The sequence below is a fragment of the Strongyloides ratti genome, scaffold srae_chrx_scaffold0000005 (assembly GCF_001040885.1).
Source record: "Strongyloides ratti genome assembly S_ratti_ED321, scaffold srae_chrx_scaffold0000005".
Taxonomy (NCBI): Eukaryota; Metazoa; Nematoda; class Chromadorea; order Rhabditida; family Strongyloididae; genus Strongyloides; species Strongyloides ratti.
In genome coordinates, this window is record NW_020171513.1 from 469,750 (window position 1) to 598,741 (window position 128,992).

The 128,992-nt window shown below is 19.7% G+C and overlaps 34 protein-coding genes across 34 annotated transcripts in view; 16 read left to right on the plus strand and 18 right to left on the minus strand.

The window, feature by feature from the left end:
* Positions 1-1,177, plus strand: part of SRAE_X000228250 (Hypothetical protein) — a gene marked incomplete at both ends in the record, with an annotated part of 1,266 nt that extends 89 nt beyond the window's left edge. Inside the window, 3 exons of the mRNA XM_024645477.1 lie at positions 1-668; positions 727-981; positions 1,137-1,177. The exon at positions 1-668 is cut by the window's left edge and continues 89 nt beyond it. Of these exons, the coding sequence (XP_024499755.1) occupies positions 1-668; positions 727-981; positions 1,137-1,177 (964 nt within the window). The remainder of the gene's footprint in view (positions 669-726; positions 982-1,136) is intronic.
* Positions 1,178-7,125: 5,948 nt separating this feature from the next.
* On the plus strand, positions 7,126-8,760 carry SRAE_X000228300 (Protein kinase domain and Serine/threonine-/dual specificity protein kinase, catalytic domain and Protein kinase-like domain-containing protein; the record flags this gene model as incomplete). The annotated part of the gene is made up of 2 exons (XM_024645478.1): positions 7,126-7,387; positions 7,487-8,760. 2 exons carry the CDS (start codon positions 7,126-7,128, stop codon positions 8,758-8,760), a joined length of 1,536 nt encoding a protein of 511 aa, XP_024499756.1.
* Positions 8,761-11,657: 2,897 nt separating this feature from the next.
* On the plus strand, positions 11,658-12,230 carry SRAE_X000228400 (Glycosyl transferase, family 10-containing protein; the record flags this gene model as incomplete). Its single annotated transcript, XM_024645479.1, has 1 exon — positions 11,658-12,230. The coding sequence occupies one exon, from the start codon at positions 11,658-11,660 to the stop codon at positions 12,228-12,230; it is 573 nt and encodes a 190-aa protein (XP_024499757.1).
* Positions 12,231-12,537: 307 nt separating this feature from the next.
* SRAE_X000228500 (Cyclic AMP response element-binding protein A) lies at positions 12,538-13,881 on the minus strand (the record flags this gene model as incomplete). Its single annotated transcript, XM_024645480.1, has 3 exons — positions 12,538-12,888; positions 13,263-13,492; positions 13,545-13,881. The coding sequence occupies 3 exons, from the start codon at positions 13,879-13,881 to the stop codon at positions 12,538-12,540; spliced, it is 918 nt and encodes a 305-aa protein (XP_024499758.1).
* Positions 13,882-15,434: 1,553 nt separating this feature from the next.
* On the minus strand, positions 15,435-16,462 carry SRAE_X000228600 (Parkin co-regulated protein family-containing protein; the record flags this gene model as incomplete). The annotated part of the gene is made up of 2 exons (XM_024645481.1): positions 15,435-15,848; positions 16,034-16,462. 2 exons carry the CDS (start codon positions 16,460-16,462, stop codon positions 15,435-15,437), a joined length of 843 nt encoding a protein of 280 aa, XP_024499759.1.
* Positions 16,463-17,624: 1,162 nt separating this feature from the next.
* Positions 17,625-18,216, plus strand: SRAE_X000228700 (Myc-type, basic helix-loop-helix (bHLH) domain-containing protein; the record flags this gene model as incomplete). The annotated part of the gene is made up of 3 exons (XM_024645482.1): positions 17,625-17,724; positions 17,797-17,932; positions 17,991-18,216. 3 exons carry the CDS (start codon positions 17,625-17,627, stop codon positions 18,214-18,216), a joined length of 462 nt encoding a protein of 153 aa, XP_024499760.1.
* Positions 18,217-18,699: 483 nt separating this feature from the next.
* On the minus strand, positions 18,700-19,247 carry SRAE_X000228800 (Caenorhabditis elegans ly-6-related family-containing protein; the record flags this gene model as incomplete). Its single annotated transcript, XM_024645483.1, has 2 exons — positions 18,700-19,141; positions 19,198-19,247. 2 exons carry the CDS (start codon positions 19,245-19,247, stop codon positions 18,700-18,702), a joined length of 492 nt encoding a protein of 163 aa, XP_024499761.1.
* A 2,986-nt stretch (positions 19,248-22,233) lies between these two features.
* Positions 22,234-23,386, minus strand: SRAE_X000228900 (Sequence-specific single-stranded DNA-binding protein; the record flags this gene model as incomplete). The annotated part of the gene is made up of 5 exons (XM_024645484.1): positions 22,234-22,252; positions 22,297-22,856; positions 22,906-22,977; positions 23,025-23,109; positions 23,184-23,386. 5 exons carry the CDS (start codon positions 23,384-23,386, stop codon positions 22,234-22,236), a joined length of 939 nt encoding a protein of 312 aa, XP_024499762.1.
* A 1,090-nt stretch (positions 23,387-24,476) lies between these two features.
* On the minus strand, positions 24,477-25,917 carry SRAE_X000229000 (Gonadotropin-releasing hormone receptor; the record flags this gene model as incomplete). Its single annotated transcript, XM_024645485.1, has 4 exons — positions 24,477-24,879; positions 24,918-25,232; positions 25,287-25,703; positions 25,748-25,917. The coding sequence occupies 4 exons, from the start codon at positions 25,915-25,917 to the stop codon at positions 24,477-24,479; spliced, it is 1,305 nt and encodes a 434-aa protein (XP_024499763.1).
* Positions 25,918-28,149: 2,232 nt separating this feature from the next.
* On the plus strand, positions 28,150-30,047 carry SRAE_X000229100 (Fibronectin, type III domain and Immunoglobulin-like fold domain-containing protein; the record flags this gene model as incomplete). Its single annotated transcript, XM_024645487.1, has 4 exons — positions 28,150-28,993; positions 29,050-29,320; positions 29,365-29,585; positions 29,641-30,047. The coding sequence occupies 4 exons, from the start codon at positions 28,150-28,152 to the stop codon at positions 30,045-30,047; spliced, it is 1,743 nt and encodes a 580-aa protein (XP_024499764.1).
* A 4,021-nt stretch (positions 30,048-34,068) lies between these two features.
* On the plus strand, positions 34,069-34,542 carry SRAE_X000229200 (Hypothetical protein; the record flags this gene model as incomplete). The annotated part of the gene is made up of 1 exon (XM_024645488.1): positions 34,069-34,542. One exon carries the CDS (start codon positions 34,069-34,071, stop codon positions 34,540-34,542), a length of 474 nt encoding a protein of 157 aa, XP_024499765.1.
* A 606-nt stretch (positions 34,543-35,148) lies between these two features.
* SRAE_X000229300 (General substrate transporter family and Major facilitator superfamily domain, general substrate transporter and Major facilitator superfamily domain-containing protein) lies at positions 35,149-36,682 on the minus strand (the record flags this gene model as incomplete). Its single annotated transcript, XM_024645489.1, has 3 exons — positions 35,149-35,304; positions 35,347-36,350; positions 36,412-36,682. 3 exons carry the CDS (start codon positions 36,680-36,682, stop codon positions 35,149-35,151), a joined length of 1,431 nt encoding a protein of 476 aa, XP_024499766.1.
* A 1,311-nt stretch (positions 36,683-37,993) lies between these two features.
* SRAE_X000229400 (Importin-beta, N-terminal domain and Armadillo-like helical domain and Armadillo-type fold domain-containing protein) lies at positions 37,994-40,872 on the plus strand (the record flags this gene model as incomplete). The annotated part of the gene is made up of 6 exons (XM_024645490.1): positions 37,994-38,029; positions 38,085-38,601; positions 38,683-38,987; positions 39,050-39,683; positions 39,720-40,714; positions 40,765-40,872. 6 exons carry the CDS (start codon positions 37,994-37,996, stop codon positions 40,870-40,872), a joined length of 2,595 nt encoding a protein of 864 aa, XP_024499767.1.
* A 1,703-nt stretch (positions 40,873-42,575) lies between these two features.
* Positions 42,576-44,272, minus strand: SRAE_X000229500 (Calycin-like domain and Calycin domain-containing protein; the record flags this gene model as incomplete). The annotated part of the gene is made up of 2 exons (XM_024645491.1): positions 42,576-43,799; positions 43,847-44,272. The coding sequence occupies 2 exons, from the start codon at positions 44,270-44,272 to the stop codon at positions 42,576-42,578; spliced, it is 1,650 nt and encodes a 549-aa protein (XP_024499768.1).
* Positions 44,273-45,979: 1,707 nt separating this feature from the next.
* SRAE_X000229600 (Calycin-like domain and Calycin domain-containing protein) lies at positions 45,980-46,942 on the minus strand (the record flags this gene model as incomplete). Its single annotated transcript, XM_024645492.1, has 4 exons — positions 45,980-46,124; positions 46,173-46,306; positions 46,357-46,824; positions 46,871-46,942. 4 exons carry the CDS (start codon positions 46,940-46,942, stop codon positions 45,980-45,982), a joined length of 819 nt encoding a protein of 272 aa, XP_024499769.1.
* Positions 46,943-47,858: 916 nt separating this feature from the next.
* SRAE_X000229700 (Calycin-like domain and Calycin domain-containing protein) lies at positions 47,859-49,728 on the minus strand (the record flags this gene model as incomplete). The annotated part of the gene is made up of 2 exons (XM_024645493.1): positions 47,859-49,599; positions 49,715-49,728. 2 exons carry the CDS (start codon positions 49,726-49,728, stop codon positions 47,859-47,861), a joined length of 1,755 nt encoding a protein of 584 aa, XP_024499770.1.
* Positions 49,729-52,551: 2,823 nt separating this feature from the next.
* Positions 52,552-56,027, plus strand: SRAE_X000229800 (Stretchin-Mlck; the record flags this gene model as incomplete). The annotated part of the gene is made up of 5 exons (XM_024645494.1): positions 52,552-52,851; positions 52,893-52,996; positions 53,052-53,706; positions 53,753-54,350; positions 54,574-56,027. The coding sequence occupies 5 exons, from the start codon at positions 52,552-52,554 to the stop codon at positions 56,025-56,027; spliced, it is 3,111 nt and encodes a 1,036-aa protein (XP_024499771.1).
* A 3,202-nt stretch (positions 56,028-59,229) lies between these two features.
* SRAE_X000229900 (Interleukin-17 family-containing protein) lies at positions 59,230-60,347 on the plus strand (the record flags this gene model as incomplete). The annotated part of the gene is made up of 6 exons (XM_024645495.1): positions 59,230-59,250; positions 59,411-59,481; positions 59,526-59,685; positions 59,769-59,912; positions 59,949-60,137; positions 60,276-60,347. The coding sequence occupies 6 exons, from the start codon at positions 59,230-59,232 to the stop codon at positions 60,345-60,347; spliced, it is 657 nt and encodes a 218-aa protein (XP_024499772.1).
* A 1,830-nt stretch (positions 60,348-62,177) lies between these two features.
* SRAE_X000230000 (EF-hand domain and EF-hand domain pair-containing protein) lies at positions 62,178-63,051 on the plus strand (the record flags this gene model as incomplete). Its single annotated transcript, XM_024645496.1, has 4 exons — positions 62,178-62,316; positions 62,372-62,494; positions 62,543-62,643; positions 62,821-63,051. 4 exons carry the CDS (start codon positions 62,178-62,180, stop codon positions 63,049-63,051), a joined length of 594 nt encoding a protein of 197 aa, XP_024499773.1.
* Positions 63,052-64,389: 1,338 nt separating this feature from the next.
* Positions 64,390-66,893, plus strand: SRAE_X000230100 (Armadillo-like helical domain and Armadillo-type fold domain-containing protein; the record flags this gene model as incomplete). The annotated part of the gene is made up of 2 exons (XM_024645498.1): positions 64,390-66,328; positions 66,373-66,893. 2 exons carry the CDS (start codon positions 64,390-64,392, stop codon positions 66,891-66,893), a joined length of 2,460 nt encoding a protein of 819 aa, XP_024499774.1.
* Positions 66,894-66,975: 82 nt separating this feature from the next.
* Positions 66,976-68,788, minus strand: SRAE_X000230200 (Choline dehydrogenase, mitochondrial; the record flags this gene model as incomplete). The annotated part of the gene is made up of 2 exons (XM_024645499.1): positions 66,976-68,598; positions 68,648-68,788. The coding sequence occupies 2 exons, from the start codon at positions 68,786-68,788 to the stop codon at positions 66,976-66,978; spliced, it is 1,764 nt and encodes a 587-aa protein (XP_024499775.1).
* Positions 68,789-69,591: 803 nt separating this feature from the next.
* Positions 69,592-70,374, minus strand: SRAE_X000230300 (Small GTPase superfamily and Ran GTPase family and Small GTPase superfamily, Rho type and Small GTPase superfamily, Rab type and Small GTP-binding protein domain and Small GTPase superfamily, Ras type and P-loop containing nucleoside triphosphate hydrolase domain-containing protein; the record flags this gene model as incomplete). Its single annotated transcript, XM_024645500.1, has 3 exons — positions 69,592-69,862; positions 69,910-70,113; positions 70,169-70,374. 3 exons carry the CDS (start codon positions 70,372-70,374, stop codon positions 69,592-69,594), a joined length of 681 nt encoding a protein of 226 aa, XP_024499776.1.
* Positions 70,375-76,153: 5,779 nt separating this feature from the next.
* On the plus strand, positions 76,154-81,402 carry SRAE_X000230400 (Protein-tyrosine phosphatase,receptor/non-receptor type domain and Protein-tyrosine/Dual specificity phosphatase domain and Protein-tyrosine phosphatase, catalytic domain and Fibronectin, type III domain and Immunoglobulin-like fold domain-containing protein; the record flags this gene model as incomplete). Its single annotated transcript, XM_024645501.1, has 4 exons — positions 76,154-76,739; positions 76,809-79,050; positions 79,171-81,162; positions 81,216-81,402. The coding sequence occupies 4 exons, from the start codon at positions 76,154-76,156 to the stop codon at positions 81,400-81,402; spliced, it is 5,007 nt and encodes a 1,668-aa protein (XP_024499777.1).
* A 557-nt stretch (positions 81,403-81,959) lies between these two features.
* SRAE_X000230500 (Hypothetical protein) lies at positions 81,960-82,537 on the minus strand (the record flags this gene model as incomplete). The annotated part of the gene is made up of 2 exons (XM_024645502.1): positions 81,960-82,412; positions 82,463-82,537. 2 exons carry the CDS (start codon positions 82,535-82,537, stop codon positions 81,960-81,962), a joined length of 528 nt encoding a protein of 175 aa, XP_024499778.1.
* Positions 82,538-88,066: 5,529 nt separating this feature from the next.
* Positions 88,067-89,501, plus strand: SRAE_X000230600 (G protein-coupled receptor, rhodopsin-like family and GPCR, rhodopsin-like, 7TM domain-containing protein; the record flags this gene model as incomplete). Its single annotated transcript, XM_024645503.1, has 4 exons — positions 88,067-88,198; positions 88,255-88,565; positions 88,607-88,815; positions 88,864-89,501. 4 exons carry the CDS (start codon positions 88,067-88,069, stop codon positions 89,499-89,501), a joined length of 1,290 nt encoding a protein of 429 aa, XP_024499779.1.
* Positions 89,502-89,631: 130 nt separating this feature from the next.
* SRAE_X000230700 (Protein-tyrosine phosphatase,receptor/non-receptor type domain and Dual specificity phosphatase, catalytic domain and Protein-tyrosine/Dual specificity phosphatase domain and Protein-tyrosine phosphatase, catalytic domain and Dual specificity phosphatase, subgroup, catalytic domain-containing protein) lies at positions 89,632-91,104 on the minus strand (the record flags this gene model as incomplete). Its single annotated transcript, XM_024645504.1, has 3 exons — positions 89,632-90,448; positions 90,490-90,903; positions 90,944-91,104. 3 exons carry the CDS (start codon positions 91,102-91,104, stop codon positions 89,632-89,634), a joined length of 1,392 nt encoding a protein of 463 aa, XP_024499780.1.
* Positions 91,105-91,676: 572 nt separating this feature from the next.
* On the minus strand, positions 91,677-92,978 carry SRAE_X000230800 (Iodotyrosine dehalogenase 1; the record flags this gene model as incomplete). Its single annotated transcript, XM_024645505.1, has 3 exons — positions 91,677-91,955; positions 92,000-92,428; positions 92,469-92,978. The coding sequence occupies 3 exons, from the start codon at positions 92,976-92,978 to the stop codon at positions 91,677-91,679; spliced, it is 1,218 nt and encodes a 405-aa protein (XP_024499781.1).
* A 449-nt stretch (positions 92,979-93,427) lies between these two features.
* Positions 93,428-94,260, minus strand: SRAE_X000230900 (MOB kinase activator-like 3; the record flags this gene model as incomplete). Its single annotated transcript, XM_024645506.1, has 4 exons — positions 93,428-93,556; positions 93,609-93,724; positions 93,779-94,157; positions 94,204-94,260. The coding sequence occupies 4 exons, from the start codon at positions 94,258-94,260 to the stop codon at positions 93,428-93,430; spliced, it is 681 nt and encodes a 226-aa protein (XP_024499782.1).
* A 924-nt stretch (positions 94,261-95,184) lies between these two features.
* On the minus strand, positions 95,185-96,359 carry SRAE_X000231000 (Calcium/calmodulin-dependent protein kinase I; the record flags this gene model as incomplete). Its single annotated transcript, XM_024645507.1, has 4 exons — positions 95,185-95,395; positions 95,447-95,525; positions 95,566-96,092; positions 96,142-96,359. The coding sequence occupies 4 exons, from the start codon at positions 96,357-96,359 to the stop codon at positions 95,185-95,187; spliced, it is 1,035 nt and encodes a 344-aa protein (XP_024499783.1).
* Positions 96,360-100,566: 4,207 nt separating this feature from the next.
* SRAE_X000231100 (Insulin-like growth factor binding protein,N-terminal domain-containing protein) lies at positions 100,567-103,879 on the plus strand (the record flags this gene model as incomplete). The annotated part of the gene is made up of 3 exons (XM_024645509.1): positions 100,567-100,598; positions 100,651-103,509; positions 103,552-103,879. The coding sequence occupies 3 exons, from the start codon at positions 100,567-100,569 to the stop codon at positions 103,877-103,879; spliced, it is 3,219 nt and encodes a 1,072-aa protein (XP_024499784.1).
* A 780-nt stretch (positions 103,880-104,659) lies between these two features.
* On the plus strand, positions 104,660-106,370 carry SRAE_X000231200 (Acyl-CoA synthetase family member 2,mitochondrial; the record flags this gene model as incomplete). The annotated part of the gene is made up of 2 exons (XM_024645510.1): positions 104,660-104,773; positions 104,826-106,370. 2 exons carry the CDS (start codon positions 104,660-104,662, stop codon positions 106,368-106,370), a joined length of 1,659 nt encoding a protein of 552 aa, XP_024499785.1.
* Positions 106,371-106,574: 204 nt separating this feature from the next.
* SRAE_X000231300 (RhoGEF2) lies at positions 106,575-112,562 on the minus strand (the record flags this gene model as incomplete). The annotated part of the gene is made up of 8 exons (XM_024645511.1): positions 106,575-108,605; positions 108,660-109,207; positions 109,283-110,000; positions 110,085-110,369; positions 110,799-110,912; positions 110,953-111,033; positions 111,127-111,613; positions 112,504-112,562. The coding sequence occupies 8 exons, from the start codon at positions 112,560-112,562 to the stop codon at positions 106,575-106,577; spliced, it is 4,323 nt and encodes a 1,440-aa protein (XP_024499786.1).
* Positions 112,563-114,199: 1,637 nt separating this feature from the next.
* SRAE_X000231400 (CRAL-TRIO domain and CRAL/TRIO, N-terminal domain-containing protein) lies at positions 114,200-115,437 on the minus strand (the record flags this gene model as incomplete). The annotated part of the gene is made up of 3 exons (XM_024645512.1): positions 114,200-114,360; positions 114,411-115,266; positions 115,333-115,437. 3 exons carry the CDS (start codon positions 115,435-115,437, stop codon positions 114,200-114,202), a joined length of 1,122 nt encoding a protein of 373 aa, XP_024499787.1.
* Positions 115,438-128,290: 12,853 nt separating this feature from the next.
* Positions 128,291-128,992, plus strand: SRAE_X000231500 (Hypothetical protein; the record flags this gene model as incomplete). The annotated part of the gene is made up of 1 exon (XM_024645513.1): positions 128,291-128,992. A coding segment is annotated over one exon (702 nt), but the record flags the coding sequence as incomplete, so codon positions are not given.

Below are 128,992 nucleotides of genomic sequence, written 5' to 3' on the forward strand. Positions count from 1 at the left end.
GGCTTCCTGTTTGGCAAATGATGTTGATATTATACATGTTTCACATAACCAACATAGTGGAAATAATTATTCACCTAATAATGGTTCTGCAATTTTTATGGAACGCCAAAATACACCAGGAAATTCTACATATCATAATGAATGGAATCTTTCTACATCAATAAATCAAATGACGGATATATATGGAAACGAACAATATTACAACAATAATAAATATATATATTCTCAAGAAAATAATAATAGATATAGTCAATTTATACCATGTTGTTATTCATCATACATGAATATTAATCAATTAGATAAAAATAATTCTAATTATCGTTTACCAAATTATTATATGTATAAAGGTAAAGCATATAATAATTCAAAAGAACAAAAAAATGATAATAATCATCCTGCTCAAGGTATTTATTATCCTCAACATTTAGCATACCAAAATGAACTTTCAAAAGACTATTCAGATAATACAAAGTTTAAATTATCTCGTTTTTCAAATAATAATTTAAGAAATATTGGTAATTCAAGAATTATTACAAGACCAGCTAGTATAGCAGCACTTAGTAATTCATCTTTTTCCTTTTCCTCATCGCAAGATTTTTCATCACATTATGGTGGGACAAATATTAACATTTCAAGGAATAAAATACCATCAAAAAGAAATTCTTATTGTAAGTTTCTTAATTATTTATATTATTATAAAAAATTTTAATACTTTTTTTTATTAAGATTCTTTCTTGGATAATAAATCAAAAGAAACTAAAGAAAGTAAACAATTAACAAAAGAGATACAAAAAGATAATTTAAAAATAAAATCTTCAACTGAAGATGAAATAGCTAAACCTAAAGTTATTATGAGAAATAAAAAATCAAATATAAATGGTTTTGTAAAAGAAAAAGCAAAAAAAGATAGAATTAGTTCATGGTGTGTATCAAAATTACTACCCTCAAAACTGGCTATTTCATTTTCTAACAGCATGCATTGTAAGTTTTTTAAAAAAAATAAAATTTTTTTTTAATGATATAGTTAATTGTATGAATCTCATAAATTTTAAATTATTTATTAAAAATTACTTTTTCAAAAAATTTATATTATAAAGTTAAAAATTTTTTTTTAATTAGATTATAAAAACAATTAGACTTTTCACATATTAATACTTTAATTGAAAAACGTTTTTAATTTATTTATATATATATATCCTTAAATTAAAATCTTTTAATCCTTTGAATTGCTTATTGAGTATAAATTACTTCATCTGCCGATAATCGTTTTCAAGACTTTAGATTACATTAAATTTACATATTAAAATAGGCTTAATAAATTTGAATCTTTTAAACTTGTTGTTCTATAAAATTTACATTACATGGACTTTACTTTTACTTCTCTCTCAACAACCAAAAGATAACACAAAATGGTCTATTTTTATATATATATTATTGTATTACTTGTTAAAGACTTAGTTATTGTATAAATCTTTCTTTATAAAGTTACAAAGTATACTAATTTAATATTTTAATTTTCAAATGTTTCCTACATCATCTTAAATTTTATAAATTTTTTTAAATTTTTTCCATATCTTTTTTTTATATAATTTATTTTTTTATCAAAAAAATAAATGTATGTAAGTGGGGAAAATAATTTATTTCTTTATTTACTAGTAAACAACTAAATTAAAATAGCCTCAAACTGTGAATATTTAAATATATAAAAAAAAGATTAAAATATTCTATATCTTTTAACATAATTATTAACCATTTTTTATTATTTTTATTATTATTTTTTATATATTTAAATTTGATTTTACATTAACAGAAATTTAATAAAAATTGTTGTTTAGATTTTCACTAAGTTGTAATAATTTAATTTTTTTTATGTAAAAATTAGATTATTGCGTAACTATATTTTAACAGAATTTTAATAGTGTACTTATCTTTGATTTTGAATATACTTTAAAATATTTTATCTATTTTTGTCATTATTCATTAAATAGACTTTTATGTTAAGTACATAATTTTATTATCACATAATATTGTCAAGTAACCTTAAAAATAATAAAAAAAATTTTTTTTCAATAATAGGATAAATATTATTTTACTATATAATAAATATATATATAGTAAAATTTATGTTTATATGTATATATAATGTTATCAGATAAATTATCTTCATTGAATATCTTTTAATATATTACTTACTAAAAAATCTTTTTTCATTATTTTTTTTTATATTTATAAATGATAAAATATATTTTCTTCTTATGTTAATTAATTTTTATAATAAATTAATTTTATATATTTAAAGTTTTAAAACATTCAATTTTTATATTATTCATTACATCCTTTTCATCATTTGAAATATATATTTTTAATTATTTTTGTAATTTTGATAGTATTGTAAATTTCTGATATCAAATAACGTTTTTTTTATTACTTTAAAGATCGTAAGCATTTTTTTAATTGATAAAAGAATAAATTATTTTACATTTTAATGATAGTATACTTTAACATTATAAAAGCTTTTTTAATTATCCTTTTCAATAATTTTATTTTTATATTTATTATAAATTGATTATAAATAAAATTAGTAATGTTATTTTTCAATGAGTAATTATACATATCAATAATTTTTTTTTTCACATTTATTAAAAGTTTTTTTTTTATATTCTTATATATCAATTCAAACCAAAAATCAAATACTTTATAGTTGACAATACAAATATATCTTTAAACAATATTTTGATAACTAAAGTCAAATCCTATGAGACTTGATGTTTGAGTCGAAAAACGTAGTGGTCACAATTTATTGCATATTATGAGAAAGTTTTGAAAATACTAAAATATGCAATATCCAGTTTAATTTTTGAAGACAAATATTTTTAAAAAATTTTATAGTAAATAATATAAATGAAAATTATTTTTTAAACTTAATGTTATATAAAAGGTTTTATTTATTTATTTTCAGTTAAAAAAGAAAAATTAAAGGTTTAAAAATATTTTTCCTTTTATTATTTCTTTTAGATCTTAAATTATTTTTTTTTATTACTATTTTTCTAACAACTTGAACTTTTATTTTATTTCTTAATACAAAACAATTTTATAATATTCTTTTTTTTTGTATATATATTTTTATTTTTTCTCACAAAATATTTATTTGTTAAAAAAAAAACTATATATGTAATAATGTAATCACGGATAAATATATTTTTAACTTTATAAATATAATTGCAATGCATTTTTTGTTTATATATTACTATTTATAATATTTTTTTATATATATGTCCATTAATTTATTTTTCTTTAATGTATTGTTTTTATTTATCTGAAAGATTTCTTGTTCTATCTAATAATAACATCAGCCTCATCCCTATATACATAATATAATATAATCAAAATCTTTTAATATAACATTAATAATAAAGCATTAAGTTTTTTTTTTTACATTTCTCTCTATATATATTCTTTTTTTTCACACTTTAGTAATAAAATTGGTGATACTTTTATTTTTGACTCTTAAAAAGTATTAAATCAATGATAAATATTTTTTATATATAATAGTTCCTATGACAATAGAAAAAAAAAAAAAATAATAAATTATATATAATAACCTCTACTAAATTATAATTCAACTAACTTAGTTAATAATTTATTTTATCTTGAACTACTCATTTAACATGTTTTCTGTCGCCAGAAGATGCCAAAAATTGACCGAGAGGAAGAATAGGCACAAACATATATTAAGTGGAACGAAGGACATGCATATAAACATATAGATATATATTTATATATATATATATATATTTTTATGTCATTTACGTACATACAAATGCTTCTTTTTCAAGTTTATGACTAAGTTTGAAAGTGGCGCTGTATTAATGTAGCTTTTTACTTCTTATCATTTTATTGCTTTTTTTATATTGCAACAACATATGTACAAATGATAAATATGTTTTTAACTTCTAATTCTTGCTTTTATTATTCTTTATCACACATCTAATTACATAATTATGAAATTTTTCTAAAAAAAAAACATTTTTGATATTTAAATCAAATGTTTTTATTAAAGTATATCACTATTAATTATATATTTGAAATCAAAACTTAACTCAAATATTTTTAGTTTTTTCATTGAAATATTATATTTATTTATATGTTAAACATATTTTGTAATTGAATACGACATCATTTTTCAAGGAAAAATATTTAATTCTCTTATCAATAAATTTTTTTTTATATACATCTAAATATGAAAAATGAATTTAAAAAAAAATGCTTATGTAGTAAACAATAAAAAACATATTTTTTTTAATTAAAACTAGAATTTTTAATATATTTTTTTTATAATTAAATATAAAATTATAATAATATTTTATATTTAAATTTGTAGTATAATAAAAAAAAAAAGTTTTTCTAAAAAATATTTTTTTTATTTGAAGATAAATTTAATTTTTATAACTTAGCTTTATTATGTATAACGTCATAATCTTGTGTTTTATTTTTTACAACATCTGAGATTCACATTAAGTTGTGAAAGTACAAATAAACATAACAATTTGTAAGAATTTAATTGTTGACATCGTTTATATTTATCAATAATATAAAAATAAGTTAAAAATAGTATTTCTTTATAAATTATTTTATAAGTATTCATATTGAATTTATTTTTGTCTATAAAAATATTTATTTATTATTGTCTTCGCAACTTATCATATTAAATATTTTTTAATATATTATTTAATAACTATTTTGATGAATATAAAATTTATTATATATTTTGAAAATATTTAATATTTAACTTTTTAAAAAGTTCTCTTATATGATAATTGTGTATCTTCTAAATTGGTATCAAATATCGTTTTATTATAAAAATTTTACTTAGCATTCATTTAATTGTTATGTTTATCTAGTTAAAGTTTTTTAGTGACCTCTTTTGAAACTCAACGGTGTATCGAAGTTTTCGTTTATGTTAATTGATACACCATACTTTCTTACTTACCATAAGATATTTCTATTTTACTCTTTAGACATTTCTATTCAATTGATATTTGGTAGAATTAGCCTTTAAAATACTTTACTTATCAACATATCTAACTAAAACATGTATTATTGTTATATATTTTATACAAAAAGTAAAAATATTACTATTAAAAAATTATTTTACTTTTAAACGATATTTCTTTTTATTGGATATTAAATATATATATATATATATATATCATACTATTATTTTTATATTATGATGATGGATAAGTATTTTATTTAAAGTGTTTTATAATTATTTAATTTTATATTAATAAAAAAAAAGTGGTTTTCACATAAATAAATATATTATTATAACAGTTATATATATATATAATTGAGTAACAATATAATTATTATTATTATTAATTCAATAATATTTTAAATAAAATCATATTTTTATTATAAGGTTATATAATACAATAATATAATAATTTATACTTTATTATAATATATATTACTTAAATATATCTAACATATCCATACTATTATGTGAAAAAGACTTTTTAAATGAATGTTTCATTATAATTAACATTCATTTAAGTTAACAAATACATTTATTACTAAAATTTTGTCTTTCATATATCTACCGTCTATTGTATTAAATTGTCAAAATGTTTTAGTATCTACCGATTTTATTGTCAACGATTTAAGAATTATACTCTATAAAATCATATATCTTAACTTATTTCTTTTATATTTATAGTTATAGATTTAGTTGTTGAAATTTTAATGCCATATATCATACTTATAAAAAAGAATTTTATATAACAATCAGGTGTTAGTAAAATTTTCACTTTTTTTTTTCCATATATTTATTCAAAAGATTTTTTTTTAATCTACATTTTTCATCATAAATATATATATATTTTTTTAATCCATTATTAGCTTTTCAGTTTTTGTTCAAATTCATCCTAATATTCTTTTTTTTTATCAATATTTTTATATGACATATACAAATAATAATTGTTCTCCATTAAAGGAAATTTTTTATTATTTATATAAAAAAAAAGGTTAATTTAATTATGTTAAAAAAAAATTATTTCTATTGCACTTCTAATAAACCTTGAAATTGTCATTATTATATAATATTCTTTTGGAAATATGTAAACTATAATAAATTTTTCCTTGATATTACTAAAATTAGGTATTTTAATATACCTAAATTTTAATAAAAAAAAAAAACTTTTTTATGATAATTTTTTTATTTACCTTCTGAATAATTTATGAATAAAAAAAATTCAACTTTGTTTTTTTTGAATATAATATAAAAATAAAACTAGCCATAAATAAGTCATCTAATATACTATGTTATTAAATTTATTTGAATTAATAAAAAAAAAAAAGTTGAATACTAAAAAAACTTTATAACAAATATTTACTTCCAATATTATTATATAAATATTTATTTCTCATAATATATACAAATATATTTATTATTACAAAATTATCCTTACAATTTTACATAATTTCTATAATTTTTTTTTATTATAATTATACTGAACATATTAAAAAGAGGACAATATATATATCGATATATTAAAAAAAGATAAGTAGTTAAAATTTCAATTATTTTTATTCACTCTTTAAAATTTTTGATACTATTTAAAACATTTTTATCTTATAACTATAAAATAAGTTTAATTAAATAGAATTTATATTAATTATTTATAATTACTATTTACATTTTTATTTTTATCAATTTTATTCATTTACAATTTTTACATCTTTAACTAATACTTTTTAACTTTTTCTTTATAATTTTAATTTTTAAATATTCAAAAATAAAATATTTTTTTTGAAATATTACACTAAAATAATGAATTCTAGATATATTTTAATATGTTAAAGTTGTATACTTTATTAATAATTTTGTTAATTTAATGCTAATAATATATGTACATTAATATCTTTTATACATATAATATTTTTTTTTACTGATATATCCAAAGAATTGGATATACATCATTTATTTAACATAATATTTAATTAATTTATCTTATTTAGATATTACTTTTTTAAGTAATCATATAATATATACATATATATATATCTATATATTTATATATTATATATTATTATCTTTATAATATTATATATATATACATAGAAATGAGATTTAAAAAATCTATTGATATATCTAAATCAGTTACATTCCATGATTTTTGTGCTATTTCTGAGGAAGAACAAGAGACATTTGATAATTTAAAAAAATCTAATGGAGAAAATAGTTCATTAACAGAGTCACCTATTAAAGAGATCTCAGAAGAGGGAGAAGAAATTTCAGCTTCACCATTAAATTCATTCTCATCATGGTTACAATTTTTTATGTTTAAAAAAAAAAGACATTCATACAATATTAAATCACTAATAAGACCATCTATATCATTATGTTAGTTATAAAAAAAAATTTTTTTTTTCTTTATTATTAAATATATATTATAATTAATAATTTATTCTTTTTTTTTAGCTGTAGTACATGAAACAACAGCATTAGGTTGTGATGAAAATGGTATTGAAGATGAAGAAAATAGTATAGAAATATCACCATGTTCAAGTGATCAAACTTCATCATTATCATCGGGTCAACCATCAAGTCATGAAGATACATCATTTTCAAAGACAACAGCTTATCAAGGTAAACAACGTTATATACCAAATATTAAGATGCGCCAAAAAACAAACAGAAAATGGAGTGAACAAGATATACAAAAACGTTTATCATTACCTCCTGATATAAAATTACCATTAAATGTTGTTGAAAAATTAAATAGAACACCAACATTAGATCAACCATTAACAAGAAAAAGTAGACGAGCATCATTAAGTGAAATAGGTTTTGGAAAATTAGAAACTTATCAAAAAATTATAGGACTTGGTGAGGGTACCTATGCAACTGTATATCTTGGTAAATCATTATTAACGGGAAAAAGTGTTGCACTTAAAGAAATACGTTTAGAACCTGAAGAAGGTGCTCCATGTACAGCTATTAGAGAAGTATCATTATTAAGAAATTTAAAACATGCAAATGTTGTTACATTACATGATATTGTTTATACTGATCGGGTTTTAACACTTGTATTTGAATTTGTAGAACGTGATCTTAGATTTTATATGGAAGAAGTTAATAACCAAATTAGTATTGATAATTGTCGTCTATTTCTTATACAATTATTAAGAGGTTTAACATATTGTCATAAAAGAAAAATTCTTCATCGTGATTTAAAACCTCAAAATCTTTTAATTAATAGAAATGGTGAATTAAAATTAGCTGATTTTGGTTTAGCACGTGCAAAATCTGTACCAACAAAAACATATTCAAATGAGGTTGTAACTTTATGGTATAGACCACCAGATGTTTTATTTGGATCAACTGACTATTCAACACATATTGATATGTGGGGTGTTGGTTGTATATTATATGAAATGATTGTTGGTAAAGCTATGTTTCCAGGAACATGTGCTAATGATCAATTATCATTAATATTTAAAAAATTAGGACTTCCAAATTGTGAAAATGGAGCATCTTTTATTGAATGTCCCAAATATAAAGAAATTGAAGATAATGTTAAATTATTATTACGAGCTGAGGAACGTTATAATGGTCAAAATAAAAAAGTATATACTTGTGAAAAAATGTTACAACATTCATCACATAGACTATGTAAAGATAGTATAGATTTATTAAGTAAATTATTAAGGGTATGTTATCATTCTTATCATAAAAATTTAATACTTTTAAATTAATACTTTTTAGTATAATGGTAAAGAAAGATTATCAGCAGAAGATAGTATGCATCATAAATTTGTATCAAATTTTCCTCATGAAATATTTTCTCTTCCTGATACAGTATCAGTCTTATCATTGCCCGGTGTGTCGTACATTCACGAAAATTCAATTTCAAGGCAAATATATTAACAACTAAAAAAATTTTTTTTATTTAACATTCAACAGTAATACAATAAAAAGTAACGACGGATTTTGTTTAAATACTTAGTAATATTTTTATAATATTAATCATTTTGTAGCAAATTGCATTTTTTTTCATTTATTATAAATAAATAATAATGTATCATTATATTTCTATTAATTCATATATTTTATTAATACTATAATTGTACTGATTACACAAAAATATTACCATTATAAGTTTCTAATATGAATGGATAAATATTATTATATAATCTTCAATATTTTTATTACATATATTAAACATTGTCGTTAAATAATAATACTTTACTCTTTATTAAAGCTACAGATAATAAAATATACTTTTAATAATATTTTCTTTAAAAGAGATTAAAATAAGTTTTTAAAATATATTATTACCTTAAATGATAAATTCATTAATTTTACTTTTTGTATAAATAGCAAATTATAATATAATTCAAAATTAATTACCATATAATAATTATCATATATATTAACATTTATATCATTAAAAAAAGTTTTTATTACCGTTATTTTTTCATAACTAATATTGTATTACAAATAAAAAAAAATAATATATTACTAAAATTAATTATATACAAAATTAAAAAATTTTTTATTCATTTAATTAAAATAAATTATTTTTTTTTTGCCACAACTTTAATTTATCATCCTCTAAAATATATTAAGTTAACATGAAAAAAAAATTATATATTCTCATTTTTTGTTGTTATTGATGATTTATTATAATAATTTTATCAACTATTTAAATATTATTCATTTAAGAATTTTTAAAATTATTTTTATAGTAATTAGATATTTATAATAGTTATTATGAATAATTTTTAACCAAATAAGTTTTTCATATGTTATATTTTATAAGAAATTAAATAAGACATTGTTTTCCCAGGTAAAATATATATTTTAAATAATACAAAATTATAAATAATGTTTTTCATTATATTAATAAAAAAGAAATATATATTTTAAATAAATTTTAAAAATAAAAATATATTATTATTTATATATATATTATCTCTTATTAAAAGATTTTTATTTCACCAATAAAATAAAGTTTTTTTTTTTATTAAAAAGTAAACTAAGGCTTGACTTTTTCTGGTGTAAAGAATTATAATGAATCATACCAATATTTATAACTAATCTTTTATTTTAAATTGTTTATATTAATGTTTATAAACTAGTGGACTAAAACAGTATTATTGTTAAAAAAGATTATAAGAAAATTTATTAATTGTTTATAAAAATTTTGTTATAAAAGTAAAAACTTTATATATATTATTTTAAATATTTCATCTTCAATAAAAATTGATCTTTAAATAAAAGTTAATGTTTTATTTTTATTTTTTATTAATAAATAATTTATTTTATATTACTAATACAATGTTAATCTAATAAGTACTATGTTTTTAAAAAATTTTTTTTATTATATTTATAAAATATTTCCTATTTTTTGATATATGTTATGTTTATTGCTTTAAAAGTTTTCTCCTCACCTTTTATTTCTTATTTAAGAATAATAAAATGTAAAATAAAATATATCTTTTATATCATTTTTTCTTAACTAAAATATTTTTATTCATTTATATAAAAATATGTTTAGTACACTCTTTTTTTTTTTAATTTTATAAATTTTATAAAAATAATTTTAACAATAAAAACATTATATAAAATAATGAATAGTTTATTCTTAAGATTATTATTTTGTATAGCTTTTTTAATGTTAACTGTTAGTGGTATACAAATAAAATAACATTTAAAAACAAATTAACTCCTATTAATAGTTCAATTTTTCATTTAATATTTTATACTTATCTTCAATTTTATTTTTTCTTTCTCCTGTTAAAATAAAATTTTTTAGATTTTTTTAATGAAATTTAATTAGTATAATCATTTATATAATAATTTTTTTTACTAAGTAATATCAATTATCATGATATTTCTAATAAAACGGGGGATATTTATTATATTAATAGTTTATGCATTCTTTTATATTAATAATCAAATTGAAGTTTACAGAAATAATAACATAGTTAGTTTATCTATCAATTTCTTATTTAAATATTAAAATTAATATTTTTAGACATTTAGAAATAAATTTACTAAAAGTAATATTTCTAAAATACGAGTTCCATACAATAGAAATATAAATGGTGATAAAAATTTAATTGATATTGACATTCATAAATTGAAAGAAAATTATAAAATATCTTTTATTTACAAAGGACAAAAAATTTTTATTGATAATATATTGTTAAATGAAAATTATGGTACATTCGAAGAACGTACAAACTTTAAGGTACCAAAAAACAGTGATAAGAAAATAATTTTATCAAATATAAATTATATTAATAATGATAATCTTGGAGGATGTCGTGATTGGAATTGTGAAATTGTAACAAATGTAAAGAATGTAAATGATATTGATGGTGTTATAGTATCAAATTTATTTGAATTAACAAAATATAATGATAATATTTTAATTGGTTTGCTTACTCAGGAATCACCTGCTCATGATACGACAGGTTCATTATCAGATGTACACAGCTACCCACACACATTTATTAGTTTTCGCCATGATTCATATACTTCTAGTCCATATGGTTATACTGTTCACCTTGCCCCAGAGTCGCAATTATTAAAAAATCCTATAACAGAAACAGAGTTACAAAATAAATCAAAAGCAATATCATGGATGGTTAGTCATTGCCAGACACCATCAAAAAGAGAAGAATATGTCAATTATTTAAAAAAATATATAGACATTGATATATATGGTGCATGTGGTAATAAACAATGTAGAAAAGAAAATAATTGTAATGATGTTGATGATAAATATTATTTTTATCTTGCTTTTGAAAATTCTATATGTAAAGATTATATAACAGAGAAATTGTGGTATCGTGGTTACAATCGTCCAATAATACCAATAGTATTGAAACGTTCTATCATTGAAAATTATGCACCACCTAATTCTTTTATAGCAATTGATGATTTTAAGAATACTCAACAATTAGCAAATTATTTAAAAGATCTTATGAATGATAAAGAAAAATATATTTCATATTTTGATTGGATGAAAGAGTATAAAGTTATATTTTTAGATGGACAAAATCATGATATTGCAGAAAGACCATGGGGTTTTTGTCAATTTTGTAGAATACTTCATAGTAATAATAAAAATTTTACAAGAATGCAAAATTTTAATGAATGGTGGAATGGAAGTTGTGAAGAAAAAGGTACTTTAGTAAAACAACATATCAATTAATTTGTTTTAATTAACTTTTTTTTTTATTTAATCTTATTATTGATTTTATTTTTAAAAATGATTTAAATAATAAAAAAGTATTAATTTTAAAAGCTCTTTTGATTTAAATAATATTTTAATAATTGTTATAAAATAAAATCTATTATATATTTAGTATTAACAAAAGTTTTTTCCTAAAAATAAATACTTTGATAATTTAAAAAATTAGATTAAATTAATTTAATAAGTTTTTTTTTCTCATATATCTTTTTATAAGGAGTGTATATTGCTTTTTTATATTTTTCTTCAACAACAATAGAAAAAAAAATTAGATGGTTTCATCAATACTTTTATCTTCAGGTATCTGTCCACATTTTATTAACTCTTGACATGATTTACATAATGGTTCTCTTTGTAAAGAATTTTTACGTACACAATCGAGAAAATGGGAAAAAATTTTATTTTTATATTCTAATGCTTCTTTTAAACCTTCTAGTTCAGCTTTTTTTTTCGATCTACTTGCTTTAGCTGATAATTTATTTTTAATTTTTCTTCTAACTTTTTTTAATTCTCTTTCTTGAGTTTGTGTTAAAGGAAATGTTAAAGGTATTTCAAATTTTTCCTGTTTATATACAGCAACTTCTTCAGCTGTCAACATAACAGGTCCTTTTTTACCTGTCTAAAAATATATTGTATCATTTTTAAATATTATTATTATTATTAAAATATATATATGTTCATTAATTGATAAATATAAAATTTAATAAATTATGAGGAAAAAAATTTACTCTTATTTATAATTTAATTAATAAATATTCCAATAACCTAAATTTTTTTTTAGATTATCTGATAAGATTCATATCCAATTACCTTTAATTTACTAAATTCTTAACAATAACTAATTTAATTTTATAATTATATTAAAAAGTCTTTTAATAAAATTATTTAGTAATGTATCATGATACTTAAATAATATAAAAAAAAAATTTTTTTATATTTAAAATAAACATATTTTATAATAAAAAAAAAATTTGTTATTAGGACAAAAGTTACCTGTGCTGATATTTTATTTTCTCTTATTGCAATGTCATCCCATTTTCTTTTATTTGTAAATGAAGATTGATTAATTTTATATAATGATGACATTGAAGAATTTCTGGAAGATGTCGTAGTTACTATTGGTAATGAACTTTTAAAATTATCTTTTATCGTAGATTTTGAAGACGTAACAAAATAATTACTAGATTTGCGGCAATTTTTTGATGGTGATAAATCATGAGAATCTAGAATACAATATTAAGAAATTATTATAGTATAATCGAATGTCTATCTTACCATCACTAAAAGAGTGATTATCAAAATATTGATCAATAGAGCTTGAATAATCGTACATTTTTGTTTTTTCAGTACTATTTTCAAGCTCACTCATTGAGACGGGTGAAATAGAGCTGCTATTAAAATTAGATGAAAATGTTTCTGATGAAAAATTATCATAATAAATTTCATCACTATCTTGATATAAAGGCGATGCAATGTTATTTGTATATGGATATTCATCTTCTTTAAATTCAAATGAAAAATCATCATCAAAATATGATTGATTTGAAGAATTATTTTTTATTGTATTATTTATTGATAATAAGCATTCAAGGCCCATATCATCAGGATACATATTGTATAGAAACTTAACAAATCAATATTAAAAAAAAATAATAATAATTAATTCTAAATTAAAAAAAAATACAAATTTTATCAAAATATATAATAGGAAAATTTTGATATAAATACAAAATATTTATGTATTATAAAATAGATGATATATAATATCCATATATTGAAATGAAGTGTTTAAATAATCATTGACATATGAAATTTTTATTTATTAAATTTAAAATGTTAAACTATTTCATAGTATACTCATTTTATTATAAGATAAAAAAAAAAATTGTAACATTTTGTTACAATTGATTTAAAATGACAAAATATAACCGTACTTCAATTTGCCTGTTAATATTTTACCTTATTGTTTCTATATTGAACACAATGATTATTCTAAATCAAATAAAAGACATATTATTAATAGTGATTATAAGGTAAACATGAATAGCTATTTTGTTTTTATATTTTGTTGTAATGTTAAAATTATGCTTAAAATTTTAATTTAAATATTTATTTTAATAATAAATAGACAGTTAAAGTGAAATAAATAATCATTGAATACTACACCTACAGATTTGAAATATTATAACAAAAATTATCAATGATTGTATGTAAATAGACAATAATAATTATGTTAAAATGAAAAGTTTATATTATAATATATATATCAACTGATTAAAGCTTTAAATAGAATATTTAAAAATAAATATATAATAAATTTAACATTTAGATAAAAATCATATTTTTAAACTATAAGTTATATATATTTTTTAATGTATTTTAAATATATTTATTATACAAAGTCAATAGATATTATTAAAAAAATATGTCTATGTTTAAAAATATATCATTAAGATGGAACAATTTTGAAAGATTTTTAATATATTATATATATTTTTTTAGGTAGTATAATACAATAAAATATTATGATCAATTAATAAAAAAAAATTTTTTTTATATAATTTAAATAAAAATTTATATAGGTCCTTAAATTAAAAAGAAATAACTCGATACATGTATGATAAAAGTAGTTGGTAAATATTGCCGCACTGACATATAAGATAAACAAGGCAAAAGTATGATTATATATGTCTTTCGATAAATAGAGGCATCTTTCAAAAAATGTTCACTATGATCGGAATTAATAGAGAGATACAAATTTATATTCTAAAAATACTTTTATATAAAAAGAGGGTTAAACAAGATGATAAAGATAAGTCTAAATTTATCTTGATATTAAATCAATTAAATTCTTTTGTTAAATTTATTATTAAAGTGTAAAAAAAAAACCAATAATTTTTTTTAAACAATAAATAATTTTTATATTCAATAATATTAATATAAATATTTTTTTATTTTTTTAAAAATTTATTTTATATAATATAATATCATCATAAATGTAATATTATTGAAGGATGAAAAATAGAAATTGTTGATATAAAAATTTTTAGTTATAACAAAGATGTACATAGTTAAAATTATTTTAAAAATTATTTATAAAAAAAGATAAAAAAATTTTGAATATTAAATGTTATATGGAATTAACATGTTATATGAATCAGGCTATTAATACTGAAAAACGGATTGGTAATGTGGTATAACATAACAAATGTTTACTAATGCGTTTCTACCACCACTTTCTTCTAATGCAACTAATGTTTTATGAATATAATGACTCAAATGGTAGTTCAAATCATTTTTTCTTTTTATTCTTTCATTTGATAAAAATATTTTAGAATAAGGTTGTCTTAATGGTCCTAATAATTGTTTATAGTACGGCACCAGACATATACCAATATGTTTCATTTTTGTCATTTTAATAATGATATTTAAAATTTTTATTTTTTTCTCATCATTACCATAATCTAAAGCTTTTCTAATTGCTAAAACAATGTCTGTTAAAACTTGATATAGACAATGTTCAGAGGTTGGTAATAATAATAATGAATCAAATGCCTCCAATGCAATAGTTTCATATGGCTAAACAATAAAAATTAAATATTTATTTATTTGTTTACATATTTTTAATATTAATATATTTGTATTAATGATAAATATTCATTTAAAACAAAAAAAAAATGTGTTTTTTTTTATATAATATTAAAAATAAAAAAAATTATATAAAAATAATTTACTTATAATGATAAAATTAAAAAAAAACTTACTGATTCTGTTGATGGTAAACCTGATGCTACAACTTGAAATAAGTTTTTAATAGTTGAAATATTTGTATCTTCTAAAGAAATATTCCATGAAATTGTTTTCTTTCCAACACCATCTACTATTTGTAATGGTAATTGACGATCTAGATAAGCTTTTTTAAAACGATTAATCATATTTTTTGTAATATCATCAATATTATTATTTTTATAAAATACATTTTTTGTAAATTTACAGGGTAATGTTAATACTTCTGTATTTTTTTGTGTTGATTGAATTGAAAATGGTGGGACCAATTTAATTAAAGGTTTCTCCTTTTCATAAATAATTTGTGAAAGTTTATTATTTTTAATAAAATTTGAACATTTTCCTTTTTTATCACTATCATCAAAATTGAATGATAAATTAATACTTTTACTTCTTCTTCTAGCCATAATATAAGAAAATAAATATATTGATAAATATTAAAAAGTTATAATAAATTTTATATTTTTAAAATGACATTTACATTATATATAACATTATTTTGCTCCAATGGTTAGATAAGTGCACACATATTATTGACAATTCATAAATAATTTTTACTTAAAGATTTTTATATTCCTGTTAAATGACCATTCAAATATATAAAAACAAAATTTTTATAAATATAATTTATCCATTAAATTATCATAAAAATAATTGAAAAGGTATAAAAATAAGTGAATACATTCAATAATAAAAATAAAAAAAAAAAAAACCTAAAATTTTAATATTCTTTTTTTTTAATTTATTTGAAATTATAAAATGCAAACATATATAATTTTATATGATCACTAAACATTGAATCTAAAATCTTTTTTATTATTTACAATATTAAAAGAAAATTTTAAAGCAGCTGTTACCTTATATGTTTAACTATTATAAATCGCAAATATTAGTAATTAATAAATCATCAAACTTCTCGTTAGATTGCTTTTTATAGTAAAATTAAACAATACAAATATATAATTTACTTATAAATATTATACTATTATCTTTTTATGTGTTAAATGATTGTCAAATTAATATTAATAATATTACCGACACATTAAAGTTTATTTTTGTATGATAATAAATAAAGATTATTTATATACAAGTAACAACATTGAACTTGAAGATCAAGTAATTATTTATAAGCTTACAATATTTTTAACTGTTATATCATTATATTATAAAATATAATTATCTAATTTTATTTTATTTATTTATTTATTTTATTATAATAAAATAATATTTTGAACAATTTTTGTTTTAATGAAAATAATAAAGAACAATATTTAAATCTAATAATTTTATTATATTCACTATTATATTAAAAAATAAAAAGACAAAATCATATTTTATGTTTTTTACATTAATGCATTTACTACCAATCATAGTATTTTTTTATTAAATATATTATATTTATCTAACAAAGTTAAATAAAACAATTTAATATTCATTGTCTATTTATGTTTGCTTTATAACTATTTAACAAAAATCATATGAACAATTTTTAAAAATTAAATTTATCATTTAGATTTACTATATTAAATAACTTTATTTATAATTTCAATAATATCTTTAAATCCTACAATGGATATGAGTACAATTTATCTAAATTCTTTGGCATATGAAACAGCACTTGCTAATACATTAAATAATTCAAACTTGACAAATGCTGCTGCTAATCCAGGTACTCTTGTATCTATTACTGATTCATCTTTAAACAATTGGGATTACTCTTCGACTCCTATTCTATCTTTAGATAATTATCAGTCACCATTTGACTGGACAACATCATCAATTTGTAAGGAATCATCAGAAAATTATAGATCACAACAAGTTAGTCCTTTTGGTACACATATTTCAATACCATTACCAAATCAAATGGATGATAATGGGTTAGTAAAGTTTATTAAATTTATATTTTTATTATATTTTTTTTTTATTTTTATTTAGATGTCAAGTATTTCGCCGAAATGAAAGAGAACGTCTTCGTGTAAGATGGATTAATGAAGGTTATCAACAAATGCGAAGTATGTTACCACCACAATATGTCAAAACACGTATGAGTAAATTAGAGACACTCAATTTGGCCATTGCTCATATAAAACATTTAAAAAAACTTTTAGATGACTCACACCATAACAATAAATGTGACTGTTACAAACATTGTATGAAATAAATTTGTATTATTAAAAAAAAACAGTCACAAAAATGATAATTTTTCTACTATTAAATATTATAACAATTTTAATTATAAAGGAAAATGTAAATTAAGGTTACTTGATTTAACAATTATCAACATTATTAGATTATATCTTTTTAATATTTATATACAACAAATTTTTATTTTTTAATTATATTATGGTATAAATATATTATACAAATTAATATTTTTTTTTCAAAATTGATTTATATATTTTAAAAAGTGCAATGATAAAATATATTTTATTTAATTCTACATTTGGTAAATGACAACTTTAATCCCAATAGTAAGTTATATATATTAAATATTTTATAAATTTTATTCAACTGATAATAGTTGGTAAATTTATAAAATATATTATCTTTGTTTGTATAACTTTTTTTTTTTAAAATATAATATTTCTTCTTATAAAGACATAATTTTTAAAAAAAACATTTTTTTTTGCGAATAAAATATTCATTAATTTAAGAAAAAATTAATAACTTGATTGTAAATATTTGAGCATAATAAAAATGGTAACATAATACATATGAAAAAAGCTGTTGAGTATATACTAGTATGACTATTACTGCGTTTTGAACCATTACATCTATCACCAAGACAACTACATACATGTACCGTAACTGAATCATCTACAGGATATAAAAATAAATCGGAAGCTTTTACATATCGACAATTATCAAAACGATCCATTATATTCATTGTTCTATTTCTAAATCCTAATTTAGTTAATTTAGTAGAACAACCACGAATTGTTAATTTTTGACCCGTTCGAATACCTAAACTTATTATATCTTGTGTTATTGTTAGGCAAATATTTCTACATGAAACAGTACCCATGTATCTACTAATACTAGGATCATCACATTCATCTGTAAAATTTCTTGGTTCATAAAAATGTCTAAAATTATAACATTAACAAATATTAAAAAAAAAATAAAAAAAAAAAATACTTACTCTGAAAGTATACCATTATTTTTGAATGATTCTTCATATTGTGCTGACATACAACTGTAACACCTATTTATTCTAATATAAGATAGAACAAATGTATTGATACCAAATAATAAGTAAAATATATAAAAAAATATTTTTATTGAGATTACCATATTTTGCAATGAAATAATATAATATAACAAATACTTCTTCAACCAAACTAATTTTGATTCAAAAATTATTAACCATGCCAAGTGTTGACTTTGAAAGAAAATTAAAAATTTTTATCTTTACTTTCTTATAAAATGCAATTTTATAAAAATACAATAAAATTTATAAAATTCTGAAATTGTATAAATAAAACATACAAATTTATGATATTTAAATAGTTAATTATCTTTTTTTTTTCTTTGATCATTAGTAATAAATTAAAATATTTTTATTTTAAAAAGAAAATTTATATAAAGTTATAAGAAGTTAATAATACAGTATTTTGGAATAAAAAGTTATATAATAGATATCTTTTAAATTTAAAAATAAAATATTAAGAGGTTTTTAAAATTACAATTAATTATTTAAATAAAATTGTGAATTGAAGCGATTCATGTTTACATAAATATATCATAATGATATTATCAATTTAATATATTTAAATATTAAAATGATATAAATGATAATAATAAAAAGAAAGATGAAAAGTTTTTATGAACTTTTTATATTTAATTTCTTTTTCATTTATATAAATTTTAGAATTATTATAAAAATAGTTATAAAAATATTATTTTTAAAATAAAAATACATAAATAGGTAGTTATAAGTATTTTCTAAAAACCGTAGATTCACGATACTTTAAAAATACAAAATAAAAGAGTAATATTTAATCATTTTTAGTGACACATTTAAAGTGACTGACAAAAGAAATTTGAATATTAAATAAGAATCAAAGTATCTAATGGCAATCTTAAAATGAAGATGTTATGGTATCTCTTATAAAGCTATTATATAAAATAATAAATAACCTTAGCTTATGTACTTCATAAAAATTTGAGTTCAACTTAATATTTTAATATAAAAAGACAAATTGCAATAAATTATATATTAGTTACACTGAAAGTTAAATAGAGTCCTGTAGTAACATAGTTAAAAGTTAAAAATTATTATTTATAAAGAATATACAATTAACAAGTTAAAAGAATAAATTAATATTTTGATGAATATTATAATATTCATAAAAATAACAAAAATTTTTATTAAAAAAAAAAGTAAATTTTTTTTTTATTAATATTCTTGTAAGATATTATTATAAGTATATAAATATGTCTATAAAATTGTTTTTAAAAATTTGTACTATTTATATTAATAAAAAAAGAAAGACAAAAGTGTTAACAATTTGATGATAATCACTATGATAGGAAATGAAGGGAAATGACATATTATTAGAGTGACATTTTCAGAAACCAATGCTCATTAAAAAATTCTATTCTTTAATATATATTCTTAAAATTTGAAGAATCCTATTATATATATAGAAATATATCTCAAAGGATTGAATAACAAAGTTAGTATTCAAAAATTTATAACCTCATTTTAGCTTGCTTTTACAAATTTTCTTAAAAAGTGAACATTATGTAATTACATAAATTGCTTTGTCCAATAAAATTTATTCTATGAAAGTTTTATCTTAACAATAAAAAATCACAGTTTCTATTTGTATAAATTGAAAAATTTTATTAAACCAATTTTAATTTTCTTTTATAATATACTAATAAATTAAAATAAGACAAGGCAAAAAAAAAGAGGAAAGAGAAATAAATTAAATCATATTTTTAAAATTATAAAGAAAAAATTTGTGTATCGATATAAAAATTATGTCAAGTTAATTTTGATAACAATAATTTTTCACTTTCATGTAACTTTTTCTACAATAATCTAATCCATTCGATATGAAAAGCTTTTATGGGACATAAGATGTGTCAAGATTTGACAATCTTCTTATTTACTGATTATTTAAATTAATCATTATGTATATAAATATAGTGTAGAAAGAATTAAATAGATTTGTACTATATTTTTATAAATAATCCTTTAAAATATTTTAAAGATAAATTATATAAATGTACAATAATTCATGTAATAATTATTTTAAAAAAAATTTGTTAAAATATTTTTGATAAATGTGTTTATTTTTAAAAATAAAACTATATTACCAAAATAATATATATTTTTTTTTGTTAAAAGTTTAAAAACTCAATATTTTTTTTTCCTAAATTTTACCATTACAATTTAAACCTGCAGGTGATGAAATAATTTTTTTTAAATATTTTGTCTTTAAAATATTATTACTAGAGAAAAAAAAAATTAAAGAAGAAATAAAAGAAAATACATAGGCATACTTATATATATTAATATATTTCAATATTATATAACATTCAAAACAAAACTTCTTAATACTGTTTATCATATATGATAATTATTATGAAGTAAAACTAAGATATATACAAAATAAAACATTTATAGCAGGTGATTAATTTTTAAGTTCCAAATATCATATAACTATAAAATAAAAACAAAACAGATTTTATTAGAATTTATTATAAAAGGTAAAGAATATTAAATGATTTAAAAAAAAAAGAAATAAAGATATTAAAAATTGTCGTTAATTATAAAAAAAAATTAAATAAATTTAAACTTTGACAAATAATATTTTTTTTTTGTAAAATTATAATAAAAATTATAGGGAATCTTTTTCTAATATTTTGTATTTATTGGAGATTATTTTAAAATGCATAAAAAAAATTAGGTTTAAAGTTTTTTTTGAGACAGTATCCATTTATACTATCCTTGTTATTGGATTTTTGTTTATTTATTATCCATTTGAATTTCCTTATTAATTACTTAATCCAGGTAGCAATAAAAAGGATATATTTTTAAAATAAGTAAATATCAAAGGATTATATGAAGGAAATTGGTTAAGTGATAAATTTTAATATTCAGGTAAAGGATTATCTTTGTATTTCAATTTGTTTTTCTATTTTAGATAAATATCTTCTCTTATCATCATATTTTAAAAAATATACTAGACTATGATTAAAAATATAAATTTTTTTTTTCATTTTTTACATTTGTGTATGATTCATCATATTTTGTTGCATAGCATTCATATTTTGATTACTTTCAAGAGCTTTCTGTTGTTGTGATTGTGGTGGAATATTTATATTATTTGGGTTTCCTGGAATTTGATAACCTGGTTGATTATATCCTTGATTTACATTCATATATCTTGGATCAACATTCATTTGTTGTTGTTCATTTCCCATTCTTATATGTTGTTGCATACCATTTGGTGGTAACATATTATTATCCATGTATTGATGTTGTCCAGGATTTGGTTGGTAATTCATTGTATTCATACGATTTTCTTGCATTCCATTATTCATATTTGTTGTTTGCGAACGTTCATTTATCAAGCTTCTTAATTGTTGGTTTGTTGATTGTAATTGTTGTGGTTGTGATGTTGAAAATTGTTGATGGGTTGAAGCTTGATTCATCATATTTGATACTCCCATTCTTTGGTTAACATTATTCATTGGTAAACCATTTCCATTTTCAGTTGACTTGTGATGGTAATATCCTTGATTATTACCACCAGTCATAGGTACTTGTGGTACTGGAGCAGGAAACTTTAAAAAAAAAAATTTATATATTATATTACAAAAATATTTAATATACCTGACTTGATGGTTGTTGAAAAGGTGGGCCCATTACAGAACCAGGAGGAAGTTGTGTATTTTGTACGAATCCCTTATAAAGATTATTAATATATTATAAAAAGAATACATTATACTTACAAAGTCATGAAAGGCCTTGGCGTCAGCAGAAATGTCATACATATGGCGTCTGTCAGGAGCTGCGCAATACAACTCATAAAATATACTAAATTTTATAATTGAAAGTTAGAATATTTTTATTTATAAATTAAAAGAAAAAAAATAATAATAATAACTTACGAAAACCATCCTAACAAAATATTTGGTGTATCAACTTCAGGAATTTTTCTAATATCAGTATTAATAACTTCTGATTGAAAAGCTTCAGCTGCTCTTGTGCAACCCAATGTTCGTAGATAATCCAATACATAACTGGCCAATTTTTCTTTAGTCTCTAAATCCAAATTATTATGAGGTAAATTAGTATTTTGACCATTTGGCATCATTTTTTTTATTTTTAAATATATATATTATCTACAATAATAAATTAAAAATATATTTTAATTAATATAATATAATTTTTTTTTTTTTAAATAATTTAAAGATATATAATAAATAAAATGTATTGTGTCAGTAACATCTTATTATCAGCACGCGTCAACTGATGCAGAAGTTATGATAATGAGTTCGATATATCTTAGATAGTAATATATGTGTATTACTAAATATCACACATAAATGTGATCACTATAATGTTAAAAACAGGGCATAGTCTTATGTAGAGTTTGGTGACTCGCATATGTACTTACTTTTTATTGGCAGTGTTAACTAAAATGGTATGAATATATATATAAATATAATATATATATATATATATATGAGCAGAAGAAAAAGAAAGGCGTCCGTTGTTATAAAATAAAAATAAAAGGCAACAACATACTGGTAGAAATGTTCGCGCTCACTACTTTCAATACGTATATTTTTATATATAGAGGACAAGACGGTAAATAGAGATTTTAAGATTATTTAAGAATATAAAATTGCTTATAAAAGAATATGTAAAAGATATACACAAAGAAACATAATAATGTTATACATATATGTATATTAATTTTATAACTAAATAATAGAGCATAAAATATATTTTTAATATTTCCTTAACAAGAAATATATAAAATCAATGATACATCTTTAATATATCTTCTCTTATTTATATTTTAATGGTTTAAATTTAATGAATAAAATGCGCTTTGAAATAGTTATATAATAAATAAGAATAAAATGGCTTTTAAATTTATTGAAGAGGCAATGTAATTTATAAAATGAAAAAAAACATATAAGATAATTATTTTTGTCAACAAAATTGTTTTTTTTTTCTTTAATTTTATTTAAAAAGTTTTTATATTTTTTAATTTTAATAATTAAGGATCAAAATTAATAAAAAAAAAAGGAAGTAAAAATTAAATATAAAAATGAATATATAAAATAAAAAAAAAAAAAAGAGAAGTAACTTTTAATACATAATCTGTAGGAAAAGTTTTATTCCCTAATACAAATACTGTTAACAAAATAATTTATTAAAATGTAATAAGATTATGTCATAGATGGCTTTGTTAATGAATTGCAAAGTACAATGTTGTGGTTAGTAATATAATTCTTTTTTACAGCTTGACAATTTTTCACACTTTTGTTATTCCATATTATTGGAGAGGAAGAAATATACTTGTCATTAGAGATATCACTAGAGTTTTTTTTATCTTTATTTATTCTAATTGCTTTGGAAGGGTTAGATGTTGACATTATATGTTTACATCGAGATATATTTTTGATGCCTAAATTTTGTACTGTATTATATTTAATGTAAACAGTAGATCCTTTAACTGAATTATGATTTACGCTTGATGGACAAATTTCATTTAAACTACCAAGTAATGTTGATGTTTTTCTGTTTGACTTAAATCTCCCAAATTTATATAAAAATGGATTAATGCATGTACTAAAAAAAAAGTATATTAAAATATGATAATTTTTTACCTTGCAAGCATTATGGCTTCTAACCAATTAAATTTATTATATATAACACTACAGTTACTATTTTCTTTACATAAAACTCTTAATAATGCCATAACTTGGTATGGTAGCCATGCTAATACAAATGAAGTTATTAAAATAACTGTTGCCTTAAGAAATTTAATATGAGTTTTATTATTATTAAAAGGTTGTGATTCATCTTGTAATGATTTACGTTTTGCCATTTGTTGTCTAAGAGAAAAACCAATTAAACTGTAGCATATTATAATAATAGCAAGAGGGATATAAAAAACAGTTATAACATGAAAAGCATTCCATCTAAAAAAAATATGTACACATATATGAATATACATATATATTAATATTACTTACGCCTTTTTAATATAGTCCAAACTTTTTGGTGTTGAACATTGATAAAGATTATAATCATCAAAAACAAGAACTATATCTCGAAAAATAAACATTGGTAATGCACAAATGATAGCTGATATCCATGCTACTACAATTAAATAATTTACACGTTTTTCACCATTTCTATATGATGATAAAGGTGAACGGATACAATATAACATATCAATAGCAATAGCAGCAACCATATTTGACCATAAATGAAATGGTAGTGCATAAGCAAATGAATGAATTTTGCATAAAGTATTACCCATATTCCAGGCAATATTGTAAATCCAATATGTTCTCCATAAACATATTAAAAGAACCATTAAATGTATAATAATAAGTTGTTTTGAAAATTTATTCAATCTTGATGCAGCAGTATTATTTTTTTGTTTTCTTTTGTAAATATTAAAAAAAAAATACGATTTTATAAAACTTACTTATTAGAATGTATAAAAACATAAATATTAAGCGGTGTTCCGATAAAAAATATAATGACTTGATAAATCATTTCAACAATCTCAGATGTAGAATGTTGCATAAATTCTGTTACATTATTTGTATTAGAAGTAGTAATAGATGATATCGTAGTATTAATATCCAAATTCATATCTAAAATTAAAAATTTTTTAATATATAATTATTATTCTTTTTAAATATACTACAAAATAAAAATATTTAAAAAAAAAATGTTTTTTTTTTTCATTAAAAATAGTTAAAAATTCTAGAAAAAAAAATTATTCAATTATATTTTTTTGAACTTTTTCAATTGTTTTATATATTTTTTAACATTAATGTCAATAATGTATATTCAAAAAAAGAATGTTTTATTACTACCTCAAAATTTACATGTTCAAAAAGAATGTGGTAAAATACTATAAACAAAAAGATATTACAAAGTAATAATTTTTTATTAAACTAAACATTAAAAAAATGAATAATTTCCTACAAATATTTTGTAATATTGTTGAAAAACAAACATCACTTTAATTTATTTTTTTTATTTTAGTATTTAAACAAAATTTTTGATTTAGAATTAAAATAAATTAACTATTTAAGATAGTAATATAATTTTTGAAATATTCATATAATGGATAAGTTAAATAATAAATCAAATATAATGAGTTATTTATTAATGGTAATATTTTATATAAATTTAATTTTATAGTAGTAATGAAAGCATTCATAAAAAAAATTTATGTTCCTTAAAAATATTTAAATTATATTGATATATTTATAAATTGAAAAAAAAAAAACATTTTAGGTGCTCCTTATAAATCTAATTTATCAAAATAAAAATATTTTTTTTTTATAAGTATAAAAAAAGTTATATACATGTCATGAAATAGTAATTGTTGACTAAGTATAAAAATTGACTAATAAATTTATAATATAATACATTTAATGTTAATCATTTGTAATATATTAAAAATAATTATAATAAATAACAACAAATAGTTAAGTTACTAGACATGCTATTAATTTAAAATAAATGTTCTTAAAATTAATCTTTTTTTTTATTAATATAGCACATATTTATATAAACTTTGATACATTTTTATAGTATATAAATATTCCATAGAAAAAAAAAATAAACAAAATTATTGTGTAAAATATTACAATTTTTTTTACTATGTATAGTAATGTAATACCGTATATAATTATATACAATTAGTAAAAAGAATCTGATTATAACCATGGTACTTTTATTAATATTTAAAAGACAATAATTTGATAATCTTTGTCTAATTTATTTATATAAAAAATAATTTACCATATTTGTTGTCTAGAAGTAGTTCTTTTGTAGACAAAAAGAACAATAATTTCATGAAATTAGATATAATTGTACATAAATAAACAATACAAAAACATTTTAATTTTTTTTTTGCATAAAAAAATTATTTTATAATTAATCAAGGTGAAATATTTATTACTAAATTACAGATAATTTATACAAAAGAAAATAAAAATTTATATAAAATTTTAAAATAAATATAATAAAATGTGTTTAAATGAAAAAATTTTTCTCAATACTTCCAATCTTAATAAAAGGTTTTTTTTGTGAATTTATTACTTATATTGTCTTTGTATAAGATTATTTTTACAAAAAAATAAATATAATTTTTCTTTATAAATTAAAATCTTTTTTATTTTTTTTATAAACAAAGATTAGAATATAAAATCTATAGATGATATTTGATCAAGTTTCTCTTTTTTAATTATTTTTTATAACATTCATTTATGTGTTAAATAAATAATTTAATATTAAAAATATATATCTTATTTGAAGAAATATTTTTAAAGTAAATTAAATATATTGTGATCTTAATAAATGCACTAGTTGGAAAAGTTTAAAATTAAATTTAATAAATATTAAATTTTATCAATTGACAAATCTCAAAATTTGGTATATTGTGACATTTTAATACTAAATAATATTTGATGATTTACTTTAAACACAAAAATTTTAATTGTATAATGACATGCTTTAATTATATAAGCTTTTTATAATTGAAAATTATATTTAAATGATTTGTGTTATCAGAAAATGATTGTAATAGTTGAGAAATCAAATATTTATGTTTATTAAATGAACGCCTATATATTTTAGAACTACGAAAATTTTATTTTTGTTTAAAATATAAAGTTAATATTCATTCTACAACAAGAAACAATATAAATATATAAAATATGAGGTAAGGGCAAAATCATTTTATTGATGACACAAGATTGATAGATGTTAATTTCAAATAATGAATTACTTTATTATTTATTATTAAACTTTTTAAAATTATAGTATATAAAGGTGGAAACAAATAAATTGTATATCATTTTCATAACTATGAGGTGGTTTATAAAAATCTTTTATAATTATCTATTTTTGGCTGTTATATTAACTTTTTTTGTCAAATTTAGTTATTCACATCCGTTTAATTTATCAAGTATCAAAAACCTTAAAGCAAGATATGATGCTAATGAAGATGTTATTTACATTGAGTGGGAGGCTAATGAATATAATGTTAATGGTTTTATCATTAGATATAGATATATTTCAAAAAATAATGTTAATGGAAATCAATGGAAATATATAAGAAGTACTGAAACATCAACAAAATTACATGATAGAGATTACAAAAATAATGATGAAATTGAGGTACAAATTAAAGCTGAAAATGGTCGTAATGATGAATTTGATTGGAGTAAACCATTATTTATAGAAATAACAAGTAAAAATCCTTATAATCCTTTAAATAATGATGATGAAAATGATATTAATTTGAAACCACCTGAAAATTTAAGATATACAATTATTAATCCTAGTAGTCTTAAAATTGAATGGGATCCTGTATATTTTAATAATTTAAAAATATATTATATTGTAATTTTACAACAACAATCATCAACATTAAGAGACAATTATCAAAGACAACAAATAAAAATTGAAGCAACAAATTTTGCCATAGAAAATTTAACTCCTGGTGAAAGTTATGAAATAACGATAAGAACAGCAATAAGCTCACAACAAACTTCAACAATGGCAGCTGTTCTTGTTATAAAAATGCCTAATGAAAATGAATTTTTTGAAATTGAAAATATAATAATTTCTAGTAAATTTTTTAAAACTGGTCAAGGTTTTGTTAATATAACATGGGAAATTCCTCAACAAATGCAAGATAAAGTATCTGGTATATTTTATTCTTTATTTTTTTTTATATTATATTAATATTTAATTTTTTTTTAGCATATAATATTAGATATTCATTAGTTAATCAAAATAATAGTATAAAACAAAAAACATTTAAAGGTGACAAACCTGAAATTATTTTAGATGATCTTTTAAGCAACTCTGAATATAAAATAAATATAAAAACAATATTAAAAAATAATATTATAATTGATAATGGTGAATTTTTCTTTACTACACCAAAAATAGCATTAGATACAATGAAAAAAATTGATGTTATATTTTCTAATAATATGAATACTGTACGTTTACAATGGATATTAGCAGAGTAAGTATAAAAAAAAAATATATTAATAATTATTTTATTATTAGTTTTATTAATAAAGATGAAATTGAAATGTATCAAATATATTATACTATGGATAAAGATTTAACTTTTAATAGATGGAATACTATTAATGTACCTAGAGATAATGAAAATATTAAAATTGATGGATTACGTGAAAATACTGTATATTATGTTAGAATAAGAATATATACAAAAGATAGAAAAATTTTAGACTCACCAACAATTTATCGTTTCACAACAAGTGGTATGTAATTATTTTTATTACGTATAAAATTAATAAAAATAAAAAATTATTTTAGACAATTATTCATTAAAATCTGAACTACAATCATCAAATACATTATCATATAGAAATGTTGGTCCAGGAACAATTATTTTAAATTGGTATTATGATGATAATATAAAAAATAATATAACTGGAACAACAATATTATATACAAAAAATAAAAATTTAAGTTATGATAAATGGAATAAAAAAATTTTACCAAATTCTCAATATACACAAACATTATTAGATAATTTAGAACAAGGTACTAAATATTATGTTGAAATAATTCCTCATTTTAAAGTTCCTATAAGTAATCGTAATTACATTCAAACATTAGAAATTCATACAGATGTTTTGGATTCAAAAACAAATTGGGAATTTCCTTATTTAAACAAAACACGTAGAACTAAACGTTTAATTATTGATAAGATAAATTAAAATGATCTTGTAACGGTAGTTAAATATAATTTTTTTTTAATTTACAAAAATTGTAAAACTATATAACAATTTTATAATTATATAAATTTTTTTTCGCAATAATTTTTAACGATCGTATAAAAAATTCAAACTTATGTAATAACTTTTCTAAAAATAGTTTAAACTTTATCGTTGTAGTAATTTTCAATAAAGTTTATAATATCTATGTAACAAAATAAGAGGTCAAACATAGCTTTTTGAAATAAATAAAAATGGTATATTAATATTTATAATAGAATTCTATTAGTTAATATTAAAAATTCAGTTTAAATTTAAATGTAATTATATAAAAAAATATTAACTAATAAATTATGGCAAAAAATTAAATAAATTTCTTAATCATCTAATTGTTTAAAAAAAAATTTAATAATTCGTAATAATTTATTTTTAGTAGTAAATAAAATTATTTTGAATGCTACACATTACATAAAAAAAATGTCTTTTAATTAATAATACTTTTGAAATGCAACACGTTTAAATATAAAATGAACTTTTATATATTCCTTTGAAATTTTATTCATTTGAAACTTATATTTAACAGTACGATAATTAGTTATACAATTTACTATCTTTTATTTTATTTGAAGTAAATTTTTATAATTAGCTAAATAGTAAAATGAAAAGAAGTTTTTTTTAATAAAAGTTACTTTAAATAGATAAAATTTAACATCTTTTATATAAACATTTTAGGATAATAATTATTAGTACTTTTAAATATAATTTTAAACAATTTGTTATACAGTACAGAATAATATATTACCAAAAGTAGAGAAAAATCTTAAATTATCATACTCTTTTTTAAACCTTCATTTTCTAAAAATGAAATTTCTTAAATAAAACACTACATTTTAAAAATTTTCCTTTGAAAATTATAAAAATTTTTTCTTTTCAAATTTTAATAAAAAAAGAACTTACAATTTAATGTAATGTGAATGAAACTTTTATTTTAATTTAATAATTTTAAATTAAATTCTTTTGTTTTTCTTAAATTATCTTAATTAATATTATTGTTTAAAAAAAAATATTTTAAAAAAGAAAACAAATTGAAATAACTAAGAACAGTTGTTGATTTGTCGAATTATCCAACTTTTTATTACCCTCATAGAAAATTAGGTACCGTATATCAAATTGTCTAGTTATACTTTAAATAATAAAATATATAAAACAATTCTCTTTTAATTTTTTATCAAATCAAAAAATTTATCTTATAATTATATAAAAATTTTTACACTAAAAATAAATAAATTTCATGTATTTAACGTGATATTTAATTTAATTTAACAGTTATCAATAACTTTTATTTTTATTAAGAAATAACAGTAAAAAAAAACTTTTTTTTTTTAAATTATTGTTTTTTTTTTCTATAAACAAGAAGTATTAAATTTAGAAACTTCTTTTAACATGTTTGTATAACTTTTGCAAATGCTTTTAAAAAGGGGGATAATAATGTTTTTACAAATAAATTGAAACACTTAAAATAATATATTGAAAATAATTTAAAATATTTTGTAATTTTTTTTCAAAAAATAAGTAATATTTAATTTGTTATTGTACTAAAAATATCCTTTACAATGCATAAAAACAAAATTAAAAATAAGTTTGGTGAATTTATGAAAAAAACCATTTCTATTCTCTTTTCTCCGTATAAACGAATAAAAAATATATTAAATTATTTTCCAATACTGAATATATAATAATTATATTTAAATTTTTTATAAAGAGCTTTACTAATCAACTTTTTTTAAATAAAAATAAAATTTAAGAAATAATATAATTAAATTTTGTAAATATATCCTATTATTTATAAAGAAAATTTACAGTTCATTAAAATATTTTATACAAAATTTTAATAAAAGATATATTTTTGCATAAATTTATTCAAAAAAACTTTTTTTTATAAGGTACATTTATAGTTGACTTTTTTTTTTTCTAAATAATTTTATAAAATTATAAATGAAATTACTTGGAAAAAATTTACTATTCATTTTATATTGAAAATTAATAATTTTAAAACTATTTAAAAATATAATTAGAAAAATTATATATATTCAATGCATAAATAAATTGTTTATATTTTTTTTACCTTATAAAAATAAAAATTATAATATTATCTAAATTATAAGTCAAAAAATATAAAAAAAAATTATTGTATTCATTTAATATTCTTTTATTTTAAAAATAAAAATAACGTTTTTTTTTTGTTATAAATTACAATCAACGTCAAATGTTATAAATATTCATTTCTTTTGATATTCAAGTATTAATTAGCAAATTTATTTAATTTTTTTTAAATAAATTAAAGTTTATACAAATTTATACATTTATTTTAAATAAAATTATAAAAATAACTTACAACATTATTTTTATTTAAAATTTCAGTCAATCATTAAAAAAGATTAAAAATTGTACTTTTTAATTCCAACAAATATTATTTAATACTATAAAGTATATAGCTTTATACTTAACTTTAAAAAAAAATATATTTAATACTTTTACATAACTTTTAATATATTATCATAAAAATAAGATTAATGAAAATTATTTTTTTATCCGAACAATATAATAATTAATTTTTTTTAAAAATAAAATATAAGATATTGTAAAAGGATTAAATCTCTTAATTAAATCATACAGTAAATAAATTTATCTAATTGGTTTTTTTTAATATTTAAAAAAAATTGAATAAAAAAAAAATAGATATATATATACTAATTTTTTAATTTAATAATAAGTTTTGATAAATTTATCTAACTTACGTTTAAAAAGATATTCCGTCTTATGTTTTTTTTATAAAATTATTATGAAAAGGACAAAAATATTTACATTAATTTTAATAGATTATATGAATTTAAATTTATTTCATACTATATCTTATAGTACATTTTAATATTTTATAATAAATAAACAATTAACAAGATATTTTTTCAAATGTGAAAAATGTATGATATTTTATAATTTTAAACTTTATAGTACTTTTATATATATTAATAATTATATACCAAGTAAAGGATAAAAAAAAAATTTATTCAATGGTTTTTTTTAAAAATATAATTCGTTATTCACATTTTAGATATAGTTTAAATAACTTTTAATACTTAACTTAACTATTATGAAGTATTAATGCAATTTTTATTGAAGTGTGTTAAGCTTGAGAACATAATTTGAGATATATCGGTTATTTTATAGTTTAACTAATTTACTCTTACAGTGTCAATGATCATTAATTGCCTTCATTGAAAAGTAAAAATTGTGTGAATAAAAATATACTTTTAAATCTAGAATGATTCTTATAGTTAAAGTATAATATATATATTATTTAATCAGTTTAAAAAAAAAATGTTAAAAACAAAAACAGTTTAACTGATGACTATTGACATTTTAAAGATTTTAAATCTGGTATAAAACTTAATACTTGTTTTCCTTTAATCTCAAATTACTTATTATTTAAAACCAAATATATTTCTTTTCTTGTAATAAGTTCGTTTTGAACCTACTGTCAAAATGTCATTAAATTCAATTTTCTTGGAGTACTTTTAAAACTATAAAACTATAATAATTTTCTTATTTATATTCATATTTTGTAATATTTAAACTTATATAAAAGAATATTAATGTTACTTAAACATTTGTTAATATATAAAGATTATTAATAAGAATATGTTTTTACTCATTACATCGTGATTGTTTTATTTTTCATATATTTCTAATGTCTAGTAAGTTCAAAAGAAGTATATTAAAAAAAAAAATTTTTTTTTTATTGTTCTATAAAGACATATGATATTTAAATACTATCACACTTTTCATAATAAAAATTGTAAAACTAATTTTACAAATATATAAATTTTTCAATTTTAACATTAATAAATTATTATTACATATATATTATTTATATATCATATTTTTACTTTAATTTTTATATATATTCATTTTAATAAATAAATAAATTTTTATTTTTTTTAAGGTTTATATTTTTATAAATAATATGAAATTTATTGTTTTATTTACAATTCCAATACTTATTTTATCTCTTCCTAGTGAACATCGGTATTCTACAAATAATTTAGAAGAAATAAAATATAATATTGAACAAATTCTTAGTAATTCAAAATATTTAACACCAAATCAAGTGGATAGAAAAATTGAAAATTTAATTAACAGTTCTGGTGATGTTAATAGAAGAGATGAATTACTTATATGGTATAAAAATCTTAAAGATAAAAAAGCACATCGAAAAGAATTATTAAAAACAACAATAATGAATATGTCACAAGAAGCAAGAACATTTATATTTAGAATTATACTAATACAACAAAATGAACGTTTATCACCAATTGAAAAAGAGATACGTTTAAGAAAAGTTAGTGATTTAATGAGTAATGAAGTAAGAAATGAAATTGCACAAAATTTATTATCTCATGATCATTTACAAAAATTTCTTCCATTAAATCAATCATAATATAAATATTATTTTTATTAGAAAAAGAAATTAATTTATAAATATTTTAAGATTTTAAAAATTAGCTAATCAAATTAAATTTTTCCCAAAAATATTTTTAAAAGTAATACTTCTTTGTACCATTTTTATAACTATAATTTTATTATCTTTGATAATTAATCTATAAATTTTGTTCTTTATAATTTCTTTTTTAACTTGTTTTAAAGAATGCTCCAATAAATTAATTTTTATAATACAAGTTTACAAAAGAATACAGACAGTAAAAACTAGTGTTAAAGTTATTTTTATAGTAATAAAATTATTTTATGACTTTTTTTTTGCAAAAATATTGAATTTAGAAAAATTTAATTATTTTTTATTATAGTATAGTTTAAAAAAATAAAAATAAAATCATAATACTTTATTTAGAAAGACAATAAATTGAAATAAAATAAGTATTTAATTAATTTAATGCATTACTAAAAGCAAGCTATGTAAAATTCAATTTAATACAAATATTCTTAAGAAAATTATTCTTCTTGTGTCAAGTTATTTTTATTTACGAAGCATTAAATTATTGATATGTTTAAGTATTTAATAATGTTGTAAATTATGATATTTTTTATATCATAATGGATAAATTACATTTTTTTTTGATGTCATTTCTACAACGATATCATGTGTCTCTCTACCTAAAGTTTCTGGTAAATAATAATATATAAAAATTAATGAAATTGTTGATGGTATAACAAATAAAGGTAAAAAACTGTATGCACCAATTATCTAAAAAAAAATTAGATTAATTATTATTTTTTTAAATCTTACATTGTAAATTGGTAGTAAAGTAAAATTAGTAAGAAATATAAATACATTGTTAATTCCAAAACAAGTACAAAATACTGTTGCGCGATGGCGTTGTGCGACTAATTCAGGTCCAATAAACCAAGAAGCTGGACCAATTACCATTCCAAATGATACTAAAAACATTAATAATGACACCAAAACACCAATTTGTGCCCATAATTGAGCTTTTAATGAAGCATATGACCAGAATCCAACAAAACTTATAATACATGTTGTTGCTACAATACCAGAAGATAAAATTAATGTTCTTCTTGGAAATTTATCAATAAAAAAAGTTCCTAATATACAAGCAACTACAAAGATTCCAAAACCAATTGTAGATGATGCTTCAGAAATATTTTTTGGAATTTTACTACTAACTAACATATATGTTGATGATTGAAGAATTGGATAAAATGGAACTGTTAAAATCATTACACATACACCCAAAAATACTGCTTTTCTTAATTGTGGTGTAGAAAAAACTTCTGTTAGAGATGATTCACCTTCTGTACTATCATCATTTAATTCTTCTGTATAAACATCAACAGTTCTTTCATGTTTACCATTAGTGCCTTGGAAATATTCTAATGACTTAATAGCAGATTTACGATCTTTTTTAACCAACATCAAATATTTTGGTGTTTCTGGAATAAAGAAAAGGAATACTAAGGAACATAATCCTGGTACAATTGGAACAGCAAGTAATTTTTCTAATGAACCACCATAAACTGACTTCATTCCTAATATCATTCCAAGTACACACATCAAAGAATACCCTATTTCAGCTAAAAAACAAACCATACCACGCATTGATGGTGGTGATACTTCCTGTAAATATAATACTAATACAGCATCACTAAGTGGTGAACATAATGCCATTAATGCTCTTCCAAAAATTAATAATTCAGGTGATCCAATAAATGATGCTGTTAATTGTAAACCTGATGCCATTGTCATTACTCCAGTTGCAAATAAATAAGCATCTTAAAAAAAATTTAAAAAAAAAAAAGTATATATTTCTATTTTTTAAAATATAATTCTTACTTTTTCTACCATACCTATCAGGCATAAATGGTGATATAATAGCACCAATAATTTGTGCAACAAACCATATATTTAGTGTAGAACTTTTTAATAGTGTAAATGTTTGCTTATTCAAATGAATTCCTCTGTCATCATAAGAATCATTTAAAAATCTTTCAAATTCAAAAACTGCAGTATTAATAGAACTATTTGTAAAACCACTTGGAAAATTAGTTATAATAGTTAGTATAGAACAAATTAAAAATAATTTAATAAAATTGAGCCAATTCATTATGCATAAATATTAAAAAGAATATATATATATATATATATATTATATATATAGATTATCTAATATACTTCTTATTTCTAATGATTAAAGGAAATGTAACTGTTAACCTTTTTATAATGCCTATATATACATTTTAATCATTTTTTAAGTCATCATGACATATGGTCAGCCTTTTGCATGTATTTAATGATTGTTACATCAGATACTATCATTTAGCTTGATAGTATGGTATTTACATTTTTCACATACACACCCTTACTATTTTTATATTCATTATAAAAGAAATATTTATTAAAAATTGACCTTTCAATAAAAAAATAAACTTTAAAAATTTTGTGAATTTTATTATAAGTTTGTCAAAGTTTTTGTAAAATTTTTAATTTTATTACTTTTTCCCTTAGGTGTTTGTTTACAAAAGTATTTATTATCAAAAGATGTTATTAAAGATTTGACGAATAAGATAAATTGTCTAAATAAAATAATTCATTATTTTAAATAACTTTAATTTATCTTTCCAATTTGATAGATTACCAAAAGACTACTGCGCAATTAACCAAATCAGAATGATGCAAGTACATATTTTCTTTATTAGTAAAAAAAAAAAAAATAGTAAATCAGTAATTTATTACTCTTCTTTACTAGAATATTTTTAATGACGTAATTTTCTATTTTAAGCAAGTTTGTCTGTCTCACTGAAAACATTTTTATATTTAAACTTTTTTTTTTATTTAATTTGCAGTATAAATTGTTATAATAATAAAATTTATTAAAAATCATAATTTTCATACAAAAAAAAAATTCAATAATAATTAATATATATTTTAAAAATTAAATTTTTATTTAAAATTAATATATTTCAACAATTGTTTTATATTAAACTTTTAAATTTAACATTTAATTTTAAAAAAGTCAGTTAAATTAAAAGAAAATTAAGATATGCGCAAATGAAACTGTTATTTGAATATATCTATACAAAATATAATTAAATTTGAAATCAGATAAATTTCATGACATATGCTCTATTTCAACTCTATATTTACTAGTTGTATAATGTATAAAAATATTATATAATTGCAATTTACATGATAATTTCTTGCAAAGATAATGAGCACATTTTTCGTGGAACATCGTTTATAAATATATACAACTCTCTTATTTATCAAACGCTACTTCTTATAAATCATTCTCTTAAAACATTTTACGTTATTTTATAAATTGTATATATCAATTTATAATAATCAAAGTAATCATAAAACAAAATAAAAAGTTTATATTATAATTATATTATTTGGCATTACTTAGAATAAAAGAATGACTTGGGCACCAGCACAAGGTGAATTAGAACAAGTAAGTTTAACATAGTTTATATTAATAATATTAATCATATAAATTATTATTGAAGGTTCTCACTTTACTTAACCAAACACATTCAGGAAGTACTGAAGTACAAAGAGATGTTCATATACAATTAGAAAAATTATCTAAACATCCACAATTTAGTTTATATTTAACATATATTCTTAGTACTATGAAAACAATAGATGATGCAAGTAGATCTGTTAGTGGTTTAATATTAAAAAATATAGTAAAAAATAATTGGATGAATTTACCTGATAATATAAAAGGATATATAAAAGAAAAATGTTGTGAGACAATATCTGATTCATCATCCCTTATAAGGGCAATTATTGGTATTTTGATTACAACAATATATACAAAAGAAAAAGGTGCATGGGTTGAAGTATTATATTATTTAATAAAACTTCTTGATAGTAATGAGTATTCGGTATTAGATGGTACATTAGGTGCATTACAAAAAATATGTGAAGATTCTGCATTAAATATGGAAGAACAACATGTTGAACGTCTTATAACACCTGTATTAAGATTTTTTAAACATGAAGTTCCAAAATTGAGAAGTATGTCATTGAATATTATAAATAATCTTCTTTTATTTAATAATTCAATATTTACAAAATATTTTAATGAATTTATTGAAGCAGTTTTTCAACTGGCAAATGATCAAGATCCTGAAGTACTAAAACAATTATGTCGTTGTTTAACATTAACAAGTGAAACATTTTTTGATAAAATTTTACCACAAATGGATAATATAATGAATTTTATGATACATAAAACAAAAGATCAAAATGAAGAAATTGCATTAGAAGCTTGTGAATTTTGGTTAACATTAACTGATCATGCAGAACAAGATCAAAATATTTTAACACCAATTTTACCACAATTACTTCCTGTATTACTAGGATGTATGAAATATACACAACAAGATATAATGTTACTTAAGGTAAACAAAAAATAATTTTATTTTATTTTTTAATAAATTAATTATTTTTTTTTTAAATTTAGGGTGATGTAGAAGATGATAGTAAAGTTCCTGATAAAGAAGAAGATATAAAACCTAGATTTCACCGTGCAAAAACCCATGGTTATCAAAGTCAAGAGAATGAAAATCAATTATTATCCGCAATTGAACAGTCAAGTGCAATTTCATTAACTAATTGTCATTTTAATAAAGATGAAAATATTTGTGATGAGGAAGATGAGGATGAAGATGATACTGATTGGAATTTAAGAAAATGTGCCGCTGCAACATTAGATGTAATCACTGGTATATTTGGTGATGATTGTCTACCAATTATTCTTCCATTATTAAAAGACTTACTCTTTCATAAAAATTGGGAATATCGTGAAAGTGGTATATTATGTTTAGGAGCAATTGCTGAAGGTTGTATAACGGGAATTATCCCATATCTTAATGAACTTTTTCCATATTTAATTGAATCACTTAATAGTGAAAAAGCTTTAATTCGATCAATTACCTGTTGGTCTTTATCAAGGTATTGTCAATATATTTGTCAGGACACATCAAGTCAAGCATATTTGTTACTTTTAAAAGGTCTCCTATCACGAATGTTAGATTCAAATAAGAGTGTTCAACGTGCAGCATGTTCTGCATTTGCCATACTAGAAGAAGAATCTGGTAAAAATTTAGTTCCATATTTAGATGATATTGTAGATACCATATCTAAATGTTTTAATCTTTATCAAACCAAAAATTTGTTAATACTTTATGATGCTGTTGGAACATTAGCAGATACAATAGATGATGATTTAAAGAATCCATACTTTATCACAAAAATAATGCCGATATTAATGACAAAATGGGGAACTGTAGAAGATTGTAACCGTGAATTATTTCCTCTTTTAGAATGCATGTCTTCTGTAGCTAATGCACTTCATGAAAGTTTTATTCCATATAGTGAACCAATTTTTGATCGTTGTATTAAATTAATTCATTTATCATTGAATAATATACAATTAACTGGAATTGCTGATGCATCAAATAATTATTTTGATCGTGAATTTATAATTGTTAGTTTAGATTTATTATCAGAGTTGACAGAAGCTCTTGGTGTACATGTTTCACCATTACTTAGAAAATATGATATTGTAACAATACTAACACGCTGTTCTATAGATTCTAATGATGAGGTAAAACAAAGTGCTTTTGCATTTTTAGGTGATGTTGCTAAAAACTGCCCACAAATAATTGAAAATCATTGTCATCCATTTGTTAAGTTATTAGTATCTAATTTTACTGAAAAAAATACTTCATTAATGAATAACGCTATATGGGCATTTGGTGTTATAACATCAATATTAAAAGATCAAGTTGATATGTATGTTCAAATTGTTGTACCAATATTAGTAGCAATATTAAATCATGAGAAAGCTCAAAAAACAGTTTTAGAAAATACAGCTATTGCAATTGGAAGACTAGGAATATATTCAGCACAAAAAGTAGCTCCACATTTATCATCTTTTATAAGACCATGGTGTTTATCATTAAGAAGTGTTAGAGATAATGAAGAGAAACGTGCTGCTTTTGAAGGACTTATTTGTATGATTCACTATAATCCAAATGGTATTTTGTCAGATTTTATATTCTTTTGTGATGCTGTTAGTTCATTTAATACTCCACCAGAAAATTTACGTGCGCAAATTTCAGCCGTATGTTTTTTTTATCTAAAATTATAAATAAATATAAATTTTTTTTATAGATTCTCAAAGGTTTTCGCATGCAAGTTGGCGACATATTTTGGAGTCAATTTTTCAATCATTGCCCACCTGGTTTACAACAAAAACTTAGTGTATTCTATGGTGTATAAGAAATTTTAATAACTGTCATTTCAATTTTTTTCATATGTAAACTTATTTACTAAAAAAAAATGGATAATAACTAACTAACTTTACTTTGTAACTTACACAATATAATTTTTTAATAAAATTTTCAATATTTGATATAATATTTAAAAACATATATTTATATGAAAATATTTTTATTAAATTATTTTATATAATATAATGATGTCGTTTTTTTTTTTTAAATACAACATTATTAATGATTAAGAAGCTATAATATAATCTTAACTAAATATTTGACCTTGATATTATTCAGTTTTTATTTTAATGAACATATTGGAAGTAATTTAAAGCTTATCAACAATATACAACACTTTTAAAAGAGTGTGATGTAATAATTATTTTTTTTTGTTAAAAATATTTTTCTCTCAATTCGTATAAGAAGTATTAGTAAAGTAATTAATAAATTTTAAATAAAAATAAAGAGAAGGTTTAGTTATTTTATATAAATAAAGATATTATTAATAAATCATTTTGTTAGATCCAGATATTTATAATAATTTTTATCTTTTTTAAAAATAATTAAAATAAAGATAAAAATCTACAAAAAAAAATATTTGACATAGGTAATTTAAAATATAATAATAAAATAAATAATAATTGAAAATATTTTTAGTTTAAAAATAATAAAATTTAACAAGTATGTGTACATTTAGTAATTTTATTTAATATCCATTAAAATATATTAATATTTTATCATTAATCTTAATTTATTAAAATACATTATTAAAGAATATAAATTACTATGACAATTGTAATTCAATTGAACTTTACAAATATATTTAACTTTAAAAGATATAAAGAAAAATATTTTATTAAAATTATATTAATCCTGAAAAGAATTTTTTTTTATCATTATTTTAAAATAAGCACGTAATTTTAATTAAACTAAGATTTTTCAATAAATTTATTTTATAAAATATAAATTTTAAAATTAATAAGAAAAAGTATATTATTTTTTAATTTTTTATAACAACATTTTTAATATAATCTTTTTTTAATATGTTTAAAAAAAAATTAATATTTTTCACCTTTTTGAATATAATGTAAATTGATAAAAATATTATATTTTTAAACAAGTTTTTTGAATGATTGTTTAAACAAAATTAAAACTTTTGTGCTTATTTGTATTGAATTATAAAAACATTTTTTAATATAACGAAGTAGAGAAATGATAATAGAAAAACAATAACAAAATTGACTATTTTAAATATAATATAAATGTTACTAAATTATTGTTCTAGTATATCATTATATTATAGATAGTGTCAAAAATTTAATTAATCTTATTGCTTTCAATTTTTTTTTATATTCTTTTTTTTTATTTCAAAATTAGAAGTAAAATTGAAAACAATGAATAAAATATTAAATAAAATTTTATTTAAAAATTTTATATGTTAAGTTATTTTTCTAGTAAATATAAAAAAAATAATACTTTATGTATTATAATTTAAAAATAAAAAAGATATTAGTAAAACTTTATTAGTAACATCTAGAACAAAAAATTTAGCATACAATTAAGTATATAAATATTATTAAGAATTTATTAAAAATGAGTAGTTTGAGATTTATTACTATGTAATTACCAAACATAGTAATATATATTATATATTATTTGCATTATATAAAACAAAAATAATTTCCGAACATTAAAAAAATATTTTTCTTTTTAACCTCTTAGATTAAAAAGACTTGGTGGGAATGTACATATATTAGAATCAACAGATGAAACTATATTTAAAAGTTTACTAAAACCATTTATCATTCCTTTTTTTTCTAAAATTCTGTTAACAATACTTTCATATTTTTGTTTATAAATAACAGGATCTCTTGCAAATACATAAATTGGATAATTACAGTTGGCTGAAAGAACAGTATACTCGTACTCACCATTTGAATTTAATGGACCATTATGAATAACATGAATATTAACATCATCAGTATTTGATGATGTTCTAAAAATAAGTTCTCCAGTTGCTTTAACAATAGCATAACCAGATGAAATTTTTGGTTTAGCATATGGACTACCATCAGTTGTATATTCAAATATTTCAAATATTGAACCAACACCTCCATTATTAACATCAGCAAGTTTTTTATACCCTAACATAGAACATGGTCCTGAAGATATTGGTGGTGAATAAACAACTTGATACCATTGTCCCATAAAAGCATCAATATTAAAATCATCAACTGGTACAGGTTTTGGATTACATAGTGGTGATGATGGTTGAATAATTAAATTTTGAATCATTTCAAGATTTTCATTAATAGCAGCTTGTTGTGATGATGAAAGTGTTAATGGAATAGAACTATTTTTTGTTAAATCAATTGGTAATTCTGTTTTTTTCTTATCATCTACTTTTGTATTATTATCAACAGTTGTATTTTTTTGAACTGATCCATTTGTAAGAGCTTTATATAATACACTACTAATCATATCTTTTGCTGGAAGAGGTGAATCATTACCACCAATAAGATTAGTTAAAGCTTTATTAACTGTATCAGTATCAGCTGGTTTTCCATCTTTATTTAAACCAAATAATGATAAAACCGTTCCAATTAAACCACCAGATGATTTAGGTTCTTCTGATAATCCTTCACCAGCTTTACCATATTCAGAATCTTTGACAACTGTTGATGATAATTGATCAGTATTAACAGGAGCACGACGAATTTCAGAAGTTGGTGAAAAACCACCATCAGGGATTTCTGGACGTGATGAAGCAAATCTTGGAAGTTGAGGAAGTTTATTCATAACTACTGGTTTGCGATCTATATCAGGTGTAGATACTGGTGCTTTAGGAAGTTTTGGAAAAACTTTTGGAATACCTTTAATTGATGATTTTGGTTCTATTCCAGAACCTTCAATTTCTTCTTCTTTTTCAATAATCTTAAATTAAAATAAAATTTTATATAAAATATAATATTTATATTTACCTGAGGTTTTTTATTATTAGAAAATGAAGTTGGGACACCATTATTATTTAATGAAAAACCTTGACCAAAACCAGGAGGTAATTGAATATCTGATGCATCACTAGGAGAGCCTTTAAAAAAATTTTCAAGTGCTCTTTCAACACCACTTATACGTGGAGGTGATTCACTCATTCCTGGTTGTCTTGCTGAAGCAATTTCAAATGTTTTTTCAGGAAAATAACCACCTGGTCTAGGACCCATTAATGTATCCATTAATTCTCTAGCATGACCATCAAGTTCAAAGTAACCTCTTAACTCTGGTGGAACAGTTGGTTTTGCTGCATATCTAGATGCTGATGGTAAAGCAAATGCATCTAATTGTCCATTTATAGTAGTAAAAAATGTTGAAATAGCAATTAAACATGATCCTATGTAAAACTTAACCATTTTTATTTTGTAAATGATAAAGAAAAGCTTGATGTTTTAAATGCTTCTAAAAGAATAAAAATAAATATATTTATATATATATATATATATATACATTTTTAAGTTTATTTAATAAATTAAAAAAAAAATTATAAAAATTTCACTACAAATATTTTATATATAATAGTTAAATTTACAAATCGTTTAATAAAAAACATTTGTTTCAAAATGTATATAAAATGTTTATTTAATAAAATAAAATAATAACTTAACCTAATTACGTGACAAAGAAATATCAATTTATTTATTTGATATCATTGAATATGATAAATATTAAATAAGTATATAAAATAACATAAATTTGTGGTCAAATATTATAACTATAAATGAATAGTACATTGTTATAAATTATGTCTATTATTGACCATTAAAAGATTTAAAGGATATTTTTATTTAATACTCATTGTTGAATAGATAAAAATATAATAGTAAATAATTATTTATATAATAAAATTTCAATAAATAATGTGTATTATAAAATATAATATGGTTAACAATTATACAAAAATGGTGATCATGTTTTAAAAGATGATAGGAATTTAACATATATTGTTTAAAATTGAGATAAAAAAAAAGATTGATATAAATATAATATACATAAATAGGTAATAAAATTTATTTTAAAAAGATCTTAGAAAAAAAAAATTGTATACCATATATAATTTTTAACTAACAAAATAACGGTAACCATAGGTGATGATCAATCAAAAAATTTGTTATAATCGAGCTAAACATATCATTGCCCCATATCTATATAGAATAGGGTTATCGCTAAATGGTTAATTCATTTTTGTAATAGCCTACAAATAATTGGGTTGATATAATGAGGCCATGAGGTGACATACAAAAAGGTACGATTTATTTTGTAAGCTTTTTACTTTTACAATCTAATGTAGTAACCACTAAGATAAGGAAGTCACATTAATAGATATTATTTACAAATGTAGCATTTATAATGTAAAAAAAAAATTTGAACTATTAAGAATAGAAATTTAAAATGGTGAAAAATAAGGTTAAATTGGGGTCTTTTTTGATATTTATTAAATTGACATTGAAAAATCAAAAGATATTGTAGGTTGCTTTAATAGAAAAAAACAAGGTTAATAGTATCTTATCTTTTATTTTATATAATATTTTCCGTTCTATAAATGTATAGGAATGTAATAATTTTATTAAGAAAGCATCTTAACCAATGATAAATAAATGAAACGTTAAAAGAAACATTGACCAATTTAATAAAAAAAATCATGAATAAATGGCATAGATGATGAACTTTTATGGTAACCTTTAAGATTCTTTTGTAGGTGTGTAATCTAAAAAAAGGTCATTAACATTAAAAAGATTTTAAAGAAAGTTCTAGTGTATATGATACAAATCAGTGATAACTTTATCTTAAAATCTCAGTAGATCAAGGCTTTATAAAATTTAAAAGTTAGATTATTATAAGATTAACATTTAAATTTATGGCATATAATTGTAATAAAAAAAAAAAATTAAATAAAAGATTATATCAAACTTTATTTGCGTTCACTATATTATTACTAGATTTATTAAAATTATTAATATGCATAAAAGAACTTATAAATATGAATATTATTTAATTCTTATTTTTTTGTGAATATTTGACATTTTTTTGGAAGCAAAATGTTTGTAATTATTAATGAAAAATTAATTTCTTTGAACAAGTTTTTGAAGTGCTAATTGAGGATTAGATAAAAATTCAGCAATTGGTGATTCAGGTGCACCTATATTTTTTTCTCCTCTTTCAGCTGCTGCTTTTGCTTTTAAAGCATTTTCTTGATTTTTTAATACTCTTAAAATATAAATTTTTTAAAAAAAAGTTTTATTTAAAAATTTTTACCTTCTTGCAAATACTTCTTTTTCTGATGGATATTCACAATCTGGACCTTGGTAAATTGCTTTTGGAGCATTCCAAAATACTTTACCACCAAATCCAGCTTTTTCAAGATATTCTGTTGTTTCTTTATTATAATTCTAAAAAAAAAATATTTTTTTTTATTTTATCATAATATTTTTTAACTTACTTGATAAAATACCATAGGATCTCTGGCATAAACCATAAGACTCATTCTATTAGCATCAGAAACAACAAAATATTCAATATCACCTTGACCAGTTTCATTATTATAATTTGGTCCTGCTTTTAAAATATGAAATTGTCTTGGATAAAAGTATTCCTCTGTATACATCCAATATTTTCCATTTCCTACTTTATTTAAATCTCTTTTATATGTATCAAGTGGTCCATTTTTAGTTCCAGTACGGAATGCCTCTTCCATTGAAAAGCCATCTTCACCCATGACTGAATTTTCTTTAAAATATGCAACATTACAATACATTTGTGATTTTTCAGCATCAAAATTTAAAGCTGATTTATACATTTGATACCATTTTCCCATTAAATTAGATGATTTAACATCAATTGGTTGAATATCATTACGAAGAAGATATCCAAATCCATTTACAATACCAGCAAAAGTATTTATATCAATCTTAAAAAAAATTTAATATTTTTATTTTATTTATTTAAGAACTTACTGGACTTTCACCAATACATGATACATAACAAATAAATGATACAGTGATTATAATAATTTTAAAAAAATTCATATCTAAAATAAAATAATAACAATAAAAATGAATTTAGATATTAAAGAATGTTTATATTCTTTGTGATATCATATAATATGATTTACCGTGATTTTCATTGTCAACAATTAAAGAAGTGGGATGTTTAAAATTAAAATACTATTAAAAATGTGTAACATTGCGTGATACTCATTCATATATGGAGTAGAAAGATAAACTAAAATAAGAAGTTATATCTTATAATAATTAATCTAGGTTGACAAATAAAATTGTCTTCATAAACATATGTTGACAGCCTTCAAACAAATTATTCAATATTACATTGATAAAAAGAGTATATATCATATAAATGATAGGTCAGAAAAAGTTATATTAAATAAGAAATTATAATAAAACATTTTATTACCATAGCTAGTTACCGATAACTAATTGATAAATCGTTAATTTTAACTAACATTCAAAGTATTTGACCTAATTTTATAAATTTAATTAAAATAAAAAAAAACTTCTATCAATAAACAATTAAATAATTAACACAAATTTAAATAATACTTATTTCAATATAATTGTCCCTGTTATGAACTTCCTTATAATACAGATTTTTTTTTTAATTAATGAATTTTATATTAAAATAAAGTGTTTATTAGTAATTTTAATACAACTTTTTATTGATAAATATAATTATAACATAAAAATATTAAAATTAAAAAAAAAAATTTAAAGTAGAATAATTATTAAAAAAAATTTTTTATTTATTTGCTTGTTAAAACAATTTTTTACAATAAATTCTCTATATCTAGAGGCAATATTAAATTTTGCAACAAAAAGATTTGTTTAACAGCATGTATATTTAAAGTAAAACTAAAATGATAATTATGGTAAATATTATTATTATGTTAATTATTATAAAATTTTTAGATATAAAAAATTATTATGTTCATTTGCCAAATACTTCAAAGGTACTGTCAGCATATTGACAGGAACTATATGAAGCAGGTTGAAGAAGATTAAATGCACGAACAAATCCATTTATAAATCCTTGATCCTCTAACCATCTAAGAACTTCAACTTCATACTTCTTTTTAAATGTATCTGGATCACGTACTAAAACTGTAACAGGATATTTAACCCAATTAGATACAATAGCATATTCATATTGTGGATTATCAAATGGATCTTTTCCTTCTGGTCCTAATTTATAAATCCAAAATGGTTGTGCATCAGATGACTCTGAAGAGTGTAATTGAAGCATAGCATTTTTATTTCCACCACGGAATGCATATCCAATAGAATAACGTACTGGTCCAAATTCTGATCCTTCACGATAAATTTTAAGAGCTGTAAATGTTGCAGTTTTATCATTTTTAGTAAGACCACCATAATGATGAACAACACAACGTTGTTCAGTAGCACGTGGAGAATTAATTCCTTCAAACCAACGTCCCATAAATTTACCCATATCAAATTCTTCTGGTGTTGCTGGAAGAAGTGCATCAGTAACATTATCAGCAAGTGTTTGAAGTTGTTCTGGTGGAATGACATCAGCAAGTGTTGTACCATTTGAGACACGTCTTGTAATAGAACCAATTAAATTAACAACATCAATTTGTCCTTGAGCATTTCTTGGAATACCGCCTGGTAATAATGGAATTCCTGGAATTCTTGGTAAACCAGCATGTGTTGGTGAATTTGGACCACCACCACCAAGAGCTGAAGCAATTCCAGAAAGTGCACGTTCTGTTGGTGATTGTTGTCTACGAATATCATGAGAAACAGAAGCAACACTACTTGGATCAGAATCATGATCTGCTGAAATTTCACCTGTTCCAGTATTTGTTGAACTGGTACCTAAAACAGATGGAATACCTTGAGCAAGAGCATCAGCAACACCTGATTCTTTAACAAGTTTTCTAATAGAAGTTGACAAAAGTCCAATTAACCCGTTTTCACCTGGTGTTGGTTCAGGAAGTGGAACATTACCTGTTCCATGATATGATGATCCTCCTTTAACTTCATTCATTAATTGATTAAGTTGATTAGCAAAATTTGGATTAGCTTCTGATAAAACATCTGATTGTGGTGTTGATGGTGGTGGTGCTCCTGGAACATGTTCAGCAGGTAATGCTTGAACTGGAATACCAGCTGCACGAAGTTCTTGAACAGCACCAGCAAAACCATTTGGATGATTACCAGTTAATCCAGGTATACCAAATGAATCTAAACCAAAGAATTTAATTAATTGATTTTGAACATCAGTTGGTATTTGAACTGGTGGAGGTGGTGGTGGAGTTACAATTTCTCTTGGTGTGAAATTGGAATTTCCTGGAGATCCTGGAATATTAAATATTGGTTGTTGAACAGATGGTGGAGCTGGTGGTAATGCTCCAAAAACATTTGGTTGTGTTGGAGCAACAGCAGCAGCTGGAATTGGTGGAAGTGTTGGTAATGATGATGATGAAGTTGAAGGAGATTCAAGATTCATAGTTTGAGCTGAATGTAATTTTTGAGATGGTGGATGAATAGCTCGTGGTGGTTCAACTTCTTTCATAAAATTTGGTCTTTTTGGTTGTGGTTCTAAACGTATAACAACAGGTTGTTGGGATTCATCCACTTTAGCTTTTGCTAATACAATAATGCATAATAGCAGAGTAAATATGTTAAAAAATTTGGCCATTTCCCTAAAATAATAATTATAACATGTTATATTAAAAATTTAAGAAATATATATATGTATTATAAAATAAATTATGAAGTCAAATAAAGGAAAAATGATCTATTAACTTATTTATCTACCATACTGCAGCCATATAGTGCTACTTTTCAAAATAAGTTGTAATTATGTTCCCGTTTATTGTACATCAACTATGATCGGGCACCAGGTCAAGGTCTGTAAAATTCTTTTTTAAAATTTAATGGATCTGTGAATAATAATACCTTTTATTGGTGTTATCAATTTAAATTAAATATATAAATTTTGTAACTAGATATTAAACATTAGTAAGAAAAAATTTTATAAAAATAATCATGAAGACAATTTTAAATTAATTATAAAGATAAAATATATAACATAGTAAGATTAAAACAACTTATATGATATTGATAAGAAATAGAAGAATTCTTTGTTTCAAATATTTTATTTGTCCTTTAAAAATTATAAGTATAAATTGTAACATTTAATATTAAGTAAAATTTATATTGAATGAAGGTTAGATTTATCTTTGAATATATTTGAATTTAATGATACATGAATACTTTAGGAAATAAATTTAGCTTGATTCTACTAACCTAATTTATTATTTACTGATAATTTTAATATCATATAATTAAATAATATACAAAATAATACATAAAAAAAGATAATTATTTTATTATTTAACATAAAAAGTTTATAAAAATTGTTAACCAAATATATTTTATTTATTTATTATAAAAAATCTTCTTTTTAATTTATAACAAAAAATTTTTAAAAAAAAAAATGTATTAACAGTAAACAATTTATTTATTAAAAGTATACATTCAAATTTTCGGAAAATTTTTGTTTACAGGAAAAACTCAATTAAATTTTTATAAATCAAAAATAATATGATTAGGTTGATGTCAATGAATGTTACTTTAATTGTATTTAAACTATTTAATTTGATATTTGTATATTAATTTCTTTTTAATTTTATATTAAAATAAAAAAATATAATCATTTTGACCATCAACTTTTTTTTTCATTTTTTTTTTCATTTTTTGAATAATTTCTTAAAGATAAATGATGTCATTTGACATGCAAATAATATTTATAATTTGATAATACTAACAGTTAATAAAAATTAACTATGTGAAATGAATTACAAATGCTGTATTTACAACATGCTAATAAAAAATATTAAAAACGTCTTTATTTTTTGTTTAGTCTTGTGATTCATATTTTTAAAGTATTTGTAAAAGTAATTAAAAATTTTATTTTTATGATTAATATCATATTATTTTATATTATTGATGAAAAGAATATAAATATTATTAAAATTTTATTATAAATTACATCATAAAAGAAGACAAAAAAAAAAACTTTAGCTATAAATGATATACGTAGATATTTGATTTCATTATTAATATTTTAAAATCTAAAAATTTTTTTTTCTCATTATTAAAATTCTTGAAATTTTTTAAAAATATTTCAATGTATCATTCAAAATAAACAAACAAAAAAAAATTTACATGTATTGTTTGATTTTCAAAATAAATTATATCACATACAATATTATTCATATGTAAATATTACTTAAAAAAGACAAAACATTTTTCATAGATAAAAAAAAAAATAAAATTGATCTAAAAATATAAAAATAATTAAACATAATTTTTTTAAGCTACTTTACAAACATTATTTTACATTTTTAAGAAGTGAAACCTGATTTTAAAGATTATTTTTTAAAATTATTTTCAATTTTATTAAAAAACTTTGTTTATTTTAAAAAAAATTATTCACAAATCAGCTTAAAACAAAAATTTTATATATATACTGTTCACTATTTTTAAAATATTATTCAAAGTTTTCCTCATTATAATGAATAATAAGTAATAGGTATTTTTACTTTACTTTTATTATTTCATATTAATTTTATTCTTATTTAATAATATTATATATATATAATTTCTTATTAGATTATTAAAATATAATTTTTTTATCATATTTACTACAACTTTATTATCTTTATTATTTTTTTAATGAAAAAAAAAATGTAATTAATTTAAGCAACTTTTATATTTTATTATAATGTTAAAATATTATGCTTTAATATATATTTAACATATCAAAAAGTTTGTCTTAAAATAAAATTTTTAACATTCTTTTTATAATTATATGAAAATTATTTTTTTTACTTTAATGATAATTATAAATGATATAATATGTTTTGAGTTATATTTTAAATAATCACAATTATAATATTTTTAATATGAATGTTTTTTAAATGATTAAAAATTTCTATTTTCTTTAAAAGTACATATTCTACAGACATCAATAATTTTTCTCATTAAAAAATATACATATATATGCCCCTTTTATTTAATATTTATATTAAATGTAAAAAAAAAATGTTTAAGAAATATTGGATGATGTCTGTGTTTATTTCAATACCTGATTGCTTTGAGTCACATATTGTCTCGACCAAATTCATTGGCTTAGTCGTATTTATATAAATAAATATAGAGCTCATAAGAATGCATAGTGATAGAAATAATACAATCGACTGAGATGTAGTGATTAAACATTGCGTTAATAATTTTTGATTCTCAATTTAATATCAAATATAAGTAAAAAAAATTTTTTTCTTTACAAATAATGTTTCAAGAATTATATCTAATGATTGTATAATATTATAATTTATTTGTATTGTATTTATATTATATTATATTATATAATGATTAAAACCATTTTTTTTTACTGCCATTATATAATGTTATTTTAATAATTCTAATGATTGTTTATTTACAGAAGTATTGTTTTTAAAGGAAAGAGAAAAGTTATTTTCTACTTTTCTGTTAACACGATTTTCGTGTATTTTTAACAAAATCATCATATTATAATACATTTTTAATTCTATAACAACATTTTTAACACTTAATTTTTGATATTTATAATGAATAAAGATAAAAGTATATCATCTTCATCACTCTCAGAATTGTCAACAGATGAAGTTGTGGTAGTTGATGAAATTGATCATTATGCAGAAGAATGGATTCCACCATTTGCTTTTCGAGAAGGAATATCATTAAATCGAAAACAAAAAATTAGTGATTTTTATAAATTTGAAGAACCCCTTGGTGAAGGAAAATTTGGACGTGTTTTTAAATGTATAGAAAAAAATACTCAATTATGTTTAGCTGCGAAGTGTATTAAAATAAAAAAGGATAGTGAATTAAAACAAGTTGAAAATGAGGTAAAAATTTATAAAATTGTAATTAATTTTTAATTTTTAAGATATCAATTTTAACGAAAATGCGTCATAAATGTATTGCACAAATTTATGATGCATATTATATTGAAAAAAATTTTGACAAAGAAGTTATTCTTATTATGGAAATGTAAGATATATATAAAAAAAATAATCATTTATATAAATATATATATTTTTTTTAGTGTTGAAGGTGGTGAACTTTTTGATCGTGTTGTGGAAGAATCATATATTTTAACAGAATTAGCTATTGCATTAATTATACATCAAATATGTGAAGCTATTAAATATATTCATAGTCATAATTTTATTCACCTAGATTTAAAGCCAGAAAATATAATGTGTGTCTCACAGTCCTCAAATCAAATTAAATTAATTGATTTTGGGTTAGCACAACATTATGATGGTGAACAGGATTTGTTATTTATGGCTGGTACACCAGAATTTGCAGCACCAGAAGTAATTAAATATGAACCATTAAATTTTCATACTGATATGTGGAGTGTTGGTGTAATTACATATATATTATTATCTGGACAATCACCATTTTTAGGCCCAAATATAGCTATAACATACAATAAAGTTGAAAAAGGTGATTGGTCATTTTGTAATGAATTTGAAATAAATAAAATTAGCCAAGATGCCAAAGAATTTATTTCAAAATTATTAATTGTTAAAAAAGAAGATCGTATGTTACCTGAAGATTGCCTTAATCATTCATGGTTAAAAAATTCTCTTGATAAGGCACATAATCTTCAAAATAAAAAAGAAATTACAACAAATGTTCAACCAATTAATAAAGAAACATTAAAAAAATACTTAAAAAATAAGAAATTTAGAGTAAGTATAAATAAAATATTTATTTTATATTATAATAATATTAAAGAGAATTGTTTTTGGAGTATTATTCATTAATCAAGTATTAAAAATGATAACAACTATGCAATTAAAAAGAAATAAAAAAGGGTTGTTATATGCAAAAAATTTATTACATGCTGCTAAGTTATCTGAAAAAAAAGAAGAAACAATAGAATCTATAAAATCTACTACAGAAATAGATACATCAACAACGAATATAACTAATAAAGAAGAAAATGTTAATAAGAAAAAAATATTAAAAGTTAAAAAAGTACCAAAGAAGAACGAGGAAGATAAAGTAGAAGATAAATTAATAATAACAAAAACTGTAGAAAGAAAACCATCAAAAACTAATAAAGCATTAATTAATAAAATTAAAGAAAATGATGTAAATGAAATTAAAAGAAATGTTGAGCTTACAGAAAGTAAAGAAAAAAGTAATTCTGGAGAGACAACAAAAAAATCAAGTTCACTCAAGGAAAATAGAGATACAACAAAAGACATTCTTATTAATGATGATAACAAATATTTAAATGATAGTGCAAAATTTTCAAATACAGCAAATGGCAAACAATTACATTCCATCAACGAAAAAATAAATATTTTATCATCCATCAAAGATTGTGGTAAGTTGTTATTAAAATGTTATACCTTTTTTTTATTTTCTATATTTACATTTTTATTGTAAAATACACAAAGTTTTTTTTTAAAAAACTTTAAATATATTATGTTTTTTTTTAATATTTAATAAGAAAATTATAGAGTGACGTTAAATAGTATTAAGATAAATTTATTCTTTATTATTTTTTTTATAATTATTTATTTGATATAAAATATGTATAATTTCAGATAAACAAAAAAATGTCGGTAATATTGAAGAAATAAAAGCAAATTTAAATTCTTCTTCTAAAATAGGAAGTAAAAAATTAAAAAACAGCGTAAAAAAAAATACAAAATGTTTAATTATAGACAATACTAAATTATGCAATAAAAGCATGGAAAACATTCAAACAAATACAGAAGAAGGGAAGTTAATTGTAAAAGTAGGTGATTCTAAAAAAAATGAAAATACTATTGGCAATAAAAAAATACAGGAAAAAGAATCTAAAAATAGTAGTGAAATTTTAATTAATTCAACAAAAAAAGAAGAGGATAATAAAATAAATCATCAGGTATGTGGAAAAAATAGTAAAATAATGAATGACAAGATGGATACTAAGGAAAAAAGTGATAATAACATTTTAATTGAAAGTAAAGAAGTTTTAGTTAATGATGAAAGTATTAAAAAAATTAAAAAAACAATAAAGAGACGAAGTATAAAAAAAAAAGTTCAAATTGAAAATAAAGAAGATTGTTCAAATTCATCAACTCCCATTATAATTTCACCCTCTATTCATGAGACAGTTACAAATAATACATTTGCAGAAACAATATTAAATAAGAAAACATATTCTGCAAAAAATTCCAACACTATTTCCAAAAATGCTCTTCAGTCTTCGTCATTACATCTTGGAGCTTCAGCGTCTATAAATAATTATTATATGGAAAATGATATTTTAATTAATAAAAAAATTTTTAATAATGTTAAAGATTGTAAGGAAAAATGTAACGAAAAGATCGAAGAAATTAATAATGATACAAAAATTATTCATAATAAAGGATTAAAAAATACCAATATATCCCTATTACATCAGGAATCAAAAAATACTTCTCAAAAAATTTCAATTAAAATAGATAGTGATAAACAAGTTTCTAATAAAGAAACAAATAAAATTGAAAGGAAAAAATGTATTATAAGGAAAAAGAATATTAAAAAAGATGATTCTGATATTGTAGAAGATATTAAAGAACAAAAATATACAAGTATAAACGAACCAATTAATATGAAAGTAGAGAAAGAATTTATTGATAAAACATTAACAAAAAATAATGATAATAATTTTATAAAATATAAAGAGGAAAGTCACAAAAATATTTCTATAAAGAAAACAAAAACAAGTCTTATTACTAATTTAAAGAAAAATATAAGTAATGATACATTATCAATAGATAATAATATAAAAAATGATTTTGATGATGAAGAAATTTTTAATTTTAAAAAATTAAAAGAAAAATTAGAAAAAAGATTATCTAATAAAAAACCAAAAGATTATACGGATAGTAATGATATTGATGAGGTAAGTGGAAAATTGAAAGATCCCAATAGTGAACTTTTTGAATACAATGGATTAAGCAAAGTTGACTTTGAGAATGTTAAAAATATTAAAAATAAATGGCTTAAAATTGAAAAAGAAGCAATTTAATATTAATTGAAATTCTTTTTTGTATAATTTTTAATAATTAAAAGTTTAATTTTAAGTAAAATTATTTACATTATTTATATATATTTATAATATATATAAAATGAATTTTTTATTATTTATTTACACTTTAATAACTTATACATCTTTTTTATTTGATTTTAGTGATAAAACTATATAATTGCAATTCTTAAAATTTTTTTATACATATAATATATGTTTTTGATAATATCTGTTTTTTTATTAAAAAATAGTGTAATTTTTAAAAATTATATTACATATAATAATATTTAAATAAATTAATTTTTACAACAAGAAATTAATTTGATAAGAGTGAACCTCCTAGTTTTAAGAACTCTTTTGAAATAAATATTATCTCCGCCTTTAAAAAGAAGCATGGTAAAATTTAAAATAGTTATATAATAGTTTAAATATTCTGCGTTACAATCTGTTGGTTGTAATCAAAATGATTTATTTACAATATTTAATAATATATAAATGTTTTATGAACTTTATTGCATTAAAAATTTTATAAAAATTCTTTTTATAGTAGTGATATAGTTTAAAAAAAAAGTTTAAACAAATTTTTTTTTTATCAATTTAATCTTTTTCTTAAAATTTGATTCTTTTTTTTATTTCACATATGTATAAAACGCTAAATTAATTACCTAATTATGTTAAAATATTAAATGAACTAATTAATTTGTTTAATAAATTATTTTTAAATATAATATTAAAATGTTATTATTACATTAATATGTAGTATAATTTTATTATAAGGTAGAAATAAATCTAAATTATTTAAAATGCCATTTATTCAGCCCACAAAAATTTTGAAGCAACATTATTAAAAATATATAATAAATATAAAATTAAGTAAAATTACAATAATTTGATTTTATAAACTACTTATACTTCTTTTCTTACAAATTTTTGTCTATATTATATAATAAACGATAAAATTTTCCTCTTATTATATAATAGAATTTTGTAAAATGATAATATATAAAAACGTTTCTACAATTACAAAATTTTAATTCATTTACTTTTCTAGAAATAATAGGACAGGATATGGTTTTAAAAAATAATGACGTAACATTGGTCATACTAATTGATAATACATCAAACATTATAAATATATCTAATTTTTCATTTACACCTCTTCCTTTATAAATTAATATATAAATGGTATTTATTTTTATTCAAGATACATTTATTTTGGCACCAAATGTACTTTTTTTTTTAATATCACCTTTTTAAAAAAAGTATATTATTCATTTTTTACATTGTCTATAATTATTAACTTACGATATTATATTTTATCATAAAATGATATAACCTAAAAATTTTAAAAAAATAATAAGGTTATTTTTAAAATTTAATCACTTTTATTTATATTCATTTAAATAAAGTAAAAACTTATATATAAAAAAGTAACTAACAATATTTAAATACATTTAAAATTTTATAGTTTATAGCTTATAAATTAAATTCTCAGAATACTATTTATTTTTAATATTTTTTATTTTATTTTTAATTATTTGATTGAATTTTTTTTTGTTCCTTTTTTGAATAGTTAAACTTAAAAAAAGAAATGTTTCATGAAGGTGTGAATAAATAACTTTTAAATGTAGTATTAAGCTTTTAAGTGTATATTTAATTGGTAATTATATAAAGTGTTATAAAAATGACTAAGAGTTACGTTTATTATAAAATAGTTTTCTTTTAAAGAAATATTTTTTAATATATATTTAAAAAAAAAGATAGTTATTTTTTTTATTTGTACTATTTATAGAAACTACATTAAACTTTGAAAAAATTAGTTTTTTTAAATCTTTTATATTTTTAATTACTACTATTATATTTTTAAATTATTTTTTTTATTCTTATTTACAATAATTTTTATCTAAATATAATAAGATGAATTAACTTTTAAAAAAAAAATTTTTTTTTATTTAAAAAACAAAAAAGATTTTTTTTATAAGTAAGAGGGTTAATTAGAATTATATTAATAAATATGATAATAATTATTGTTATTAACTAAAAATGATTTAATTTTCTATAAAATTTAAAATTTTTAATAACATATCTTAAACGATTAAATTATTTATTAAATTTTTATACTCATAAATGAGTAATCTTTTACCATCTAAAAATTCTCTTTATAAATTAAACATAGAGTACTTTAAAAATGAGACATTTTGAAAAAAGAGATATTAAAGGTAAAAACTACAATTATTTATATTCTTCAATTTTAATTATATATTTATACTACATGGTAACTAGCTTTTAATAATAATTTCATTTTTTTTTACTTAACTACAAATTAAAATATTTTAAGATATCAAAAATTTATTTTATTTTTTTTTGTTATTATTATTTTTCTTGTACAATATAATAATTATTATTCACTTTATTTTTTTAAAATAAAAGAGATAAAAGTGCTTTAAAAGAATATGACTTTTAAAATATATAAAAAAATTGTAAGACCTTTTTTGTTTTTTTTTTTGTCTAGGTTGTCATTACATCTTATTCATAATCACCTGTAATTTACTTGTATACTGTAAATAAATGTCAAACTTTATTACTTGTTAACGCCTATGTATTTTATTTTCAGATAAAGTATTTAGAAAAAACAATTAAATAAATGAAAAAAAAATTGAACAAAAGTAATTAAAACTATATTATGTATATTAAAATGTGAAATAAATTTTAAATTTGTGTTAACTTTAATTATTACAAATAATTTAGTTTAAAAATTATTATTCCTTTCATTTGTTTCTATATTTTTTTTTGTATATTATTTTGTTTTGTTTTCCAAAAATGTTACAAATTTTTTTTTCTTTTTTTTTTAAATACAATCTACCATCATTGAATTTTAATTATTTAACCATAGTATTTATTTATTTTTAAAACTTGGTATAAAATTTGTTACAAATTTAATTTATGCATCTTAAATATTTATAAATAATGCTAAGAATTTTTAAATACTTTAATGATACATATTTCAAAAGAATTTTAAAAATTCCGATCAACTAATATCTTATTAATTGGAATTATTCTATTTGAATAACAATTTTATTTTAAGACTATTTATAGATTTGGTGCTTATATATATTATATATCTTAAAATATATAAATATTATAAAATAAAGAAATTATTTAAAAATTGATATTATTTTAATAATTATATATGACTATTATCATGATATTTCTTATTAAAAATGTAAGTTAAAAGAAAAATATAATTATAAAATAATAATAAATTTCAAACATATGTATACAGTTTTTATAAAAATATTAAATAAATAAAATATAATTTTGTACATAAATAATATATATATATCATATTTTATTATATATTTGATTAAATTATTGTATTTTAGACACTTAATGTAATATACAAAAATTGGATTGCAATATATTTTTTGGCATTTAGCACGTTTTCATTAATAGGGTAAATTTATATAATTATATATAAAATATTTTATATTATTTTAGAGGAAGAATGCATAATGAAATTAGATTAAACGATGAATGTTATTATCGTTATACAGCACAAGATCACCATAAATCTTTTTCAGATTGGTTACATCGTAAAAATTCTTCGCATTATTCTCCACTTGTACCTTCATATTCACAAGCATTATTAAAATTAGAGGTAAATATATATTAATTTATATTATTATTTATTATTTACCATCTAAATATAATTAACTTATTTTTTTTTTTACCTTATTTTAGGTAGATAGATTTAAACATGGTGAACAAGTAACTAGTGGTGCATCTGCTTGTAATGGTAAACATAATTCATTTATAACACCAGAAACTCCATTGAGAGAACGAGCATTATGCAAGTTTGAATATATAGTTAATTATAATCCAAAGGTAATGAAAAAATAAATTAAATTATCATTTTTTTAGAGATTGCCTTCAACATTAACTGAAGCAAGATGTTCTTGTTCGAGACCTTCAGCAAAAGTTATTGGTAAAAAAGTATTTGAATGTGAGCCATTACGCTACAGTATGCGTGTTTTACTTTTTGATAATGATTGCCAATCATTTTATGAAGGATATGAAACAATTGCCTTGGCATGTATTCCAGTTATGCAGGTATGTAATAATTTTTTAAAATTGTTTTGCTTTTATTTTCTTGTTTTTGTTTAACCTTTATTTAATTTTATATTTTAAAAAAAAAACTAATATTTTTTGTTGGCTTAACAAATTTAATAATATTAAATAACTTTAAAGTTTCAGGCATCAGCAAGTTCCAGTATTGATACAGATTTTATGGTTCCTGTAAAAGCAGACATACCTACATAATAATTTTTATATAATATTATGTTAACCGAAACCACTTCTTATTTACTCAAGATATCATAATACTCTAAAACCTAAAAAATCATTTATAATTTTTATCTAGTACTAGAATATTTTATCATTTATTTTAAAATTACTGTAAAATTTGATACATTACAAAGTATATTTTAAGCTTTTTTTTGTAATGTAATTTTATTATATATTATATTACTTTTAATGTTATATTCTTCTTTTTATTATTATTTTAATATATATATATAATATTTTATAAACGGTCAGAAATAATTATTTGAATTGTAGGTTGCGCAAAAGTAAACGTCCTTTAACTTGTTTACTTTATAAAAATGTACAAAACATAACAGTTTTAATCAATAATAAATTTACTTAATTATTTTTCAAAGTAATATTGATATATTTTAATGATTAAAAATTGTAATATAATTTCCTAATCATGTGAAAAATTGAATGACGTTTATACATAAGCTATATAAAAATATTTAGAGTATTTATTTTTAGTTAAGAATTTTTTTTTTTTTTCTCTTTGATAATTTTATAATTACTATAAATTCACAAAAACAAGGGTTTACAAATATCTTTTCTAATATGATTGACAATTTTGTGAATTCTTTTTTATTTATGTTTTTGTATTATCATTTATATTGTCATATTGATTTATCTCCGTCGTTATTAAATTTCTATTGTTTACTCTTAAAAATCAAAATGTCACAATTAGTATTATTACTTATATAAAAATAAAAAAAATAACATTTATGATAGCGATAGGATTCCAGAAATATTAATATGATATAATATTAAATCATTGATTTTATTTTATTTTATTTTCATTTAAATAAATTTTTATGTGGTTTCCATTAAAATTTTTCATTTACTGTAGTATTCCTTTTTTTTTTATTTCAATTTACACATAAATTCAAAATAATTACTTCTTTTTTTAAATATAAATTGAATGGAAAAAAAGTATTATACTTCATGATTCTTTAATAATGATCAATGTTCGGATGACAATTAACATAAAAAAAAAATTTTTTAAATAACTATTAAAATAATAATAACAATAATAATAATGTAAATAGATGTCAACATACTAAAAAAGTGTCTTCTGATAAAAAGATAAAATTATATAAATTTTTATAGTTAATGTTAATTTTTAAATGACTAATTGACATTGGAATGTGACAACATGAAATAATTAAAGAAAAATTCCATTTGTTATTTTTAATATAAAAAAGATCATATACATGAAAAGATAATATCGTGGCATACCAAACAAAATTAATTATATTAACATATTTGTCATTTAAATTTTTAAACTATCATTTTCTTTATCACAAATAATAAATCATCATTTATTTAAATATTTAATCATTATTAAAAATCCAGATAATCTTAATTACATTCCAAACAACAACTTTCTACATTTTTTTTTTAATTAATTTATACCATCTTCGACATACTTTTATCTTTTTTAAGATATGCGCAATAAAAAAAAAACAATATAAATAATGATTAAAAATGTCTAATTTTATATATATTACATAATTAATGTTTTACATAATGGCTATAATATAAACAAATTAAATAATATGACTACTTATAAATAACACGAGGTTGATAGTTATTATTCATTAAATAGGAACAAAAAAATTTTTTAAAAAATGCGTTTATAATTTAGTAAAACTATTGCTCATTTTAAAGGCATTGGAACAGCCCTCTACAGTGACAGCACCACACACCGACTTATTTGAGTATATAAATAGAATACATTTTTAAAATTAGTATTAATAATATTTTTGAAAATTGTAGTACCTAAAAATGAATAAGTTTTTAATTTTTTTATTAATTTTTGTTATACTCTCTATAACATGTGAAACATTTAAATTAATTCCTATTGATGAGGATGACGATGATGTTGAAGCTATTAATTTTAACAAAGATGATACTGAAACTAAAGGTATTAATAATTTTTATTTTATTTAATATTTATATAAAATTTTGTTATATTTTAGAGGAAAAATTTTTAAGAATTGATGAAGATGCTGATGAAAATTTAACATTTGATGAATTTTTACACTCAGATATGAATTATGAAAAAATTAAAAAAGAAGAATTTGAATCTTATGATAGAAATGGTAAAATATTTTACATCAATAATTGATAATATTTATTTTATTTTTAAGGTGATGGAATTGTAACTAAAGGAGAATACTACGATAAACACAAAGAAGATGAAGAAGAGTTTAAAAATCATCATACCAATTATATTAATGAATTATTTGAGGTAAATTTATATAACAATTATATTTTTTAAAAAAAAAAAAGTTTAACATATGATTAGAAAATTTTTTTTTTAAAAAAAAATATTATTAAATATGGTACAGTTAAAAGATATTAATAATATATAAAAATTATTAACCTATTTTATTAAATTATATAAAAAATATTTAATAAATTTCAGGAATTTGATATTGATAAAAATAATAAGTTAAATGAACGTGAAGTAGAAAATGTTTTGCGTAAGAAATTTCTTTTAAAACCAAAATCTAACTTTAATCATGTTATTTCTTCATTTGACAAAGATGGTGATTCAGAATGGAATAAGGAAGAATATTCTGGTTTTGACAAAAAATTACCTTTTGAAGAATTTGATAGTGTTATAAATGGTGACAAAAAAACAATTAATCTTTAATTTCTAATTAATAGAAATTATGGCAAAAAAAATGAATAAATAAAAAATAAAACAAAATATTATTATGGATAAACACATTTAAACAATTATAAATATCTCATTATAAACAAACATATATTATTCAATTCACACTGATATAGAAAGATTGTAAGATATCATTTAATTTTATCAACGCATCACATTCAAGGTATTTCTTTAATATCAATCAAATATCTAAATAACAAATCATTTCTATATTAATTTAATTAACAATTGTATAATGTTGAAAATTATACTTTATAACTTTTCTTATATTAAGATAAGAATTATACCTTATTTTGACAAAATAAACTTTTATCATATATCTTTAAAACTTTGTATATAATAATTAATAATACAATTTTTTTTATTTATAAACTATAAATATAAAAATAATTTATATAAAAAAAAAATATTCTTATATCATTAAGTATGATAAATCGTTTTTAATACTTGATTTAGAAATGTTTTATATCGCAATAAATTTTAAAAGAATGTTGTAATATAGATATTATATAATTTTTTATTATGTTGTTATTTAAATTTTTCATTTGCTTTGAATTAATTTGTTTATGTTAATTATTAGAACGTCACTACTAAATAACAATTTAAATTTGGAAAATTATTTTTTTTTTTAATATAATTATTATAGAAATCAAATTTTATAGATTACTTTTAATAATCACTTAAATATTTTGTACTGACAATTATTGAATTTTTTAAATATTATTTATTAATTTTTAAGAAAAATGCATGACTATAATATATTTTCTTTTTGAAATATTATAAACAATAATTGATATGAGAATAATTTATTGAATATAAAAAAAATAATATAAAAATTTTATTTTGATAATATTTTAAAAAATTTTTTTTTAATAAATGCTTATTTTTAATTATTAAAAAGAATTTTATATTTAACATCAATTTAACCTTTAACTTAGTCATTTAATCAATCGTTTAATTGTTGTAATTAATTCAATATCTTCAAATGAAATAAAATTATCTGTCAGCATTTCTCTTTATAAATAAATAGTTCGATTTTAATGTACTTCTCAACAATACATTTGAAAACTTATTAGCAGTTAAAGACAATTAAAATATATCATTTACATACTATATATATATATAAATATATTTAGTATTTTAAACAATTTTGTCACCCAAATTAAAAATATTTTTGTCATCAAATATAGTAATAATCAAAAAAATTATATTCTTTTTATTAAATTGTATTTTAAATATTAAAATTTTTTTATATTATTAATTATTTTTTATAGATTTATTTTATTGGACACATATACATTTAATTTTTTTTCCATGCCTTCACTTTTAAATAACTTTGTAGTAACTAAAAAGGGAAATGTATCAGAACAAAAAAATACAATGAATATGAAAGGTGACGATTCATTGTTATCAATATCAAAACAATCACCATCTTCTAATAAATCTAATGATGAAATGGAACATTTAACATTTAATAAAGAACTTATTTATTCTACACAAGCATATTTGATTGATTTAAAAGAAAATTGTGAAATGGATATACAATGTGTCTTATTTTCACGATCTTGTTTTGATATTGATAATAATAATACTTCAAATATTGATAATAATAATATTTCTCAATATTCTGATTTTATTGTATTGGACCATACTAATAAATCAAAAAAGTGTATTGCTCGACTTACATCATCATTACAAAAAGTTGTTTCAACTTCATCAACAGAAATTAACAATATAACGACAAATGACGAGAAGATTTATGACACACCTAATAATACTATTTTATCAAACGATACAAACATTAATTCTTTTGAAACTTCAAAAGATGATCAATATAAAGTGTCAGAAGATAGTAAAAATTCATGTGATTTTGAGAAAATAACAAATAATAAATATATTTATCCTAATATAGAAAAATTTTGTTATACATCAAATTATGAAAATGGACCTGTTGCAATATTATATACGAGTCGTAATGATATATCATTATTTGATGGAAAAATTATTAATGGTAAACGTTTATTTATGGGAGAGGGATATGAAAAAAAATATAAAAAAGATGGACGATCAAATCAAAAAGGTTATTATCTACGTTTACGTAGTAGCACTCCAAATTTAAGTGGAATTGTTGAAGAAGAAGATGTTGAAGATGTTGAAACAACACCATTTATGAGATCTTATGATAATTGTATACATTTAAAAAATTATAAAAATAATACAAGAAAACCAGTAATAAGAGGTAGAAATAGTTCTTCAGACAATATAAAAAAAAATAAACAATATGAGGAAGTACCATCAACAAAAACATATCATCATTTAATACATGTTAATAATAATATTAATAATTACTCAACTATAGATATTAATTCAGGATCATCATTTTTAACAGATAATATACAAACAGAATCATATACATCATCTAATTCACCCAAATCTATATATTCAACAAGAAGTTCAACTGACTCAGGACAAGAATCAACTGAAACAGATTATAAAAAAAATTTAAATAAAATATCATTATATCATTATATCGTTAAATATCAACAAATTTATGCAATTATTGATAATATATTGAAACTTGGCAGTAATATATATTCATCATTAACGTATATTATTGATAATAAATATATATGTCAAAATTTATTAATTGAATCATCACAATTAATAACTTTTTTGAAAAATCGTTATTTAATTAATATAATCAATAATGAAGATATTAATTTAATTGAAGAATTATTAATAGATGTTGAAAAAGAATTAATTGAAAATGGAGAAAATAGAATATTTTCAAATTATTTTATTATAATTCTTCGAAGAACAATAGAAGAAGTATTTAATTCATTTGCTAAAATAATTTGTGAATATTTTTTAACATCAAATAATGATGATGAACTTCTTAATATTGCTAGTGAACATTTTATATATTTATTATTATTTTCAGATGAATTATGTAATGTTGCTATACAATATCAATTAGTTAAAAAATTATTGCAACATTGTACAAATCCAACAACAAATTATCAAACAATAAAATTATTATTAAGAGCTTTGGCAATATTGTGTAGTGCAAGTAAAGGATGTTCTCAATTAATATCAAATAATGGTTTTAATTTTATTATAAATGTTATTTGTTATTATCCATTTGATTGTTCTGTTGAAGCAGCAGGAGTACTTACACAATTAACTACATCACCATTAAGTAATTGTATGACATTAATTAAAAGTATATTACAAATTATTACTAAATTAACAGGTAAAAATATTTAATTAAAATTAGTAATAATTTTTAATTTATAGAAATGATTGAATGTTGTGACAGTGCAGAATCGTTACTTTTATGTACTGCAGCATTATCAAATTTATCAATACAATATCCATCAGCAAATAGATATATTCATGAAATAAAAACCTGTCAAAAGCTTGTTTTAGCTACAAAAAAACCTAAATGTTGTAGTATTTTTGTTTATGAACAAATGGTTACACTTATGGCAAGAATGGTTTCTCAAGGATGGTATTTAACATTATATAATAAAGATTGTGTTACTATTCTTCTTAACTTAATGTTAATTAGTGATGAATTACATCCAAAATATTGTGAAAGAATAAAATATAAATCTGCTGTGGCCTTGTCATCAATAGCAAAAAATGATTATGGTTTACAATTAATTAAATTTAATAATGGCTATGGGATAATGTGTAAAATAACAGAAAGTAACTTAAATAATACACAAGATCCTACAGTTATTATTTGTCAAACAATCAGAGATCGCCTTGAAAATTATTTTAGTGATATTAGAGAAGTAGAAACTGAATTATAGAAAAATAAAAAAAGTAACAATTATTATATTTATAATATATAAGAATAATAATATAATTAATAATAAATTTTTTATAATAATTTTAATTATTTTTATTCATTGTATAAATATTTTCATCACTTCTTAATGGTTCTTTTCCAAGAATTATATCAGAAGCTTTTTCAGCTATCATAATTGTAGTTGCATTTAAATTTGCACTAATAATTGATGGCATAACACTGGCATCAACAATTTTTAAACCATTTAAACCAATAACATTCATTGTTTCTGCATTAACAACATTTAAATAATCATTTTCATTACCCATTTTACATGAACATGAAGCATGATAAGCTGATGCACTTTTATTTCTTATAAAATCATCAATTTTTTCATAACCAATAACATCTTTACCAGGTGCCAATTCAATATCTTTATACTCATCAAATGCTTTCTGTTTAAATATTTCTCTTGATATTTCTATGCATTTTCTAAATACTTTCCAATCATCATCATGACTCATATAATTTGGATCTATAATTGGATGATTAAGTGGATTATTATCTGCTAATCGAATTTTTCCCACAGATTTTGGTCTCATTGGGCCTACATGAACTTGAAATCCATGACATGTTCCATTTTTTCGACCATCATCATGAACTGTTGATGGTAAAAAATGAAATTGTATATCAGAATGTTCAATATCATTAGATGATTTAACAAAACCACCAGATTCAAGATGACTACTTGCACATACACCATTTTTAGATATAAACCATTGTAAACCACTTTTTATCATATTATGTGGAAATTTCCAACTACTTTTATTATATAATGTTATAGGTTTTTTACACTTATATTGAACATAAATTTCTAAATGATCTTGTAAATTTAATCCAACACCTGGTAATTCATGAATTAATGGAATATTTTTCTTTTTTAAATGTTCAAAATCACCTATACCACTTAATAATAATAATTGTGGTGTATTAATAGCACCACCAGATAAAATAACAGAATCATCACAATAAATATTAAATTGTTCTTTTGTCTTGTTATTTATACATTTAACACCAATTGCTTTTTTACCATCCATAATTATTTTTAACACTATTGTATTTGATAAAACTTTTAAATTTTTTCTTTTAGTTGAATCCCATAAATATGCTTTAGAGGCACTATATCTTTCCCCATTTTTTATTGTCATATCCATTTTTGATAAACCTTCTGTTTCAATTCCATTTTGATCATCTAACATTTTCCATCCTAATTCTTTTCCAGCATTAAAAAATGCTTTATGTAATTCATTGGTACAATCTCCTTGTTTAACATGTAATGGACCATTATAACCACGAAAAGGATCATTATATCCTATACTTAATTCATGTGTTTGAGCTTTTTTAAAATATGGAAGACATCCTAAATAATCCCATCCTTTTGCTCCTTCTTTATCCCAACGATTAAAATCTTGAGGATGACCTCTTACATAACACATAGCATTTATTGAACTACTACCACCCCATAATTTTCCTCTTGGCCAATAAATTTGTCTATTGTTAAGATTTTTTTGCGGAACAGTATTATAATACCAATTATATTTATCATTACATAAATTATACATTAATGCTGCTGGCATATGTATTTTCCAATTCCACCAATAATCTTTAGGTCCTGCTTCAATTAACAAAACATTTCCATTATTATCATTTTCTGTTAATCTATTTGCCTAAAATTAAATAATTTTAAAAATTTTTTTTTTATTTATATATACTTACCAATACACATCCAGCTGATCCAGCACCTATTATAATATACTTAGGTTTAAAATCATTGTTATAATTATTTTTAAAAAAAAATCTTTTATTTAAAATTATGTTTTTAAAATAAATATTACAATGATTTTTTAAAATAAACATTTTTATTTATAAATATATTACATTTATTAATCAATTAGTAATCTATAAAAGATATATTTTTATTATAAAGATTACTTTAAAATATTAGTGTATGTTTTGATTTTCTAAATAAATCATTGATTTTATAAAGAAAATCTTGTTTTATCATACAGAACATGATCAATTAAGTAGGTGTTTAATAATATCAATAATTTTATTCATATATACATTTTTTTATCAGAAATAAATTAATAAAATTGTATATAAGTATATAATCTGACTTTATTATTAAACAATTATTATTATTATTTTAAAGTATTAAATTTATAATTTTTTTTTTAACTTAAAAAGTTTAATTTAAAGTAGTATATATTTAACATGAAAAATTAATAAAGTTTCATTGAAATAGATATGACACATTTAATTTATAATTTTATTTTAAATAAACACAGCGTAATAAAAACTTACTAAGTAAATTAATTTTAAAATAATCATTAATGTTACAATTATATATTTATATAAAAATAATTATATTTTTGACTAATTTTGTTCAAGGATAATTTTACAAAAATAAAAAAAAAAAATAAAAAAAGTCTTTTATTAAAGTAACTTTTCTCATGCAATTAATAATTTTAAATGTTTGCATTAACATATACAATAAAAATATCTATATAATGATTATTCATTTTTTTTTAATGTATAAATAATGTCTTGTAATTAAATAACTTGGTGATATAATAAATAAGTAATTCAATTAATAAAATAATTAAATTTTTAATCAAAAAGTTAAATTAAAATTTTATATTGATGATCATCAAAATATTTTATACAAAAGTAGGTGATGGTTTATTGCTTCCACTACAACAATTACTAGTAGCATTTGAAAATGCTGATCCACTAGATTTATCATTTATAATAACACCATCAACATGAAAAGCACCAGAGTATCCATCTGAATCATCACTATCTTCATTAATATTTGTATTAATAAGTCTTTCTTTCATGTGGTTTGCAAGATCCATAAATGCCTCTTCACAATTAATACCCGTTTTTGCGCTAACTTCATACAATGAGATTCCCGTTTTTTTTGCAAAACTATAAACAATTAATAATACTACACAAAATAAATATTATAAACAAACTTTTCTGCGCGATCAAAATCAACTTTGCGCTCATTTTCTAAATCAGCTTTATTTCCTACAAGCACAATTACAGCATTTGGTGGAGCATGTGTCCTTATTTGTTTAAGCCAATAATTTTCAATATTTTCAAATGATTTTTCATTAGTTAAATCAAATACACACATAATTCCATGAGCAGAATGATAATATGAATTATATATTGTTCTAAAATAATAATTATTAATAATAAAAACAAATTTTTATTATATAATTTATTTACCTATATCTTTCCATACCAGCAGTATCCCATAATTCTAATCTTACTTTATCACTTCCTAATTTTATTGTTTTTAATTTAAAATCAACACCGAGAGTACTAATATGATCATTTCTAAATGAATTTTCAGCAAATCTTAAAAGAATACAAGATTTTCCACAATTGTGGTCACCGACAACAACAATTTTAAAAAGATAATTATAACTCATTATTATTTTAAAATTTTCTGAAAATAAATAAAAGAGAATTATAGTGTAAATAATTTTGTAAATATTTATCGGTTAAATTTTTTTTTTAACTATAATTATAAACTTTTATAAAAATAAATATTAATATATAATTCAACAAAATGAAAGAGAGAAAAAAAATAATATTATGATTAATAATTTTAATTTATATTTGTATTATATGGAATTTGTATTTATATATATATATATATATAGACATCTTTATATTTTAACAATTGTGATATAAAATGAATAACAATTTATATGAAAGAAGTTATGTGGTGCATGAATATTATATATATATATATATTATTTATATAATATAAGTTAAGAAAAATGTTATGATTGTTTCAGTGAGTGAAATGTATTTATATTTTGTACAGTGATAGAATAATTGAAGAATACATTTACTATTATAAGTATTTCAAAAAGATTGTTTGAATACTAAATAATCAACCACCTATTTTTATAACTAACTCTCAATATATATATATTTTTATATATATATATATATATAAATGTATTAAAATATGATAATGATGACTGATTTATGAGTAAAACTACGTCAGTGTATTGTATAAAGCTTTTATAGCGTAAATACATGTAGTCATCTAATATTTATAATGATTGTAAAACAACAAGTACATTAGTAGTGGTATATATTTTTTTAAACAATCTATTAATAAAAATAATAAATAATTTAGATTAATAAAAAAATAATAAAAAGGTTAAGTAAAGTAAAAAAAAAATATATTTATAACAATTAACATGCTTTTTAAAAAAAAATTTTTCAATTAATTTTATTCCTTGAAATTTTTAAAAGTTAATTGAGTAATTTTTTTAATGTTCAAATGACATTTTAAGCATTTATATAAGTATATCTAAATTCAATGTTAAAAAGATTTAGTCGATAAATTTAATAACATCAGATAAAGACAATAAGGAACATTATCTTTTAACTTTATCTTTCTTTTTTTTTCCTAAAATTATACAATAATATAAAAGGTCAATAATAGTATTATGATAATATATTTAAACAAGAAATATTTTTTTACTTATCAAAATCTTTATTGCAAAGAAAGATTTTTACAATGTTTAAAAAAAAAGAAATATTTTACAATAATATTTTATAATAATGTTTTTTTTTATTCAATATATAATGAAAGGGCCATTAAAATGGTAACAACAACTTTAAAAATAATATTACTAGAATATTATAAGTAAATACTTTTTAACATTAACTTCTTATAATACTAAATTTACTTCTAAATAATTGTATAAAAAAAAAAAATTTTTTTTTTCTTCTTAAATATTACTAAATGATTATATATAATAACAAAAAAATATAAAATATACAACTAAAGGTGTCACTAGAAAATTAAAACATGATTTTTAAATTTACAAGATTGATAAAAGCCATCAACTTGATTATATATATAGTAATTGACAAGTAAATAGGTAAATTCTTAATTACAACATTGAAGGAATCTGATATTAACAAATGCTTTTTGTTGAAAAATGTACATTCTTATATAAACAAACTTAAATGCAACATTCAGTATTAAAATTATTGGAAAACAACTTTATAATACATTAAATGTCAAAAAGTTTACACAGGATTTGAAGATAAATAAAGGTATTTTATTCTGTATACAATACTAAATACATTTGTTAAATTTATAATGTTAAAAATTAATATTATAATGTTCAATAATTTGATATTTGATATATATATATATACAATATATACTGAGTACAAAAAAAAAAATTTTTTTTTTTAAATTAAAATATATACATTATAATGTAATATAATTTTTAAAATATAAAATCACTAATCAGAATTATATTATTAAATTAAAAATATAATTGAATATAAAACTTGAATAGTTTTGTATTCTGAGAAAATTTCAATTACCAAACATTTATGAGATATAATTTTTTATAAACACGACATTATATATATATATAAGTATATTTTAAAACTATTCATAATTTATTATTTAATATCAAAAAAAAAAATGTAATATTAATTTAATGATGTTAATAAGTAAAAATATAAATTAAAAAAATTATTAAATAACATATAGAAATTAGAAGACATAAATCAAGAAGACATATTATTTTAAATATGTTACATTATAATAGTAATAAAGCTCAGGAAACAAAATTTGTACATTTTAAAATTATATTCCCTATAAATATTTTTTAAAAAAGTATTATTTTAATATAATTAAACATACATTTTTATGAACCACATATTTTTGCTTATGATCATTATTTTGGTAAAAATTTAACTTCATTAAAAACTATCACATTCAACATCTTTATTTAAATATTATCTCAAAGCAATAGTAATTAAATAACGTCACAATTCATGCGTGCTTTTATTATTAAAGTTACAATTTGACAAAGAAAATTTTTCAATAGAACGTAAGTAATTATAATAAAAGTATCATTTTTTTTATTGTGTAAAAGATATTTATTTTGTCTTTTTTAATAAAATATGTTAAATATTTAAACCATTTCTATACCTAATATTATACATATATTTTGAACTTTTTAAAATTAATTAATTCAAAAAAGAATGACGAAGATTATCATTATTTTAATCAATTACATTAATTTAATATTTTGTTGTCATTTTATTTTTTAGTACAATTAAATATTTTCAAAAAGAATGTTAATTATTTATTTTAAATATATAGATATATATATAATCTATATATATATATATGCATATATTTATTCAATATGTTCCTATTATTTTACTATAAATCTTTAATTAATTACAAATAAAATATATTATATATATAAGAATATATATATATATATATATATATACATGTATATATCCTTATATAAGGCTTAAGAAAAGATGAATGCTATATAATAAAAAGATATATGTATGTATAAATCTTAGAATGCTCTATTATATTCTTACTATCGATAATTATAACATCCATATATTGAAAGTTTTTATAAGGGCCAAGAATATATAATTAAGAGGTGCAAAAACCTTTGACATATATACACATGTAGATTAACATTACGCCGACATCATAAACAGCTGTTCATAAGTTGAATTATTATTATTATTAAGAATACTAAATGAATAGTTACTAAAAATTTATGTTAAAATAGTTGAATTTACTTCTTAACTCCAAATTTATACATTATACATATTTTAGTACTATATTATATATATTTTGTACATTTAAAAAAAAAATTAACATATACTATATGTTAACATTTTAAATATTTTATAATTTTCTATTTGAAAAATTTACTTTTATATAATTTTTATATTTATTTTTATTAATATAGTTATTTCATCTGAAAATTGTTACGATCCATACTCATAAATCAGTATTCAAAATTTGCTAATTATATACTTTTTATACTATAAAATAAAAAACTTTTTAATTGACTTTATAATTTATCTTTTAATCTATTTCATGTGAATGTGATATAACGACGTTACTATCCTTTTGATATCTCATAAAATGAATCAATTCTAATTTTAAATGATCTATTAAAGTATTTTTTTTCTTTTAATCTCTTTTTATAATAAAAAAAATTGAAATGAATATATTTAATAAAGAAATATTTTTTTTGGTTCATAAAATTTAATATCAAAAGAATTTGAATAGTTAGAACTTAAAATAAATGAGATATTAGCAATTTGATATATATATATATATAACTATTTTTGTCACATTAAATTTCCAATGACATATTCTAAGAGATACAATTAAAAAAGACAGTATAAAAATCATATTATATAATAGAAATGCCTCTTTTAAAGAATCATTAAATAAAATAAAATAAAAAAAATTAAACTTTATTGAAAGTTTAGAAATAAACGAGAAGTATAATTTTAATTTATTTATCATTTATATAATGCCACATCTTCGTTTTAGAACATCATGATGCTTGGCGGATTTATACTTACATACCCATCTTTTTTATAGTACTAAACATTATTACATGAATATAATTTTATATAATTTACCTTTTAAATTATTTTAATTAAATGAAGAAAACTTATTGTAATGACACAAGTGATTAATTAAAAGACATTCTTATTGCTTTGATAATTGAACTATAATGTATTGAATTATAAATTATATATAACTATGATTGCCTTTAAAATACTAATAATAAAATCCCAATTTTAGATATATTACATAAACTTTATCTTCCCTTATTTTGATATAAATCATATAAACAACTACAAAAGTTATATGTTATCATTGTAAAGAAATTGAATGATCATTTCCGCCAATATCATTACAGCGCGTCAACCACTAACCCACAACGACAATTTGTTATGTTCTTTTATCAATACCATAAGTTTCTTTCCTGGTTTAAAATTTTTCTTTATTAATAAGTTTAAAAAAAAAAAATAAAAAATAATTCTTTTGAAAATTTATATTACCTAATTTAGTTTTTATTTTTAATTTATATATATAATTATTTTATTATATTCTATTTTCAATTTTCTTACCTAACAATAATTTATTCTTTTTTTTTTAACCATAATTTATTCTTATCATATTGTATATATGTTCATTTACATACATTTGGAATTTTACTGCTTAATAACAATTATTATTTTCAAATTAGAGAATTTGTTAAAAAAATTTATAAAACATTCCATTTTAAGAAAGTTATATATATTCGAATTGACATATCTATGCTTTTTATAATTATCATTATAATTAATTAACTAACAACTATTACACTATATTACAAAAGAGGTTCATGTTTAATTATGATTTATATATTCCTTATTTACGTTATTTTGCATGAAAAAAATTAATTTCAATATTTATCATATGTCATTTACATTAACATTTTTAGATTAATTTTAAAATATATCATCAAACTTTAAAATAAAATCAATAAATAATAACCAAAATTTTTTCATGTTATAAAATTTTTAAAAAAAATTAATTTTTTTTTAAATAATAAATTAAATTATTCTTTTACTAATATTTAGTAAAATATAATAATATTATATAATTCTAATATTGTTAAAAAAAGTTTCAACAAAAATGAACTAGTATCAAAGACATTTACGATATCATATATACATATATATTTTATTTTATCTATTTAAATTTTATTATTTTACATTTACAACAATTTCTTTTACTTTTAATGTCTTTTTAAAATAGTTATTTTATCTATTAAAATGAAATAATTATTATCATATTTTGATAAATTTTTCAATTGATTTTAAAAGTGATTTTTTTTTATGATTGATTTTTAATTAAAACTATATTATACTTTTTTTTTTAATTTTAGATTTTCAATTTAATTTGTACATATAATACTAAATACTATTTAATAAATAATAACTGACTTAATTTATTATTTTTAATGTACTAAACAATCAACAAATTAGTATATATTTATATTCATTTTAATAAACGTATTCTTAATATTGGCAAGCTATTACAATTTAAAAATAATATACATAATTATAAATATAAATATATATATATGTAAATATATATATAAAAAAAATATATATTATCAAAACAAGAATAGTATTTATAATCTATTAGTGAAATATTAATTTAAACGTAAATTATAGTTGTTTTTAATTAAATGTCATATAATTCATAATTTTAATTACAAAAGACATTTATTCAATCAAAAAAAATTCAACAAACAATCAAAAAATAAAGAAAATATTTGACAAAGAACAGATGATTTTTTTTATAAATTAAAATAATTATTTTATTTTCCAAGAATGATCTGGGTTACAACTCAATTTTCTCAGATATTAATTATACTTGGAATATGGCATATACTTAATTGTTTAGGTATAATTAATTTAGAAGGAATATCATCAAGTTATCCTATTCAATCTGTTTATGGATTATCACCTGGTAGAAAACGTTATTATGATGGTTATATAAGACCATCAAAAAAAAAATCTGGTACAAAAAGTTTATCACGGAATTTGCAAACTACTGAAATTCCATATAATAATAAAACATATGAAGAGTTATCATTAAAATATCCGGGTCTAAAATATTGTGAAAGTGATAAAGATTGTACACGATTTGGTTTATGTATTAAACAAGGTAAAAATACAAATGCTGTTGGTTTATGTTATTGTCCTAATACCTGTCCAAATTATATTAATAAAAATTGTGGTAAAAGTAAAAGTAATACATGTCCAGAAATGAATAATTCATATAAAAATAAATTTAAATTATTACAACCAACATGTATTACTGGTTCATGTGCATGTCCACCAAATTTTGATGATTTAGAAAATAATACAACAAGTTTAACATGGCCAAATATTCCACCAATACAATGTGATAAAAGTATGTTTTTAATTTTAAAAAAAAAAAATTTTATTTATTTATTTTATCTAATATTATTTATTTTTTAAGGAAATTTAAAGGCATATATTTCTATTGAACCAAATTCATCAGTTCCATCTGGTACACAAATTACAATTCATTGTTGTATTAATATTGACCCATATGATGTTGTATTAAAAGATGGTGTTGTATTTTTAACAAAATCTGGTGATGTTATTTATCCAAAAACAAATCCATATGAAGAAATGGAAAGATTAGAAAAAGAAACTATTCAATCAAATAATGATTTATCTGATTCTGAAAAATATTCATTTCTTCATGTACCACGTTGTTGGTCTCATGTTATAGAACAAGTTGAAACAACACATAATGGTGAATATCATTGTAATGTAACATCAAAAGATTTTTTAACACCTATTCAAAGTAGTTCTATAAAATTACAAGTTAAAGTACCAAATAAATTTGAAAATTTAACAATAATTTCAACATCTCATGATGTTACTATATCTTGGTTAATTGCTAAAGGATCAACATTAAGTGTTGATTTACGTTTAATTGATAGAAATGATAATATTGAAATTTGGTCAATGAAAAATTGTACAAGTCCACAACAAATTAAAAATTTAAAACCAGCTAGAAATTATCAACTAAATATAACATTAACAGAAGAAGATGATGATCCTTTTAATTTTAATCAAAGTTTTGATACTAAAGATGACATACCAGAACCACCTACAACAGTAAATATTCAAACAAATTTTTTACAAGATGTAAGTCATTGTGAAGTTGAATGGAAAGAACCAAAAATTTATAAAGGACAAATTAAGACATATTATGCATCCGTCAAAGGTAAATTACGCTATGAACCTATAGATGGAACACTATCAATAGATCATATACCAGATTCACCTCAAACAATATGTGTAAATTCAATGCCATCTGATTACGGTGAAGGTGGAGATAATAAAAGACAAATTTCTCCACTTGATTTTAATGTTGTTATATCATGTAAATATGGTCCATTAAAACCAAATAGAAATTATACAGTTACATTATGGGCAGAAAATAAAGCTGGAATAAGTAAACCTGTTACATTTGATCAAATGTGTATAACAAATTATGCTGAACCAGAATTTATTGAAAAACCTACAATAATACAAAATTCTATAAAAGAAGCATCATTTGGTATTAGATTTGGTAAACCACCTGAAGAAAATAATGGACCAATATCATGTTATTATTTAGCAATATTACCATTATGGTTAAATGTATCAATTAATTCATTACCATTACCAAATACAATAATTATTGATAGTTTTTCAAAAACATTAAAAAATAATTTACAAACTGATAATGTTAAATCAGGTAAATTTTATGCATATATTGCTGAAAGTTATTCAAAATTGCCAAAAGAAACTATTATTGGTGATGGTAATACAACATCACCTGGAAATGAACCATGTAATGCTTCATATCAATCTCATTATAAAGCAGAAGATTCTGCCCTAAAATCTGATTTAAAATATACCGGTTTTTTAATTGCTCGTGTTGATCGTGATCCTACAATAAATGATTTAAAAGGTAGCAAAAGTTTTTCAAAACGACCTTCAATGTACTCATCATCACATTCTGGTCAGTCAATTGAATATTTAAAATTTTTTGAACCACATGAAGTATTACATAGAGGAAAGAGGAAGAATAATTATCAACAACAGAAAAATAATCAAAAGAATGAATATAAAATAACAAATAATATTATATATAAAGTTAGAGATAAAGATGACCACAAATATAATTATCCTAAACATTCACTATTAAGTCAAATATCTACAACATACATTTCACATATACCATCTTCATTTAATAAACAACAAACTATTGTCAATAGTAGACCTCAAAATATCAATAAAAATAGTATTTCCACAGCAGAAAAGTATAGTGGTAAGATGTCATCTGTTACAACATATTCATTTACCAATACTACTCATATGTTACCTCCTCATATTGGTGATAGTGGTGAAATAAAAAAAATTAACTTAAATCAAAGTGGTGACATTCAATCAAATAATTTTTTAAGATATCGATATAAACGCTACCACAAATTTATTGAAAATAGACGATTAGTTAAGAAACAAATTGTCCCATCATATCCAAAATATAGTTATAGTGGTTTTTTTAAACCAGTTGAATTAAGATCAGAATCTAAAATTATTGTTGAAGAGTATTCTTCTGACAATACAACATTTATTATTATTTTTATTATTTTATTAATACTTTTAATATTTCTTGCAACCCTGTTTTTCTTTAAAAGGTAATATTATTTATATACATATTTATATATATATATCTATCTATCTATATATATATATAATAAGATAATAATTATTTATAACTATTTATTATATATTATTAAAAAAATTTTTTTTTTTAGAAAAGGATTATTTAAAGGGCTATGCCCAACAAAAAAAGAGCATATTTTGCTGAAACCTGTATATCAACCAATTTCATTAAATGATCTTGTTCAGGAATATATTCTTCGTCATAGAGATAGTGATTTTATATTTACTCAAGAATTTGAAAGTCTTCCACATTTTAAAGAATCATCAACAGCATGTTGTGATTTAAAAGAAAATATTAAAAAAAATAGATATCATGATGTTAAAGCTTTTGATAGTACACGTGTTGTCTTAAAACGTATTAAGAAGGATCACTATTCAGATTATATAAATGCTAATTATATTAAGGGTTATAAAGAAAAAAAGTTATTTATCGCAACTCAAGGTCCTAATGAAGAGACAATTGATGATCTTTGGCGTATGATATGGGAACAAAAATGTCATATAATAGCAATGGTAGCAAATTTAACGGAAGGATTTAGAAAAAAAGTTGATAAATATTGGCCAGAAAAAGATGAAATATTAGTTGTATGTAAAGGTTGTTTTGATGATGATAATAATGGTTTAGAAGTTAAACTTATTAATACAACATCATATTCTGATTATATTGTTAGAGAATTTGAAGTTAAATTAAAAAAGAAAATTGAAGTTATGGATGATGATGATAGTATAGATAATAATAAAACTAATACAAATGAAGGAAAAAATGAAAGTGTTTATTATAATATTCCAACAACAAATCTTACAATGACACCAGAATATGCTAATGTTAAAAGGCATTCTAATGGTAAACTTGCTAGTATTTGTATTGATGATTCAACATTTAAAAATAATGATAATTATGAAATTCGAAAAATTTATCAATATCATTTTACAAGTTGGGATGATTATAAAGCACCTAATGTTGCTACAGGATTATTACGTTTTGTTTTACATCTTAGAAGTTTAGAAGAATATAATACATTTCCTGTTGTTGTTCATTGTAGTGCTGGTGTTGGAAGAACAGGAACATTTTTAGCTATAGATTATATATTAGATCAAATGGAAGAAGAAGAAAAAATTGATGTTTTTAATTGTGTATCTGAAATGAGACGTCAACGTATGATGATGGTTCAATGTTTAGAACAGTATGTTTTTATATATAGGGCATTAGCTGAGTATCATTTATTTGGAGTGACAGATATTGATAAAAATGAATTTGATAATTATTATAAAAATCTTTTAAATACTAAAAGAAATATATTAAATATATCAATTAATAATATAAAAGATAAAATACCAAATATTAATAATAAAAATTTAATTGATGGAGGAGTAAATAAAAATAATGAAATAACAAAAAAAAATAAAAATAATTTAAATTCAAATATGATAATTAATGGTGTATCAGTAGATATGGATAGAAATGGTATTGAGGGAGAATATGAAAATATTTTTATTAATTTAGATGTACAAAAAACAACAATACAAGGTAATAAAGAAGAAAATATATCAAAAAATAGAGAAAAATATGCAATACCATATGATAATTCAAGAGTTATATTAACAAATTTAATGGGATATACATTAACATATATTAATGCAACAAAAATCAAAGGAAATAAAATACCTTTTATATTATCACAAGATCCATTAGATGAAGAAAATTGTTTTGATTTTTGGAGAATGGTTATAGATTTAAAAATAACACAAATTGTTATGTTATCAAATGAATCACAATATGATTTAAAAGAAATATATTGGCCAAGAAATATTGGATATACAGAAACATTTGGTAATAAAGATGAATGTAAAGTAGAATTAAAAACTGAAGATTTATTAAATTCATGGAAACAACGTAAAATTTCTATTGTTATGTCTCAAGATATGGGTAAAATATCTCATGAGGTAACTCAATATATTTATACTAATTGGTTGGAAGATGATATAATTCCTAAATCAACTAAAATAACAGATCTTGCAGAAACAATTTTAGATTACTCTTTAAAAACATCTTCAGAACGAATACCTATACTAATTCATTGCAGGTAATAATATTAATATATATTATTTTTATTTTATCCTTTTTTTTTTATTTTAGAAATGGATCAACAAGATCAGCATTATTTTGTGCAATTTGTTTACTTATAGAACGTTGTAGAAATGAAGGTAAAGTAGACGTTTTTCAAACAGTGCGGCAAGTTGTAATGAATCGTCCATTTACATTTCAAAATTTTAAACAATATGAATTTTGTTACAAATGTATTTCATCATATATTAATGACTAATACCATTCCCAATTTAATACTTATTACACAAACATTTGTTTTTTTTTTATTGTTTATATTTATAAACAAAATTATATCAGGGAAAATTAATTTATATTCTCCTCCTTTTTTATCAATACATTTGGTTTAACAAGAATATGAATTGAAGTACATTTAAAAATTCAGATGTAAATCGTATATATATTTTATATCTCATTTTTTTTAACCACATAGAAACTTTGTTAGAAAACATTTTTCATAAATTAAAATGACATATTTTCGCAATTTTATACAAATAAATTTTATTTTATCTAATTATTTATGTATAATGTTACAAAAAAAAACATAATTAAAGGTTTATATAAAATAAATAAAGTTGAAAAAAAAAATATTTATTATTATATTGATTTTTGGTACCAGTAATAAAAGAAGGCAAAATTCAAATATATATGATTTCATTTTTATACTAGTTTTTTTTTCATCCACAATAAATGTATTTTCTTATAATTTTTTTTATTTTTTTCTTTAAATAAAAATGTTATAATTTTTCTTTTTTTTGTTGTTGTAAATTTGCATTATCAGTTTAATAATGTTACATCATTCTTATTTACAATTAAATATGGAATTTTTTCATTACTACTATAAGTTTGATTAACTGTATTTTCATTAACAATGTTTTTTGAATTTCTTCCTCTTTTATTTTTTATTCTATAGTATAGTCTATAAATACTATTTGCACATATATCTGTAAAACGTTGAAAAATTCTTTTGCTTTGATTATTTTTATAATTTGTATTAAATATACAGCAATTTGTATCATTTTTTTCATTGCTACTTTGCGACTGTGAGATATTTGATGTCTCTAATTCTTCTCCCTCTGTAATTTTTTCAAGTATTGTTATATTATTTTTACTCCCTAAATTACTTCTTGTTACAGGTTTGCATAAATTTTCATCAGGTGTAACTTTTTGTTTTATTCCATTTTTCATACTATTACTGATTTTAAAATTTTTACTTCCTTGGTTTTTTAACTAAAAATAGATTTTTTTTTATTTAACTTTTTTTTTTAAATATATCCTACATTTTTTGTTCGATGATGATTATAGTTATTTGTTTTGTAAAGTTCCATTCCATTGCGAATTACTGGTGAAAGCATATTTAATTATTTTTGCTTAAAAAAAAATTAATGTGCTTTAATTATAGAATTTGTATGTTGACAAGTATAGTTCTAAAAATAATATATTGATATATAAATATAGTAATATGAAATATAAACGATATGTATTTATATTTTTAATAAGTTAAAGAGGAAAAGATAAAAATAAATTTTCTTTTTTTTATATAAAATATTTAATTAATTAACTACATTTTTTTATTGATATTTTTTTTATTTTACTAAATAAACATAAGAATTTACAAAAAAAAAAGAGCAAGTAATATAAATATTGGGTAATAAAAAATAATATTTAAAGGAGGATACAATATGGAATGTTATATCTTACTATTCATGAAGGCAATGTAGTTTGTTATTTACCTAAAAAATTTGAAAAAATATTTGATCAATAATTATTTTGTGAATGTTACAATAAAAAATAAAAAAAAAGATAAGAAAAACAACTATTGTAGGTATATTATAACAAATATGGTGATTTTTAATAGATATATTTCAAAATAAATGACAATTAATATAACATAAAAAAAAGTATACTTTTAGATGTTTGATATAAAAATAAAATTTTAAATTATTAAAATAATTATAATATTATAAAAATATGTTTATATTTTAAATCTTAAAACTAATTATTATCATTATAAAATGTATTACTTTAAAGAAGGAAATAAAAGCTATTTACATTCTTAAAATGATAGTTAGTTTTGCAAAAATGAGAAAATCTTATTTATGTCTTTTTTAAATTAAACTTAACGCCTTATTCTATATATGTATATATTAATTTAAATTTAATGATAAAATCTTTCATATAGTAATTAGAGTCAAAATTAGTTAATGAGAAATAGTTTTCCAACTAATCTATTTAAAAACTTTTAATTATATATAAATATATATATATATAGTATAAAATAAATTGTTTATTGAGTACTTGTATTTATTAGGTCGTATAAACTTTTCTTATTTATATGTTTTAATCTTTTGATGATTTCAGTTGACAAATATAAGTTGTATTGAGATATATAATAATATATATATATACATATATATAGATATAAATATATGTATGTACATATATATTATTAATATCTACAAGCTTGAATAATAATAACAAAAAAAAAATAATGTATTCAGTTTTTTTTTTCTATCTTTTAAAGATTTTTATAAAATAAATAAATTTAAATAATCATTTATTAGTCAAATGTACATGAAAATAATTTTCTAAATTAACTTATTGATTTTTGCCATAACTTGTAATTTCTTCTAAATAAAAAAAAATAATTTTAATATTAAATTTTTTTTTTTTAAATAAAGTTTTATTACTATTATTAAATAATATTTATATCGTATTATAATGATAAAAATATTAATAAAAAAATTTCCCACTAAAAATATAATTATATCTAGTGTCTTTGATAAATAAAATTTTTTTTTTCTTAAATATTACAAAATGTCATTTATTAGATATAATATTTATAGAACAAAGCTAAATAATTAAAAAAACGGAAACAAATTTAACATATTATAATAGAGGCTAAGAACATCATATGACTGCACTTTTAAAAAAATTTAAATAATATCACACAAAAATAGCTTTTATTTAGCAAAAAAAATTATTTATTAAGTAATAAGAAAAACGTGATGAAACTATATAAATATAAAAAAAAACAATACATATATATATTGTAATATTTTAAAAAGCTAAAAAAAACAATATCATAAAACCACTTTTTTATATAATGAATAGCACAACAATTTTATTTTACTATAATTCCTAAAATATAATGTATACTAAAATGAAGACGAAGTAATAAAAAGAAAAAAGTTGAGAAATATTGCCGAAAAATTGAGAACCAAAGAAACAATATATATATATATATATATATATATAAATATATATGCCAGTATGCTATAACTCTAAAATACTTAAAACCTTATTCTTTTTTAGCCATTTTAGCATTATCAACATTATTTAAACATTTATGGAATTTATATATATATAATTTTTGTTATATTTAAAGATGCTTAAAATTGTTTTAAAATGATTTTTAAAAAGGTAAAAGTTAATTTTAAGTTATAAATTATAAAAACTTTTCATATATATTATTATAAAATAATAAAAAAAAAATATTTTTAATATAAATGAAATCCAAAAAGATATCTATGATGAAAACATTTTTTTTTTTAAAAATCATCTTAACTAACATTAATTGTTACTAAGAAATTATCAAAGAAACATATGTTGTAAAAATAATTTACAAATAAAAATAATTAAAAAATGGTAAATCAAACATTAAATATCAATAATGAAAAAAGATTATATTAAACTTCAAATATTAATTTACATACGACTAAAAATTATAGAAGAAATAAAAAAAATTTTTTTTTGTATTAGATTTAAAAAAAAATTATGTATCAAAGAATAATTTAATCAAATATTAAAATGATATTTTATTTATTTATAAAATATAATAAGTAAGTTATTTACCAAATTTGATATAGGTATATAATATTATCTTACCTATTATAAAATATATAATTTATAACAAAAAAAATTTTGTATTATTAAAAATAACTTTTATTTTACAATTTATCTTATCATTATTTAATAAAACAAAAGATTTTAAATAACATTTAAAATCACAATTGAGTTATAAAAGCATCATTTATTGTTTTGAAGTATCAATAGCTGTTCTTAGTAAAAATGAAGATTTATCACGAGAAAAATCAAAATATTTGTGCATGAAAAAAAAACAAGAACAAGTATATATATTAGCTAAAAATATGTATATTACATATCACTAATAGATAAAATAAAAATATATAATTACAATATTTTTATTGTTTAGTGTATATTTAAATGTTTAAATAATAAAAGTATATTAATTATTTTAAAAAATATTCTTTTAATAATATACTACTAATTTGTATAATAAGATAAAAAAAAAACAACTAAAATCTACATAGATAAATAAGTTTTTTTTTTTTTAAACAATACATAAATATTCAAAAGATTATAATTAACTATAAACAAGTATATTCTCCTATAAATTATTTTCTAATATTACAAACAATATAAAATTTTTTTAAAAATTTTTATATAGTTATTTTTTTAAAATAAATATTCATACATTTTTTGAGGAATAACTTTTATAATATTATTTTAATAATTTTCATATAAAATTGAATACTTTTTTATGTTTACCAATGGCTGGATAAATTAATAATATACATATAATCATAATAATATTTTTTAAAAATTTAATATTAACATAATATTTTGTGTATTTTATTTAAAATTTATAAAAAAATTAAGATAAAATGCAATAAAATAATACATTATTATTTCTTATTACTTTTTCAAAAAAATTAATTTTCTAATGTTAGAAGATAAATCATTTGAGTGTACTATATGTATATTTATTAAAAAGCTGTTTCAGAAACACAATATTAATTTGATAATAAATATGTAAAGAACATAATTTAAAGGTTGCTATAGTTTTATTAGCAATATTTTTTTTCATTTTTAAAATAAAATATTAAATAAAAAATTTATCAAAATGATATCATGTGTATTATAGATGAAGTAATAAAATTATTAACAATTTCTTAAACAATTAATGAATTTTTTTTAAAAATTTAAAATATATCAATGTAGAAAATGTTTGCTTTTCACTTATTGTTATATAATTGTATGGAATAAAATTTTCATGTATTAATTTTCTAAAAATAAGGAGAACATTGTACGGTAATTATTCTATCTGTAATTCAACAAACTATATCTAATATAACTTTTTATTTATAATTTAAAAAAATATTTAACAAAACAATTTTATTTGACTATTATAAAAATATAAAATTGAATTTTTCATTTGAATAATTGAAAGGTTTTTAAAAGAAGTTTAAGAAAATTATATCATTAAAAATAAGAATATATGATAAAGTAAAGAAGATACAAATAAAGTATATTTGTGTTTGACTTAATATTATACTTCTATATAAAATATTTGTGTAAATTAAACCAATTACAAAAATTATTTTTAATAAAATGTTTTTATTTGTTAAAAAAAATTTGTTTCAATTTTGATATTCTAAAATATTACAATTAATTTACATTCTATGTAAAGATATTTCTTTTACTTTATTTTAAATAAAACTAAGCACAGATATTCACCATTTTTTTTAGAACTTTATAAATCTTATTTTATTGTGCTCATTATTTTGAAAACTTTAAAAGATAATAAAAAATATTTTAAATTACTGTTTATATTAAAAATGTTATTTTATATATAATTTTACATAATTATTATTTGTTATATGGTCATTTATTATATATTATTATATTTAACAAATTTATTATTATTAATAATTACGAAAAAAAATTTCTATAATTTGCATGTATATCGTGTTTTTTTTATAGTTTTTTACCATTTTTATTAGTTTATTTTACTGATTAGGTGGATTGTATATCTAAATATAATATTAAAAAAAACAAATAATTTTTATTTGAGACATTTAAAATAAGAATTTTTTTTTTTCATTTCAAAATGTAATTTATATAAACAAAATAAACACATTATTTTTGTATTTCTAACATTTCCTATTACAATTTTTAAACTACCATATTTACATTAACAAATACATTTTATTAATAATAATTATATTTTTAATATACAAACACTTTAAAATGACTTTTTTTTCAAAATTATTTTAAAATAAATCATTTCATAGATGTGCTTGCCACGATATGTTTTAATATGTTTTATAACCTTTATCAAATATTTTAATAAAAAAAAATTACTTTTTTTAAATGGAATAAAGTTTTTTTTTTGATTTCCTTTGATTTATTATCAATAAAATTTTTCTATTAAATAAACGAAAGATTTTAATTTCTATAATATTATTGTTAATTATCTTTGTTATAATAATTTCATTTTTATATTATTAAAATATTTTAGATAACTAAAGAATTTTAATAGTAATATAAAAATATTAATAAAAATTATATTATTAAATAGTGTATTGTTTAATTATTGTATTTTTTTACTGTAAAATAGTTTAATTATACTTTTTATTTTAATGTATTGAATTTCTATAAATAAATATGTTCCACGAAAATGTGTTACCATGAATTAATTTGAATGGTCTTTTTTTACAATACCATTGAGAAATTTTTATTTGTTATAGAAATTATTTTTTTTTTAATTTATTATATTCACACACCTTGCCATTTTGAATAATTTTAATCAGCAATATTTGTTTTTTAATTTATTAAAAACAGTTATATTTCTAATATTAACAATAAAAATTTACTTACTGAAAAACATTATTTTTTCCAATTTTGAAAAGTTTTTCTTTGTATTAAAAGGTTACTGCAACAAACTATTAATATTGTGTTTTAAAAGAAAATATTTTATTTTTGATGAATAATTAAATTTTAGGAAATCATTTTTTCTTTTTAATTATAATTACTATATTTTAAAAGATACAAAAATCTACACGATGAGTGACATTTTAATGGAAAAATATTTTCCAAAACATATGATAACAAAAGAAGATCTTTTAAATCGAAATATTAGTGAAGAAAATATGCGTAAAATTTTTAAACTATTTCAAATTCATCGTCTAACTGATAGAGTTTTAGGAAGTGTATGTTTAAAACAAAAAATTTAATATAAGAAGAATAATAAACAATTTTTTTATAGAATTCTTGTGAAGAATCTTATCTATATAAACTTCTTATGGGAAAGATATTTTTAGGAGTATTTGCAATTGCTTTAGTTGGAAATATTACAAATATATTAATTTATAGTAGTGATCAAATTCGTAAATATATAACAATAAAATTACTTCGTTCAAAATTAGTTCTTAATACAATTACATTAATATTACTTTTACCACATACATTACGTATACTTGAAATATGGGAAAAAGGATCAATTATAGATTATTATTATTATATATTTTGGCCATTAGAATTATTTTTTGTAAATTTATTTGGTTTTTGTGCAACATGGTATGTTAAAAATATTTAAAATAATTTAAAAAATATTAAAGGATAACTGTTTTTATGGCAGCTGAATGTATTATGACATCATTTACACCAGGCTATTCAAAAATTTTATGGACAAAAAAGAATGTGATTTTGAGTTATATTGTTTTAATTATTTTAGGAACATTAATGGCAATCATTTATCCATTAAATCGAAGAGTTATATTTAATGTTGAAAATGGAAAAACAAAAGTTATTATTTCCACATCAGATTGTAAGTATATATATTTTTTTTATATGTTGAAAAGGAATTTTTTTTTAGATATTATTATTAGCAAAATTGAAAAAGTACATACAATAATTAACTTAGTCATAACAATAATAATACCATTAGTATTACTAATTTTGTTAACAGTAATACTTTTTTATAGATTTGTCTTTCTTCGTAAAACAAAAACTGGAGTTATACTAAAGTTTACAAATGAAAAAAAATGTGTTGTTAAAATAAGTCTTTTAACAACAATTCTATTTATATTAAGTGAAATTCCATCAATTCCTATTTTTATAAATTCATATACCAAAGGAAGTCATGTTGTTAATAACGACACAACCATGTGCCGTTGGCTTTCATTTTCACATTTTTGTGGAATTTGTAATTCATCATTATCATTTATTATATATTTTATATTTTCCAAAAGATTTCGTACATCATTGGTAAATGTTGTCAAATCAACATATATTAAATACATTCAAGATTGGATAAATATAATTTCAAAAAATATTTGTAAAAGAGAAACAAAGACACTTGGAGGAGCTAAAAATGTGATTGTTTTAAATAATAATTTTAAAAAAATTAACAATCCAAGTTTTTCTGATGTTACAATGCAAAAATCGAAAAAAGTTATTTTTATCAATAATAATGAGTATATTAATAGTGGTTATGTTAAGCTACTATCATAATTAAATATTATATTTTTATAAAAACCTAATATGTTAAATGAAAAAAATTTTTAATATTTTAAACAAAATAATGTTTTAAACATTTTGTTTTTATTTCATTCGTAATAAATTTTTTTTTAAAAAAATTAAACTATATATTACCTATTTTATTTATTGTATTTTCAATCATTTTTTGTTCTTTAAAATGATCAGCAAATAAATCTCTCATATATGTAAAAATTGCATACCTAACTTCTTCATCTTCTTCACCAAATAACCATACAGTTAATATCGAAACAAAACTACTATAATATTCATTCATTATAACACTAAAAACTTGACATAAATATTGAACAAAACATATCCATGGATAACAAGAGTTGTTTGTCTTAAATGCACATATTTGCGAAGTATCGTTACGAGTAAAAATTGATATTAATTCTTCTTTACTAGCAATTGGAGTTTTTATTAATTTCATTTGTGCTACAAGTATAATTAATAATTCTCTTGTATTATATAAATGTAAATCTTTTTCAAATGTTATTATATTATTTTTTTGTGCTTTTTTAATTATTTCATAGGTTTCATTATCTTGAAAAATTAATTCCATACTTTCCATTACATTAACTATAAATGTTGTAACTGATTTTCCATGATTTGTTAATGCTGGCGTCCAATTTACTTTTAATTTACCAATAATACAATAAAAATTATCATTATCTACTTTTTCAAATGAAAATTCATCTTGAAATATTTCTTTAAGAAGTTTTTTACATATTTCATGAACAGATTTAAAGATATGACCATATTTTTGACATTGAATAGTTGGAAGTGATAATCTTTGATTTTCCATAAACCATGAAAATGATTTTTTATTAATTTTTGGAATTAAAACACCATACTTGTGACAGTAATCATCAAATTGTTTTAAAAATTCTACTTGAATTTTGGATTGAATACTTCTTGGTCTTTAAAATAAAATAAAATAAATGTTATATTTTTAACATACCTATTTTTGCGAACAATTTGTATTGCCTTAAAATAACTTAATTTGTCATGCCATATAAAATAAGCTGCAATAATAGTTCCTGTTCTTCCTAAGCCTGCGTGACAATGAATAGCTATATTTCCTTCATTTAATGAAAAATGTATTACTTTCATAATACTTCTTATAAATTTAATCGTGCATATTTCATAGTCAGGTATGGGAAAATTATAATAATATATACCAGCAGACATAAATTGTTCTGGATCATAACTAAAACCAGAACTTTTTAAAAATGGTCCACAATTAGAATGTTCATTAATAATTTGTAAATTTATTAATGTTCTTATATTTTTTTCTTTAAATTGTTCAATAATTTTATATTTTGTAATTGCTTCTTCTGTTGGTCTTGCCATACCAATAATATTTTTTGTAATCCTTAAAAATTTTATAAAATAATTATATGTTATAAACTTACCAATTAGAATATATACCTTTTATATCTGTTTCATTTTCTTTCCAATTATCTGAATTACAATATTTACATTGTAAACCTTTACAATATAATTTACATTTTACACCATCAGGTGTAAGTTTTATAATACCACTTCTAACAACTGAATATGTATTATTTTTCATATTCTGAAAATTTTATTATATAATAACATAAAAATTATATTAAATTATAATTTATTTATTACAATATTAATTAATAATATAAGTTTTTCATTATATCAAAAGAAATATCAAATGAATATATTATATCTAATTATAAAAATATAAAGTAATTTTTTTCAGACATTAAAATACATTATTTTAAATTTATAAAAATTTTTTTACATAATATTAAAAATATATAAAACTATAAATATTTTATATATTTGTTCTTGGAAGAATTAATACCATTATATTAAAAAGGATATAATGAATTTAAAGTATTTCTGATATTTTCCAGTTTCCAAGGATACTTATTTATTTAAACACTTTTTTAAATAAACTATTAAGTAATTAGTTTATAAGTCTAGAAAAGTATATTAAAATTTTAATATTTTTTTTAAATAATATGTCTTTTTACGTGGAAAAAAAAATAAAATTACATGGTATAAAAATTTTTAAACAAATTTTTTTTTTAAAAAAGAAAAAAAATATCTATTATTTTAAAAAAAAAAAATTTAATAACAACTGGTTTTTTTTTATTTTTTAATTTTTTTTTAATATATTCGTGTTATATCTTCTAGTCGTTTTCGTTTTATATCTGGAACTAATGCTTGATCTGCTGGATATCCTATAGGTAAAACTAATAAAACTTCTTCATTTGGTGGTCTATTTAAAATTTTCTTTATTCGTCGACTACTATTTGTTACACAAATAGGTACTGTACATAAACCAGCATTATGAAGTGCAGTTATAAAAAATCCAACAGCAATTGATGAACTTAGTTCAGAAAAATCTACTACACATTTTTCACCATTTTTATTAACAGTATAAACCTTAAAAATTATTATATATATAAAATAAATAAAGAAAATATTACCTGTCTCATTACAACAATTAAATATGGTGCCTCAGTAAGATACGGTTTATTCCAGTTAATTGTTAAATCGTTTACATTTAAAACCCATTTAGCACCCATTCTTCTCGTATAACTATTTTGTTCTTCATTCTCCACAATTTTTCTTATTTTTATTTTTAATTGTTCATTCCCAACAATACAAAATAACCATGGTTGATTGTTGCTTCCACTAGGACATGTTCCAGCTGTTTTTATAATATTTTGAATAACTTTAAATGGAATAGATTTACTACTAAAACATCTTATACTTCTACGTAATTTCATAGTTTCATAAAATAATTGTGACCTTTTTTGCATATCCATTTCAGAAAAACTAAATGGTTTATATGGTATATCATTTCCACCAACAAAATTATCATACTCATCAATAACAGCAAAATCATCACCAACCTTAAAAAAATATTTTTTTAAAAAAAAATATGAAACATACACTTTTGTCAGCATAAAATTTTTCTAAATTTTTCGTTTCATCATGTTTTGTCGTGATAACATTTATTTTCTTGTTACTTTTTGAAATATTATTTTGGGATGATAAGATAACTTTAATTTGATGAAATGTATAAATGAAAGCAACAATAAAACATATGTAATTTATAAATACATAGTTATAATTTGTCTTTTCAATAAATCCTTCAATTGAGTTACGAATTTGTTTTGAAAACATCTCAGCTTTATACTTAAAATTATGTGAAATTTTTGGAATAGATAAAAAATTATTTTCAAAAATTGTAGTATTATTTAATAAAAATGCCATTGCACCAACAATAGATTTTTTAAAATTTTTACCTATTCCTTCATCTGTTACTATTTTTGAAGGTAAATTTTTTTCTTTAAAAAAGTCAGGTTGATAATATAAATATGATGAGAATATACTTGATTTTAATGATTCAGTTTTATGTTTTGACTTTTTTAAACATTTTTTATTTTGTTTAGTTATCATAGTGAAATATTTAGTAAGTAAGAATGAAAAAAAAAAATAAAAATAATATTTTTAGTAATCAGTTATACTTTATTCAAAAAGAATGTATATAAAATTTGATATGCTAAAAATATCACAAACACCATTTAACTAAAGTAAAAGCTTTTATACTTGTGTTATTCATTTTTAAACTGATATTATCCTATCATTCAATGATAATAAAATACTCACATTAACAACATACTTTAATATGTTCTTCTTTTTAAAATAAAAATGAAAATTCCTCCACAAAATAAGACAAAAGAAATAAATATAAATTTTTATTGAAATTTAAAATTATTATTTATTTATATAAAATAATTAATTTTATAAGTGAAAGGATAAATTTTATTATTAAATCTTTTTTATTTTTTTAATATTTTTCTAATTAAAAAATAATAAAAAATATGAAATTATTTTATATTTATTAGCTATTGATTATTATTTAAAATTAATGCGTTAATCATTCCTTTAAGAGCATCCAATTCTTTAGTTGAAACTAATGAATGTTCAGTTACAAAAAAATAAAAATGTTTATACAATGTATTAGCATGTGGTTCCTAAAAAAAAATATTATTTAAAATTTAAACATTATATAAGTTATATACTTACCACACCTAATAATTTTACACAATCGAAATGATGTATAAATACATGAACTAATACACGATGTAAACGAGTTAATATTTTTTTGCAAACTTTTTTAAAATCTGGAGGAAATGGAACAGCTAAAATATATATTATTTTTTTTTTACTAACAATATTATAAAAAAAAAACTTACCAATACTTGGTGGAAATATTTTATCATCATTTATTTTAGTTTCAACCCATTCCATAAGATTATTAACATAATCTGGAGCAGGTAATTGTGTTGGTTTTGGATATTTATCACCATCTTGCCATAAATATTCATATCTTTCACCACCAGACATTATTGGACATGTTTCCTTTGTACATGATGTCTGAATTACACCATATAAAAGATTTATGCGATTAAAAAATTCAACAGTATGAACTGCTAACCAATCTTCAAATGTATCATCGTTTGGGACTTTTACTGCTTCTTTAAGATCAATACCAGATTTAAGTGTTGCAGTTGCTCTTTTATGAAGATTATAACGTAATGTACCAGGGCGAAATTTTTTTTTTGGTCGAAATGTCTTTAAAAATAGATTAAAAAAATTAGTAAACAATTTCAAAACTTACTTTGTCCTTATTTAAATGTAAAAATTCAAAAAAGCTTAAGGCTGATGGCTTTGACATGTTAATATAATTTGTAAAAATTGTATGATGCATAAAAATAGAATTTAGTAATATTAATTTAATATTAAAATAAGTCTAAAAATAGAACATGTAATCAAACATCATATTAAAATAAAAAAAAAGTAATAATATTTTCTATACTATTATGATATTATTATTGTATATTGTTATAAAAGTAATACTCCTTATATTATATGCCATCATAATATTTAGTAAAAATCAATAAATTTATTCTATTCAAATGAATGAATCAAAGTTAGCGCGTAAAATATTTATCATTACAAATATTAAAATATATTAAACTTTAGCTAAAATATATATATATATATATAATTGGTCGATTAATAAAAATAATAAATGATAAAGTATAATGTTGTAAAATTTTAAGGCAATTAGAATAATTTCTTTATTGATATTATAAAGAATTAATTGTTATAAAAGTTAAAATAATCCAATTTAAGTAATGTTTAATACAATTAGAAGATAGCATAATTTAGCAAAATTGTAAACACTTCCCCACAACTTTTGTATGATGTTAAGTATCCTTCAATTATACATCATACTCTTAAACGCGTCATTTTTTAATAAAAATTAAATAATCATTTGTATGATTGTTATTTATATAAGATAACTTATAGTTGAAATAGATAATTAATTCTTAGTATATATATATATATTTTTTTTTTAAATTAAATATATATTTTTTCTTTTGTTTATTTAAAATGACGTTGATAATAAAAGATTTAAAATAAATGATATCAAGTTTTTATTATTAAAAATTTTTTTATAGATTTATAGAAAATAAGATTTATATTTGTCATAATAAAGTAAAATTATTGTGGTTTTTTTTTTGTTAAAGAAGAGAAATAAAAATTCAAATAATATATTTTTTTTTAACTTTTTTTGTATAATTTAAAATTCTTTTTAACAACAATCATTTGCCAAATTTTCTTCAGGTACAGTGGAAGAGTTTTGTGCTGAGATTTTAGTTGATGTTAATCTTAACATTTGCAACTGTCTTATTGCTGCTGCAGCGTTATATGCTTTTCTCCATTTTTTTTTGGCTAAACTTTTCTTAAGATGTGTTGCAACTGTTCCATGAATATCTTTGGTTCTTGCAGTATTACCACTAATCCTTAAAAAATATAATAAAAAATTAATTTTTATTTTAAAAATTATCACTTACCAAGGATGACGTAGAGCTTCATCACAATTAAAACGACGACTAGGATCACAACACATTAAATGTGAAATGAAATCTTTTGCTAAAAAAAAAGTATAAAAATAGGATAATTTTTTATTTACCTGAATCAGATATGTCATCCCAAAATGGTGAATCAAATTCATATTCACCACGAATTATTTGGGCAAATAAATTAGCATCATTTTCATCATAAAATGGTGGATAACCGCATAATAATATATATGCAATTACTCCAATTGACCAAACATCAACCGCTTTACCATATGGTTTTTGTTGTAAAACCTCTGGTGCTACATATCCTGGTGTACCACAAGCAGTTGCCATTACACCAGATTCTTCTGTTTTTGATAACCCAAAATCAGATATCATTATTTTTGAATCTTCATCCTGATTGTAATACAATAAATTTTCAGGTTTTAAATCACGATGAACAACACCATTATCATGCATAAATGCAACAGCTTGAAGTACTTGTCTTATAAGATCAGAAGCATCTTTTTCTGTATATGAACCTTTTGCAACAATTCTATCAAAAAGTTCACCTCCAGTAACTAATTCCATAACTAAATATACATATTGTTTTTCATCAAATGTGTCTAATAGTTGTACAATATTTGGATGTTTTAATCTTAAAAAAAAAATTTTTATAATTAAAAATACTTATATCGTCATCTTACTTTCTTAATACTCTTATTTCATTATCAAGAGATTCTTCTTTTCCTTTCAAAGCTTTTTTGTCAATACATTTTATTGCCACCAGATATCCAGGCTGTAACTTACATTCTGCAAGAAATACTTTAGAAAATGCTCCTGTTCCAAGAACATCTTTAAAATCATATTTATCTCTAACATTTTGACTACGTTTTTCAGATTCTTTCCGTTTAAACAATGGCATTTTTTCTTTCCTAGAAAATATTTTATATGTTAATTTATAAAAAAAAAGTATTATATTATTTTACATAACATATAAATTATTAATAATTTAATCTTTAATACTTATAAAGAATCCAATAAACAAAATTAAAGAAAAAAGTAAAGTAGGAAATTATTTTATTTAGTGCAGAGAAGTAAAATATCAATCTATGAAATCTCAAAGATATAAACTAGCAAAATGATATATCTTTTAGTATTTTAAATAAAGTACATTTACAAAAGTATTTTGATTTTTAAATATGCCAATAAATGTCAATAAAAGTTAAAAATAAAATAAATATAAAAATATGGAAAAAAAAATTAGTAATAATATATATTTGATAACATCGATTATTTTAAAGATATATTTTTTTGAAATATTATATATACTAAAAAGTATCAAATAACGAGTTATATTTTTAAACTAAACCTTTAATCAGATACTTAGTGCCGTTAAAGAATGATTAAATATTACAATAATTTTTAATTAACATATGATTTTTTTTTTAATTATCTATTTTTTTTTATTATTATATTATTTTTTTTAACATTTAATAGTTTAGTAAATTATTATTTCTAATTCAATATAATAATAAAAAAAATTATTTTTGAACTAAAAAATGTACTTTATAAATTCTTTAAAGTATTATTACATGATTAAGTACTATTTTATATAATGATTCTTATATATTTTATATAAAAATAATTTTAGGAATACACTGAAAGTACATAATAATTTAATTTTTATTTCTATTGCTTAACGGAGCATAAAAATGAATTTATTTTTAATTTGATGGAATGAATTTTACCCATTCAAATAATCTGTATATTATTTGTCTAATTAGCATATATCATTAAATGTAATGTCATACTCCCCTCCTCCAGAAACAAACAAGGCAATGTGTGATATAAAAACATGGATAAGAAAATATAAGACATACTTAATGGAAGACAAATGACGCTAGTGATAATACAGTGTACCTCGCAACATTATTCTCATACATCACTATGGTTTTTAATATTATCTTAGTACGAGATAGAATATGTTTCTATGACAACAATTTTATAAAAAATATTTTACATGCTTTTGTTAAGCTTTAAATATATAATAATATATTTATAACGTTACAAAATATGGATAATTATTGTATAAATTAAGGCTTATAAGAAATAATTATATGTTATATTATACTAGTTAAAGTAAAATAAAATAATTATGTTGAAAATATTTTGAAAAATAAAATAAAAGATTCAACATATTTTTGATAAATCTTATAAAAATAAGATGAAAAAAATTATCTTTAACGCGTATATCTAAACTTTTATGGTAAATAAAGAAACAATAAAAATTATTTCAAATTTTTTTATAAATAGTGATAAAAAAATACAGTTTATAATATTTATTTTCACATATCATATTACTCTTATTTTTATTATATGTGAACTATTATAAATATTTTGTATAAATTAGTTACAATTTTATGATATTAATGTGTTAATAAAATGAAAATAAATTTAAGAATATTTAATTGATAAACGTTTAATACATAAAATAAAAGAATTTACTATGAATCATTTTACGTAAAATAATTACTTATTATAAAAATTTAAAAAAAAAAATAAAATAAAAAACTGTAATGTAAGAAAAAATATTTATTTCTCAAAGGACAACTTTACAATGTAAAAAACAAAATAAAAAATAAATTGACAACAATTTTAATATGCTATACAAAATACATGAAAAAATGTATTATTAAAAAAGTTTGTTGTTTTTTAAAAGATCTATCAAATTTATTTATTATATATGTATAGATAAATATAAAATTTATCTTTTAAGATTACCGTAACTTTAAATAATATAAAATTGTTATATGTTCTAAAAATGTATAAAACTTATTATATTTTTAAAAAAAAAATGATTAAATTTTTTTATCAGTTTAATGTAATTTTAAAAAAAAAGAAAAACTTTTTGTAATAAAGTTTTATATAATTTAATATTATTATATATGATTTGTCTTTATAAAAATAAAATAGCTTTTTATTTTATTACAAAGAGTGCTTATAAAATATCTCTTTGAATATTTAAAAAATAATTCAAATTATAAAAATAAAAATTTTTTTTTAATATTTTTCAATTTGAATATTTATCGATAAAATATTAATTAAAAAGATTATATAATTAATTTAATATTTTCTAGATATTTTATATATAAATTATAATATATAAATAAAATATGAAAAATGCAGCAAATTTATAATATTTAGTTAATTTAAGACATTGCCTGAATATATTTTATATCTTTTAAATTATTAATAAGGTGTATGCAGTAAAAAAGTATTTTATATATGTATATATATTTTAAAGATCTTTTTCAAATTATTTTGCACATAAGAAGAATAAAAATTAGAAAGAAAGTAATTAAAAGTAACAGATGTATAAATTAAAATATTAAAAAATTAATCAAATTTAAAAATGTATTTCATTTTTAAATACCAATTAAAAATTCAATTAAAATACATTTCAAAGAAATTGCTTATAAATCAAATTTATAATTTATATACAAAGATTTTGATAATTATATTATTTAATAATATTATAATATTTCAAAAAATATTTATAAATTATTAAAAATAAAAATATATCACTTGAAAAATAAAATATAAAAATTACTGTTTTTTCTTTAAATGTATAACAATAAAATAGGTAAATAATAAAAAAAAAAAAAATTCTAAATGTTATTAGGAAATAAAATTTATTATAATCGAATGATTGTTATTTTAAAATTATGTTTTTATTTAAAAACAAAAAAAAAATATTAACTTTTTACTGTTTTTTAATAAAATGAATTAATTTTTAAAAAAAGTGATAAAAAATTACACATTATATCATAGTTTTACATAATAAGTAACTTTTATGTACATGTATATAAAAATGGATGATTCTCATAATATTAGATGCATCAATATATCTACTTAAAATGAAATTGAATTGATGATGTTATATTTAAAATTATAAAAAGTTATAAGTGAGATTAAGATATTAAATATTCTTTTATTAAATTTTTAAATTTGATGTCATTTTATATCATTTACATTTATTTTGACAAAATTTTTAATTTTGTAAACAAGTATTGTTTATATAAGTTATAGTAAAATATTACTTTTTGTCATAAAATTATGCTTTGTTTAGGATGTTTATTATAACAAAAAAAAAATAAAAGTAATTTTAACCATAAAAATATTTTGTTATTACAATTTTTAAATAAAATCAACATTTAAAAATTTAAAAAATTTTTAAAAAAAAAAGTTTTTTTTTTTTATAAATTATTAAATTATTTAATATAAAAATATATAAAAACAATGATCATATAAACATTAATTATCTATATAATATTAAAAAATTATAACATACAAAAATAAACATGTTATGTTGCATGCTAAAAATAATTAAACTTAACTAATTATAATTTTTTTTTTATAAATGACTCTTTCTTATCTTTATTTTTTTATAAATAAATAATATGTTATATATAATAAAAAGATATTTATAAATATATAATACATAAATTGGCAATTCATGAAATATGTGTAAAAAGAATGAGAACATAAAGACAAGCATGCATTAGACATTTTATATTTTGTGCCATCAGCAACAACCTAAATGTAAGTAAAACTACTATAGTCGATGATATATATTTGTATTGAAGAAATATGTTCACCAGAATACATATATGGGTGTTTGCTAAAGATAGTGATATATGTTACCAATAAAAACACACTTATTATTTGACTCATTAAAAATAAGCCTCTTTTTAATATATTATAGATTAACGAAATTTTACTCCTTAACTTCTTATATTTATAAGCATCTTTTTATTTTAATCATTAATATTAATAATTTAAAATAATATTTAATAATATTAATATTACCTAAAATTTCTTTTAATGTTAAAAATTTTAATATAATTATATGAATTTGAAATTTAATTATTTCTTTAATATTTTATATATATACATTATAAATAGTAATAAAATAAAACATTTTTTTTAATTACTTTAAAGTTATCGTAAATTTATTTGAAAAAAAATTTAACTTTATTCTTTTATGTATTTATTTGCTTTTTAGAATATAAATAAAAGAAACAAATGAAACACATGTCGTAAAATATTGATTTCAAGTAAAAATAATAATGGCAGGGAAATATTTATTTTATTTTTTTTTGTAAGTTTAATTTTTTTAATATTATATATATATAAAAAATTAATTTTTTAAGATTATTTTGTATTAATATATTTGTTATAACAAATGAATATAATTGTACAAAAGATGAAATTGAATATCAATTTACAAAATGTAACTCAAAAGATGAACGATGGAGAATAGCTTTGCCAAAAAATCCTAATATTTTATGCTCAAATTTACCAAAACCTATTGGAGGAATAAGTTGTAATTTTTATTGTAATAGTGGTCATTATTTATCAATGGAAACATTAAAATGTGAAAAATGTAAACCAGGAACATATTCATTAAGAAATGGGGCACGTTATGAGTATTTTGATAAAGGATTACCAAGTGAATTTACTGTAGAAAATTATAAAAATAATGAATTTTCAACTTTTTTTTCACAAACATCACAACAATCAACTTTAGAATGTAGTAATGGATGGATTATTCAAAATGGTGGTTTAAGATATATACCATCAAGATGTATCTCAAAATTAACAATAAATGTTCATGTTATTAAAAATGGTTATATTGAAATTATATATAAAATGCCACGTAATTCTAGAGGACTTATATCAACAATTGATGTTAAAGATGAACAATGTAAAAGATATCAAGATTTAAGTAGTTATTTTTCAAAATATATTAAAAATGATAATAATGATGATACTTTAATTAAAGGAAATGATATAATAAAAACTAAAAAATTAAATTTAAGAGAAGGACAAAATTCAATAACATGGACAATAACTAATAATATTGAAATGACAACATTAGCTGATGTAATTTATGTTTTAAAAATTGATATAATAGGAATAGCCTATACAACAACATGTACTCCTTGTCCACCTGGTACTTTTTCTGAAATAGATGGTTCTACAAAATGTGATATTTGTCCAGAAAATACATATAGTGAATATAGATCATATAAATGTAATTTATGTCCTTATGGTACATATTCATTAGGAAAAAGTTATATATGTTTAAAAAAACCTCCATGTACAAATATGGATTTTCATGAAAAAAGAAGTGAAACATGTTTTGAAAAAAATGGTTATACAATAAAATTTGAAGAAACAAATCCAAAAATATGTTCAGGTGGAGTAGACAATATATTTGAAAGACATTTATATAATTGTCCAAAATGTCCTTTAGGCATGATAAGAAATGTTGATAATGGAAAATGTGAATATTGTAAAAGAGGAACTTATTCATCTAATGGTATTTCATGTTCTAAATGCCCTAAAAATTATGCTCCAAGATATGGGCAATATATAACAAGATGGGATGTTATTCCTGATAACATAGAGACATCATGTGAATATAATTATGGAAATATTCAAAAAAAATGTTTATTTGAAGAATCATGGATACCTTCAGGTGATTATTTTGAAACTCTTAAGACACGTGATACTGGTATTGTTTTTGAATTTTCTATTAAAATTTCATCTTTTAATAATCCATTATTACAACCAACAGATTTTGGTACAAATGAAAATCCAATTGCTGAGATATCTTTTGATTTACAACTTAATTGTCTTTATGAAAATTGTATATTTTATTTTGTTGAAGAAGCTCCACAATTATCATCATACTATAAAATAATTGCAACATTTGATGGAACATTTAAAAGGTCCATATTTAAACATCCTATATTAGGAACAAAAGAACGACAATTTTTATTTGCTTTTATGAGAAGTACATCAAATACAGATAATGATTCTTTAACAGATTATGCAAGAATATATTCATTAAATATAACTAATGTTGGTAATAAAAATGGTGCATATGAATGCTTTCCTTGTTCAAAAGTTAATTTAGATGGTGACTGTGAAAGTTGTCCTCCTGGTCATTTTGTAAATATAAATACAACATCATGTGTATCTTGTCCCCAAGGAACATTATTAAATTCATCTGCACACAATATTGAAAATGCATGTATTAAATGTCCAGAAAATATGATATCAGAAAATTTTAAAACATGCAAATTTAATAACCAGTTAAAATTTAAAAATAATACTATAACATTAGATTTTAAACCACTTAAATCAAAAATATTAAATACAACTGGTGTTAAAATATTTACAAAAGATGGACATTCATATTATCATTTTTATAATGTTTCATTAGGTGATAAAAATATTAACTGTAGAGATATTAATACTTATGATATATTTTTAAATAATCAAAAAAATGATGAAAAAATTGGAGATAATAATAAAGATTTAAATGAATTTTATTTTAATATTATTGAAAATGTTGCTGTATGTAGAAAAACTGCTTTTCTTCTTTCAAATACTCATATTGAGAATAATAAAACTAATACTAATATAACTGAACAAGATGATATTATTGAATTTACTTCACCATTTATATTAGGAGAAAAAATTGAAATGATTACACAAGACAGAAAATATAAACATATTTATTTATCTGATGCAATTCTTGAATATTCTAATGAAAATGACACTTTAAATTTTATTGATACTCATATATTTTTTTCACCAGTTAATTTTAATTCAAAAACATGTATAAATGGAACGATGACTGTTATCACAGCACGTTGTTCATTAGGAACAACAACAGAATCATTATTACGTTTATCCAAAAATTGCCCTGATGGTACATGTGATGGTTGTTTATATCATATGATATTAGAAACAAAATATGCTTGCCCTTTATGTGATGTTAATGATTATCAAGAAATAAAAGGTGAATGTATAAATGGAAAACAAACAATTCATTATATACCATCAAAACATTGTATTTTAAGTGGAATTAAGACAACAAAAACTCTTTCATTTTGTTCAAATTTATCAAATGAAATTAAAATAACAATATTTATTATTGTTATTTTAGTTATTTTTTTAATTATTTTAGTTTATTTTATGTATAGAAAAGGAAAAAGGTAAAATAGTATATTATTATTATATATTTTAATTATTTATAGTATTGAATATAAATATATTCGGTTAAAAGAAGAAAAATCAGGTCATGGCGGATTTGAATTACCAATGGCAGAATCATGTGGTTTAGATGAAGATGATGATGATGACGATGATGAACAAGATAATATAGAAAATAACAAACAAAAAAAAGGATCATTAATTGAAAAAGTTTTTTTTAAAGGAAAAAAATTTAACAATGATAAAAATAGAGAAATTGTTCAAATAGGAGATTTTGAGTCAAATAATTTAGCATTTGATGAAAAAGATATTGAAGATGATGAAATGTATAATAATATTTCTCTTGATGAAAAAGAAACTTTTTTGAATTAAAGAAATTTTAGCGTAAATAGTTTATATTGCTATTGGGCAAACTATTCATCATATCATAATTTTTTTTTAATATTTTTTCAAAGTATACTCTGCATTTTTAAAATAATTTTAAAAAGACAAATTGATACGTTAAAAATTCAATTTTATATTTCTTTTCAATTTTTATTAAATAATCATTCACAATCTGTCATCGGCATTTTTTTTTGCAATAAATTCGACAGTTAATTTAATTATCATAATGGTAAAATTTTCCTACTTTTTTTTTAAACATTATAATTATATCAAAAAAGACAATTTAATTATGTAAAAGTGTTTTATAAAAATAAATTTATAATTTTTTTATAAATAGTATACACTAAATTTTTTTACTTTATTTAATCAATGATTATAAGGAATAATTAACGTTAAAAATACTTGTGTTAAAATGTATGTTATAAAGAAAAATATAAAAACTGTATAAAAGTATCTAAAAGTATTTAAAAACATTTCATTTAGTTAATCATTAAATTGATGGTGAGATCATACAATAAAATTAAATTATAGTTTACATCTATCTATAGTCTGTAGCATGATAATCAACTTTATCAAGAATAAAGTTTTATTATCAATTTAACATGCCTACATCGTTTTCGTATAAAATAGAACAACATTATTTGAAAATGTTTTATATTTAATTATATTTTTAAAATAACTTTCATTACTAATTAATTTAATATAAAATTTTTAATAACATTTAGACATGTTTACTATATATAAAAAAATTTTTTTTTTTAGAAAATTATGATTTTTAAGTCAACCTTGAAGTCTGTTAAAGTTGCTGATGAACCTCTTCATGAAGTAATTTTAGAAAAAATTTGGGACTATCATAAACGTTTTGGTGATAAACCATGTTTAGTAAGTTATAAATATTAATATACAATTATATAATTTTATTTTTTTATTATAGATATCTGCTGAAGATGAATCAATTAAAATTACATATAAACAAATTTTCCTCAATGCTTATTCTGTTGCTTCATTTTTAAAAAATAATGGTTTTAAAAAACCAGATGTTGCAACTTTTGTAACATTTAATAGTTGGGAAATATTACCAATATTTCTTGGATGTTCTTTAAGAGGTATTACACTTTCAGGAATGAGTTATGCTTTTAATGAACGTGAAATAGAAACACAACTTATTGATTCAGATTCAAAAATTGTTTTTTGTTCTAAAGAAGTTTTAAACAAAGTTTTAAAAGTTGCTAAAAATTGTCCTAAAATAAGAATGATAGTACTATTAAATGATTTAAAGAAACCAACTGAAGAATTACCATTTGGTACTTATAAATTTAGTGATGTTCTTGCTGCAACACCAGATTTAAAAGATTCTCATATTAATATTGATCCTGTGAAAGATATTCTTATTTTACCATATTCTTCTGGAACAACTGGAACACCAAAAGGAGTAATGTTATCGAATAAAAATTTTGGAACAATGATGAATGCAGTAGAACATCATTTTGAAAGTACTATTTTACCATCATTATCAAAATATATACAATCATGGGAGGACGAATCATCTCTATTATTCCTTCCATTTTATCATATTTATGGTTTTGGTTTATTAATAAATAACTTATTAAGAGGAAGCACTGGTATTATAATGAAACATTTTGATCAAAATATATTTTGTAGTATGATACAAAAATATAAAATTAAAGTTTTAGCACTTGTACCACCAATTCTTGTATTTTTAGCAAAACATTCAATACCCCAAAAATATGATCTTACCAGTTTACGTTTTATTTTAACAGGTGCTGCACCATGTGGTAAAGATTTAATTGATGAAGTTAGAAAAAAATATCCTAGTATACAACATATTTATCAAGGATATGGAATGACTGAAGTTGGTATGGGATCACATTTTCCATTTGTTGATGAAAATTCAAACACATCTGCTGCTGGAAGATTAGCACCAAATTATGAGATGAAAATTGTTGATGTAGAAACAGGAAAAGAACAAAATATTGGTGAAAAGGGTGAGATATGGTTACGTGGACCAACTATTATGTTAGGATATTATAAAAAACAACATGAAACTGATGAAATGATTGATCGTAATGGATGGCTTAGAACAGGAGATATTGGATTTGTCGACAAACATAACAATTTATTTATTGTTGATAGAATTAAAGAACTTATTAAAGTAAAAGGACTTCAAGTAGCACCTGCAGAATTAGAAGATATATTATTATCTCATCCAAAAGTTCAAGATTGTGCTGTTATTGGTATACCAGATAATGATGCAGGTGAATTGCCTAAAGCTTTTGTTGTTAAAAAAGATAAAACATTAAATGAAAAAGATGTATATGATTATGTTGCAAATAAAGTAGCTCATTATAAACATTTAAAGGGTGGAGTTGAATTTATTGATGAAATACCAAAATCCCCAGCTGGAAAAATATTGAGAAGATTTTTAAGAGAAAAAGTATCATTAAAAAATAAGATATAATTTTATTTTTAAAAACAATTTTTTTGTTTTAACATTTTACAATATAAAATAATAGTTTTTATATATTTATTTCAAATATAAAAGCTTTGCAAATAAAAAAAAAATATTTTTTTGAAAACAAAATATTTTTCAAGGAAGCAACATTCTTTTTTCTTTTTAATTTTTTATGTACAGTTATATTAAAACGATATAAACTATAAAAAATTATAAATCCTCTGGGGGTAATGTGTTTGGAACTGCGGGTGGAGTATCATCTAATGGCAAACCTTTCATTACTAAATGTCCAATTGTTGTATTTAATTGTTTTTTAAGTTCAATTATTTCATTTTGTTGATCTTGAATAGTTTGAAGGAGTGCTTTTAGATGATTCATAAGCGGAGCTGCAATTGTTGTTAATTTATAGCAAGGAACAGATGGGAGATGTTTTTCATAGTCATCTAATTGATAAGTTGATTCACTATCATTACTACGACGGACAGACATTCCTTTATTTATAGAATCTAATAAACGATTACCATGAACTATTGCTGATAATGCAAGTTCTTTTGAATCTTTTTGTTTTAAATCTACCACTGATAAACCAGCTAATTTTTCTGATAGTTGTATTAATTGTTCTTTTGATATTGAACTTATTAATGAACATAATATTTGATGTTTTTCACATAATGCTGCTACAATTATTCTATCATTTCTTTTAAGTTTCTCTTCTGGTGTTAATATTGGTTCAGCATGTTCAAAAACAGTTGGTTGTTGAATCATTATTTCATTAGCATCAACTAATCTTGGATGTGTAACAACATGAACTTTATCTGAATCTGAACCATTTATATCATCACTATTAGATAATAATAATCTATTTTTAATTTCATTATGACTATCATTTAATCTTAATGTTGGATCACTAAGATTATCTTTTTGTATTATTTCTATTTGTTCACCTAAAAATCTAAACCATGTTTTAAGTTCTGATACAGTTGGTGCAACAACATCAAACATTTGTTGTGAATCACTTGTTTTATATAATGCAAAAAATGCACGTTTATCATTTGCTTTTTCACGTATCATTAAGTTATTTAAAAACATTATTGGATGTAATCTAACATCTTTTGAAGTTTCATGAGATTTTAAATAAAGTTTGTTGCCATCAGAACTTTTTGTTAAACATATTAAATAACCATGTAATAATACAACATGCATATCAATAATTTTATTTTTTGTTATTTTCCATTGCAAACTTCCATCATGAATTAATTTATGTTTTGTAATATCAAATGATTTTATTATTTCATTTGAAGATGATTTATATGACATATCAATTCTACTATTAATTTCCATTAATTTTCTTTCATTTTCTGATGCTTCTTTTGCTGCATTAACATATGATACAATTTTTTTAGCAGCATTTATAGCATTTAATAAACCATCATATTCTGGTGATGGATCTGGTGTATATTTAGCAACACCCTCAAGTAAAAGTGGATATTTTACAAGACGTTGCATTTCCATTGGTAACATATCTTTTAATTGTAGTTTTCTACATAAACTATTATTTTCAGCAACCATTAAAAATTTTGCCAATAAATCTTCTTTTCCTTTACCTTGTTTTTTTCTTAAATAATTTAATGCATATTGTTGATTTTTACAATATTCTGCTGCTGTATATTTAAGTCTTTCACCATCAGAACCTTGAAATATAGAAAGAACTAAATCACTTATATCACCATACAATCCATTATAATCTGGTTTTTGACGCCAAATATCCATACGTGCTTCAAATTTTTTAATTATTTCTCTATGTATATCAAGTAATTCTTCAAGTTGACCAAATAATATTTCAATTTCATATGATGAACACCATTTTTTTGTTAATAATGGACAATAAAATACTTTATATAATACTTTTAAATTTCTAAGATGAGTTTTTTCTGTATAAAAAAATTCATTTAATACTTCTTGTCTTTTTCTTTCTTTTGGTTTAAGATGTCTTATTGTTTCTGTACTTAAAATACTTTCAAGTGTTGGTATTTCAAGATTAACATCAAGATCACTATCATTATCACCTGAATCAACAAAAATGTCTGTTTCATCACCATTAGATAAAACATTTGTATATTTTTCATTAAGAGAATTATCATTATTTTCTCTTAAATCCATCTGCGACAATTCGTTTACACAAGGTAATATTTGTTGCCCATCACTTTTTCCAATATTCACCCGTGATTTAATATCAAGTGACTAAAAAAAAAAAATTTTTTTTAATATTTAATTATAATAATTAATATAACTTACTTTATTGCAATGTAAACTTTGGGACCTAGAAACAGATTTTCCTTTTAAATCACTATTTGTTATCCAAGTAGAACCAGTTGATATAATATCACTATCTGAAAAAGTACTTTTATTATATATAGTATCATCAATAACAATTGATCCTGTCGGCGGTTTATTTATAGTGGCATTTGAGTATGCGGCAGTAGCTTTAACATAAGCAGCCGTCCTTTCCATAACATTTGGTGGAATCATACCAGTAGTTGTAAAACCACCCAAACTGCTTGCATTGTTTGATGGCCCAGAAGATGAAGTGCTTATTGGTTGATATCTTGTATTGTTAATATCATGAAGAGACATAACATTTTTCATTGGCATACTATAATCAGAAGTATTATATTGTGTATTTATAGTATTATTTTGTGATAGATCAGAAGTAGTTGTTTTACCACTAAGTAATGTTGATGTAACTTTTTTTTTTATTTGTTGATTTTTTTTATGTTGTGTTGCTGGATAACAATGATCGACTAAATTTTGAGAACAAATTTTATGGATAACAACATCACAATCTGAAAGATTATTAATGATAAAAGATAACTATCAATTCCCTTAACATAAATAATAAATCTTAATATTGTACTTACTTTGGCAAAAATATGCTTGAGGGTTAACTCCCCAGACTGCTTCTTGACATTGATAACAAAATATTGTAATATTTACAGGTTGTAATATAAATTGATGCCCCTTAATGTTTACAATTCTTTTTTGATTTATATTTTTCATTTTAAACACTCCCCCACTTTTATCTTTAGTTACAAATGTTGGAATTTTTTCAAGAAGTTTTTCAAAATGTGTTGAATTAGGTTTCATGCCAAAATAATTTTTTATAACTGTAGCTAATGAACAAATTATAGCTACATTTTTTGAATTTGCTTTTTCTAAATCTCCATTAATTAAATTATATTGGGACTCTAATGTTTTTAATAACATTTGTTCAGCAATTCTATCTTCCATACCATTACCATTTTTACCAAGTTGTTCTAAAATTTTTGGTTCAAAAATATCACCTAAACCTAATTGTTGTTTGTGACGAAAGGTGATTAAATCTAAATTAACATTTTCTAATGCTTTTCTTTTACTTGGTATAAAAACAATATGTAATTCTTCAAGATATTCTTCATTACATGAATATGGTTTTGCTAAAATTTTATCAATATTTTGAATAATATTTTGATCAATTGATGGCATAGATAATGGAGCATTTGGTATTAAAAATGTTGAAAATATTTCATATGCCCATTTACGTAATTCTTTATATGTAACAGGAGCTGTTTGATATACATCTGTTATTAGACAAAATAACTAAAACAAAAATATATATATAATATATTTATATAAATTTTTATATTAAATAAAATAAAAAAAAAAAGGTTAATTAAAACTTACTAAACAACTTGGATCAGCAAATTGTAACAAATAATTAATAAAAATAGCAAGATGTGCTGGGCGACTTTTTAATTCAGGTAAATTTGAGAAAGGTCCATGAGTGGATAAATTAATTGAAGATGGCATTGAAAAATTATCAGATTCTTTAGAAATGCTATACCCATCATTTCCTTTAATATTACTCATAACTGGTTTATGTGTTTCATAAAAGTGACTATGTTTCAATGAATGATTTTGAGATACAATAAATGATGAATCGTCAGCTATTGTTTCATAATCATCAATCTAAAAATGAATGTTTTATAAAAAGAAACTAACATTTTAGGATATTTTTATGTAATAGAAACAGTAAATTTATCTCAGTTATAGTTTATAAAATATATATCCAGATTTTGTTAAACTTTGACATGACATAACTGCGCAAAAATGTGAAAATAGCTTAGTTACAATGTAAAAATAAATCTGTCAGTATGTTCTCTTGGGAAACGCCTTATTAAATGGCCTATTGACGCCAATATTCATAGAATAGAAGTTTAATAAGATATTTTGAATAAAGGGGTAAGACAACAACAAAATAAAAATAAAACTTTTTTGATTATATATCTTTTAAACTATGTAATAGTAAAAATTAAATTATAGTATAGAAATACAAAAAAAAAAAAGAAAAAAGAAAAAAAGAATAATTTATTTTTTAATAATAAATAATAATTTTACCTGACCATCAACTAAATTACTGTCTAACTTTTTCAATTGTGATTGAAGTACTTCAATACGTTTTAATGCTCTTTTTAATGGTGTTTTATTATTTGGTGAAGATGCTTTTAATTTCTATAAACAATTAAATAAAAATATTATAAAAGAATTTTACCTCAACATTTATTTTTTCATCCTGTAACATTTGATTAATAGTTGTTATCTTTTCTTTCTTTAATTCTTCAATCTTTTGTTTCTAAAAATTTATAAATAAATATATTATATTACATGTAGAAAATTGTTAATATATAATAATAAAATTAATTCATTTTAAACTTTTTATACATACCTCAATATTTCTTTGATTATTTTCATTTAATAATTGTGTATTATCAAAAGGTTTACTAAGTAATGTTAAAACTACATTACAATTTTCATAAATCATATTTAAAACTTTAGAACAATTTGTTCTAGTAATTTGAATTCCATTAACTTTAAATATTCTATCTCCTTTTTTGACACCGGCTTTAAATGATGGTCCGTTTTTATCAATATTTTCAACTATAACAGGATAAGTTTTTGATGTTGTTATACCATATCCATTACAATCAGCATATATTACAACACATCTTTGAATTAATGATATACTATCATCAACATTATTTTGATTATCTGTAACAATATTTGTGGATCGCCCCAAAGGGCTTTCCAATGATGAGTAAGCAGATTCTGCTAATGAAGTTTGAGTTTTATAATGTTTATTAATGTCTGTATTTGTATTATTCACAGAATTGTGAACAATTACTGGTTTTGAAGTAATGACAGGAGGAATTATACTAGTAATTTTTACTATTTAAAGGTGAAAATTGTTTCTTACTAATGTAAAGAAACAATTTTCTAATAAACAAAAAGATATTTATAAAATTACTTTTCCAAATTTTTTTTAACTTTTTTTATATTTTTGTTATAATATCAAAAGAATTGTTAAAGCAAATTTAATGATGCTTTAAAAGAATAACAATACCAATAGATAGTGAATAGATAAAAGAATTAATAAATATCTTTAACCAAATTCCTAAAAATGAAAGTTGATAGGATTGAAATAGATAATGCTTGTAAATAAAGAGCGGAAGTCTTTAAGTAAATCAAAATTAAAGCATAAGATAATATTTTACCAAGCTAGAGTAAACTTTTTTGATAATACATTTCGTTAAAATAATCAGTTTCATACGGGAATGTTAAAAATAAAGTTGAAGAAAAATTAAAATTAGTAGAGTTAATTTTTTTATTTAAAAAGGATACTGAGATAAAAGAAACATTGGTTTAATTTAATCAAACATATTTGATGTAGGGGTACTATTTCACGATATAATAAGCAATAAAATAGTAATAAAATTTTTGCCATCTGAGACGGCGACAGATTATTTAATTATGATGTAATGTATTTTTAAGCTACTACATAATTTAAATTTGAATAAAATATATATTTTATAGTTTAGTTTCATTAAATTTAACAATAAATATTTAAAGAACAAATAAAAATTTTTATATTTAATAAAAAAAATAACATTAATTTTTAAATCAAATTTAAAATGTTAATTGATTTATTTTTGAAGTAAAATAATTTCTAGCTATAGTATAAATTTAAAAATAAAAAAGATGTTAATTTAAAAAAGAGAAAAGATATTATGAAGTACAAATAAATAGTGCTTTTAAGCAATTTTACAATTCAATCATGCAACTGTCAAAAAATGCTACTATCATTGTTTCACTTAACCAAGTCATAACAAATGAATCTAATTTATTTCTCAACTATTTTACATGTATTTTTAAATACATTGAAATTTTTAATGTTATAGTTAAAAAAATTTTTTATGGCTTGTAAGTCACAACATATAAATTAAAAATTTATTTAATTCTTAAGAATCTATTATTAAAAATGCACCAACTAAAATTAAATAATGTGATAAATGGATTCTCAATCTTTTTTTTTTACCAATATTTATTTTGATATTATATATCATGAAATATCGCGGTGTGAATATAGTATAGTAATCAAATAAAAATATTCTCTTTGTTGTTAGAAGATAAAAGATTACAATACGATATAAATGTTAGTTAGTAAAATTAAACAAAAAAAAAAACCAAACAAAATAAATAGTTTTTTGTAAATCCATTATTTTAATAGGCAAAAAATTCTGGATTAAAAGCATATTAGAAATGTAGTTTTAAACAAATACACTATGATAAAATATTGTTTATAAAGTAATATTAAAAAATTTTTAAGGCTAAATTATTATAATGCACTTGATTAACCTTCATTTTTCAATATCAATGTCATTAAATATCAAAGAGTTTTTTTTTTTTTTCTCTAAATAAAACTCAATCATTTAATAATAAATATTTCAAAACTTTGACTGAATGAATTGTTATAAAAGATACAATAGATATAGGAAAAATATAATTACTATAGTTATATATATAATAATTAGTATTTGCATCAATTTTACCTCAATATAATATGTATAGATATTTAATATATAATATTATATGTGAGCGTATTTAAATCGTTCGATTTGAAGGATGAGTTAATGATGAATATTTATTTATGACATTAATTGGAAGTATTGTGTCCTTCTAAAAAGCTTCTAAATTTAATCAGGATTGAAAAAGTTGGCTGACTGGATATATATAATAACATTGTACATAAAACATTGTTAGAATTACAGGTTCAGTTAATTACAAAAATATGATAAAATAAAACAATACTTATATGACATTCATAATCTTTTATTATTTGTAATTATCAAATGATGAGTAATGTTAAAAAATTTTATTAAATAAAAATTAATTTAGAAAATTTTATTTTATTAAAATAAAATTATAATTTCGAATGATAAAGTTGTTATTGGTACATAAAATTTATTTCTAGATATATATAGATATATATAAATTTTGGATTTTTTAACAAATATATTAAAAATGAAAGAAAATGTTTTATGATAATAAGATTTATATATTTTGTCTTAAAGTATAAAAATATATGTAAAAATAAATTTTTTTTTTACATATAAATATTGTAAGTGTCATTTCATTTGAGTAACTGTTCATTTTTATTTTCTATTTTTTTAGAAATTAAAATTTTTTATAACATTTATAATTTATCAAATACCGTTACAAAAGCCTGTTTATTTGTAAATTTTATTTTAAATTATATTTATTATTAGTTAAACATGTTTAACCTTAACGGAAATATATTAAAAAAAGAGATAAATAGAATAGGAAGAAAATTTGTTTTTAATGCCAAAAATGTATTGATAGAAATGTCAATTATTTTAACAATTAAAGTTTAAAAAAAAAAAAAAGATTTATAAATAAGTATTATAAAAGCATGCCAGAGGAAGTATATCGTTTCCTTGATGTTATACAATAACAACAGTTAATTTTCCACTCATTTTAATTAACTTACTTAAATTGGTCAACTCTAATTTAACAATACCAGATTCTGGAATTTTAAAACAATCTTCAGCTGATAACACTGGTGTTGATAATTTAATATCTGGATTAAGGAGGATACTATCATCTAAAATAAATAATATAAATAAGATGTTTAGTAAAATGTTATGTACTTACTTAATGTTATTTTTAAAGTGTAATCTCTATTACAATAAAATTCATATATCAATTTTTGATTTTTTTTAACATGAAATGTTTCTTTTAATTTTTCCCCAGGGCTAAGATATATAGTCAATGCTTTTGGTGGTGTAATTTTTTCTTTCAACCATATATCTCCACTTTTTGTAAATTCTTTTCCTTTTAAATTACTAACAATATTGCAACAATTTGGTAAACAATTTTCAATATATTTTGTTCCTCCAAATGCTTTTGGAATACAATCAATTGATAATGACTTTTCTAAATCATAAGGAAGTGAGTTAGCAAACATAAAACGATCGTGTACTTCTGATGGTAAGAGGATCGAAAGTACTTTCCATGATAATGACATAATTCTTGGCCCATTGACAATAATAACTTTTTTTAACAATTCACTATAATAATTTAACCATATATCAATTCTACTTTCATACATCTTGTTTATAGCACTTACGGGATTTGTATAGTTCATTAAAGAAAAATTTGACATATCAAAAATACATATACCACTTGACTTTTTTCCATTAATTTTTTCATATTCAAGTAAAACTCTTTGAAAATATTCACAACATGTAAAAAATATTCTTACATAATCATTAATACGAATAGATTTTGTAACACTACTTGTATCATGAACAGCTGATTCAACAAATATTAATGCATTATCCTTTGTATTATACCAATTAATATCACATATAGATTGAGAAAAAATTTTACGAAAATTAATTATTTCTGTATTATCATAAAAATTTTCAAAATATGTATCATTATCACATTTATAACATTGCCTAATTAATAAATATTTTTTAAATTTTTTTATTGTATCATTAACATTCTAAATAAATAAATTTATATATATATATATATATATATAGAAATATAATTAAAAAAATAAACTTACATTTTTATTTGCTTTTAACCATCTTGCTAAATGAAAATCTGTATTCATATATTTAGGTATTTCATCACCTAAAGCTTTTCTTAATTCTTCTATATTATCTGTCATATTATTATTTTTTTATATATAGATATAAAAATATTTAAATTGATGATAAAAAAAAAAGTATCTATATTACTATAAAATTTATTTTAAACAAAATTTTTCTAATCGTTTATATATGTAGTAAAAAATTATGATGTGTATTATTTAAAAGAATAATTTATGTAACTTTTACTCTACAAACTACATCTTTACTCTTAATAAGAATCATTACTATATTAATTGTTGTACATTTAATATTTGATAATTTCATTATTTTTATAAATAATTAGTATATTTGTATTTTGTAGAATAAAAGAAAATTTTATTTTATTTTAAAATAAAATATATGTCTATAAATCAGGGTTAACTGCAATTAATAAATATTGGTCATCAATCTAGACTTTTATCTATTAAGAGATATATTATTTTATTTCAGGATTCAATATACCCTATTTTAACATACTTTAAAAAGAGCGACCTATTTTAATGCTTTTTATAAAATACAATTTTATATTGATCATCTAATTATACTTTATAAATTAAACTTTTAAAATATAAGGAAAATTTGTTTTTAAATTTAATAGTTTCTTTTTATTGTTTAAAAATTTTGTTATTATAGAATAAAATTTTAGTATATAAGAAAATTAAAAAATATACTGTAATAAATAAAATACTATTCTTAGCATATAAATATTATACATATTCAAATTGACATATTATGTAAAAAAAATTATTAAAAAGAACAAAAATTTTATTATATTAAAGTGCAAACATTATCATTGTTTAAATTACATTATTGTTGCAGTAAAGTCTAAATTTTATATAAAATGTTTTTATTAAAATTTTGTATGTTTCTAACAAAAGTTAGTTTTTATCAATAGGATTAAATTAAAGATTATGTATGATATACTTTTATAATATAAAACAATTTAAATCTTCAATATAAATATCATAATTGTATAATATATTTAAATAATTTCTAAACATTAATAAAAACAATTTTTAAAATAAAAAAAAAATAAAAAAATTTTAAGTAATTTCTTCTTCATTTGATGAAAATTTTTTAATTCATTTTTTTACTTATACTAAAATAACACTTTTGAGAAAACAATGCTTTTTAGATATTAGATGATTTTTAAAACTTAAAAATAAGATATGTTGTGTGACAAGTTATATAGGATAAAAATTTGATACAATTTTTTTTTGAATATCTAGATATTAAAGGAAAAAAAAAACTATAACTTTTAGTATTTTTGGGTTATCACTTTTTTTTTCTAAACAAAGCTTTTAAATAAATTAAAATATTTTAAATTGAAAGAATAATAAAAAAAAAAAAGTAGTATTTTCTACTAATTATAAATATGAAAAAAAAGAGTGAAAACAGATGTTAATATAAAAACATTTATAAAGAACATTTATTACAGTAATGGTTTTTGACAGACAAGTTATAAATTTATGGCAAAGATTATTATTATTATTAGATATCTGTTTCACTAATATTCCAATTTTATAAAAAAAAAAATTATTTTGAATTAAAAAAAAAAGTTATCGAATGATCATAGTTGCGCAACAATAATTCTTTAACTTAAAATTAATATGCATGATATTCATGTGATAATTGATATGTCATTGGTACTCAATCGGTGTGGCGACAATCAACATCAATTTGACCTAATAATATTAATTGTGAAAGATTTTAAATTTATTAATAAATAATTATTTAATAAGCAATTATTTAAGAAATATTAAAATTGAAACTGGAATAAGAATAGAAATAATATTTTGTATATCATATTTTTTTGATTATTAAAATTATTTCAAATTATGATAATCGCTTTAGTTGGTTTATTAAAAATGTGTTAACTATAATTATTAACATTATTATTTTATTCACAAATGTAAGTATTATCATTTTTATTTTTCCATCTTTAAAATAACAAGAAGAACTTAAATTTTTACACATTTATTTTTAGAAATTGTTTTTAAAGTTATTTAAAGTAAAAAGAAGCTTAATAAGAACATTCTATTAATTTCTGGTTTTAATAATACGATTTTGTATATTCATAATAAAAATTATTTTCTTTGAAAAAGTAAAAAATTTATTATATTTAATTTAATAAATATTTTTTTTAATAATATCTGGTTCTCGATAAATAATAACTTACAGCTAAATCTTTTTTTAAATTATATGTAAAAACTATTATAGTTACAATTAGATTATATTAATGAATGTAAAATTACTTGCTATTTGATGAATTTTTTAATTTTAAAAAATTAGAAGAATTTTGCTAATTTAAATTTATTTATAAATTGAATTGCTAGAAATTAATTTTAAGATGTTAAGATTATGATTTATATATTTTTTAAATTGTTATTAGATTTTAAGTAATGATATCATATTAACCGATTGTAAAAAAATGTATTTTTTAAATTAAAAACAAAAAATTAAATCTCATACTCAAAGTCTTAATTTTATTTTTCTTTCTTGTTTACATGAAACAAAACTATTTTAATTTTGTAATTAGAAAAGGTATAAATGTTTAAAACATAAAGTCACTTACTTTTAAAATTCAAAAAAAAAGAAAAAATCTCAATTCTTTTTTAAATTAAGACAGAATTATTTTTAAATTCTTTAAACTTAAAAGTGTTTAAAGTTGATTCTCAAATGTTTTATAAAATAAATATAAAAATTAAAGAAAATTCACAAAACAATTTTTATTAATTAAAAAACAATGTTTTTAATGAATTTTAAATTGATAAAGTTGATTGTTAAATTCTTTCAATTTCAAAATACTGATTTTACAATGTGCTTAATATAAAAAGTAATAAAATATGTGTATTTTGAACAAAGGATCCTAAAACATTGGTTTTCTAACTATAAAACATTAAAAATAAATTATCACTGATATGAGAAAACATAATAAAAACAAACGTACTGCAATAAATGAATATCTTAATCGCGTAAAAAATATCATAGTACTTTTACATTTGATAATAAAAAGTTACAAGTAATTTTATCAAATTTTGTTATAACGGTTAAGATAAATTTAAATAAAGAATTGTAATATTAAAACTTAGATACTCTTTATCAATATTTTTTCTCTTTTTCAAAAACATTTGATCACACAAATAGTTGGAATTTTATAACTATTTTTTTTACTTATTTTGAATATTCTTATAAAGTTCTGTACAACATTACTTTTTTTTGATTAAAAATATAACACAAAAATAGCAATGAATAGATTTCTTTTTTAATTTCCATAATGTTAGAAATATGAAATTTATATTTTTGTAGTAATATTAGAATGTTTTGTATGAAATGCATCTTTTTTATATAATATATAAACGCTTATTACTTAATGATAAATACACATTTTTATTTAAAACAAAAATTGCTAAATAGAACACATAGTTCTTAACGAAATACAGTTATATTTATTTCATGATAATCAAAAGAAAATATTTTATATTAAATGTTACAATCCTATCGTAAAAAAATTGTTTCTGTTTTTTAGTAGCAAAAATGATCAGTTTTCAAACGATAATTTTTTTGATTTCTCAACAATTTTGATACGAATAAAATTATCACATATGGAAAAGACAAACTCTTTTATCTTTTCATCAAATTAAACAATAATAAACAAAAATAATTAATTTGCTTTTATTCAAATTATATTAATGGTAAAAAAACATTTTATAGTTTCATAATTTATCTTTCCGAGGAATAACTGCTATTTTTTAATTTTCTTCTGCTCTTGGTAATGCTTATTCTTTGCAAATTTTTGTCTACCTTACAGAATATCTATTAATCTAGCGTTTTGCTTCTCCAATTTGCTCCAAACGACAGAGAACTTTAGATTTAATTTACTACTAAGTCTTTAAATACTTTTATAATTGTTTGAAAGAATCTGCATATATATCATTCTTTATATTTTTACAATAAACAATTGAAACCGATTTTCTACAATCTTTAATCTTAATTTTCACATTTTTTCCTAAATTTTTTGACTTATCTTTTTACTGTTGTTGTATTGACAAGATTCTTTCTTAAGTTTTTATTAATATTATATGTCATTCTTGTTACATTTCTTTCTCATTTTAACTCAAATAAAAAAATAATGCAAATATTGTTTTAAGAAGACAAAATATAATGAAAATTGATGTCAAGGAATTATTTTTACCGTTGTTTTTCACTTTTAATTGATTATTTAGTAAAGTAGATTCTGAGAATCAAACAAAGTGCTAAACCCTTTTAAAACTCTTATTAAATGAATAAAAATATTATCTGAAGGCTTGTGTAAAAAAAATCGCATTTCAAATTGGCAAAGTAATATATATTATAATAAAAAATTTAAAATAAATATAATGCTTTAAGTGCCGAGTTATAACTGATTATATCAATTTTACAGTAATTTTTTATTTTTAAATTGTACAAAAAAAGAAGTTTAGTAAAATATAAAGTGTTTAATAAACGCAATTTATACAAGTTCAAAAATGACAATCAAATTTAAAATATAATTTTTTTTATTAATAAATGTTTTAACTTTGTAATAAATTCAATTTTTTAAATTACTAATATGATAAAAAAAATTAAATTTTCCATAACAAGTACAAATAAAAGGATTTATTCTTGAATTTTTAAATTTAAAATTATCAGTAAATAAATATTTTTAAAGTTTTAAAAAATATATATATTTAATAAATTTTTAATAACACGTTTATAAGCAATGATTTTTAAAATAAGAGATAAATATTAGATTTATATAAAAATAATTTTAACAAAATTAACTGTAATATGAAAAAGTATTAATATATGTTAATTAAGACTTAATTTAAAATTAATTTCTCATGATAAGTTTTAATCTTTCCATAAGATAGCTCACGTGAATATTTTATTATTTTCTAAGTATTTATATTCTTATAAGTTATCAATTGTAAAAGTAAAATTTTGTTATATATGAAAGATATTTCAAATATTGAATGTGAAATAAAAAATTTTTAAAAATGAAAAATGTATTTAAAATTTAATTACTACTGAAAACTATCATAATTTTAAAAATTTTTTTAGAAATACCTTACGATTAAAAAAACCTTTTTGAAACATTTTTTAAATAAAATAACAAATTTTAAAAATTTTTATTGTATGCATTTATTTAAACAGATAAAATTTTGCGTTATGCATAATAGTAAAACGTTTTTTTGTAATAAAATATTTTTCATTATATTTAATGTTAAAAGTTAATAATATTTTTGATTTAAATAATTAAAACCCAAAGAATATACTTTAGAATCCATTATATAACTCAAAATCGGCTTTTTACATATTTAAAAGCATTGAAAAAAGAACATTATACATAATAATAAAAGCAAAAATTAAATATATTATGCAAATTTCAAATTGAATAACATTTACTAACTCTTTAGTGCTAATATAAAAAGAAGATATAATTAAATAATCGTCCAAATACAATTTAATAAAAATTCAATATTTTTTAAATTATTTGAAGGAAAAAATATTTATAAGATCAGTTATTGAAGTCTTTTTTCCAAAAGGAATAAAATAATAAGAAGATAGTTTAAAAAAACTTTAACACTATGTTGGATTTAAAAAATAACTAATAGTTTTTTTTAATTAGCATGTAAACATATTTTTTTATTGTTTTAAATGTTATATTCTTATTTAATACTTTTTTTTATTTATAAATTTTTCAGTTGCGACTTTACTAACGCACTAAATAAGTTTATGAGATATATCTGATAATTGAATAAATTTGTTTCAAAAGCTTTCATTTAATTCTTCCATTTCACCAAAGTTTCTAAATGTTAGTAGTTTAAAAACAACTTATTTTTTGAAAGCAATAACAAAAATATAATCCATCAAGAAGATTTTCTAAAGATATTTAATGTTCTAATTCACCATTTATAGTACAATGTTTTTTTTTTAATTTTTTATTGGTAGTAGTAGTAAAAGTATCACTTTACTTGCTTCTATAAAAATAAATTGTTTTTAGATTTAAGTATTTAATCTGATATTAAATGGTAAATTGTTTACCAATTACATAGTTTGATTGATTCACACTTTTTTATGCTCATTGATATAACCATTTATTTTTGTTTTTCATATAAAATAAATCTTATTAGTAATTATAAAACTTTATCATGTCTAATTTTTCTTTTTTATAAATTTCTTTAATGATACTGTTCTCAATTATATTTTTACTATTATCCCTTTAATAATTACAATAAAAAATCTAATTAAAAATTTTTTAACAGGATTTTATTTATACCGGAAATAGCTCAGTACATAGAAACTTTGTAAAAAATTTCAGTTTTTAAAATTTAAGTTTTAATGTATTAGGTTGTCCCATTTTAAATGCAGTTTTTTGTTAAATTTTTAATTTCGTGTAGCTTAGTGGAATATTAATATTTTTTCTTCTAAAAACAATCGTTAGATTCATCACATTGTTTTCTAATGGATAACTAGCTTTTCAAGTGTTTAGAATAAAAACTTGAAAAACTAGAAGCGATAGAAGCTTCAAGAGCAGATTCTAAGAGTCTATCGTTTTTGAAGAATTTCTTCTTTAAGAATGATTCAAATTTTTATAAAAATAAGGTTTTGTGAGATTAAAGTTAGGGGTATAATTTGGGTAAAAGAGAACTTTCTATATTTCAAATCCTTCAGTTTTTGGAGCATGGTTTCCAAAATCTATGAGTGAGAATTTTTTGTAAAAATCAATTAGCTGTTTTTTTTGCTAAAAAGTTTTTCCCTAGAGCTATTTTTATTAAAACTTTTTTAATTGTGCACAATTGGATTCAGTATACATAGTTTCAACAGGTTTTACTAGGTTTCATAGATCCTTAGTTCACAATTTGTTCAATAAACTACCAAAATACTAACATATTCTTGTTTTGGAATTTATTGTAGTTTCAAGACATAATTTTTATGAAACTATTATGAAAAGTGGATAATATTACTGCATAGAATTTAATTCTTATCATAGGTTATGTTTCATTTTAAAAATGAGTCATTTTTACCCTCAAAAGTTGAAAAAAACAGACATCAATATGATGAATTGTTTGCTTTATGTTCAACTTTGGCAATATCTTTTGATCTTTCTTTTTTGAGTATTTGATTAGCTACAAATGGTTAGAAACTCTATATTTTTGAAACTCCTTCAGCTCTAGATGTCCTTCTGACCATTTGAAAAAAATAGGCTTTAAAATCGTGTTTCAAGACGCTTGTATAAAAGAATGAAATTTTTCTTTACACTGCGAATTCTCAAGCTTCTCATTTCCTACTCTGAATTTTTTTTTTAAATTTTTTTTCAGTAGAAGCATTGACAAGATTCACCTCAAAAATATTATCAAAAATTTTTTCTATTTTTGCTTCATTTGTCTTTTTTTTGACATCAAAAAGGAAAATGTTGGGGAATCGACGCTTAGAAGACATTTCAAAAAATTAAAATAAAAAATAATTAAACTTTCTATTTTGGCATAATTTTTATGTCATTATGTAGAGGAGATTCATATGAATCTAGTAAATGTTTTATAATTTTTAAACATAGCTAGTTATTAATTAAAACTAGCTACAAGCGTCGCGCATTAAAAAAACTGCATTTAAAATGGGACAACCTAATATAATGATAGTTACAAAATTATCAATTTATTAATTTTTTTTGTATGTCAATCTAAACGATCTAGCTAAATAATGTAAAATTGTTGTGTTTATGCTAAATATTTATATCCAACTATAACATTATATAAGAATGTAAATTATAAACGTTTTTATATTTTCTTAAAATAAAAAAAAATTAAATTTCTTGAATTTTTATACAATTAATACTATTTTATATTTTTAGACATTATTTAAAAAAATACTAAAAATTACTAAGAAATAAAATTTAAAAAGATTACAGTTTAAAAATGATAAAATATTATTGTTGATTAGTGAACGTTAAAAAAATATTAAAAATCTAAAAACTAAACTATTTTAATTGATGTAGTATTTTTTAAATCTCTTTTTTTTTAACACTACATATTTTAATAAGCGAATAGTTCTTTTTAAGTGATTATTAGAAGCTAAATATTAGCTTCGTTCCAAAATTTTGAAAAATGAAGATATACTTCAGAATTCAATAATTACCTCAAACTGGGTTTTTTAAACCAAAGAAACTACGAAAGTCGATAAGTATATCATTTTTCTTTCACTCATTTGTATACAATTTACACATTTATTTATGTAAACAGACATACAAACATCAAATAAATGAGTAGTCAACTTTTTTTTTAATATAGTTCGTATAAAACTGTTTTTTTTTATAAAATCGTTTTCAAATCATGGAAAAATTTATTAACTATTCTACACACAAAAAAGTGCTTATTTTGATTTTCTTAGATCAATTTGATACAAACAAAAAATATTAGTAATCCTCAATTTTTAGTGAATAGTCATATATTTCAATTCAAAAATTCTTCTCATGAAATATTGCTTATGTGTTGAACGATGTGACGCTTTTCTATATATGAATATAAAAAATGTATTATACTATTTTTAGTAATAAATAAAAGTTTTATTATTTTTTTAACAATTTTAATAAAATAGTTAACTGAATCTATTTAAATTTGTCTGAAATTATTATAAAAAATAATTTAATTAATTACCCTAAATCAAAACTTTTTAGATTTCCTTTTTCTTTAAAAACAAATAAACTATAAATTAACCTTACTTATAAAAGTCCTAAAATAATATTTCATTTGAAATACTAAAAAATGTAATCAAAAGTTTTAAAACAAAAAAAAAATAATGAAAACATTTCAGAATCTTCCCATTTATATTTAAATTTATTAAGAACTTTGCTACTTAGCATTGATAATCAATTATAAAAAAAAGAGAATCATGTTTGTAAACTTTTTTTATATATTTCAATTTTTAAAATTAAAAATATTTTTATTTATGATAAAAAAACGAACTGTTTATTTTTCATATAATAAATTTATAAAATAACTTTAAAAGTACAAATTTTAAAGTAAAAAATAATAGATTAATGTAAAATTTGTCCAAATAATTTTTTAAAAAAGAATTCTTTTGTTTAAATTTTATAATAAATCGGTAAAGTACGCGTGCTTTGTACACGCTTGCCAACAGAACTTGGCTTATTAAGCTATATTTTTTTTCAATTATATCAATGAAATAAGTAAAAGTTTTATAAAAAAAATCCAAATAATTTTTTATTTTTTAAAAACGATTTTTTACTTTTTTTGAAAAGAATATATAGAGCAACGTTATCATTAAAGTTAGTTTTTTTTTTTAAAATAGAGGCAAAAATTTTTCTTTTTTATAAAAAAATAAAAACATGGAAATTTTTGATAAAAAAGTAAAATAAATTTATATATTAAAATTTTGCAAGCGAAAAAAAAATCTAGATAAAAATTTATATGAATTTTGTTGGGGCTGGCCGGTAGTAATAAAATTATAAGAGATATAAGAAGTCGTTTTATTAGATTAAAACTTTAAATATATAAATTTAGTCTCTAAACAAGACACACAGTACAATAGATCTTAGGTTTCTAACGCTAGCAAACCTTTATTACCTTAAAATTTATGAAACCTTTGCTAATAAAGCATAGAATAAACAACTATACGCGTATAGAAGTATTACACCCAAAACTATCTATTAGTCTATCTATCTTATAAACATAAAAATCTTTCTTATATAATATATTTAAACCTTAGATACGATAACCTATCAATCTTTAAGTCCAAAGAGAAGATATTTTCTTACTTTTATAATTATTTTTATTTTGTAAAAATATAAGATAACTATAAATATTATAAAAATATTTTTTTTTTAATTTTAATAGTAATTTTAAATAAACTTTTTTGTTAATACGACATTACAAGAAGATTTTAAAATATATAAAAAAAGTTAATATTTTTAAATTTGATTCTTTTATGTTGTTAATTTAAATTAAGAATTTTATTGGTTTTTTTTTAAAAAACACTTAGAATAGTAATTTAATAGATATTTTTTTATATTTTGGTAAATTTTTATATAGATTTTTAAAAATTCTTTTTTTTTAATGATAATACATTTAGAAAAAATTTCCTATGAAGTCTATCTTTTTTTATTTTTTTTAAAATATAAATTAATTTTATGATTTTTTATAATGTACTTATTATTGAAATTATAAAATATTTTTGTAATAGTTCAACTATATCAATCAGTCATATAGTTGATGAATAAATGATGATTAAAGAATCACCCAAATAGCTCTATAAAAAGATATGAGATAGATAGATTTATCATTAAAATTAATTTCATGATTTTCTTACACTATACTTATATAATTTTAGAGGCACATAAACTATTTAACCTACTAATTAGGGGATTCAATATTTAATTTAAAACCAAGTAAAAATGTTGGGTAAGTATGAAAATTAAAAACAACAACAATTTATTTTATTTAGTTTTTTATATATATTATCTGATCTTAAACTTTTAATAAATTATTGTTAAATCTTTGGGGCTTTGTTTCTGATACCAGTAATACCTACTGATTCTCATACCATAAAAATATTACTAATATTTTTATACATATTATGATAATTTTTTTCTTAATAAATATTTTTTAATGCTTTACAAAGTCACAAAATATAAAACAAAATTATGTATAATTCATAATTTAAAAATGTTAAGTATTGTATTTAAATAATATATTTGAATGTAATGTAGTAATATTATTGTATTTTTTTTATATAGTAATAAAGTAATTTCATAAACAGACCAAATATTTAAAATTACATTTTGCAATAGACAAATTGTGAATAATTATATTTAATACATTTATCTTTATTATTTTTAACCAAATTTTTTGTATTCATAGAAAAAAAAATTATTTCTTAATTTAGTAAAAATGAATATTTCTTTTAAATTTATAAAATAATTTTTAAGCTTTTTTAGACCATATCTTAGAGCCCATAAATTAGTTTCAAGCCAAACTTATTTTATCTGAAAGATCTTAAAAAGCTACAAAAATTTTCAATTTATTTTCACATTGAAAAATGTAATCTTTAAAAAGTTAAGACTAATTAACAATTTTATTTGTTAAATATTTTATTATATATAATTTAATGTTTATATATAGTATATATAAAAATAATAAATATATGTGGCATATAAAAATTATAACATACACATATAATATATATAACATTTTGGTAAAACGTATGTGTAAAAAAAAATTTTTGCAAAGTGCAATCAGTCTGAAGCGGGTTTCATATATCATATCACAATATTTTTTCTTGATTTCATCTTAAATTGAAGCTAACAAAATTACCCCAATATGTTTTTTTATTTATCTCAAAAAATTTATTCTAAACGGTATTTTTTCACGTTTAAAAAAAAAATTTAAAAAATCACAAATAAACACTACATTTTCTTTTTGTCATATCTCAAGAATAAAAAATTTTTTTTTAATGAAGCTTATTTTATTTGAAAGTGAATTAATTAATGCGTAATTTAAGTTTCTTTAACAATTTCTAATTTTTAGTTTAGCTAACATTTTTTCTAAATTTTACACAAAAAAAATTTTTTTTGGTCAACTTTATATAGCAAAAGTCAAAATTTTTTTATGAATATTTTATCAAATTATAAACCTTCAAAATTTGTTCTAGACATTTTTTTTTCTCAAAAACTTAATTTTTTATATTTTTTTTTTAAAATTAAACATGAAAATTTTTAAAACCCTTTTTTTGCCATATTTCTGGAGCTAATAATTATTTTATGATGAGACTAATTTAATCTGAAAGGTCTTCAAAAATTACAAAATTTATCACCCCATCATCTTATTAAAAAATTACATTATTAAAAGTTATGGCTAGTTAACAATTTCTTTGTTAAAAAAATTAGTTTGATTATATCAAGAACCAATAAAACTACATAAACCTAATGTTACTTAAAATACTTGAAAAGAATTTTTTTTAATAAATTAATTTTTTTAAAAGTTATAGGACAAAAAAAGTTAGAAAAAGTCAGAAATTTTTTGGCCTAGCTTCAGAGATTTATATCTTGTTAAAAATCCTTCTTAAATAAATATATGTGCTTATCGTTGTCAGCGTATTATTTTACGTTAGAAACTTTTTTTAAAAATTTAATTTTCAAAAATAATTTTTTGAAAGTCATTTCTCTTCTATATATATATATATATATAAATATCATTCAAAGAGAGTATTATATATTTTTATTATAATAAAATGTACGATTTTTTTCATCCTATTATGAAATTCATTTTTTTAACATTTTGCTAATTATTAAAAAATTTGAATAATTTTTTTGGTTTTTTTTTTGTTTGTACCAAAATAATCTATGAGGATCAAAAATGAGGGTTTTTTGTGTGTAGTTTTACAATGTCTCATACAAAAAATTGTTACAATAGTACAAATAGCTTTAGAATATCTATTAAAAATTTTAAATAGTTAGTTTTAAACAATAAAAATTAATAGAAACTATTCTTTGACATTTCATAAAAAAAAAAATTATTATTTTAACAAAAAAAGGATAATGAAATTGAATAATAACAATATTATTCAGTAACGTTTATTAATATTTTTAATACAATAAAATTATTTATATAATATTTTATTAGAAAAATATGCATTTATAAAATCATTTTTTAAAAACAATTAATAAATTAATTTGAATATATAAATACACAAATTTTTGTCATATATTTTCTTACTTATAAAAGCATTTTTATACATAAAATTCATATTCTAATTATGTCTTTATATATTATATCGTTTAAGTATGGTATTATAATCTTGCTATACATTACTTTTATTTTATGTCAAGATAAAATACTTTTTAAAAGTATTTCAATGTTAGAAAATCCATTTGAAAAATTTCCACTAAAATACAATGTTTCATCAGATAAATCAGACATAGTTTTGGTAAAATGCCCAAATAATGAATACAAACACAATGAAACTGATGATACATTTGAATCAGAACAAAAAATTAATTTAATGTCAAGTAATGCAGTATTTAAAACTTTAAAAACTGAATGGTTTGCTATTTCAAATAATTATTTAAGCTTGAACAAAACACCTTTTTCTTGTGGTGTAATTAAACTTAAAAAGTTTCCTCAACTATCTATTTCTTGGAATGCATTTGTAACTTGGCCAAAAATTTTAAATCCACCAAACAATAGTAGTATTTTAGATATAAGAAAAAAAATAAATGATGAATGGTATAATAAAAGTGAAATTTTTGTAAGAAAAATAAATGGAACAATATTAAATTTTAAAATAAATAAAGAGATTGAATTTTATAAAGGTGATCGTATTTGTGTATTCAATAAACCAGGTAATAATGAAGAAATATTGGAACCTGAAAAATGTTTTGTTCTTGCTCATGATCTTCCACATATTGATATTGAAGTTAGCAAAGAGAGAAAAATAATTTTAAAGAATAATATATTTACAAAAATTATCACAAATAATGCAATTGAAACATTTAATATCAAACTTTTAATTAAAGAAAATAATCACAAAAATTTACAATTTTATATGTATGAGAAA